Source organism: Saccopteryx leptura, chromosome 10, assembly GCF_036850995.1.
Source record: "Saccopteryx leptura isolate mSacLep1 chromosome 10, mSacLep1_pri_phased_curated, whole genome shotgun sequence".
In the NCBI taxonomy this organism is placed as follows: Eukaryota; Metazoa; Chordata; class Mammalia; order Chiroptera; family Emballonuridae; genus Saccopteryx; species Saccopteryx leptura.
The window spans coordinates 14,340,501-14,449,590 of record NC_089512.1 but is presented as its reverse complement, the minus strand read 5'-3'; the positions used below and the strand labels follow the sequence as shown (position 1 = coordinate 14,449,590).

The 109,090-nt window shown below is 53.3% G+C and overlaps 4 protein-coding genes and 1 non-coding gene across 14 annotated transcripts; 4 read left to right on the top strand and 1 right to left on the bottom strand.

Annotated features, from left to right (window-relative positions):
* The first annotated feature begins 6,008 nt into the window (after nt 1-6,008).
* Nucleotides 6,009-15,641, top strand: SLC22A13 (solute carrier family 22 member 13). Of its 2 annotated transcripts, XM_066350806.1 has the most exons (10): nt 6,009-6,428; nt 11,860-11,963; nt 12,159-12,313; nt 12,530-12,698; nt 12,911-13,031; nt 13,117-13,211; nt 13,457-13,671; nt 13,803-13,911; nt 14,799-15,014; nt 15,270-15,641. In XM_066350806.1, the coding sequence occupies exons 1-10, from the start codon at nt 6,051-6,053 to the stop codon at nt 15,361-15,363; spliced, it is 1,656 nt and encodes a 551-aa protein (XP_066206903.1). In that variant the 5' UTR covers nt 6,009-6,050; the 3' UTR covers nt 15,364-15,641. The 2 variants fall into 2 exon arrangements, with proteins under 2 accessions (XP_066206903.1, XP_066206904.1); XM_066350807.1 differs by lacking the exon at nt 14,799-15,014.
* Nucleotides 15,642-15,905: 264 nt separating this feature from the next.
* On the top strand, nt 15,906-33,326 carry LOC136382321 (solute carrier family 22 member 14-like). Of its 4 annotated transcripts, XM_066351450.1 has the most exons (13): nt 15,906-18,688; nt 19,111-19,311; nt 21,609-21,694; nt 24,086-24,586; nt 24,907-25,010; nt 25,217-25,371; nt 26,118-26,286; nt 27,100-27,220; nt 27,458-27,555; nt 27,834-28,048; nt 29,583-29,691; nt 30,312-30,515; nt 33,035-33,326. In XM_066351450.1, the coding sequence occupies exons 3-13, from the start codon at nt 21,611-21,613 to the stop codon at nt 33,153-33,155; spliced, it is 1,881 nt and encodes a 626-aa protein (XP_066207547.1). In that variant the 5' UTR covers nt 15,906-18,688; nt 19,111-19,311; nt 21,609-21,610; the 3' UTR covers nt 33,156-33,326. The 4 variants fall into 4 exon arrangements, with proteins under 4 accessions (XP_066207547.1, XP_066207550.1, XP_066207549.1 ...); XM_066351453.1 differs by lacking the exon at nt 19,111-19,311 and having other exon boundaries at nt 15,906-17,006; XM_066351452.1 differs by lacking the exon at nt 19,111-19,311 and having other exon boundaries at nt 15,906-17,016.
* A 4,298-nt stretch (nt 33,327-37,624) lies between these two features.
* On the top strand, nt 37,625-103,903 carry XYLB (xylulokinase). Of its 5 annotated transcripts, XM_066351517.1 has the most exons (20): nt 64,192-64,293; nt 65,237-65,321; nt 65,861-65,943; nt 68,541-68,610; nt 70,365-70,445; nt 73,192-73,278; nt 73,945-74,073; nt 74,883-74,948; nt 77,078-77,150; nt 79,400-79,518; nt 80,957-81,038; nt 83,017-83,057; nt 83,580-83,695; nt 84,702-84,817; nt 85,703-85,776; nt 86,683-86,779; nt 92,636-92,694; nt 94,523-94,610; nt 97,464-97,558; nt 103,253-103,901. In XM_066351517.1, exons 4-20 carry the CDS (start codon nt 68,599-68,601, stop codon nt 103,328-103,330), a joined length of 1,413 nt encoding a protein of 470 aa, XP_066207614.1. In that variant the 5' UTR covers nt 64,192-64,293; nt 65,237-65,321; nt 65,861-65,943; nt 68,541-68,598; the 3' UTR covers nt 103,331-103,901. The 5 variants fall into 5 exon arrangements, with proteins under 5 accessions (XP_066207616.1, XP_066207612.1, XP_066207613.1 ...); XM_066351515.1 differs by lacking the exon at nt 65,237-65,321 and having other exon boundaries at nt 64,154-64,293; XM_066351518.1 differs by lacking the exon at nt 68,541-68,610 and having other exon boundaries at nt 64,186-64,293.
* Nucleotides 45,192-59,512, top strand: LOC136382358 (solute carrier family 22 member 14-like). Of its 2 annotated transcripts, XM_066351512.1 has the most exons (13): nt 45,192-45,917; nt 46,341-46,541; nt 49,099-49,184; nt 50,612-51,112; nt 51,433-51,536; nt 51,744-51,898; nt 52,645-52,813; nt 53,627-53,747; nt 53,992-54,089; nt 54,367-54,581; nt 56,115-56,223; nt 56,859-57,062; nt 59,147-59,512. In XM_066351512.1, the coding sequence occupies exons 3-13, from the start codon at nt 49,101-49,103 to the stop codon at nt 59,265-59,267; spliced, it is 1,881 nt and encodes a 626-aa protein (XP_066207609.1). In that variant the 5' UTR covers nt 45,192-45,917; nt 46,341-46,541; nt 49,099-49,100; the 3' UTR covers nt 59,268-59,512. The 2 variants fall into 2 exon arrangements, with proteins under 2 accessions (XP_066207609.1, XP_066207610.1); XM_066351513.1 differs by lacking the exons at nt 45,192-45,917; nt 46,341-46,541 and adding an exon at nt 46,662-46,979.
* TRNAP-GGG (transfer RNA proline (anticodon GGG)) lies at nt 95,152-95,227 on the bottom strand. The gene has a single exon. It is a non-coding gene; the product is annotated as a tRNA-Pro (tRNA).
* Nucleotides 103,904-109,090: the final 5,187 nt, after the last annotated feature.

Genomic DNA, 109,090 nt, shown 5'->3' with positions numbered 1-109,090 from the left:
TTCTGGTAACTGCTGATCTTTTTACTGTCCATACTTGTGCCTTTTCCAGAACGTCATGTAGTTAGAATGATATCATAGACAGTCGTCCCTTGCCATTATCACGGTTCACTTTTCGCAGTCTCACTGTGTCGCAGATTTTTAAATTGTATATATCTAACTTTGTATAGTGGATTTTTCATTATATCGCGGCATTTTACAGAATATAGGTATTTTTATATATTTATTTAATTATTTTTGCAGTAAAATAAGCATTTTCTAGCCTAAAAAATTGAAAATATTTAAAAATATAAAAAATGTTAATTAAAATGTATTAAAAGAATACTACTATATATATTCACTGGTGAGTACCCATGTAGAATTTTATATGCTGTTAAAGTTACATAGGTTTAAGAGCGTAGAAAGTGTTTATAAGAGTGTGGCAAAGGTGAAGAACAGTGTGGGAAAGGTTTATAGGAGTGTGGGAAAGGTTTATAAGAGTGTGGGAGGGTTTATAAAGCCTTAAAATATATATAAATAATGAAATAAATATAAGGTCACTACTTTGCAGATTTTCCCCTATTACGAGGGGCTCTGGAACCAAACCCCCATGACAGATGAGGGACCGCTGTATAGCCCAGGGGGTCCCCAAACTTTTTACACAGTGGGCCAGTTCACTGTCCCTCAGACCGTTGAAGGGCCGGACTATAAAAAAAAACTATGAACAAATCCCTATGCACACTGCACAGATCTTATTTTAAAGTAAAAAAAACAAAACAGAAACAAATACAATATTTAAAATAAAGAACAAATAAATTTAAATCAACAAACTGACCAGTATTTCAATGGGAACTATGGGCCTGCTTTTGGCTAATGAGATGGTCAATGTGCTCCTCTCACTGACCACCAATGAAAGAGGTGCCCCTTCCGGAAGTGCGGTGGAGGCCAGATAAATGGCCCCAGGGGGCCTCATGCGGCCCATGGGCCGTAGTTTGGGGACCCCTGGTATAGCCTTTTCAGAATGGCTTGCTTTTTTTTTTTAAGTGAGAAGAGGGAAGATAGACTCCCACATGTGCCCCAACCAGAATCTACCCGGCAACCCCTGTCTGGAGCCAATGCTCAGATCAGCTGAGCTATCTCAGTACCCGCCGCTGACGCTTGGACCAGTCGAGCCATTGGCTGCCAGAGGGGAAGAGAAAGAGAAGTGTGGGGGGGAGAAGCAGACGATCACTTCTCCTGTATGCCCTGCCTGACCAGGATCAAACCTGGGATGTCCACATGCTGGGCGACATTCAATCCACTAAACCAATCGCCCAGGGCCCAGAATGGCTTTTTTAATTTAGTCATATGCATTGAAGATTTCTCCATGTCTTTTCATGGCTTGACAGCCCATTTCTTTTTAGCGCTGAATAATGTGCCATGTCTCGATGTGGCAGTTTATTAATCTGTTCACCTACTGGTTACTTCTAGGTTTTGGGCAGTTAGGGATAAAACTGCAGTAAACATTCGTTTTGTGTGGATATGAATTTTCAACTCCTGTGGGTAAATACTAAGGGGTCCAATTGTGGACAGTGTGGTGATTGTATGTCTAGCTGTCTTCCCAAGTGGCTGTGCCATTTTGGCTTCTCTCTGGTGAGTGAGAGTTCCCAATTGCTTCACATCCTCGCCAGCATCTGGGATTGTCAGTGTTTTAGATTTTGGCTCTCCCGACAGATATGTAGTGGTATCATGTTTTAATTTGCAATTCCCTTATTCAGGACATGATCTTGAGGGTCTCTTCATATGCTTATTTGCTACCTGAATATATTATTTTGCTGAGGCGTCTGTTAAGGTCCTAATCCCGTTTTTAAGCAGGTTGGGTTGTTGTTTATTGTTCACTTTTAAGAGTTCTTTGTATAGTTTGGATAACAGTTCCGTATCAGATACTTCTTTTGCAAATACATCTTTTTCCAGTCTGTGGCATATCTTCTTCTTCTCCTAACAGTGTTTTGTGTAGAGCTGAAGGGTTTAATTTTAAAGAAGTCCAGCTTATCAATTATTGCTTTCGTGGATCATGCCTTGGATGTTACAGCTAAAGAGGTATTACCAAACCCAGCATTATCTAGATTTTTGCCTATATTATCTTCTACAAGTTGTATAGTTTTGCAGATTTACATTGTGGTTCGTGATCCATTTTGAGCTAATTTTTGTAAGAGTATAAGGGCTGAGTTTAGTTTTTTTTTTTTTTTGTTTTGTTTTTGCCTGTGGATGTCCAGTTGTTTCAATTCCATTTATTGAAAAGACTGGCTTTGCTCCATTTTATTGCCTTTGCTCTTTTATCAAAGATCAGTTGAGGCCCTGGCCAGTTGGCTCAGTGGTGGAGCATCGGCTTGGCGTGCAGGAGTCCCAGGTTCAATTCCCGGCCAGGGCACACAGGAAAAGCACCCATCTGCTTCTCCACCCCTTCCCCTCTCATTCCTCTCTGTCTCTCTCTTCCCCTCCCGCAGCCAAGGCTCCATTGGAGCAAAGTTTGCCCGGGCGCTGAGATGGCTCTGTGGCCTCTGCCTCAGGCACTTAGAATGGCTCTGATTGCAGCAGAGCGACACCCCAAGATGGGCAGAGCATCGCCCCCTGATGGGCATGCTGGGTGGATCCCAGTCGGGCGCATGCGGGAGTCTGTCTGACTGCCTCCCCGTTTCCAACTTCAGAAAAATACAAAAAAAAAAAAAGATCAGTTGAATCTGTGTGTCTTCCTAGACCACTGTGTTCCATTGGTCTATTTGTCTAGTCTTTTGCTAATACCATATTGTATTGTAGCTTTATAGGAAGTGTTTTGAAATATATTTATTTTAGAGAGAGAGAGGATGGAGAGAGAGAGAGACAGAGACATTGTTCTATTCCTGTATGTGCCCTGACCAGGGATTGAACCCACAACCTTTGTGTGTCAGGACAATACTCTTAACACCAACTGAGTTATCTGGCCAGGACTATAGTTAGTCTTGATGTCAAGAATTGTCAGTCTTCTGACTTTATTCTTCTTCAATATTGTGTTAGCTATTCTAGTTCTTTTGCCTCTCTACATAAACTTGAGAATTAGTTTGTCAATATTCCCAAAATAACTTGCTAGGATTTTGATTGGGATTGTGTTTAATTATTAGATCAAGTTGAGAAGAATTGACATCTTGACAATACTGAGTCTTCCTATCCATGAACATAGAATATCTACCTATTTATTTAGTTCTTTGTTGTTTTCCTTCGTCAGAGTTTTGTAGTTTTCCTTATATAGATCTTGTACACAGTTTGTTCGATTTATTCCAATATTTCATTTTGGGGTGCAAATGTAAATGATATTATTTTTAATTTCAAATTCCACTTGTTTATTGTTAGTAAATAAAAAAGTGATAGTTTTTTGTATTTACCTTATATCCTGCAATACTGCTATAATCACTCATGAGTTCCAAGAATATTAATGCTGATTCTTTTGGGTTTTTCATATGGAAAATCATCATCGGCAAATAGACAGTTTTCTTTTTTCCTTCCCAATCTATATACCTTTTATTTCCTTTTCTTATATTATTGACTTATCTAGGATGTCCAGAATGATGTTGAAAAGTATTGGTGAGAGATGTCGCTGCCTTGTTCCTGAAAAGCTTCTAGTTTCTCACCACTAAGTAGGATGTTAGCTATAGGCTTTTGGTAGACATTCCTTATCAAGTTGAGGAGGTTACCTCTAGTCCTGGTTTGCTGAGAGTTTTTATCATGAATGAGTATTGGGTTTTTGTTAATGCTTTTCTACATTATGGATGAGTTCGTGTGATTTTTTCTTCCTTAGACTGTTGATGTGAAAGATGACATTTCATTTTCAAATGTTGAACTAGCTTTGCATACCTGGGATAAATCCCACTTGGTTGTGATATAAAATTATTTTTATGCATTGTTGGATTCAATTTGCTAGTGTTTAGTTGAGGATTTTCAGCACCCTGTTCTTGAGAGATCCTGCCTGGTGGGGAGTTTGGGATGGGCGTAGCGAGGAAAGGGCTCTCCTTATGCAACATCACGTACCCTTTCCTCTGCTTTCCATGGTCTGCCCTGCCTTGACCTGCTCTGCATGCTGACCAATTAATAGACAGCCAGAGGCTGTGCCAGAGAGTCAGCCAGACACAGGCATACTGTCTCCAGAAGTTCCCTTCACAACCCGGCCTCCTTGTATTCCCTCCAGCCACGTTACTCTGCCTCTCTCTTAAAATGCTTCAAAACTAAAAACAGCCCTGGCCAGTTGGCTCAGTGTTGGAGCATCGGCCGGGCATGTGGATGTCCCAGGTTTAATTCCCAGTCAGGGCACACAGTAGAAGTGACCATCTGCTTCTCTATGCCTCCCCTCTCCCCTTCTTTCTTTCTCTCTCTTTTCCCCTCCTGCAGCCATGGCACTATTGGTTCAAGTGCATCAGCCCAGGTATTGAAGATGGCTCCATGGGGCCTCCACCTCAGGTGCTAAAAATAGCTTGATTGCAAGCATAGTCCCAGATGGGCAGAGCATCGGCACCAGACGAGTTGCCGGGTGGATCCTGGTCGGGGCACATGCAGGAGTCTGTCTCCCTATCTCCCTTCCTCTCACTTGGAGAAGAAGAAAAAAAAATTTAGAACATGAAAAGGCTTTCCTATGCATACACAAGCAAGTATGTGAATGTGTGTGTATATACACATGTGTATTTTCTTCCCTAACATTCTCTTTAATTCGTCATTCTCAAGATCCCATGACTGAACTAAATGCCTTCCAAGACCCGAGTCTTCCTCTACCACGGAAGACTTCTCCCAGGGCTAAAAGAGGAGGGTCTTTATCTTTGGGAAATTCATCTTTGAAGTCCTCCCAGTCCTAGGAGAATCCTGACTCCGGCAGAATTAGGAAGGGAGACATTGTCTTGTGTTCATTTGTTTTTGTATTTTTCTGAAGCTGGAAACGGGGAGAGACAGTCAGACAGACTCCCGCATGCGCCCGACCGGGATCCACCCGGCACGCCCACCAGGGGACGACACTCTGCCCACCAGGGGGCGATGCTCTGCCCCTCCGGGGCGTCGCTCTGTTGCGACCAGAGCCACTCTAGCGCCTGGGGCAGAGGCCAAGGAGCCATCCCCAGCGCCTGCCTGGGCTATCTTTGCTCCATGGAGCCTTGGCTGCGGGAGGGGAAGAGAGAGACAGAGAGGAAGGAGAGGGGGAGGGGTGGAGAAGCAGATGGGTGCCTCTCCTGTGTGCCCTGGCTGGGAATCGAACCCGGGACTTCTGCACGCCAGGCCGACGCTCTACCACTGAGCCAACCAGCCAGGGCCTGTTCATTTGTTATCACTAAGGCAGGCATTGTGCTTGTGGATGATTCCTGATCAGAGGAGAGATCAAAATGCAACTCTTGAGTCCACTGTAATGGCTCTGCAGTCTTGAATTGTCCTTGGTGCCAGAAAGGCGAGGCATTTATGCCCTTGGTGTTTCCTGGCCTTCAAGCTACCCTGGGGTTGACTGGTGTTGCGTCCCATCAGTACCAGGACCCGTGGTAGAAAGATGCGCTCATCAGAGTCAAGAGGCTAGGGTGGTCCTTGCGCAGAGTTAATAGTAAGTATACAGGCTGGGTCATTGCAGCTCCCCTGACTTGTGCTCCCTGGCTTAGTATGGGCTGTTGCTAGATGGGACTCCGCTGTCCCTTCGGGTATCGAAACTACTCTCAGAATTCGGGTTATGTTGTGATGATGGGTTTGAACTGGGGACAAATTGTCTAGATAATGTGTCAGGGGGCAGGGGGAGGGGCTGGGGGTGTGCTGTGTCCTTTATAATGTTTGGTAAAGCTCTGTCCTGTGTGCTGGGCCTGAGGTTGTCTTCGTTCTTGTGATGCCAGTGTTGATCACATAGTCAGTTAAACGCCCGCCAATTCTGCAAGACAGAGCGGACTGTTTGATCATGTCTTTCCTCGACAGGGAGCCGAGATGTGAAGGTGGAGCTGGTTTAAACATTAATGTAGCTGTTACCACAGCCAAGGAGAGCAGGTAACACAGGGCCAAGGGTCAGAGCTCTCTGCCGTCCTAGGCTGAGGACGTGGTGACCAGTAGACATGGCTCAGTTTTCCCAGGTCCTGGCTGAAATAGGCGACTTCGGTCGCTTCCAGCTACAGCTGTTGGGGCTGCTGAGTGTCCCCAACTTCCTGAGCGCCTTCTACATGTTTGGCCAGGTCTTCATGGCCCTGGATGAGACCCACTACTGTTCAGTGTCCTGGATCAGGAACCACACCTTGAACCTGAGCGATGCGGAGTGGCTGTCCCTGGCTGTGCCTCTGGATGACGCAGGCAACCCTGTGCCCTGCATCATGTTCCGGCCGCCCCCTGCCGACGCCAGCCCGGAGGACATCCTTGCGCACCGCTTCAATGAGACGCAGCCTTGTGACAGGGGCTGGGACTATCCGGAAGGCAGGCCCCCGTCCCTAGAGAATGAGGTAGGCTGCCTTCTGGGGCTGTCCCCTTGTTCGGGGTCTGTCAGTCCCTCTGCCTTACGCTCCGCTGGCAGTCACTGGGGTCACTGCCTTGGTCTCGCCCCTGTGCGCCTGTGCCCAAATGACTGTGACCACTGCTACACCTGCTTGTCCTCTTGCCAGTCATCCTGCTTCTCCTTGTCCTCCGCCTCTAGGCCTGTCTACCTCTCTATCCGTTTTCTCTCCTGGGCTTTCTGCCTGTCTGTCCATTCATCTTTGCCTGTCCTTTTGTCCGTCCTCCTGCCTGCCTTCCTGTCCCCTCCTGTTTTTCTTTTTTTTTTTTTTTTTTTAATTTTTTTTTTTTTTTAGAGAGGAGAGAGAGAGAGAGAGAGAGAGAGAGAGAGAAGGGGGAGGGAGGAGCAGGAAGCATCAACTCCCATATGTGCCTTGACCAGCCAAGCCCAGGGTTTTGAACCGGCGACCTCAGCGTTCCAGGTCGACGCTTTATCCACTGCGCCACCACAGGCCAGGCCCCCTCCTGTTTTTCTGTCTCGGTGCGTTTCCATGTTGTCGTCTGTCCACTTGCCTCTGTGTTTCGTTCAGGCTGCGCTGCGTGGATGCCTCCTTCCCGACCTCCCTGTGTTCTCCCTCTCCGGTGCTCTTTCCCTGTCCACGCAGCTGCCTTTCTGTTCGCTTGACTTGGCCTGCCCACCTTTTAGCTTCTCTCTCTCCGTCTCCGCCTCTAGCACTGGTCTCTAGGACTGTCCACGACTCTAGGGCTTGTCCTGCTGAACACTGATCATTTGCTCTTGTTCATTCATTCTCTTGGAGGCGCCCAGACAGAGCAGCAGAGAGATTTCCCCCTCCAGCCAGCTCCTATCGATGGAGCAGACCCCTTGGAGATCATCTAGACCCCCGATGGTGGGAGGGGGCTCGCAGTGGGGCCAGGACTTTGCCAGGGTGGGGTCATGGGCTGGCCGTGGAGTGGGGGACTGGTGCGGCTGCTGCTGCCCCGTTCCCTGCAGGAGTGGGACGGTGGGCGTTCTCGAGAGGGGCTATGCAGCGCCCGCCTTGACAGTGACAGGTCCCAAGCCTTGTGGAGAGGCCATCTGGAGTCCAGATATTAAACATTACTTTTTACCCGTGTGAGTAAAGATGTTATTCTTTTCTAGAAGCTCTCAGAGGATAATGGTTTAACAGAGAGCAAACGGTTCACTTTTAATATGTGACAGTGTACCAGTCTCTAGAACCTTGGCCGTCTGAGAATACGTTTCACTGTCTTCGTCCTGTCACCGCGTTCCACCCCACAGGGAGAGAAGGGACCTGTGAGCTCTCCAGCCTCTGGATCTAGGCCAGCCTAGCCCAGTCTGCCACTCCCTGGCCTCTCCGCATCCAGCCTTCACTGGCCTCAGAGCTGGGGGGCGGTGCCTGCCTCTACAATGCTGGTGAGCTCTGCCAGCCTGGCCTAATCCCACCCCCCTTACAGCAGCCCAGGAAAACATCCAGATTGCGGGAAGCCACCTACCCGTCGTTCACAGCCTGGGCAGCACTGCTCATGTGTCCTGTTCAACCAAAGGCCCCCATGTATTAACTGTACAGGGAACAGTCAGAGGCGGGGGCCCCCTGCTCCCTTTCTGAGACTCCCCCCGAGGGGCAGGGAGATCTGGGCTCCTCATACAGGGAGGAGGGGCGGGGTGGATGCTAGGCTGGAAGTTGCTTCCTCCTGAAGAGGAGACGGCAGACACCGCTATGTGAGCTGGGCCCCAGGACCAGAAGAATGAAGACAGAGAGAGAGGGAAGTCCTAGGCCCACAGGACAGCAAAGGAGAGGCGGCAGCAGGAAGCAGGCGACATGCCCGGGAAGCAGCAGGGACGTGGTGTGTCTGGAGTCAGCGAGGGCAGGTGTGTGGGACTCGGCGAGGAAGCCCTGAGGATTTAGGGGCTCTCTGTCTCTCCTCAGTCACCATCCTCCACTGTGCCAGCTGTGGGTCTGGGCCGTGGACTTCTTGACCTTCTCTGACCTACTCCCTCCCACCCCCATCCTGCCAAGGATTGTGAATCCCAGGGGAGGTAACGATTTGGTGCATTGGGCCCTGCACCACGTGAAACCCCTACCTCGGTTCCCGAACAGAGCGACTCTGGGGCGAGATCCCCGCCTCTGTTTCTGTCTGCGAGGAGGGGCTGAGTGGCACTGACAGAGGATCCTCCCTGAGCCGACATCAGGTTTCCTTCTTATAGCCAGCATCTTCGTATTCAAACCGAAATACAGACAATCCTCACTCGAGAAGAAAAGAGCAGGTTTTCCTTGTTGGCTGTGTGTTCTTGAAGGACGGAGTCCATTTCTCCTTCTCATCATACCTGCCCATCCTTGGTAATAGAAATGGTGAAATTCTGAATAGCGACAACAGGGTGCTCTGTTCTGGGACCAGTGATGGGCCGGGCTGGGAGGGAAGGGGAAGCAGACAGAGCAGCCAGCTCTGGGGTCTGGGGGCGTGAACGTGCCTGGCGGGTCTGAGGAGTGCCAACATACAAAAGCGGTTGGGGCCCTGGCCGGTTGGCTCAGCGGTAGAGCGTCGGCCTGGCGTGCGGGGGACCCGGGTTCGATTCCCGGCCAGGGCACATAGGAGAAGCGCCCATTTGCTTCTCCACCCCCCCTTCCTCTCTGTCTCTCTCTTCCCCTCCCGCAGCCAAGGCTCCATTGGAGCAAACATGGCCTGGGCGCTGGGGATGGCTCCTTGACCTCTGCCCCAGGCGCTAGAGTGGCTCTGGTCGTGGCAGAGCGACGCCCCGGAGGGGCAGAGCGTCGCCCCTGGTGGGCGTGCCGGGTGGATCCCGGTCGGGCGCATGCGGGAGTCTGTCTGACTATCTCTCCCCATTTCCAAAAAATTAGGAAGGAAAAAAAAAAAAAAAAGCGGTTGGGACATAGGCAGAGGCCACCTCCTCAGAGGTCTTAGATACAGTGCTGAGGAATTTGGGCTTTCTCCGAGAGACCAAAGGGAGCCACGAAAGGTTTTGGAACAGGGGAGGCAATGTGATGGGGTGAGCTCCAAGAAGCGGGGCAGAATTCTCTGGGTCACCGTGGCAGGTCCCAGACAGAACCATCCCATCCCCCATGGGTGTTGGGGTGGGGGAGGTCGATGACTGAGTCCTAAGTGGGAGCCCGTTTCATCTCAGTGGCATCCGCACTGTGACACGACCACGTGAGTTTAGGTATATACATCTAGGCATGTCTCCAAGCCACGGTCTTTGATCCTGCACAGTGGGAATGATAAGCCTTCATGAGGTTAGAATGATGATTTGATAAGGGGTATATGAACTTCAGGGAGGGCGTGAACGGCGGTCACTGAGCAGGGATGCCAGCACTGGAGTCGTCCAGTGGCTTTGCACCCGTGCCTTCAGATCACTATAGCTCCTGTGTCTGAGAAATCTGTCACCAGCTGTGAGTTCCGTGAGCACAGGGGCAGTGCACCCTCAGCTGAACTAACATGCCCCGAGAGCTTCCTAGGATGCTGCTGTGCAAAGAGTGTTAGGTGATTTAATTCCTTGAATCCCACCAGGCGATACTGTTACCACCATTTTGTACATTGGAAAATAAGACACCAATGAATTAGCTAACAGGCTCGAAGACACACACGTCCCTCAGTTCTGGCTGCAGAGGCGGCGGCAGGCTCTTATTATTTACTCTAAATAGCATCGAGCTACACAGGCGATCTGCGGCTGCTAAACAAACACCACACTGGAAAGAATTGGGTGGGACGTTTTCGACCAGTCCTGCCCTGCTTCGCTCCCGGGGGGCTCTGTAACTGACGGGGATCCACTCGTAGGCTCGCTGTAGGGATTAGTTGATCAGCCAGTCATTCAGTCAGGCAGCAAACATTCTCCTAGCTTTCCCTCAGTCCCATCCTCGTCAGGGGAAGCAGAGATGTCTGAACACCACTGACCTCCTTCTGTGGGATTCAGGATTAGCTGCTTAACTCTCTTTTCTTAGGGGAATAGTAATAAGTCAAGGATTATTGTCAGAATTATATGAGACATTGTATGTAAAGCCCTGGTCATAGGACCCAACACAGATTAAGCACTCAAAAGGCATTCCTTAGTCATTGTTGTGACCTCTGGAGGACCGCTCACATGTCATGGTCCCCACAAACATTTGTGTATGGAGCTGAGCTGCGTGCAGGGTCACAGAACTCCGTGGGGGGCCACAAACCAGTGGGGGTAGGGGTGATCTCATGGACTCACTGTGTGGGCACATGCAGTAGACCTGTGCACAGAGTTCTGTCGACACGAACATTTCTCCCAGGGGTTTCCCAGGCTGTCAGCATTCTCTCTGCACTTCTCCAGGTGCGTTTCCACTCCACCCCCACCAGGTGGCGACCTCACCTCCTCAGTCCTAACCTCCTTAAGGGGTGTGTGAGGTCCCTTGAAAATCTGATCGTCTGAGACTTAACCAGGTGGTGGTGCAGTGGATAGGGCGTTGGACTGGGACACAGAGGAACCAGGATCGAGACCCTGAGGTCTCCAGTTTGAGCGCAGGCTCATCTGGTTTGAGCAAGGCTCACCAGCTTAAACCCAAGGTCCCTGGCTTGAGCAAGGGGGTCACTTGGTCTGCTGTAGCCACCTCTCCGCCCACCCCCCCCACCCCGTCAAGGCACTGAGAAACTAAGGTGCTGCAACAAAGAATTGATGCTTCTCATCTCTCTCCCTTCCAGTCTGCCTGTTCATCTCTCTGTCTCTGTCACAAAAAATAAAATAATAATAATAATCAGATTTCCTGAGAACGATGAGAATTTCAGGGTATTTTGCTTCCAGGTGGGTCCCAGCGGTGTCCAGGCTGTGAGGAAGAGTCAGGGGTCTTTTGTCCAATGTCCCCAAATTCTGCATTCCCAATGCCTCAGAAATTCGCCATGGCATTTCCAGGCCAAAAGAAATACATGACTGTGTTACATATTATGTAATTTTTGACCCTGAAAACAGCATAAATATTTGTATCCTAACAATTTAATACCGTTAAAAGAAACGAAGGTTCTTGAGTATATACGGATGTGAGTCTGTTGGGAACGGCAAATTGTCTCAACCCTTGAACACTGCCGCCCTCATTTTCTCACCCACATTGATTTTCTCACTGCGCTTGCTTTTTTTTTTCACGGCAACGGCCAGAAACACAGCTTCTCGTAGATAAGACATCACAGAAAGGAACACACATGACCTCAGGTTGAAACAACTGTCCTGAGCTGGTAATTCGTGTGCTAGCATGCTGATGTGAATTTAAGTATCGTTGGGCTTTTTCTCCTTCAGTATTTAAATATCATGCCATGCCCCATAAGGCCACTCCGATTCCCTGGGGCACCGCGGCACACAGCATGGGAGCCGAGGGCCTTGCCAAGGAGTCTGTAGCCTAGATGATGAAGGTCTTGCCCAGCTGCCCCTAGACTCACATGTGCCCGTGTCTGCCTCAGTTCAACCTCGTTTGCGATCGGAGGTACCTGAAGGAGACCTCGCAGTCAGTGTACATGGCTGGGCTCCTCGCCGGCGCTGTCATCTTCGGGCCCCTCACTGACAGGTAAGAACCGTGAGCGGTTCATCCCTTCCCCAGCATGCTCTAGGCGTCTGGCACGGGGCCGAAGGCGCCCTCACCTGGGCTCCCAGGGTAGGGCCCTGGGTCCTGCCTCACACAGGGAGCCCGGGGCAGCGCTGGGTGTCCCTTGCGTCCTCCCCACAGAGACCCCTTCCTGGACCTGTCCCCTCTTTGCTTTAGGATTGGTCGCAAAGCCAGCATCCTGCTACAGCTGCTGCTCTTTGCCCTCTTCGGCCTGAGCATGGCCTTTGTGCCCAGCTTTGATCTCTACATGGTCATGCGCTTTGCTGTGGCTATTGCTGTCTCTGGATATGCCATGACCAATGTCACCCTACGTGAGTATCTGGCACTAAGTCTTCAGCCACGAGGGGGGGAGGGGGCCTTGGGCACTGGCCTCATTCCCCAGACTGCCTGAGGGGGCCTGTCAGGTACCCACACCTAACGTGGTCACACCTGTGCTTCCTGGGCTGGCACTGAAGCCCAGCCCTGTCTCTCGGGAGAGGGGGAGTGAGATGGGAGGGTCCTCCCGGTCTCAGCCCCTGTGCTCACAGTTGCAGAGTGGGTGGGGCCCTCGTGGAGGACACAGGCCATGGTCCTGTGTCAGGCCAGCTTCGCTCTCGGGCAGATGGCTCTCGCGGGACTTGCCTATGGCATCCGTAACTGGAGGCTCTTCCAGATCGCTGGTACTGCGCCCGTCTTGCTGCTCTTCTTCTACCTCTGGTGAGGAGCTGCTGCCCACGGCAGCCGCCCTGGGTGAGCTGTGCTCCTGTGGGCTTGGAGTGTGGCACTCCCGTTCCCCTCGTGGGACACTCAGGGCCTCATCGGGGAGAGGGAGCCTGTTAGGGATTCAGTGTGCACTGGGACCGCTCCTGGGGGGCTGAGGAGGCTCCAGGACCCCATGCCTCGCAGTCATAGCCATTCCTGACCTCCAGGGCTCTGCCAGAATCCGCCCGGTGGCTCCTGGCTCGGGGGAGGGTGGAGGAGGCTAAGCGACTGATTCAGAAGGCGGCCTCAGTCAATAGGCGGAAACTCTCTCCAGAGCTCCTGAGCCAGGTACTTACAGCAGGGGGCCCTGCCTGCCCCTGATCTGACCTACACAGACCCTCTGCTGGCCCCTCACTCGGCATCTTCCTCCCAGCTGGTCCCAGAAGAGACAAGCCCCTCAGGGAATGCCCTGGATCTGTTCAGACACCCCCAGCTTCGGAAGGTGACCCTGATTCTCTTCTGCGTCTGGTGAGGGCACTGGAACCCGTGCGCTGCCCTGAGGCCCGAGCCAGGGGCTGCCCCATCCCGGCGTGTGTCGGGGGGAGGAGGGATGGCGGCTCTCTGGCTGGGCTGGACTCCGCAGGAGTAACGGGGTCTCTCCCTGGCTGTGCTGCTGTCCTCCTGTTGTGACGTCTGGCCAAGTCAGACTGTCTCTCCGAGTGTGATGGTGTCTCATCACCCGGAAGTGACAGGGACCTGTGGATACTCTGTAGGTTTGTGGACAGTCTCGGGTACTTTGGCCTGAGCCTCCAGGTGGGGGACTTCGGCGTGGACATCTACCTGACGCAGCTGATCTTTGGAATTGTCGAGGTGCCCGCGCGCTGCTCCAGCACCTTGATGATGCAGTGGTTCGGCCGCCGGTGGAGCCAGCTGGGGACTCTGGTCCTGGGTGGCCTCATGTGTATCACCACCATCTTCGTCCCAGCAGGTAGCAGGACTGGCTGTGCCTGGGGTTCGGGTACTGAAGGGGTGAGGTGTTTTGGTGGACGTGGCCGGGAGCAGTGCCCCGGTGGCGGGGCTGCCTGCGCTCTGTGAGGCTGACGAGCACCCCTTCCCCAGATCTGCCCATAGTGAGCACCGTGCTGGCCGTCATAGGGAAGTTCGCCACAGCCGCTGGCTTTACGATCAGCTATGTCTACTCTGCTGAGCTCTTCCCCACGGTCATCCGGTAAGGGCTGCAGTGCGACCCGGCTCCTCGGCTCCCCCGCCCTCCCCGCCGTTCCACAGAGAGCTACCGGGGCTGGCTCTGCGGTGGGGTCCAGGGCCACCGCGCGCGTCGTCCAGACCCCAAGCTGTGCCCAGGCTGGTGGAAGGACAGACAGAGAAGTGGGATAACGCTAGGAATGAATGGCTCATTAAAGGAGCCATCAGGGGGCTCTGGCCGGTTGGCTCAGCGGTAGAGCGTCGGCCTAGCGTGCGGAGGACCCGGGTTCGATTCCGGCCAGGGCACATAGGAGAAGCGTCCATTTGCTTCTCCACCCCTCCGCCGCGCTTTCCTCCCTGTCTCTCTCTTCCCCTCCCGCAGCCAAGCCTCCATTGGAGCAAAGATGGCCTGGGCGCTGGGGATGGCTCTGTGGCCTCTGCCTCAGGCGCTAGAGTGGCTCTGGTCGCAACATGGCGACACCCAGGATGGGCAGAGCATCGCCCCCTGGTGGGCAGAGCGTTGCCCCTGGTGGGCGTGCCGGGTGGATCCCGGTCGGGCGCATGCGGGAGTCTGACTGTCTCTCCCTGTTTCCAGCTTCAGAAAAATGAAAAAAAAAAAAAAAGGAGCCGTCAGGGGAGGGGAGGGGTATTCAGGAGGCGCAGCCTCTGACCTGAAACTGGAGAGCTGAGCTGATGTGCAGCCGGCTGACCGGGGCCTGGGGGTGGCAGCAGCAGAGCACTGGGTTGGACTCGGGGAGCTCAGTGCACAAGGGGAAGCCCATGAGCCTGGAGGCCCGCAGACCTGTGGGGCCAGCGTGAGGGGTCTGGGCTCCCCCAGGGAAGAGTGCTGAGCAGGTGCCGGGGCTTGGAGCGGAGGCCGACCCGCTCAGGTGGTCCTGGCCTATCCCCCAGGCAGACGGGCATGGGGCTGGTGGCCATCTTCTCGAGGGTGGCTGGCATCCTCACGCCCCTGGTGATGCTGCTGGACTACTACCACGAGGTCATCCCGATGGTCATCTACGGCAGCCTGCCCATCGGGGCGGGCCTGCTCTGTGTGCTGCTGCCTGAGACGCGTGGCCAGCCCATGAAGGACACCGTCGAGGACCTGGAGCAGGGGCCTCACACACGGTGAGCGACCCGCTTTCCCCCCGCCCAAGACCCTAACTCCAGGGCTGCGGCCCCTATCTCAGAAGCCCAAGCCTCTACCTCACCATTGGGCCACTGGCACTTAGAGACCAGTAGGGGGGTTGGGGGGTTTGGAAACCGCAGACATCTGACTGGCATCAGCTTAGAGTCCCCCTACGCGGGGAAGGGGCAGTGAGGGACATTGTCATGTGAGGGACCGGTTTCTGGTCAGTCAGGGTGGCTTTTTGCTTCCCCTAGGCCTGTGAAGTTAGCGTCCTCACAGAAGGAAACGGAGGCCTCAGGAGGAACCCCCGGCCCAGGGGTGGCCTTTGTGAGCAGCACGTACTTCTGATTTCATTCCCTGGGGCCCTGGGACCCGGCCTGGATCCGGCTGGGACTGGGAGCAAGATCGGCTTTGCGGGTGGAGACGACCCAAAGGGGGCATGCCGCCACCACCAGCGCCCACTGCCCCACCTGCTCCCAGCGGCCTCTGGGACGGGCCTCTCTCCTCTCCTTCCCTTCCTTACCCTCTGAGCCACACACCCCTGTCGCAAACCCGCTCGACAAATAATTTTGTAGGTTTCCTGGAACAGGTGGAGGATTAGAAAATAAACACAGAAATAAAAAGGATGGAATTGGGAGGTCTTATGGTGGCCGATGGCCTACCAAAAGCGCCTGCACTCCCAAAAGCTTTCTTTTTATAGTGTAAAGCAGTCATTTGCAAATCAAAGAGAGCTCTGAGACAAAGTCACATTTCCCAGGAAAACCCAAGAATTCTCCCCAGTGCAGAAAACCCCCACCATGCATAACATCTTAACTTCAAGAGAAAACTGCCCCCAGTCTCTCTGGGACATGGGGGATAGGACAACAGGAACAATCCTTCGCTCCTAACATGGGGGTGTGGGGAAGGGCATGTCAATTGCCTGTACCAACTTACACAGTCAGAGGTTGTAGGGAAGAGCTTAGCCTTTTGCAACTTAATCAGGCGGGCGAGATGGGGGATGGGCATCTAGGACCCTGTTAGCTTACTGCCTGTCCCCCATACCTCTTTGTCCCCCACAAATCTAAATTTCAAAGACCCTGTCAGTTTACAGTCTCCAACACCCCACACCCTGTTCTGGGTGAGGGTCTTGGTCTCAACTTGTTCTCTGATAGTCTTGGGGGGTATGACGGCCCTGACCTCCTCAGTCTGGGGCCCTCCTCGCCTCTGAACACAGACCCGGAACAGACACCGCGCTGGGGCCTTTCCAAGTGTGTGCAGTCGGGGTGGAAACAGCGAGGCTGTGTTCTCTCCCCGGGCAGGAGGGTGGAGAGGCCTGGCCAAGGAAAGGTGGTGCTTCTTTCTAGTGGCTGCACCAGGCCCCTGTGGCCAAGGCAGGGGCCCTGTGGGACATTGGATCTGCCGAGAGAAGTCTCCGTCCAGTGGAAATAGGAGCTTCAGTCCTGTTCTCTTCAAAGATCCTCTGTCCCGGGGCTGCACTCAGCTCACACCTAACCTATGTGGCTCAGGGACCAAGGGGCCCTGGGTTCTGTTCCTCTCTGTGCCCCTCCCCTCTTCCCGAGCCTGCTGCTTCTGGGTCCTGAAGGGCCAGGTTGGGCCAGGGGAAGAAACACAGAGAGCTGCGACCTGGCCGCTTGCCAGGGCAGTGCTGACGGGGTCGTGCTAGCTCGTCAGCGGTCAGAGCACTCCTTCAGGCATCTGGAAGTCAGCTCTGTCCAGCGATCTTCTCAGCACCTACTTGCTGTGACCAGTGGACTCACCACTGACCACGGGACGCTCTGCGGCGCCCGTGCCCTGCGCAGCTGCCCGCATCCTCTCTCTCGCTGCTGGCCCGCCTTCCCTTAGGAGCCGGCTCTCTGGGGCGCAGTCCCTCAGGGCAGTCTACCTGGCCCAGCCCTTACCTGGCCCACGGGAATACCATACATCCTTGTGCCACCAGCAGTCGAAGAGGAGCTTGGTTGGCGACTTCCCCTTCCTTTGTCCAGCCTGCAAAGGTGTCCCCAGGTGACCCCCCATCCTGAGACAAAGGTTCCAGCCTCTCCTTGTCACAGGCAGCGCTGTCCCAACTTCCATCCCTCAACTCCCCTTCTCTATGGAGCCTGAGGTGGAGGCAGCTGTTGGCCCAGTTTTCCTCCCTTGTGCGCCCACATGGATGCGTCCAGCAACTCTCCCTGGAACACATGGACGGTTGTTTCTCTCAGTTCTCAGTGGTGAACAAAAGTCCCATTGGGCTTCCCGCTGCGTACTCAATCACAGAGTTCCAAGCTGAAGTCTTCCCTTGGGGACACTGAGAAGTCTTTCTTGGCCCATTGTGGTACCCAGGCTGATATCTCCGTGGTGGGAAATGAAAAACCCGGAGAGGATTGGAGGAATGGCCGTTCCACAGCTGAAGGCCGCGTCCCGCTGGAGGATGTGGACGCTTGCATCCCTCTGGGCACAGTGATCTCTGTTCCTGGAAAGAGACCTACAGGAGCCCTTTATTGACACAAGCATAAATGCAGCTTCACCTACTGCCTCTGGGCCATTCTGCAGAGATTCCCTTTGCTTAGGGATTATGGGCCACTGGGGAGCAAGGTCTTTCCCTGGATAGAGTACAGAGCCCTGTGGCTTCCAGTCTGGGCAGAGGGAGGGGTGCTGCTGAGACCTCAGGGGACAAGTCGGGCAGCGCTGATCGGCTGGACCCAGAGGAGCCGGCCTGAGCTGGGCTGTGACAGTTCTCCCTGGGGTGTGGGTGAGCACAGAGCAACCCCAATTCGGGGACATGCTGGCAGTGGACCCATTACTCATCTTACAGTCTGTTTGGGGGGGCTAGGGGAGGACTCCCATCTGAGGTTTGAGTTCAAGGGCCTTTCTACTCAGGCCCCAGGCTTCCCTTTTTTAAATGGATGATTTTATGGTCTCTTAACACCAGTCCTCAAGGACTCGAATCTTGGCCTGGTGTGAAAGGCAGAGGGGGCTTCAGCAATCTGCCCCCAGGGTCCCAGGAGATAGGAAAGGAGGGTACACTCCATCCCCAGGTCGCTGCCAGCCACGGGGCTGGGCCATGTTCTCGAGCGTGGCCCTGACTGATACACCCCTGGACTTGGCCTCGCTCACTGCCCACACACCCACTCACCTGTCGGGGGAGCCAAGGTGTCCTGCCCGGCCTTTGGAAGCACGCCGAGCCCAGAGGTGGACAATTCTCTGAAGCTATGAAACTGCCCCCAGAACCTCAGAAGGGTGCCATGCGTGAGGAGGATAGAGCCCTGTGGTATTAACAAGGCAGCTGAGCTCGTGTGCACCCCCGAGGTTGGATGTCCGGGGAGAGAACTGCAGGCCAGGTGCAGAGAAGGAAGTTTCTGATGAGGGCTCTCTTCTTGGCTTGCGGTCACCACCTCCTCGCTGTGCCATCACCAGTGTTTCTTCTGCGTGCAGGTGGAGGGAGAAGGAGCTCTCTCTTCTTAGAAAGCCACTGATCTCATCAGGAAGGCCCATGCTCATGGCCTCCTTAACCCAAGTCACCTCCTCAACACCCAGCTCCAAATACCGCTGGGAGCTAAGGCTTCAACATATAAATTTGGGAGGCTGAGGGAGGACACCAGCATTCAGTCCACAACGCCGTCCTTAGCCTCAGTGGGCCCTTGTGGTCTGTTGGCCTTATTACTGCCTCCCCACCTCTGTCCTCAGATTTGAAGAGGTAAGCCAGCACTTTAATTTCTATTGAGAGTTAAGGATCCTTTCTCTCTGTGTCCAAAACCTTGTAATTTATCCCTTTCACCCTCTGGTTGAACGCAAACATCAGCCGAAGAGCCCAAACATTCACATTCATTCTCCCGGCCCCCGGCCTGCTGGGCACTGCTGGAGAGGGTCCCCTGCCTGCAAGGCTGTTCTGTAAATTGACGGTCATCAGGCTCCACGGGGTCTTTCACTGCGCCCAGCATTCCCACCTGATTCCTCTGGTCAGCTGGTCCTCCTGCTCTCACCAGTGCCTTTTCTCACCATGCTCTGCACCCCTCCCTTCTGCCTCCTCTCGGAGAAGGACAAGCCATTCTGTCGCAGCTCCCCGACTTCTCACCACCCAGCCTCCTCCCTCTGCAGCCTCCTCCCGTTCGGTTGCAGGGACAGGACTGTCCTGCGCAGAGTCGCGGTGCCACTGCTGGGTCCTGCCAAAGCCGTGCCTCACCTCCGCCCCCTGGTCTGGGAGCCGCTGAAGGTTCAGCTGGTTCCCCCTCTGACTGTCCCCACCACCCCCACCTGACGCGTGGGGACTGAGGTGGATAAGTTCTGTCTGGACCGATGGGAGAATCTCCCCAAGTGGAGGTGAGACCCTTAACGGGAAGGCAGGGGCTCCAGGTGCCAGGGACAGTCTGCACAAAGGTGTGGAGCAGGCTCACGTGGAGTTTTTCCCATCCTGCCTTGCCCCATTCTGTCCCCGGGTCTGCGGGCAGTTATGCCCCTGGAGTAGAATGCTGCTCCTCATCATTCCTAGCCCACCCAACGGACATCCCTGCCCATGTGACACTACTGGCCACCAACGGAACTCAAAGGTTCTGCTGCCAACGGTCCTACTGGTCCTGGATTGTGTTCCGGTAGGCCCTGGCTTGGCTGGTGATTTTGTCTCCAGGACGGAGGGACGAGGAGGGTGTGGAGGGTGGCTGTTGTGAGGCCCCATGCTCAGCACAGAGTGAACAGGAGCCTGCCAGGACCCGTTAGACTGCGGGGCGTGTGTGGACGGAGCAGGCTGCCCGCACGGACAGTGTGAGTTCTCCAGGGTGGCATCTGGCCATTTCCTGCCCTCGGAGAGAGTTGCCCCGGGCTGTACTTTTCTAGGCCTCAGTTTCCTCTCTTGTACATTGAGAACCAATTGCCTGGGGCCTGTCTACCTGGCAGGGGACCTGTGGGGTCAGTAGAGGGAGCAAGTGTCTCAGGTCCTGGCAGACTGTCACACCCGTGTATTATGGCAGTGGTCCCCAACCCCCGGGCCGCGGACCGATACCAGTCTGTGGGGCATTTGGTACCAGTCCGCAGAGAAAGAATAAATAACTTACATTATTTCCGTTTTATTTATATTTAAGTCTGAATGATGTTTTATTTTTTAAAAATGACCAGATTCCCTCTGTTACATCCATCTAAGACTCACTCTTGACGCTTGTCTCATAAGTTCGACAATTATATTTAAAAATACCACAGTTTTGGCCCTGGCCAGTTGGCTCAGCGATAGAGTGTCGGCCTGGCGTGCAGGGGACCTAGGTTCGATTCCCGGCCAGGGCACATAGGAGAAGCGCCCATTTGCTACTCCACCCCCTCCTTCCTCTCTGTCTCTCTCTTCCCCTCCCGCAGCCAAGGCTCCATTGGAGCAAAGATGGCCCGGGCGCTGGGGATGGCTCCTTGGCCTCTCTGCCCCAGGCGCTAGAGTGGCTCTGGTCGAGGCAGAGCGACCCCCCGGAGGGGCAGAGCTTCGCCCCTGGTGGGCGTGCCGGGTGGATCCCGGTCGGGCGCATGCGGGAGTCTGTCTGACTGTCTCTCCCAGTTTCCAGCTTCAGAAAAATACAAAAAAAAAAAAAAGTAAAAATACCACAGTTTTAACGCCAGTCGCATAATTTTATTTTGTGCATTTATCCGTCCCATCCTAAAGGCTGGTCTGTGAAAATATTTTCTGACATTAAACCGGTCCGTAGCCCAAATAATGTTGGGGACCACTGTATTACGGTATAGTTTGGAAGGTAAGAGTCCCAAATAGGCCTCACTGGGCTAAAGTCACGGTGTCAGCAGGCTGTTCCCTTGCCGGAGGCTCTGGGGGAACCGGTTTCCTTGCCTTGTCCAGCTTCCGGAGGAGGCTGCCCGCATTCCTCTGCTCAGGGTCCCGCTCATCCTCAACCAGCCATAGCCTGTCAAGTCGTAATGGATGTAGCTGAAATGGATTTGTTTTCACTGCTGTGTTATAGTCCACTCTCTAAACATACCTGAGTTTATCTGTTCTTCTGTCAATGGGCATCTGGGCTCCTTTTTCTAATATTCTTAGTGTGTTATTGCCTGACTTGTCTTGGCTCAGTGGATAGAGTGTTGGCCTGGGATGCTGAGGTCCCAGGTTTGAAACCCTGAGGTTGCTGGTTTGAGCATAGGCTTGTACGGCTTGAGTGTGGGATCACTGGCTTGAGTGTGAAATCATCCACATGAGCCCAAGGTCGCTGGCTTGAGCAAGGGGTCACTGGCTCTGCTGGAGCCCCCTGGTCAAGAAACATATGAGAAGCAATCAATGAACATCTAAGGTGCCACAACTACGAGTTGATGCTTCTCATCTCTCTCCCTTCCTGTCTCTGTCTCTCTTTCTCTAAGAATCAATAAACAAAATCTTAAAAAAATTTTTTTAGAATTATCTGAACAAATTTCACAACCAATATCTTTGGGATTTTGACTGGAGTTGTTGTACTGATTGTGCAGATCAATATGGGGAAGAAGAGACAACTTTAATTCATGACCTTGAGACACCTCTCTGTTTTTTTTTCCCCTAACATATTTATTTAAGTTTTATAATTATTTTGCACAAATGGCTTACACATATGTATTTGTATACCATTTTTATTGTGATAAAATATACATAAAATGTTTCTTTTTAGGAATGACTGGCTTGGCAGCAAGTGATCCTTTGAGGAAATCTACACTGACAGGTCCAACGGCAGAGGCAAGCCAGGGAAACCCACAGGTACGGAAGTGCCGATTGAAATTAGCATCCGGGTAACAAGGGATTGCTCAACATGGTGGTGAAGTTTAAGACTGAGTTCCCAAATGAGACACAGGTCTCATTTGATCTTCCAAACATCAGACAACCAAGTTGAACAAAGTAATCCCTTCCCACTCCTAAGTGACTCTAGCTTTTGAACTCTTCCCATTGAGTTTTCCATCATCCCTGAGCTCCAAGATTCCCTCTTTCCCTTGGCAGCCATGATGAATACAGTGTGTGCCCTTCGGGTGGAGAGCCGGCCTGGTGGGCGGCGGCCTGGACAAACAGCCTGTTTTACAAAGGTGTGGACTTTGGGGTCGGGCCTGGCCCTGAATCCTGCCACTAGAGCTGGCGGTTGGACCTGGAGCAAGTCACTGACCCCTCCTATGTTCACTGCCTGTCAAGGCCTAGAGCAGGCCAGGCTTATAGTTCTGTTTTACTTTGCTGTTGTGCTGGTAGTACATAATAAGTTTCCAGATTTCAAAACAAGGTTATATTGTTCACACCCATTTTCTCTTTTCAATCTTCTTAAGGAGACCAACTCTAGCATTTGAATAGGTGTCAGGCCTTTATCCAGCTATAGGCCCTCACTACATTATCCAAAATCTTTCCTAAAGAGCATGGAGGAAAAGATGCCATATATAGAAAATGGTCATTTTTTTTGTTTTGGTTTGTTTTTTTTGCTCTTTTACTGAATTCTTTTATTTTTAAAATTTCTTTTCACATAATTACAAATTTTTATTGAGATAAACATTATATTTTTCCTTTTCTTCTGTTTATGTCTTCAGTTCTTTATTTATATCAGCATGGACTTAGATATATTTGTCTAATGGGTTATCTATTGCAATCATCATTTATTTTGTTGCTCTAACTATCTCAGGTTTGGTCATTGGGGACTCTGTCTGTTTGGCTCCTTTGTCCTTTTGATACACCCTGTCATTTGGGCGACAATTCCTTACCTCTGGCAACATAAGACCTCTGTACTTTCTCTGCTCCAACCCTCAAATCCACCACTCCTCCAAAGAAGCCTGGTTCGTGGCCTTAAAAACCAAGATCTGAGTAGCAGCTGTGACCACCGCTATGAACGTGCTGTGCTCTTAGGCTATCTGAGTGCACAGAGATAGAAAATACATCCACACACGTGTTGTACAGCACTGTAAAATCATGAGTTTAGTCTCACTCTATAGTTTCTTGTTTCTGCTGACTCAGAATGGCTTGCCTTCTCATGTGTTTGATAATCTCTGTTTTGAGCTTTGCTTCATCTTAATCTGTAGGAGCCTTGCGGGCTTTATTTACAGAAACTTTCCTTCAGCACAGGCTTGCTTCAGGGGGCAGCCAAGGGTTGCCCTAATCCAGGACCTCTTCAGCCGTGCTCAGGGTTTTGGCCCCAAGCAGAGATTTAAACTTAGTTCCCCACCTTCCTTATTGCTGTTCCAGGTAGCGTCCTTACAGTCAGTGTTGCCACCTAACGCCTCCCCAGCCCTGCCGCTGGCTAGGTGCTATGCTGCTGTATGCATCCTACTGTCTGGGCGCCTCCCGACACCAGCCCTGGCTCCCCACCTCTGTGGCCATGGCTTCCAGCCACCACCCTGGGCTTTGCTCTGGCCACTCCTGATGCAGATCTGAGGGCAGGGGCAGGGACGAGAGGATTATTGGTTTTTGTTCCCTGGAGAACTCTTCTTTTGCCAGACAGGTAGTACCTTGGTGTGTGTGTAAAAAGTTGAAGTTGTGGCCCTGGCTGTTTGGCTCAGTGGTAGAGCGTCGGCCTGGCGTGTGGAAGTCCCGGGTTCGATTCCTTGCCAGGGCACACAGGAGAAGCGCCCATCTGCTTCTCCACCCCTCCCCTCTCTTTCCTCTCTGTCTCTCTCTTCCCCTCCCGCAGCCAAGGCTCCATGGAGCAAAGATGGCCCCGGCGCTGGGGATGGCTTCATGGCCTCTGCCTCAGGCGCTAGAATGGCTCTGGTCGCAACAGAGCGACGCCCCGAATTGGCAGAGCATCGCCCCCTGGTGGGCGTGCCGTGTGGATCCCGGTCGGGCACATGCGGGAGTCTGTGACTGCTCCCCGTTTCCAGCTTCAGAAAAATACAAAAAAAAAAAAAGTTGAAGTTGTGAGAAAGTTATAGCAGAATTCCTGAAGACTTAGCACAGCATTTCCTAAAGCATTAAAAAATAGAGATGGGTGGGCCAATGGGGGACAAATTATGTTAACTAAGAAACTTCTGAAGCAAAGAAGGGAACTACCGAGCGCAGCTTGTTTGGGATCCAAACTGTTCCAGCAGAGAGGCTAATTTCTAGCCAGGGGCTCCCACACCAGCTCCTGATGTCTAGGAAGTGGTGTCAGTAGAGACTGAACTGTGTCCTTTCTTTGAACAGATGGCAAGCAAGGACAACTTGAGAGTGGAGCTCAAAACCCAGAATGCTCCCAACAACTTCAGTGTGGCTGCAGAGCAATCCCAGTCCGAATCTCTGAGGACGGAGCTGAGGGCCATCAGCACCACGAAGGATGACATCATTGCCCGTGTCCTAGATGCAGTGGGGGGATTTGGCACATTCCAGCGGGGCCTGGTGGCCCTAGGCTTTGTACCCTACTTGCTGTCTTGTTTTTTTATGTTTATTGACATGTTCGTGTTCTCAGCCCAGAAGGCCTATTGCAATACCAGCTGGATTCTGGCCGTGGGCCCGAACCTGTCAGAGGACGAGCAGCTGAATCTGACTCTGCCCCGACATGCCAATGGCAGTTTGGACACCTGCAACATGTATTTGCCTGTGTCCTGGGATCTGGATTCCATCATCCAGTTTGGCCTCAACCAAACGCAGTCGTGCAGCGATGGCTGGGTCTATCCCAAGAGCAAGACACGATCGCTGGTCAATGAGGTGTGCCTTGTCCTGAGATGTCTGTAGGTACCGCACAGACCCAGAGATATGCCCTCACCTTCACCAGTCAGGGGCGGAAACTGAGGATCAGGGAGAGGAAGCAATTGGCTCAAGGTCACCCTGCAGAGGAAGGGCCAGGGCAGAAACGAGGATCCCTGTTCAGAGGTCACAGAGCTGAGGCAGGCTATGCACACAGAACCTGTCTCCGTCCCAGGCCCCTTGTGCTTAAAGGCCCACCCTGGGAGGAGGCTCAGACTCTGGACCCAGAAGGCTGACCCTGGGGTGGAGGCCTGTGGCCAATCCTTACGTATAATTCCCAGTTTGACCTGGTGTGTGCAAAGGAAATTAAAAGAGAAGCTCAGCAGACCGTGTTCATGGCCGGCCTCGTGGTGGGGGCACTCGTCTTCGGGACCCTAAGTGACAGGTGAGTCTCCCAAGTTTCTTCTGGTCCCTGGGATGCCCTTGCCTCCTCCTCATGGGCATTCAGAGTTGAGAAGTCTGGGGCTGAGGAAGGCGAGGGGAGAGGCATTCTGGAGGTCCATGGATGGCTCAGGCCCTGGCCCCAGGGATCCGACTGGGGCCAGACGGGGAGGCCTACGCACTTGGAGCAGCCCCCTCACCTGCCCTCAGGTTTGGCCGCTACCCTACCATCTTGCTGTCAGTCATGGAAATGATGATCTTCGGCTTCGGGTCAGCCTTCGTCAGTACCTTTCAGCAGTATCGGTTCTACCGCTTCATGGTGTCGCAGGCGTTGGTGGGCTACTGCCTCAGCAGCCTATCTTTAGGTGAGTATGAGCTTCGCACGGAAGGGGGCCATGGTCAAACCTGCAGAATGGAGTTGAGACTCAAGCCCGCTGGTGGTAGAGAAAGGAGCCTCCACTCCAGGCTGCCTGGAGGTGCAGAGAATTCGTGCCCAGACGGCCCTTCCACCCTCATTCTCCATTCTGACCACCTCCACCCTACACATTCCCCTTTCACGACTCCTGATACACCACCCACCGCCCCACGCCTTACAGTTATTAATCCCTGAAGAAGGGCCCACACACTCATTCAGCCTTACAGCTGCCATCTCCTGATGTGCTCACGGTTCCCTGGCAGGAGACCCCAAAGCCCGGCCAGAGGGATCGGGTTCCTCCACACAGGCTCGATCGAAGTGGCGAAAGCACAGATGCACTAAGAACAAAGAAAAGGAGAGTGATTTCTTGTCTCTCCATCTGGCAGTCACGAGGCCCAGAAGCAGGCCTTCCAGTGACGCGCATGTGGTCAGGCAAGAGGTGGACAGGGAGCAGCTGGGCTGACAAGGGACCGGAGGCTATAGCTGTGGTTGGGAGGTCAGACAAGGGGCCGGGACTGTGCCTTGGAGGACAGAAAGGCACTCTGCCTCCTGGCTTTGGAAGGCTGTCTCTGGACATAGGGCAGATCGTGAGCAGGCAGAAGAACCTTTGCTCAGCCTGAACTGTCTCAAGCAGGGCTGGGCATCTCAGAAGGACCCTGAGCTGACCGTGATGCTGTCCTCTTGGCCTCTGTACAGTGACTGAGTGGCTAATGGGGGAGCACCGGGCCCACGCCGTCGTCCTGGACCAGTGCTTTTATGCCTTTGGGTTCCTGTACCTGGCTGGGCTTGCCTACACATTTTCCCACTGGCGGGTGCTGTACCTGATCGGGGCGTCACCTATATTCTTTACCATCTCCTATATCTGGTAAGCAAAGGGGCACCGGGCGTGCACAGGGTGGGGCCCGGCAGACTGGAGGTTGAGGGTTGGGAACGGTCCTTGGAGGGCTGAAGGGGGTGGAATGTTCCCCGGAGAAAGTATGAGTGGATGAGATGAGAGAGAGCCAGGGGCAGAGCCTCTGGACCCCAGCTTGCCCCTCCTCCGAGGATAGCCTTCAGGAGATGTCAGAGAACCAGAAGGGATAGTGTCATATGGCAAGATTCAAGGACAGGGAAATGGTCAGGATTGAAGGCAGAGAAAAAGGAAAATTGAGGCTGACAAAGACTCTGTTGTCCTTCCTAACCGCGAAGTGGCCCCTGTGATGTGGCAGGGGGCCGTGGAGTTTTTAGGAGGGCCCAAAAATGGGGCTGTCTAGGAAACGACTCCTTCCCCATGTTGGGCTGAAATCCCACCTCTGAGAATGAGGCTCCAAGCGTGGGTGTGGGCATGGGTGTGCAGGACAGTGCCCTCGGCGTGCCTGGGCCAGTGGGGATGACCCTGAGATAGAAAGCAGAGAGCCTTCAGAGTAGACGGAGGGGAAAGAGACTGCGGGCAGAGGTAATGTGTGGCCAGGGTGGCACCGAGCACCAGCGGGGCCTGTGTGTGGCTTGGGCAAGGGCAGGGCGATGACTACCAAGGAGAGAAGGAGGACACCTCCAGAGTGATGGCCACCTCCAAGGCCTCCGACATCTGAATGAGCTCAGGCTGGAACGGGATGGCCACCATGGAGGCGGGGATGGGGCCCACTTTGGTCTCTGGGGCATCTTGGAGTGATGGATGAGGGAGGGGTTTGCCATGCAGGATCCTCCCAGAGTCCCCTCGGTGGCTGATGGTGAAAGGGAAGATGAAGCAGGCCAAGCACGTGCTGCGCTATGCGGCTGCTGTGAACAACAGGAAGATTCCTCCAAGTCTATTGGACCAGGTAAGAGGCCTCGGACGCAGAGCGAAGCCAGGCAGGGGGCCGGGGAAGGACCTCTTCCCTCCTCATTCTTGTAGGTGAGACCTTGGCCCAGAGGGTGTCCCCAGAAACATGAAATCCTGTCAGGAGAAGGCCAGAGACCAGGCTGCACTGGGCAGGGGGGGGGGAGGCTGGTTTTGTGTGTCCTGGAGCAAGCTGGGGTCTGCACCCTGCCTCTGGCTGATCCTGTTTGTCCTATAGCTAAAGGTACCCAGAGAGCCATTGACTGACGCCTCACTCCTAGACTTCTACAACAATAGGCAGCTGTTGAAGGTGACCTTGGCGATGTCCTGTGTGTGGTGAGTATAGGGCTGGCCGGCTGGGACTGCAAACAGCCCTGCCTGCCTGGAGCTCTGGTGAAGGCAGGGGTGTGGCCAGGCTGCAAGGGAGCAGGCCCCCCCGGGCCCTGGCTTGGCCCGCAGCCCCCAGACGCGTGCATATTTCTCTTCTCCCACCCTGCCCGCTCTCCTCTGCTTCCATCTTTACACTTTGCCCCGTCCGCGTGTCGCGTGCGTGCATCTGCGTCTGTCTCTCTGTCTCCTGTTCTCTCTGAGTGTTTCTCTCCTCTTCATTCCAGCTTTAGTACTGGCTACACCTTTATGATGCTGGACTTGACATTGACCGAGTTTGTCGTGAACCTCTACACCAGCCAGATCGTTCATGGCATCCTGGGTGTGCCCGCCCGGCTGTGCGCCATCTTTCTCCTGGAGCAGATTGGGAGGAAGTGGAGCCTGGCTGTGACTCTTTTCCCAGGCGCCTTCATGACCTTGCTTGCCGTTAGCTTCTTCTCAGGTACAGCCCACCCTTCCCAAAGCACGTCCCCCCATGCCGTCTGTCAAACCCTCCCTCAAGCCTTCTGCACCCAAAGCCCACCTCCCCTGCACAGGCCCTGCAGGCCAACAGCCAGTGCTGACTGCTAGACCATCGCCATCCCTGGGAGGCGGTGGGAGGGTCCAAGTCAGGGCGCTCACAGCTCTCAGAGGCCCAGGAGAGGGCGTGCTGTCCAGAGGACTCGTTCCTGTGCAGGCAGGAGAGTGGGCAACCTTCCGTCGATTCCAACCCACCTCACATCTGGTGGTTCAATGGGGACACATGCGTCAACAATCATTTTACTGTCCCGCCCCCGGGCCTCTCATCTGTAGCCTGTGATTGGGAAATACGAGTTAAGCTGTAACTTCACCAGGAAAGCAGAGCCCACTAAAGCCTGCGTGCGTGAGGTATAGCTCTTAAGTCTCAGAAGTTGCTCTTGCATGGGGGCCTCTCCTTCCATGGGGAGCACGCTGCCCTAGTACCCTGTGGGCTCAGAACTAAAGATGGGAAGTTGGAGGGAGTGTTTCAACATTTCACAGAACCGTAGGGACATTGACTATTCCCAGGTCACATCACAGGGCTACAGAGTGATCGGACAGAGGATGTGGACATTAAGTTGCAGGTGTTCACAGGATCAATCGCTACCCTTAAGAACCCCCTGGGCTGCTGGGGCCTGGGCGAAGGCTGAGCTGGGGCTGCTGTGTCCAGCATCTGCCTCAAGGGGGCTCCCTCTCTTTCTATGGGGCTGGGCTGGAACTGTGAGCTTCTTGACTGAGTGGGACCTTTCTTGTCCGGATTGTTGGCTGTGTGAGCTGGCTAAAACAGAACGGGCAAACCACTTTGTTGTTGAATTTCTTTCGCTTCGTTTTTCTTTTTTTTTTTAAGTGGGTCTATGATAAGTCAAGCACAAATGTTTAAAACTCACGAATGTGTGAGAGAAATTAGGAATAGAATCCCATCTAGATAAAACTAGATCTCTGTGATTACATCCCAGAGCCAAGAAAAGCTGGACCGGAAGTGCGGAGTGGGAGAAGGCTGGGCCGGGTCCAGCAGAGGTAGACAGAGGAGGAGCTGCGAACTCCGGGCCCCAGGGCAGTGAGCAGGGACACAGGTGCCTGAACTATGGCGTTTCCTGGGTCTTTTCTTCCTCCTTGGTGGCCTTGCCTCTGGGTGAGGATGTGGGAGACAGGAGAGAGCCTATTGGCACAGGTGTGGGGGTTGAGTCCAGCATAGTAGACGGTGGCCTGAGAGGCCACATGGGTCCCCACGGGACATCCAGACCCGCTGGCCAACTCTTCCGCTGCAGGTTTCCTAACTCCCAGTCTGACTGGGCCTTGGCAGGCTGACCCTCCACTGACCGAATGTCTGAGTCGGCTGACCAGGTGTGGGTGGGTTGGGGGTGACCGGTTGAGATGCCTTCTGAGAGAGACCCAGGGAGAGCCGACGGGAGGCCTCCCCCACCGGGCCTGATGGCAGGGTGACCCCACACTCAGGCGCTCACGTTGTCTGACCACAGAGTCGAAATCCGCAAAGCTCCTGATGATCCTGCTCGGAGAATTCACCACAGAGTGCTCCATCGCTGTGGAGTTCCTCTACACTGCCGAGCTCCTCCCTACTGTCGTCAGGTACGAGCCTGGGGAGGGGGGGGCAACGGACCGAGGGGGGTGGGAAGGTGGGACAAAAACAAGATGGATTGCAGCAGCTAAGATTGGGCATTCACCCGGTGATGGACAGCGTGCTGAGAAGGTTACTGGATTATCCCAGCTAACCCTCACACAAAAATTCTACCAAACAGCATCGTTAGCCATACTTGAGACAGCGAAATCAAACAGGTAAAGGCACTGGCTCAAGGTCAGACAGAGCAAGAGACAGAAGTAGCATTGGCCCTGGGCAGTCTGACTCCAGCTTGGCATCGACTGGCTGAGATTAGTCTGGGTCGCTGTGAGTCCCAGGCCGTTCACCGCCTGAGACCTCACTGCTGGCGACAGTGCCCTCCCCTGTGCCGTCTCTCTGTACACCCCCTCAGTGTTGGGTCTTATCTCTCCCACTCCTGACCCCATGAAGTAGGCCCAGAAAAATTACTACCCACTTTGAATCAGCGAGAACTACATTCTCCAAGGTCACACTGGCAGTGGGGGCAGGGCAGAGTTTGGAGGGCGTAGAGTGTGGAGGGGCTGCTGCTTCCACTCTACCCAGCCTCTGGGACCGTCAGGTCCCCCGGACAAGCTCTGACCTTTCCTTCCAGGTCGACAGGTCTGGGGCTGGTGACCGTGGCCTGGGCGACTGGAGGCATATTGTTTCTGGCACTCCTCGGCCAGAGAGTCAATTCCCTACCGGGTATTGTCTGCGGCCTCTTAGCCATCAGTGGTTTGTTCCTCTGCGCCATGATTCCGGAAACGCATGGGCAGCCCCTTGTTGATAGCCTGGAGGACTACGTCTTGAAGACAAGGTAGGTGTGTGAGGGCCCTGGGCTCTGGCCAGCACAAAGCCTGGTTCTGTAGCTCTCAGCACTGACAGTGTGTCCTTCTTGCCCCTTTGTCCAAAGGGCCTGGGATACAGGAGCCACTGTGTCCATAGCAGTCTCCCCAGCTCTCCTGGGCGCTGGGTAAAGTTGCCACTCAACTTTATCCAGCCCAGCCTCTGTTCTTCCACCTGGTTCTTCTGACCCAGCAGGGGCGAGGTCCTGTACTTTCTTTGCCTCCTGGCTGCCTGTCTGGACTGGCGGGTTGCCTTACAGATGTCCTGGGCTTCCTGCCCTGCCAGGGCAAAGGACACTGGGTTGGCATCATCTCCCTGAGTACTTCTACTGTTCAGTACTTTCCTATCTGAACCCAGTCTTTTTTATTTTTTTTATTTTTCTGAAGCTTGAAACGAGGAGAGACAGTCAGACAGACTCCCGCATGTGCCCGACCGGGATCCACCTGGCACGCCCACCAGGGAGCGATGCTCTGCCCACCAGGGGGCGATGCTCTGCCCCTCACGGGCGACACTCTGTGCCGACCAGAGCCACTCTAGCGCCTGGGGTAGAGGCCAAGGAGCCATCCCCAGTGCCCGGGCCATCTTTGCTCCAATGGAGCCTCGGCCGTGGGAGGGGAAGAGAGAGACGAGAGGAAGGAGAGGGGGAGGAGTGGAGAATCAAATGGGCGCTTCTCCTGTGTGCCCTGGCCGGGAATCGAACCCGGGACCTCTGCATGCCAGTGAACCCAGTCTTGATTTATGACTTTGGCCTCTCGGCCTCAGCAGCCCAGGAACGCCGTTCAAGAACCTGGCTCTACCCAAACCCCTCCATGGACACTTCTGGCCTCTGGTCTCCTAAGTGCCCCCTGGAGAACACTTGTGTCATGATTGGGAGAACCATCACTTTGGGGATTTGGGCCAACATAGTACATCACTCTCTCCCTGGACCTGAGGGGACCTGGGCAACAGTGAGGGCCAGAGGCTGCCTGATGTCCTCCAGGGCCTCTGCTCGTGCTACAGAGGTCACTGCCTCGGGCCTCCTTCTCCGCACCCTTCTCCTCCCTCCTTCCTCAAGTTCTCACTGGCACTGTCAGGGTCGGACTGTCAGAAGTAAAAAGTCTTTAGTCCTAAGCAAGCTAGTTAATGGGGAAACAAATATACAAACAGTTATCACTGATGGCCTCTGACAGAGGGATTTGGGGGACGTACCGGAGCCCCAGTAGAGAGGAACTTTCATCTGGGGAGTTGGGGCACACTTCACAGAGGAAGTGACATGTGAGTTGGGCTTTGCACTGTAGAGAGAGGAAGTGCAATGCAGCAGAGTAATAGCATGTAGTTAGGAGCACAGGCTAGGATCGCAGGCTCTGAGCCAGATGGCCTGGAGTTCCATCTCTTCTACCGCTTCCTAGATGTGCACAGGGAGGTTACCCAATACCTCTGAGAGTCTTCATTTACCTCTGAGTTTCTTCATTTGCAAAATGCAATGATGGTATAGTATTAACAGTAGCTAGTAGGTATGGAACTTTTATTTTATTTTTATTTTTTTATTCAGTGGGAGGCATGGAGGCAGTGAGACAGACTTTTGCATGTTCTCTGAACCAGGATCTACCTGGAAAGCTGCCTACTGAGCGATGCTCTGCCAATCTTGGGCCGTTGCTCTGTTGCTCGGCAATTGAGCTATTTTCGCATCTGAGGCGAGGCCATGGAGCCATCCTCAGCACCCAGGGCCAACTTGCTCCAACCGTTAGAGCCATGGCTGCGGGAGGCAAAGAGAGAGAAGTAGGGTAAGGGGAGGGGTGGGGAAAAGCAGACGGTCGCTTCTGTGTTTTTGATGGGTTATCAAATCTGGGACATCCACATGCTGGGCCAACGCTCTACCACTGAGCCAACCAGCCTGGGCAGGGTAAAACATTTATTACGTGTCTGATCCTGTTCTATACACATGTTTTCACACTTCATCCTAACCACATGCAAGGTAGGTTCTATCACTATTTCCTACTTTACAGGTGAGGACACTGAGGCACAGACAGTTTAAAAACGTGTAGCCTAGCCTTCCTGTCTCACAGGGTTTGGGGATGATTGAACGTACATAAAATGGTTGGCACTGTGTCTGACATGTGGCAAGTGCTCAGTAAGTACTAGTGATAAAGACAGCAGTCAGAACCTTAAAGATGCAGAAGACAGACTGCAGGGTTAGGAGAAGTAAGTGGCCTGGTCATAGAGGCGAGGGTCCATCACAGGCTCCTAACCTACAGGCATGGGAAACCCCCACCTCTGGGGACCTGCAGGCATGGGAAAGCCCCACCTCTGGGGACCTACAGGCATGGGAAAGCTCCACCTCTGGGGACCTGCAGGCATGGGAAAGCCCCAGCTCTGGGGACCTGCAGGCATGGGAAAGCCCCAGCTCTCAAGAATGCAGAGTCAGTTATGGCCGGAGCTGCCCCAGACTTGAAGCTTTTTTTCAGCTCTGAAATGTACAGATCATGACTTGTTCTCCAATGGTTTGTTTAGGGACATGAACCACGATCGGGTATCTGAGAATAAGTCACGTCATGATGGGACTGAGGCGAGGCGAAGAACACCGTCTCAAAGCCATGATGCTGAGTTTGATGCCAGAGTCTCTCCACACTGAGTCTTTGCAGGCCAAAGAAGAGACCGCAGGCGGACAGGATGACTGAGGGCCAGGCTCTCAGATGATCTCGGGGAGAGTTGAGTGGCTGGGTTTGGGGTCTTAGATTTTAGGCCACAAATGCTGGGTCTAGTCCAGCTTGGGGGCCATAGTCAGTCCTGCTCCAGAGTCAGCCCTCGAGATCCAAAAATGGCTTGTTTGTGGGGAGCCAAGGTGTGATGTATTCTAATAAAGGTACCCTGTTGGAATCGAGACGGCTAGGTCCAAATTGGCTTTGTCTGGAGAATCCAGAGACCCAGGCCCAGAAAACTGTGGGCCGGACAGGCTCATCCAGAGTCCTTAATGTCTTTAGCTAACCCTTGGGGACAGCAAGGAGCTCTCTGGAAGGGGTGTGCGGTAGGCCATGTCTGTGAGGGCCAAGAGTGGGCCGGGGCAGCACACCTAGACACTGCTCACACCCTCCAGCCCCGGCATCCACTGGTCAGGGGTCAGTGAACATTTTGGCTGAGAGAGAGCCATGAACGCCACATATTTTGAAATGTAATTTCGTGAGAGCCATACAAGGACCCGTGTACGTTACACATTATCCAATAAAAATTTGGTGTTGTCCCAGAGGACACCTATGATTGGCTCTAGCCACCCGAAACAATGAACATGAGCGGTAGGAAATGAATGGATTGTAATACATGAGAATGTTTTATATTCTTTCTTTTTAAAGATTTTTATTTATTCGTTTTAGAGAGAGAGAGAGAGAAGAGGGGAGGAGCAGGAAGCATCAACTCCCATATGTGCATTGACCAGGCAAGCCCAGGGTTTTGAACCAGCGACCTCAGCATTCCAGGTCGATGCTTTAGCCACTGCGCCACCACAGATCAGGCTTGTTTTATATTCTTTTTTTTTTTTTTTTCATTTTTCTGAAGCTGGAAACAGGGAGAGACAGTCAGACAGACTCCCGCATGCGCCCGACCGGGATCCACCCGGCACGCCCACCAGGGGCGACGCTCTGCCCACCAGGGGGCGATGCTCTGCCCATCCTGGACGTCGCCATGTTGCGACCAGAGCCACTCTAGCGCCTGAGGCAGAGGCCACAGAGCCATCCCCAGTGCCCGGGCCATCTTTGCTCCAATGGAGCCTTGGCTGCGGGAGGGGAAGAGAGAGACAGAGAGGAAGGCGCGGCGGAGGGGTGGAGAAGCAAATGGGCGCTTCTCCTGTGTGCCCTGGCCGGGAATCGAAAGGCTTGTTTTATATTCTTAACATTATGTTTTTTATTAAAGATTTGTCTGCGAGCCAGATGCAGCCATCAAAAGAGCCACACCTGGCTTGCAAACCTTAGGCTCCCGACCCTGCACTGGGTGTTCTTCCTGCTCCAGTGCAGGCAGAGGACAGATTTCACAGTCCTACTGTGTATACCTTCAAGGCAGGGCTGGAAGGTGAAGGAATCATAAGAACTGCAATTTATATGATTGCACGGGGCTGATAGGTTTTTTTAGTGAAAATGAATCTTGCTGAATAAGATATGTGTCTGCAGATTGACTGAACACATGAGAAAACAAATGGCACGCAGGCAGAAGCCATAAACTGGAGGGTTTACCATCGACTGATGGAGCTCTGTGAGAAGGACTGGACATTTGTTTACAATGTTCAAAGAGGTGATATAACTCCTAAGACACAAATATGGAAAAGGACACTCATAAAGACTAGAAATGAACAATATAGCAGTTGAGTAAAAAAAAAAAAAAAGAGAGAAATGAAATTGGAATTGATCCCACCGAAGAAAGAGTGACTTATTAAATATTCTTTATGGGTTCCTGACTCATAGAATAGAGCCACCCCCATCTGGTAGTGGCCTGCGGTAGACTGCACTGGTGGCCAGAGTTCTTTTTTTTTTTTTTTTGGTATTTTTAAAGTGAGAAGCAGGGAAGCAGAGAGATAGACTCCCACATGATCCCGACTGGAATCAACCCGGGTTGCCCACTAGAGGGGTGATTCTCTGCAAGTGGAGCCATTCTAGTACCTGAGGCAGAGGCCATGGAGCCATCCTCAGCGCCCGGGCCAACTTTGCTCCAATGGAGCCTTGGCTGCAGGAGGGTAAGAGACAGATAGAGAGAAAGAAGAGAGAGAAGGGTGGAGAAGCAGATGGGTACTTCTCCTGTGTGCCCTGGTCGGGAATCAAACCTGGGACTTCCACATGCCGAGCCCAGGCTGTGCCCATAGGTCTTCACCCCTCCTGCATCACACCCCCACCACGGCCTCATCCCTGCCACTTGACTTTGGGCTGGCCACGAGACTTTGGCTGGTGGCAGAGAGGCGGAAATGCAGATGCCATTTCCACGCCTAGAACATCAGAGGCTTCACACCTTTCCCTGGCCCTCTATGCTCTGCTGCTTTATGAGAGGTGCATGCTGGGAGTACTCTGCTGGCCCCAGAAAGAGAAAGATGAGAGACACATGGAGCAGAGCCACTTGAACAGATTCTAGCCTACATCTGCTCACCCACACTGACACGCTGATGTCTGAGGGACAATACAATATTACTGCTTTAGCCACCAAGTTTGGGGGTATTTTGTTATATATCAACAGTTAACTAACCAGATCACCCGAACCAGAAGTCTGGACATTACCTTTACCTCTGCCTCTCTCAGTTCACAAAGTCCCCAGAGCTTCCTAAATATCTCTTGAGTCACCTACTCGTCTCCATCATTAGCACCCCTGCCCCAGGTCAGGCTTCCAGCAACCACATTTGGACCAACTTTTCCTTTCTCCCCTTTGTCCCCATTCTCCACAGAGCAGCTTGAGTGTGCTTCCTAGTATGCAAATCAGATCACGTGACTCCTCTTCTGTGGGTGGGCTTTGCCTATTTATGGCCTGAATAAGGGGAGGAGCCAGCTGGAGACTGGTGACAAAAGGAAGGTCTAAACCAAAGGTTCCACAGAATCCTTCTGCTACTGGGTGCCCCTTTCCAGGACATCAACAAGGAAGACAACATGAGAGGCCCTGACAATTAGAAATTAAGATGGCTGCCTTCATTCCTTGCTAATGGATCAGGTCGTGGACGTGCAGTATCCTTATGTAAGCAGATGGGCTTTCAGACCTCCAGTCTTCTCTGTGACCACAGTGAAAGGCCTGTTTTATCAAGACACTTGACTTGGGTTGGTCAAAACACAATGCAATGTACAGATGATGTATTATAGAATCATACACCTGAAACCTGTATAACTTTTAAATTTTTTTCCATTGATTTGAGAGAGAGAAAGAGAGAGAGAGAAAAGAGGGGAGAGAGGGAGAAGCATCAACAGGTTGTTCCACTTAGTTATTCCATTTAGGTGTGCATTCATTGATAGTTTCTCATATGTGTCCTGACCGGGCCCCCAATCTCGGTGCACCGGGACAACACGCTGTGCACCGAACCACCCAGCCAGGGCTTGGAACCTGTATATTTCAATAACTAATATCACTCTAATAAAACCAATAAAAAATATTTTTTAAAAAGATAAAGGAGGAGTCACCAGAATGGCAGAGGTGCCACAGCCCAAGAGAAAGGTGCTCTGAGCCAGAGAAGGCCTTCCTGTGAGGCAGCTGAGGGAAGAGCCAGCAGCCGTGGCCTTTGTGAGTCAGCTGTATATTGCCACGGGCCTTCTCACAAGGCTGCCCAGCAAATTGTCTTGTTCAGTAGTTAAATGTGGATTCTGGAGTCAAACTTGCTGGCTCTGTGCCCAGTTCTGCTGTTGACCTTGGGACCTTTGACCAAGAGAAAGATCCGGGCTGCGGGCAGTTTTGTAAGAGGGAGACAGGTGATCAGACCATTGGATTGCATCAGGAGCCGTGGTGGGCTGGGAAGCTCCAGGAGATGGGGTGGGGTGCGGTGGGGTGGGGGGTGTTGGAAGAGCTCAGGAAGAAGTCATTCTTCCTCAATGGGATGAAAAGGCCTTCGCCAAGGTGGAATGAGGGAAGGTGTCCTCAGCTCAAAGAAGAGAAGGTTCTAATTCCCCCTTTACCGTGCCTGGCACACATTAGGCCATCAACTTCCGCTGACAGCAGGAACAAATGAGCCCTGTCCAGGCATCGGAAGTTCTGGTTTGAAACACAGAGATAGGTGGGATGTGGCACATGGGGAACCACTCCGATTGTCTGGGTCAGGGTAAGACCTGCTGGAACCCAGTGCTTCCAGCTCCAGGGCATACTTCCCTGTGACCCCTGAGTAACCACTACGGATGGACAGCTGTTCCAGTACCCAAGTCTCCAGGCACAAGGACACCAGAAAGGCAAGGACAAGCTGGCTGAAAGTTGGATGGGGAGAAGGGACGGTGTGTTGATGTGGGAGGGAGCGGGCTGCGCAGAGGTATCAGGTCTCTTGCATAGGTTCAAAGTCCCGGGTCTCAGTCGGACGCGCGTCCACGCCCGCTTCGCCCAGCAGGCGGAGCCAGAGCGCAAGCCGCCGGTGACCCGGGCCCGGGACTGGGCGGGGTGAGGGGCGGGCCCAGCGTCTCCAGCCGTTGGAGCGCGGCGACAGTCACGCCGCGGGAAGGACGGACAAGCGCTCCGCAGGACCCTGTGCTGCCATGGCCGAACCCGCCACTCGCCGCTGCTGCCTGGGCTGGGACTTCAGCACGCAGCAGGTACTGTTGCCCGCCGGGGTTCGGGGCGGGGCCACCTCTTCCGCGTCGCTGGGCTGGCTGGCGGGACCCCGGTGCCGAGTCACCTGGGACGAGCCGCGGGCGCACCTCCCTCTCTGACTTCTCCGAGACTTGCGCCCCTGCCCGACGACGCCTTACCAGTGCTGCCCGCTGGTAAGATGCGACAGCGCTCTGCCCTGTACCCCGGCCCTCCCGGAAACGGCCTCCTCCCCCCACCCCGCAGCGGGTGGATCCTGGGGACGTGTGGGGGGGAAGTGCCCAGAGGCACCTGGGGACCTGGCGGGCTTGCGCGCCGTTCTGGCCACCGAGTGACAGGAGCCCGAAGGGACTCAGCTAATGTAAGATGGGGCAACAGACAAACGGGTAGATGAGTACACAGGCATAATCCGTGACCTGGAACCAGATCACCGCTTGAAACTTTTTTTTAACTGAAATGGGCACAAGGTACAAATGACCTTTGTATCATCCTTTGCACCAGCGTGCCCAGCACTGCTGGCCAGCGGACTGGCTGTGCTCCTTCCTCCAGGACCCCTGCAGACAAGCGAGCAGTCAAATTTGCCTTCCAGCCTCCTGTGGGTGGGTGCCAAGGCGCTCCCCCTTAACTACAATCAGTACAATTGTAGTCAGGCTTCTCTTTGCAGACAGGCCAGGGAGGCAGGCCAGTCCGTGACCATAAAGTCTTGTGGGACGCTAGATGAGTCAGATTGCCTTGCAAAACCTCAGTTTCCTTATCTATCTAGGAAAGTAACTGTACCCCTGGATTTGGAGGTCTGCAGCATTGGGACAGTGTATGTCTCTGGACCATGGACATGGCCTGTCTTGGGAACAGCCTAGGGGTGTTTGCATGGTCTCTCAGATCCCTGCAGACATGGTCCCTAGAGACATCTCCTAATTCAGGGGTCCCCAAACTACGGCCCGTGGGCCACATGCGGCCTCCTGAGGCCATTTATCCGGCCCTCACCGCACTTCTGGAAGGGGCACCTCTTTCATTGGTGGTCAGTGAGAGGAGCATAGTTCCCATTGAAATACTGGTCAGTTGGTTGATTTAAATTTACTTGTTCTTTATTTTAAATATTGTATTTGTTCCCGTTTTGTTTTTTTTTACTTTAAAATAAGATATGTGCAGTGTGCATAGGGATTTGTTCATAGTTTTTTTTATAGTCTGGCCCTCCAACGGTCTGAGGGACAGTGAACTGGCCCCCTGTGTAAAAAGTTTGGGGACCCCTGCCCTAATTGTTCCACTTCTTGGCCTCCAGGGCTTTCTCAGGTTCCTTACGAGGGGCAGGAACCAGCTCATCTGAATATTCATCTCTAAGGGCCTTGGCTTTGGCTGTTTGGTGGGCAGAGTGATTTTTTGAGCTACATAGATGTTTCTGCTCAGTCCCAGCTTCTTCTTCTTTTTTTTTTTTACAGAGACAGAGAGTCAGAGAGAGGGATAGATAGGGACAGATAGGAACGGAGAGAGATGAGAAGCATCAATCATCAGTTTTATGTTGCGACACCTTAGTTGTTCATTGATTGCTTTCTCATATGTGCCCTGACTGTGGGGCTACAGCAGACTGAGTAACCCCTTGCTCAAGCCAGCGATCTTGGGTCCAAGCTGGTGAGCTTTGCCCAAACCAGATGATCCCGCGCTCAAGCTGGTGGCCTCGGGTATTGAACTTGTGTCCTTTGTGTCCCGGTCTGACGTTCCATGCACTGTGCCACCGCCTGGTCAGGCTCAGCTTCTTCACTGTACTTAATCTTTGGGTATGTCCCCACATGGGGCTTTGTTGCCATGGTTATGACGATGCACCCCAGCCTTCCAGGAAGTCGCCAGGTTGGACCAGTGTAGAGTCTGAGGAAACTTCTCTACGCCATGTTTTCAAATGCCTTGCAGGTGAAGGTTGTTGCTGTCGACACAGAGCTGAATGTCTTCTACGAGGACAGTGTACATTTTGACAGAGACCTTCCACAATTTGGGTATGAACCTAGTGTATATGTTTCTGAGCATGTGTAGGGGGGTTGGTTTTTTTGGGGGTCTTCACTCAACCTTTTACATTCATAAACACTCTGTCTGGGCTTCCTGAAACTGCAGGAGTGGTGCTCTTGGTGGAACTCTCAGCAGCTTTTTTTCTGTGCCTGGAATGCGCGCTCCTCAATTCCTCCCCAGTCCCATCCCTTCGTTCATTCATACAGTCCTGCATTCATGCATATATTAGTGGGGACCAGTTGGGACTTTGCATCAGGTACTCTGCTGGGTGCTGAGAGTTTTATATAAAGGGAATCATAATTATATATTCTTTTTCTCTCTGATATTTAAAAATTCATTTAAGTATAATGATTGAACTTCATCCATGTTGTGACAGGTATCAGTAGTTTGCTATTTTTATTGCTCAGTAGTATCCACTGTATGAATATATCACAATTAGTTTATCCATTCTCTTGATGAGAAACATTTGGGTTGTTTCCACTTTTTTATTATTATACGTAAAGAGGCTATGAAATTCACATAGAAGTGTTGGTGTCGACATAGCTTTCATTTCTCTTGGAAATGAAACACTCAGAAATGGCAAAGTCGTATGGTAGGGGTATGTTTAACTTTTTAAGAAATTGGGAGTTGATGTTTCCTGCTCCTCCCCCCCTTTCTTTCTTTCTCTCTCTTCTCTAAAAAATGAATTAAAAAAAATAAAAATAATAAAAAAGAATGTTCACACTTTAAAAAAAAAAGGTTTGTTTTGAATGAATGGATTAGTGAATGAGTGAGTGAATTTTAGGTTATATGAGCATTATATTTAAATAGAATTTACAATGGTGCCAAAATCCAGACCCATCATTCTTCCCTGGAGCCTTCCTACAAGTTGTGAGGTGGACGGGACAGAGTTCCTCCCCATTTTATAGACATGAAAACCAAGTCTCATGAAGAGGATGAGTTCTGTGACTAAGAAGGCAGGGCCGGCCAGGAGCCCAGTTCCCTGGTGTGTGGTCTGGGGTGTTCTTGTGTCTCGGAAAGGCTGTGACACCAACGTGAGGCGTAATGAACATGTACTTGGGCTTCCCCTGAACAGCAACACGGAAGCATATACTGGAAAGCTGGGGCCAGCCAGGTGCTGACAAGCCTGTCACCAGACCTCCCGTTACACGAGCAGCTGCAGGTAACTGGCCAGGATGGGGCAACCAAAGAAACTTCTGCAGAGGGGGAGGAAAGGCCACGAAGCCCGGATCCTTTGTGTATGGTCAGGGTGCAGGAAGGAGGCTTGGGCACTAGTCCTGCGAACGTGGTCTACCCTGCCCCCCTGTGTGGGCATACCTGGGGTCTACCCTGCCCCCCTGTGTGGGCATACCTGGGGTCTACCCTGCCCCCTGTGTGGGCATACCTGGCGCCTGGAGGAAGGGTCAGGTGCGACTAGCCCTCATCACATGGTGCCTTCCTGCCCAGCTTGACTCCGGCTTTGTACCCCCTTGAGAATATCCCCTTGGGGCATGATGCCTGCTGTGGCTGCTAGAAAGCCAGCTCTGACTTGTCCCCTTCTCTCAGGCTCCAAATGACCCCAGCAAAGCCACACTAGCCGTTTCCTGCCATTTCCTGCATCGCCTGCAGCGCTGGAAGTCAGCTCTATCCAGCGATCTTCTCAGCACCTACTTGCTGTGACCAGTGGACACGCCACTCACCATGGGACGCTCTGCGGCTCCTGTGCCCTGCGCAGCTGCCTGCATCCTCTCATTGCTGGCCCGCCTTCCCTTAGGAGCTGGCTCTCTGGGGCACAGTCCCTCAGGGCAGTCTACCTGGCCCAGCCCCTACCTGGCCCACGGGAATACCATACATCCTTGTGCCACCAGCAGTGGAAGAGGAGCTTGGTTGGCGACTTCCCCTTCCTTTGTCCAGCCTGCAAAGGTGTCCCCAGGTGACCCCTCATCCTGAGACAAAGGTTCCAGCCTCTCCTTGTCACAGGCAGCGCTGTCCCAACTTCCGTCCCTCAACTCCCCTTCTCTATGGAGCCTGAGGTGGAGGCAGCTGTTGGCCCAGTTTTCCTCCCTTGTGCGCCCACATGGATGCGTCCAGCAACTCTCCCTGGAACACATGGACGGTTGTTCCTCTCAGTTCTCAGTGGTGAACAAAAGTCCCATTGGGCTTCCCGCTGCGTACTCAGTCACAGAGTTCCAAGCTGAAGTCTTCCCTTGGGGACACTGAGAAGTCTTTCTTGGCCCATGGTGGCACCCAGGCTGATATCTCCGTGGTGGGAAATGAAAAACCCGGAGAGGATTGGAGGAATGGCCGTTCCACAGCTGAAGGCCGCGTCCCGCTGGAGGATGTGGACGCTTGCATCCCTCTGGGCACAGTGATCTCTGTTCCTGGAAAGAGACCTACAGGAGCCCTTTATTGACACAAGCATAAATGCAGCTTCACCTACTGCCTCTGGGCCATTCTGCAGAGATTCCCTTTGCTTAGGGATTATGGGCCACTGGGGAGCAAGGTCTTTCCCTGGATAGAGTACAGAGCCCTGTGGCTTCCAGTCTGGGCAGAGGGAGGGGTGCTGCTGAGACCTCAGGGGACAAGTCGGGCAGCCTGATCTGCTGGACCCAGAGGAGCCGGCCTGAGCTGGGCTGTGACAGTTCTCCCTGGGGTGTGGGTGAGCACAGAGCAACCCCAATTCGGGGACATGCTGGCAGTGGACCCATTACTCATCTTACGTTCTGTTTGGGGGGGTGTTAGGGGAGGACTCCCATCTGAGGTTTGAGTTTAAGGACCTTTCTACTCAGGCCCCAGGCTTCCCTTTTTTTTTTTTTTTTTGTATTTTTCTGAAGCTGGAAATGGGGAGAGACAGTCAGACAGACTCCCGCATGCGCCCGACCAGGATCCACCCGGTACGCCCACCAGGGGCGATGCTCTGCCCACCAGGGGGCATCGCTCTGCTGCGACCAGAGCCACTCTAGTGCCTGGGGCAGAGGCCAAGGAGCCATCCCCAGCACCCGGGCTATCTTTGCTCCAATGGAGCCTTGGCTGCAGGAGGGGAAGAGAGAGACAGAGAGGAAGGGGGGGGGGGGTGGAGAAGCAAATGGGCGCTTCTTCCATGTGCCGTGGCCGGGAATCGAACCCGGGTCCCCCGCACGCCAGGCCGACGCTCTACTGCTGAGCCAACCGGCCAGGGCCATCCCCATTTTTAAATGGATGATTTTATGGTCCCTTAACACCAGTCCTCAAGGACTCGAATCTTGGCCTGGTGTGAAAGGCAGAGGGGGCTTCAGCAATCTGCCCCCAGGGTCCCAGGAGATAGGAAAGGAGGGTACACTCCATCCCCAAGTCGCTTCCAGCCACGGGGCTGGGCCATGTTCTCGAGCGTGGCCCTGACTGATACACCCCTGGACTTGGCCTCGCTCACTGCCCACACACCCACTCACCTGTCGGGGGAGCCAAGGTGTCCTGACCGGCCTTTGGAAGCACGCCGAGCCCAGAGGTGGACAATTCTCTGAAGCTATGACACTGCCCCCAGAACCTCAGAAGGGTGCCATGCGTGAGGAGGATAGAGCCCTGTGGTATTAACAAGGCAGCTGAGCTCGTGTACACCCCCGAGGTTGGATGTCCGGGGAGAGAACTGCAGGCCAGGTGCAGAGAAGGCGGGCAGGGTGCCGACGGGCTTCCTGAGGGAAGACCAGCAGTGGGCAGGGGCTGCAGCGTCCAGGGTTTCTGTGGGTGCAGAGCCTGACCCAGGTGGGCTGGGACGGCCATAGCCTTAGCTTTTGAACGTGTTCTGAGGGCAATAAAAGCCATCGTTTCTCTTGAAGCATGAGAGAGGCTCAGTAAGTTTTGTATTTGAGAAAGTACTCTCGACCTGCAAAATGTGTTAGCAGAAGCCAAAAGTAAGAAGCAGGGGCCCTGGCCGGTTGGCTCAGCGGTAGAGCGTCGGCCTAGCGTGCGGAGGACCCGGGTTCGATTCCCGGCCAGGGCACATAGGAGAAGCGCCCATTTGCTTCTCCACCCCTCCGCCGCGCTTTCCTCTCTGTCTCTCTCTTCCCCTCCCGCAGCCAAGGCTCCATTGGAGCAAAGATGGCCCGGGCGCTGGGCATGGCTCTGTGGCCTCTGCCTCAGGCGCTAGAGTGGCTCTGGTCGCAATATGGCGACGCCCAGGATGGGCAGAGCATCGCCCCCTGGGGGGCAGAGCACCGCCCCTGGTGGGTGTGCCGGGTGGATCCCGGTCGGGCGCATGCGGGAGTCTGTCTGACTGTCTCTCCCTGTTTCCAGCTTCAGAAAAATGAAAAAGAAAAAAAAAAAAAAATAAAAAAAAAAAATAAAAAAAAAATAAAAATAAAGAAGCAGGGAAATCAGGCCGGGCATTAAAACATCAAAATGATTGCCAATTTTTATGACCTCAGTGGATCCTGACAACTTTCCAATGAGGAAATGGGTGACGGCACGGGAACTGAGAGGAAGCTGGATCGCAGGGCCAGTGAGGAGGTGAAGGCCCTTTGTTCTGGGTGGCTGCTCCCCGGGCCTGTGTCCTGGGCACACAGGCTAGCTTCTCAGTTTCCTCTGCCCCTGGGCTCAGTGCCCACCGTCCTCAGAGAAACCCCTGAGATAGACCATTATCCTATTATTATGCCTCTTGTGTTGATTATGACACTGTCAAAAGTCTAAGGCAGCCCCACGCTTCCTCGGCCAACTCCTCTACTTGGACTCCAGTCCACTGACCTGGCCCCAACTACACCCAGTTGTAACCACGGTCTCCTAACTGTCTCTAAAATGGCTGCTTTGAATTTAGCAGAAACCCCTGCGTCCTCAGCCCTTTCAGAAAGGTACCCCGCCTCCCGCCTCTTCCCGTGGTCACACGTCCTTTCCACGCCGGGGACGTGGGGTGGGCGCCTCTGTGCTCCCCGTTGCTGCTGCTCGATCCTGTCAGCCCTTCGCACTTGTACAAACCTCTTGTAGAATCCCGTGTCTTCCTTGCTTCCGCCGACTGCGCTCCGGCTCACACCGCCTCATTCAGCTAACGCCACCTGGTCCGTGCTTGTCCCGTGCGCTCCGGCTCACACAGCCTCATTCAGCTAACGCCACCTGGTCCGTGCTTGTCCCGTGCGCTCCGGCTCACACCGCCTCATTCAGCTAACGCCACCTGGTCCGTGCTTGTCCCGTGCGCTCCGGCTCACACCGCCTCATTCAGCTAACGCCACCTGGTCCGTGCTTGTCCCGTGCGCTCCGGCTCACACAGCCTCATTCAGCTAACGCCACCTGGTCCGTGCTTGTCCCGTGCGCTCCGGCTCACACAGCCTCATTCAGCTAACGCCACCTGGTCCGTGCTTGTCCCGGGCGCTCCGGCTCACACCGCCTCATTCAGCTAACGCCACCTGGTCCGTGCTTGTCCCGGGCGCTCCGGCTCACACCGTCTCATTCAGCTAACGCCACCTGGTCCGTGCTTGTTCCGGGCGCTCCGGCTCACACCGCCTCATTCAGCTAACGCCACCTGGTCCGTGCTTGTCCCGTGCGCTCCGGCTCACACAGCCTCATTCAGCTAACGCCACCTGGTCTGTGCTTGTCCCATGCGCTCCAGCACCCACCATCAGCTTGGGAGAAAGCAGCCTACTGCTAACATCTCAAAAATGTCTGACATATGAGCGAAGGAATATATATTCAGGAGTCCCCTCCCCTGACCACAGCATCCCACCTTCGGAATCCTTGCTCCATCCTTCCCATCTGCCTTCGCCTGCCCGGGCTGCAATAACAAGAGCACCCAAAATTGGTGGCTTTTGAAACAAATTGATTCTTTCACGGTTCTGGAGGCTGGAAGTCCAAGATCAGGGTGCCAGCAGGGTCAGGTTCTGATGGGGGCTCTCTTCTTGGCTTGCGGTCACCACCTCCTCGCTGTGCCCTCACCAGTGTTTCTTCTGCGTGCAGGTGGAGGGAGAAGGAGCTCTCTCTTCTTAGAAAGCTACTACTGATCTCATCAGGAAGGCCCATGCTCATGGCCTCCTTAACCCAAGTCGCCTCCCCAACAGCCAGCTCCAAATACCACTGGGAGCTAAGGCTTCAACATATAAATTTGGGAGGCTGAGGGAGGACACCAGCATTCAGTCCACAACGCCGTCCTTAGCCTCAGTGGGCCCTTGTGGTCTGTTGGCCTTATTACTGCCTCCCCACCTCTGTCCTCAGATTTGAAGAGGTAAGCCAGCACTTTAATTTCTATTGAGAGATAAGGATCCTTTCTCTCTGTGTCCAAAACCTTGTAATTTATCCCTTTCGCCCTGTGGTTGAACGCAAACATCAGCCGAAGAGCCCAAACATTCACATTCATTCTCCCGGCCCCCGGCCTGCTGGGCACTGCTGGAGAGGGTCCCCTGCCTGCAAGGCTGTTCTGTATATTGACGGTCATCAGGCTCCACGGGGTCTTTCACTGCGCCCAGCATTCCCACCTGATTCCTCTGGTCAGCTGGTCCTCCTGCTCTCACCAGTGTCTTTTCTCAGCTCTGCTCTGCACCCCTCCCTTCTGTCTCCTCTTGGAGAAGGACAAGCCATTCTGTCGCAGCTCCCCGACTTCTCACCACCCAACCTCCTCCCTCCGCAGCCTCCTCCCGTTCGGTTGCAGGGACAGGACTGTCCTGCGCAGAGTCGCGGTGCCACTGCTGGGTCCTGCCAAAGCCGTGCCTCACCTCCGCCCCCTGGTCTGGGAGCCGCTGAAGGTTCAGCTGGTTCCCCCTCTGACTGTCCCCACCACCCCCACCTGACGTATGGGGACGAAGATGGATAAGTTCTGTCTGGACCGATGGGAGAATCTCCCCAAGTGGAGGTGAGACCCTTAACGGGAAAGCAGGGGCTCCAGGTGCCAGGGACAGTCTGCACAAAGGTATGGAGCAGGCTCACGTGGAGTTTTTCCCATCCTGCCTTGTCCCATTCTGTCCCCGGGTCTGCGGGCAGTTATGCCCCTGGAGTAGAATGCTGCTCCTCATCATTCCTAGCCCACCCAACGGACATCCCTGCCCATGTGACACTACTGGCCACCAACGGAACTCAAAGGTTCTGCTGCCAACGGTCCTACTGGTCCTGGATTGTGTTCCGGTAGGCCCTGGCTTGGCTGGTGATTTTGTCTCCAGGACGGAGGGACGAGGAGGGTGTGGAGGGTGGCTGTTGTGAGGCCCCATTCTCAGCACAGAGTGAACAGGAGCCTGCCAGGACCCGTTAGACTGCGGGGCGTGTGTGGACGGAGCAGGCTGCCCGCACGGAAAGTGTGAGTTCTCCAGGGTGGCATCTGGCCATTTCCTGCCCTCAGAGAGAGTTGCCCCGGGCTGTACTTTTCTAGGCCTCAGTTTCCTCTCTTGTACATTGAGAACCAATTGCCTGGGGCCTGTCTACCTGGCAGGGGACCTGTGGGGTCAGTAGAGGGAGCAAGTGTCTCAGGTCCTGGCAGACTGTCACACCCGTGTGGGTGTTCAGGGGATGCTGGGGGGGTCCCTGAAGGAGGCCGCAGGGCACAGTGGGTACAGCGGGCTCCAGGACTGAAAGCCAACTCTCTGGGAGGAGAGCAAAGGTTCCCTTCCTCCTCTCCCTCCCCCCGGGAAGTCTCCTCTGCCCACCTCCGCCCGCTCCACCCTCACACACACTCACCCTGCACTGCTATCCTGATGCTGCTGTCGCAGATTACTCCTAATTTAGTAGCTTAAAACAACACCCGTGTATTATGGCAGTGGTTCCCCAACCCCCGGGCCGCGGACCGATACCAGTCTGTGGGCCATTTGGTACCAGTCCACACAGAAAGAATAAATAACTTACATTATTTCCGTTTTATTTATATTTAAGTCTGAATGATGTTTTATTTTTTAAAAATGACCAGATTCCCTCTGTTACATCCATCTAAGACTCACTCTTGACGCTTGTCTCGTAAGTTCGACAATTATATTTAAAAATACCACAGTTTTGGCCCTGGCCGGTTGGCTCAGCAGTAGAGCGTCGGCCTGGCGTGCGGGGGACCCGGGTTCGATTCCCGGCCAGGGCACATAGGAGAAGCGCCCATTTGCTACTCCACCCCCACCCCCTCCTTCCTCTCTGTCTCTCTCTTCCCCTCCCGCAGCCAAGGCTCCATTGGAGCAAAGATGGCCCGGGCGCTGGGGATGGCTCCTTGGCCTCTGCCCCAGGCGCTAGAGTGGCTCTGGTCGCGGCAGAGCGACCCCCCGGAGGGGCAGAGCATCGCCCCCTGGTGGGCAGAGCTTCGCCCCTGGTGGGCGTGCCAGGTGGATCCCGGTCGGGCGCATGCGGGAGTCTGTCTGACTGTCTCTCCCAGTTTCCAGCTTCAGAAAAATATAAAAAAAAAAAAAAAAAAGTAAAAATACCACAGTTTTCACTCCGGTCGCATAATTTTATTTTGTGCATTTATCCGTCCCACCCTAAAGGCCGGTCCGTGAAAACATTTTCTGACAATAAACCGGTCCGTAGCCCAAAAAAGATGGGGACCACTGTATTACGGTCTAGTTCGGAAGGTAAGAGTCCCAAATAGGCCTCACTGGGCTAAAGTCACGGTGTCAGCAGGCTGTTCCCTTGCCGGAGGCTCTGGGGGAACCGGTTTCCTTGCCTTGTCCAGCTTCCGGAGGAGGCTGCCCGCATTCCTCTGCTCAGGGTCCCGCTCATCCTCAACCAGCCATAGCCTGTCAAGTCGTAATGGATGTAGCTGAAATGGATTTGTTTTCACTGCTGTGTTATAGTCCACTCTCTAAACATACCTGAGTTTATCTATTCTTCTGTCAATGGGCATCTGGGCTCCTTTTTCTAATATTCTTAGTGTGTTATTGCCTGATTTGTCTTGGCTCAGTGGATAGAGTGTTGGCCTGGGATGCTGAGGTCCCAGGTTTGAAACCCTGAGGTTGCTGGTTTGAGCGTAGACTTGTACGGCTTGAGTGTGGAATCATCCACATGAGCCCAAGGTCGCTGGCTTGAGCAAGGGGTCACTGGCTCTGCTGGAGCCCCCTGGTCAAGAAACATATGAGAAGCAATCAATGAACATCTAAGGTGCCACAACTACGAGTTGATGCTTCTCATCTCTCTCCCTTCCTGTCTCTGTCTCTCTTTCTCTAAGAATCAATAAACAAAATCTTAAAAAAATTTTTTTAGAATTATCTGAACAAATTTCACAACCAATATCTTTGGGATTTTGACTGGAGTTGTTGTACTGATTGTGCAGATCAATATGGGGAAGAAGAGACAACTTTAATTCATGACCTTGAGACACCTCTCTGGTTTTTTTTCCCTAACATATTTACCTAAGTTTTATAATTATTTTGCACAAATGTCTTACACATATGTATTTGTATACCATTTTCATTGTGATAAAATATACATAAAATGTTTCTTTTCAGGAATGACTGGCTTGGCAACAAGTGATCCTTTGAGGAAATCTACACTGACAGGTCCAACTGCAGAGGCAAGCCAGGGAAACCCACAGGTACGGGTTGCCCTAATCCAGGACCTCTTCAGCCGTGCTCAGGGTTTTGGCTCCAAGCAGAGATTTCAACTTAGTTCCCCACCTTCCTTATTGCTGTTCCAGGTAGCGTCCTTACAGTCAGTGTTGCCACCTAACGCCTCCCCAGCCCTGCCGCTGGCTAGGTGCTATGCTGCTGTATGCATCCTACTGTCTGGGCGCCTCCCGATACTGGCCCTGGCTCCCCACCTCCATGGCCATGGCTTCCAGCCACCACCCTGGGCTTTGCTCTGGCCACTCCTGATGCAGATCTGAGGGCAGGGGCGGGGACGAGAGGATTATTGGTTTTTGTTCCCTGGAGAACTCTTCTTTCGCCAGACAGGTAGTGCCTTGGTGTGTGTGTGAATAGTTGAAGTTGTGGCCCTGGCCATTTGGCTCAGTGGTAGAGCATCGGCCTGGTGTGTGGAAGTCCCGGGTTCGATTCCTGGCCAGGGCACACAGGAGAAGCGCCCATCTGCTTCTCCACTCCTTCCCTCTCCTTCCTCTCTGTCTCTCTCTTCCCCTCCCAAAGCCAAGGCTCCATTGGAGCAAAGATGGCCCGGGCGCTGGGGATGGCTTCATGGCCTCTGCCTCGGCGCTAGAATGGCTCTGGTCTCAACAGAGCGACGCCCCGGATGGGCAGAGCATCGCCCCCTGGTGGGCATATCGGGTGGATACCAGTCGGGCGCATGCGGGCGTCTGTGAATGCTTCCCCGTTTCCAGCTTCAGAAAAATACAAAAAAAAAAAAAGTTGAAGTTGTGGGAAGTTATAGCAGAATTCCTTAGGACTTAGCACAGCATTTCCTAAAGCATTAAAAAATAGAGATGGGCCCTGTCCGGTTGGCTCAGCAGTAGAGCGTCGGCCTGGCGTGCGGGGGACCTGGGTTCGATTTCCAGCCAGGGCACATAGGAGAGGCGCCCATTTGCTTCTCCACCCCCCCTCCTTCCTCTCTGTCTCTCTCTTCCCCTCCCGTAGCCGAGGCTCCATTGGAGCAGAGATGGTCTGGGCACTGGGGATGGCTCCTTGGCCTCTGCCCCAGGCGCTAGAGTAGCTCTGGTAGCGGAAGAGCGACGCCCCAGAGGGGCAGAGTATCGCCCACTGGTGGGCAGAGCGTCACCCCCTGGTGGCGTGCCGGGTGGATCCCTGTCGGACGCATGCGGGAGTCTGTCTGACTGTCTCTCCCCGTTTCCAGCTTCAGAAAAAAAAAATAGAGATAGGTGGGCCAATGGGGGACAAAGTATGTTAACTAAGAAACTTCTGAAGCAAAGAAGGGAACTACAGAGCACAGCTTGTTTGGGATTCAAACTGTTCCAGCAGAGAGGCTAATTTCTAGCCAGTGGCTCCCACAGCAGCCCCTGATGTCTAGGAAGTGGTATCAGTAGAGACCGAACTGTGTCCTTTCTTTGAACAGATGGCAAGCAAGGACAACTTGAGAATGGAGCTCAAAACCCAGAATGCTCCCAGCAACTTCAGTGTGGCCACAAAGCAATCCCAGTCCGAATCTCTGAGGACGGAGCTGAGTGCCATCAGCACCATGAAGGATGACATCATTGCCCGTGTCCTAGATGCAGTGGGGGGATTTGGCACATTCCAGCGGGGCCTGGTGGCCCTAGGCTTTCTGCCCTACTTGCTGTCCTCTTTTTTCATGTTTATTGACATGTTCGTGTTCTCAGCCCAGAAGGCCTATTGCAATACCAGCTGGATTCTGGCAGTGGGCCCGAACCTGTCAGAGGACGAGCAGCTGAATCTGACCCTGCCCCGACATGCCAATGGCAGTTTGGACACCTGCAACATGTTTTTGCCTGTGTCCTGGGATCTGGATTCCATCATCCAGTTTGGCCTCAACCAAACGCAGTCGTGCAGCGATGGCTGGGTCTATCCCAAGAGCAAGACACGATCGCTGGTCAATGAGGTGTGCCTTGTCCTGAGATGTCTGTAGGTACCGCACAGACCCAGAGATATGCCCTCACCTTCACCAGTCAGGGGCGGAAACTGAGGATCAGGGAGAGGAAGCAATTGGCTCAAGGTCACCCTGCAGAGGAAGGGCCAGGGCAGAAACGAGGATCCCTGTTCAGAGGTCACAGAGCTGAGGCAGGCTATGCACACAGAACCTGTCTCCGTCCCAGGCCCCTTGTGCTTGAAGGCCCACCCTGGGAGGAAGCTCAGACTCTGGACCCAGAAGGCTGACCCTGGGGTGGAGGCCTGTGACCAATCCTTACATATAATTCCCAGTTTGACCTGGTGTGTGCAAAGGAAATTAAAATAGAAGCTCAGCAGACCGTGTTCATGGCCGGCCTTGTGATGGGGGCGCTCGTCTTCGGGACCCTAAGTGACAAGTGAGTCTCCCAGAGTTTCTTCCGGTCCTTGGGATGCCCTTGCCTCGTCCTCGTGGGCATTCAGAGTTGAGGAGTCTGGGGCTGAGGAAGGCGAGGGGAGAGGCATTCTGGAGGTCCATGGATGGCTCAGGCCCTGGCCCCAGGGATCCGGCTGGGGCCAGACGGGGAGGCCTACGCACTTGGAGCAGCCCCCTCACCTGCCCTCAGGTTTGGCCGCTACCCTACCATCCTGCTGTCAATCATGGAAATGATGATCTTCGGCTTCGGGTCAGCCTTCGTCAGTACCTTTCAGCAGTATCGGTTCTACCGCTTCATGGTATCCCAGGCGTTGGTGGGCTACAGCCTCAGCAGCATATCTTTAAGTGAGTCTGAGCTTCGCGGGGAAGGGGTCCATGGGCGAACCTGCAGATTGAAATTGAGACTCAAGCCCGCTGGTGGTAGAGAAAGGAGCCTCCACTCCAGGCTGCCTGGAGGTGCAGAGAATCCGTGCCCAGACGGCCCTTCCACCCTCATTCTCCATTCTGACCACCTCCACCCTACACATCCCCCTTTCACGACTCCTGATACACCACCCACCGCCCCACGCCTTACAGTTATTAATCCCTGAAGAAGGGCCCACACACTCATTCAGCCTTACAGCTGCCATCTCCTGATGTGCTCACGGTTCCCTGGCAGGAGACCCCAAAGCCCGGCCAGAGGGATCGGGTTCCTCCACACAGGCTCGACCGAAGTGGCGAAAGCACAGATGCACTAAGAACAAAGAAAAGGAGAGTGATTTCTTGTCTCTCCATCTGGCAGTCACGAGGCCCAGAAGCAGGCCTTCCAGTGACGCGCATGTGGTCAGGCAAGAGGTGGACAGGGAGCAGCTGGGCTGACAAGGGACCGGAGGCTATAGCTGTGGTTGGGAGGTCAGACAAGGGGCCGGGACTGTGCCTTGGAGGACAGAAAGGCACTCTGCCTCCTGGCTTTGGAAGGCTGTCTCTGGACATAGGGCAGATCGTGAGCAGGCAAAAGAACCTTTGCTCAGCCTGAACTGTCTCAAGCAGGGCTGGGCATCTCAGAAGGACCCTGAGCTGACCGTGATGCTGTCCTCTTGGCCTCTGTACAGTGACTGAGTGGCTAACAGGGGAGCACCGGGCCCACGCCATCGTCCTGGACCAGTGCTTTTATGCCTTTGGGTTCCTGTACCTGGCTGGGCTTGCCTACACATTTTCCCACTGGCGGATGCTGTACCTGATCGGGGCGTCACCTATATTCTTTACCATTTCCTATATCTGGTAAGCAAAGGAGCACCGGGCGTGCACAGGGTGGGGCCCGGCAGACTGGAGGTTGAGGGGTGGGAAGGGTCCTTGGAGGGCTGAAGGGGGTGGAATGTTCCCCGGAGAAAGTATGAGTGGATGAGATGAGAGAGAGTCAGGGGCAGAGCCTCTGGACCCCAGCTTGCCCCTCCTCCTAGGATACCCTTCAGGAGATGTCAGAGAACCAGAAGGGATAGTGTCATATGGCAAGATTCAAGGACAGGGAAATGGTCAGGATTGAAGGCAGAGAAAAAGGAAAATTGAGGCTGACAAAGACTCTGTTGTCCTTCCTAACCGCGAAGTGGCCCCTGTGATGTGGCAGGGGGCCGTGGAGTTTTTAGGAGGGCCCAAAAATGGGGCTGTCTAGGAAACGACTCCTTCCCCATGTTGGGCTGAAATCCCACCTCTGAGAATGAGGCTCCAAGCGTGGGTGTGGGCATGGGTGTGCAGGACAGTGCCCTCGGCATGCCTGGGCCAGTGGGGATGACCCTGAGATAGAAAGCAGAGAGCCTTCAGAGTAGACGGAGGGGAAAGAGACTGCGGGCAGAGGCAGTGTGTGGCCAGGGTGGCACCGAGCACCAGTGGGGCCTGTGTGTGGCTTGGGCAAGGGCGGGGCGATGACTACCAAGGAGAGAAGGAGGACACCTCCAGAGTGATGGCCACCTCCAAGGCCTCCGACATCTGAATGAGCTCAGGCTGGAACGGGATGGCCACCATGGAGGCGGGGATGGGGCCCACTTTGGTCTCTGGGGCATCTTGGAGTGATGGATGAGGGAGGGGTTTGCCATGCAGGATCCTCCCAGAGTCCCCTCGGTGGCTGATGGTGAAAGGGAAGATGAAGCAGGCCAAGCACGTGCTGCGCTATGCGGCTGCTGTGAACAACAGGAAGATTCCTCCAAGTCTATTGGACCAGGTAAGAGGCCTCGGACGCAGAGCGAAGCCAGGCAGGGGGCCGGGGAAGGACCTCTTCCCTCCTCATTCTTGTAGGTGAGACCTTGGCCCAGAGGGTGTCCCCAGAAACATGAAATCCTGTCAGGAGAAGGCCAGAGACCAGGCTGGCACTGGGTGGGGGGTTGGGGGGGGGAGGCTGGTTTTGTGTGTCCTGGAGCAAGCTGGGGTCTGCACCCTGCCTCTGGCTGATCCTGTTTGTCCTATAGCTGAAGGTACCCAGAAAGCCATTGACTGACGCCTCACTCCTAGACTTCTACAACAATAGGCAGCTGTTGAAGGTGACCTTGGCGATGTCCTGTGTGGCGTGAGTATAGGGCTGGCCGGCTGGGACTGCAAACAGCCCTGCCTGCCTAAAGCTCTGGTGAAGGCAGGGGTGTGGCCAGGCTGCAAGGGAGCAGGCCCCCCCGGCCCTGGCTTGGCCCGCAGCCCCCAGACGCGTGCATATTTCTCTTCTCCCACCCTGCCCGCTCTCCTCTGCTTCCATCTTTACACTTTGTCCCGTCCGCGTGTCGCGTGTGTGCATCTGCGTCTGTCTCTCTGTCTCCTGTTCTCTCTGAGTGTTTCCCTCCTCTTCATTCCAGCTTTAGTACTGGCTACACCTTTATGATGCTGGACTTGACATTGAACGAGTTTGTCTTGAACGTCTACACCAGCCAGATCATTCCCGGCGTCCTGGGCGTGCCCGCCCGGCTGTTCGCCATCTTTCTCCTGGAGCAGATTGGGAGGAAGTGGAGCCTGGCTGTGACTCTTTTCCAAGGCACCTTCATGACCTTGCTTGTCGTTAACTTCCTCTCAGGTACAGCCCACCCTTCCCAAAGCACGTCCCCCCATGCCGTCTGTCAAACCCTCCCTCAAGCCTTCTGCACCCAAAGCCCACCTCCCCTGCACAAGCCCTGCAGGCCAACAGCCAGTGCTGACTGCTAGACCATCGCCATCCCTGGGAGGTGGTGGGAGGGTCCAAGTCGGGGCGCTCACAGCTCTCAGAGGCCCAGGAGAGGGCGTGCTGTCCAGAGGACTCGTTCCTGTGCAGGCAGGAGAGTGGGCAACCTTCCGTCGATTCCAACCCACCTCACATCTGGTGGTTCAATGGGGACACATGCGTCAACAATCATTTTACTGTCCCGCCCCCGGGCCTCTCATCTGTAGCCTGTGATTGGGAAATACGAGTTAAGCTGTAACTTCACCAGGAAAGCAGAGCCCACTAAAGCCTGAGTGCATGAGGTATAGCTCTTAAGTCTCAGAAGTTGCTCTTGCATGGGGGCCTCTCCTTCCATGGGGAGCACGCTGCCCTAGTACCCTGTGGGCTCAGAACTAAAGATGGGAAGTTGGAGGGAGTGTTTCAACATTTCACAGAACCGTAGGGACATTGACTATTCCCAGGTCACATCACAGGGCTACAGAGTGATCGGACAGAGGATGTGGACATTAAGTTGCAGGTGTTCACAGGATCAATCGCTACCCATAAGAACCCCCTGGGCTGCTGGGGCCTGGGCGAAGGCTGAGCTGGGGCTGCTGTGTACCGCATCTGCCTCAAGGGGGCTCCCTCTCTTTCTCTGGGGCTGGGCTGGAATTGTGAGCTTCTTGACTGAGTGGGACCTTTCTTGTCCGGATTGTTGGCTGTGTGAGCTGGCTAAAACAGAACGGGCAAACCACTTTGTTGTTGAATTTCTTTTGCTTCGTTTTTCTTTTTTTTTTTTAAGTGGGTCTATGATAAGTCAAGCACAAATGTTTAAAACTCACGAATGTGTGAGAGAAACTAGGAATAAAATCCCATCTAGATAAAACTAGATCTCTGTGATTTCATCCCAGAGCCAAGAAAAGCTGGACCGGAAGTGGGGAGTGGGAGAAGGCTGGGCCGGGTCCAGCAGAGGTAGACAGAGGAGGAGCTGCGAACTCCGGACCCAGGGCAGTGAGCAGGGACACAGGTGCCTGAGCTATGGTGTTTCCTGGGTCTTTTCTTCCTCCTTGGTGGCCTTGCCTCTGGGTGAGGATGTGGGAGACAGGAGAGAGCCTATTGGCACAGGTGTGGGGGTTGAGTCCAGCATAGTAGACGGTGGCCTGAGAGGCCACATGGGTCCCCACGGGACATCCAGACCCGCTGGCCAACTCTTCCGCTGCAGGTTTCCTAACTCCCAGTCTGACTGGGCCTTGGCAGGCTGACCCTCCACTGACCGAATGTCTGAGTCGGCTGACCAGGTGTGGGTAGGGTGGGTTTGACCGGTTGAGATGCCTTCTGAGAGAGACCCAGGGAGAGCCGACGGGAGGCCTCCCCCACCGGGCCTGATGGCAGGGTGACCGACACTCAGGCGCTCACGTTGTCTGACCACAGAGTTGAAATCCGCAAAGCTCCTGATGATCCTGCTCGGAGAATTCACCCTACAGTCCTCCATCGTTGTGGTGTTCGTCTACACTGCCGAGCTCCTCCCTACTGTCGTCAGGTACGAGCCTGGGGAGGGGGGGGAACGGACCAAGGGGGGTGGGAAGGTGGGACAAAAACAAGATGGATTGCAGCAGCTAAGATTGGGCATTCACCCGGTGATGGACAGCGTGCTGAGAAGGTTACTGGATTATCCCAGCTAACCCTCACACAAAAATTCTACCAAACAGCATCGTTAGCCAGATTTGAGACAGTGAAATCAAACAGGTAAAGGCACTGGCTCAAGGTCAGACAGAGCAAGAGACAGAAGTAGCATTGGCCCTGGGCAGTCTGACTCCAGCTTGGCATCGACTGGCTGAGATTTGTCTGGGTCGCTGTGAGTCCCAGGCCGTTCACTGCCTGAGACCTCGCTGCTGGCGACAGTGCCCTCCCCTGCGCCGTCTCTCTGTACACCCCCTCAGTGTTGGGTCTTATCTCTCCCACTCCTGACCCCATGAAGTAGGCCCAGAAAAATTACTACCCACTTTGAATCAGCGAGAACTACATTCTCCAAGGTCACACTGGCAGTGGGGGCAGGGCAGAGTCTGGAGGGCGTAGAGTGTGGAGGGCGTAGAGTGTGGAGGGGCTGCTGCTTCCACTCTACCCAGCCTCTGGGACCGTCAGGTCCCCCGGACAAGCTCTGACCTTTCCTTCCAGGTCGACAGGTCTGGGGCTGATGACCGTGGCCTGGTCGACTGGAAGCATATTGTTTCTGGCACTCCTCGGCCAGAGAGTCAATTCCCTACCGGGTATTGTCTGCTGCCTCTTAGCCATCAGTGGTTTGTTCCTCTGCGCCATGATTCCAGAAACGCGTGGGCAGCCCCTTGTTGATAGCCTGGAGGACTACGTCTTGAAGACAAGGTAGGTGTGTGAGGGCCCTGGGCTCTGGCCAGCACAAGGCCTGGTTCTGCAGCTCTCAGCACTGACAGTGTGTCCATCTTGCCCCCTTGTCCAAAGGGCCTGGGACACAAGAGCCACTGTGTCCATAGCAGTCTCCCCAGCTCTCCTGGGCGCTGGGTAAAGTTGCCACCCAACTTTATCCAGCCCAGCCTCTGTTCTTCCACCTGGTTCTTCTGACCCAGCAGGGGCGAGGTCCTCTACTTTCTTTGCCTCCTGGCTGCCTGTCTGGACTGGCGGGGTGCCTTACAGATGTCCTGGGCTTCCTGCCCTGCCAGGGCAAAGGACACTGGGTTGGCATCATCTCCCTGAGTACTTCTCCTTTCCTATCTGAACCCAGTCCTGATTTATGACTTTGGCCTCTCGGCCTCAGCAGCCCAGGAACGCCGTTCAAGAACCTGGCTCTACCCCACCCCCTCCATGGACACTTCTGGCCTCTGGTCTCCTAAGTGCCCCCTGGAGAACACTTGTGTCATGATTGGGAGAACCATCACTTTGGGGATTTGGGCCAACATAGTACATCACTCTCTCCCTGGACCTGAGGGGACCTGGGCAACAGTGAGGGCCAGAGGCTGCCTGATGTCCTCCAGGGCCTCTGCTCGTGCTACAGAGGTCACTGCCTCGGGCCTCCTTCTCCGCACCATTGTCCTCCCTCCTTCCTCAAGTTCTCACTGGCACTGTCAGGGTCGGACTGTCAGAAGTAAAAGGTCTTTGGTCCTAAGCAAGCTAGTTAATGGGGAGACAAATACACAAACAGTTATCACTGATGGCCTCTGACAGAGGGATTTGGGGGACATACCGGAGCCCCAGGAGAGAGGAACTTTCATCTGGGGAGTTGGGGCACACTTCACAGAGGAAGTGACATGTGAGTTGGGCTTTGCACTGTAGAGAGAGGAAGTGCAATGCAGCAGAGTAATAGCATGTAGTTAGGAGCACAGGCTAGGATCGCAGGCTCTGAGCCAGATGGCCTGGAGTTCCATCTCTTCTACCGCTTCCTAGATGTGCACAGGGAGGTTACCCAATACCTCTGAGAGTCTTCACTTACCCCTGAGTTTCTTCATTTGCAAAATGCAATGATGGTATAGTATTAACAATAGCTAGTAGGTATGGAACATTTATTTTTATTTTTTTATTAAGTGAGAGGCATGGAGGCAGTGAGACAGACTTTTGCATGTTCTCTGAAGCAGGATCTACCTGGAAAGCTGCCTACTGAGCGATTCTCTGCCAATCATGGGCTGTTGCTCTGTTGCTCGGCAATTGAGCTATTTTCGCATCTGAGGCGAGGCCTTGGAGCCATCCTCAGCACCCAGGGCCAACTTGCTCCAACCGTTAGAGCCATGGCTGCGGGAGGGAAAGAGAGAGAAATAGGGGAAGGAGAAGGGCGGGGAGAAGGAGAAGCGACCACAGAAGCAGATGGTCGCTTCTGTGTTTTTGACGGGTTATCAAACCTGGGACATCCACATGCTGGGCCAACGCTCTACCACTGAGCCAACCAGCCTGGGCAGGGTAAAACGTTTATTACGTGTCAGATCCTGTTCTATACACATGTTTTCACACTTCATCCTAACCACATGCAAGGTAGGTCCTATCACTATTTCCTACTTTACAGGTGAGGACACTGAGGCACAGACAGTTTAAAAACGTGTAGCCTAGCCTTCCTGTCTCATGGGGGTTTTGGGATGATTGAACGTACATAAAATGGTTGGCACTGTGTCTGACATGTGGCAAGTGCTCAGTAAGTACTAGTGATAAAGACAGCAGTCAGAACCTTAAAGATGCAGAAGACAGACTGCAGGGTCAGGAGAAGAAAGTGACCTGGTCATAGAGGCGAGGGTCCATCACAGGCTCCTAACCTACAGGCATGGGAAACCCCCACCTCTGGGGACCTGCAGGCATGGAAAGCCCCAGTTCTGGGGACCTGCAGGCATGGGAAAGCCCCAGCTCTCAAGAATGCAGAGTCAGTTATGGCCGGAGCTGCCCCAGACTTGAAGCTTTTTTTCAGCTCTGAAATGTACAGATCATGACTTGTTCTCCAATGGTTTGTTTAGGGACATGAACGACGATCGGGTATCTGAGAATAAGTCACGTCATGATGGGACTGAGGCGAGGCGAAGAACACCGTCTCAAAGCCATGATGCTGAGTTTGATGCCAGAGTCTCTCCACACTGAGTCTTTGCAGGCCAAAGAAGAGACCGCAGGCGGACAGGATGACTGAGGGCCAGGCTCTCAGACGATCTCGGGGAGAGTTGAGTGGCTGGGTTTGGGGTCTTAGATTTTAGGCCACAAATGCTGGGTCTAGTCCAGCTTGGGGGCCATAGTCAGTCCTGCTCCAGAGTCAGCCCTCGAGATCCAAAAATGGCTTGTTTGTGGGGAGCCAAGGTGTGATGTATTCTAATAAAGGTACCCTGTTGGAATCGAGACGGCTAGGTCCAAATTGGCTTTGTCTGGAGAATCCAGAGACCCAGGCCCAGAAAACTGTGGGCCGGACAGGCTCATCCAGAGTCCTTAATGTCTTTAGCTAACCCTTGGGGACAGCAAGGAGCTCTCTGGAAGGGGTGTGCGGTAGGCCATGTCTGTGAGGGCCAGGAGTGGGCCGGGGCAGCACACCTTGACACTGCTCACACCCTCCAGCCCCTGCATCCACTGGTCAGGAGTCAGTGAACTTTTTGGCTGAGAGAGCCATGAACGCCACATATTTTGAAATGTAATTTCGTGAGAGCCATACAAGGACCCGTGTACGTTACACATTATCCAATAAAAATTTGGTGTTGTCCCAGAGGACAGCTGTGATTGGCTCCAGCCACCCGCAACAATGAACATGAGCGGTAGGAAATGAATGGATTGTAATACATGAGAATGTTTTATATTCTTTTTTTTTAAAGATTTTTATTTATTCATTTTAGAGAGAGAGAGAGAGAAGAGGGGAGGAGCAGGAAGCATCAACTCCCATATGTGCCTTGACCAGGCAAGCCCAGGGTTTTGAACCAGCGACCTCAGCATTCCAGGTCGATGCTTTAGCCACTGCGCCACCACAGATCAGGCTTGTTTTATATTCTTAACATTATTTTTTTTATTAAAGATTTGTCTGCGAGCCAGATGCAGCCATCAAAAGAGCCACACCTGGCTTGCAAGCCATAGGCTCCCGACCCTGCACTGGGTGTTCTTCCTGCTCCAGTGCAGGCAGAGGACAGATTTCACAGTCCTACTGTGTATACCTTCAAGGCAGGGCTGGAAGGTGAAGGAATCATAAGAACTGCAATTTATATGATTGCACAGGGCTGATAGGTTTTTCTAGTGAAAATGAATCTTGCTGAATAAGATATGTGTCTGCAGAATGACTGAACACATGAGAAGAAAAATGGCACGCAAGCAGAAGCCATAAACTGGAGGGTTTACTATCGACTGATGGAGCTCTGTGAGAAGGACTGGACATTTGTTTACAATGTTCAAAGAGGTGATATAACTCCTAAGACACAAATATGGAAAAGGACACTCATAAAGACTAGAAATGAACAATATAGCAATTGAGTAAAAAAAAAGAGAGAGAGAGAAATGAAATTGGAATTGATCCCACCGAAGAAAGAGTGACTTATTAAATATTCTTTATGGGTTCCTGACTCATAGAATAGAGCCACCCCCATCTGGTAGTGGCCTGCGGTAGACTGCACTGGTGGCCAGAGTTCTTTTTTTTTTTTTTTTTTTTTTTTTGGTATTTTTCCAAAGTGAGAAGCAGGGAAGCAGAGAGATAGACTCCCACATGATCCCAACTGGAATCAACCCGGGTTGCTCACTAGAGGGGTGATTCTCTTCAACCGGAGCCATTCTAGTACCTGAGGCAGAGGCCATGGAGCCATCCTCAGCGCCCGGGCCAACTTTGCTCCAATGGAGCCTTGGCTGCAGGAGGGTAAGAGACAGATAGAGAGAAAGAAGAAGGGGAAGGGTAGAGAAGCAGATGGGTACTTCTCCTGTGTTCCCTGGCCAGGAATCAAACCTGGGACTTCCACATGCCGAGCCCAGGCTGTGCCCATAGGTTTTCACCCCTCCTGCATCACACCCCCACCACGGCCTCATCCCTGCCACTTGCCTTTGGGCTGGCCACGAGACTTTGGCTGGTGGCAGAGAGGCGGAAATGCAGATGCCATTTCCAAGCCTAGAACATCAGAGGCTTCACACCTTTCCCTGGCCCTCTACGCTCTGCTGCTTCATGAGAGGTGCATGCTGGGAGTACTCTGCTGGCCCCAGAAAGAGAAAGATGAGAGACACATGGAGCAGAGCCACTTGAACAGATTCTAGCCTACATCTGCTCACCCACACTGACACGCTGATGTCTGAGGGACAATACAATATTACTGCTTTAGCCACCAAGTTTGGGGGTATTTTGTTATACATCAACAGCTAACTAACCAGATCACCAAAACCAGAAGTCTGGACATTACCTTTACCTCTGCCTCTCTCAGTTCACAAAGTCCCCAGAGCTTCCTAAATATCTCTTGAGTCACCTACTCGTCTCCATCATTAGCACCTCTGCCCCAGGTCAGGCTTCCAGCAACCACATTTGGACCAACTTTTCCTTCCTCCCCTTTGTCCCCATTCTCCACAGAGCAGCTTGAGTGTGCTTCCTAGTATGCAAATCAGATCACGTGACTCCTCTTCTGTGGGTGGGCTTTGCCTATTTATGGCCTGAATAAGGGGAGGAGCCAACTGGAGACTGGTGACAAAAGGAAGGTCTAAACCAAAGGTTCCACAGAATCTTTCTACTACTGGGTGCCCCTTTTCAGGACATCAACAAGGAAGACAACATGAGAAGCCCTGACAATTAGAAATTAAGATGGCTGCCTTCATTCCTTGCTAATGGATCAGGTCGTGGATGTGCAGTATCCTTATGTAAGCAGATGGGCTTTCAGACCTCCAGTCTTCTCTGTGACCGCAGTGAAAGGCCTGTGATATCAAGATACTTGACTTGGGTTGGTCAAAACAGAATGCAGCCCTGGCCTGTTGGCTCAGCGGTAGAGCGTCGGCCTGGCGTGCGGGGGACCCGGGTTCGATTCCCGGCCAGGGCACATGGGAGAAGCGCCCATTTGATTCTCCACCCCCACCCCTTCCTTCCTCTCTGTCTCTCTCTTCCCCTCCCGCAGCCAAGGCTCCATTGGAGCAAAGATGGCCCGGGCCCTGGGGATGGCTCCTTGGGGCAGAGCATCGCCCCCTGGTGGGCAGAGCTTCGCCCCTGGTGAGCGTGCTGGGTGGATCCCGGTCGGGCGCATGCGGTAGTCTGTCTGACTGTCTCTCCCCATTTCCAGCTTCAGAAAAATACAAAAACAAACAAACAAACAAAACACAATGCAATGTACAGATGATGTACTATAGAATCATACACCTGAAACCTGTATAACTTTTAAATTTTTTTCCATTGATTTGAGAGAGAGAAAGAGAGAGAGAGAAAAGAGGGGAGAGAGAGAGAAGCATCAACAGGTTGTTCCACTTAGTTATTCCATTTAGTTGTGCATTCATTGATAGTTTCTCATATGTGTCCTGACCGGACCCCCAATCTCGGTGCACCGGGATGACACTATGCACTGAACCATCCAGCCAGGGCTTGGAACCTGTATATTTCTTTCTTTTTTTTTTTTTTCTCATTTTTTTGAAGCTGGAAACGGGGAGAGGCAGTCAGACAGACTCACGCATGCGCCCGACCAGGATCCACCCGGCACGCCCACCATGGGGTGATGCTCTGCCCACCAGGGGGCGATGCTCTGCCCATCCTGGGCGTCACCATGTTGCGACCAGAGCCACTCTAGCGCCTGAGGCAGAGGCCACAGAGCCATCCCCAGCGCCCGGGCCATCTTTGCGCCAATGGAGCCTTGGCTGCGGGAGGGGAAGAGAGAGACAGAGAGGAAAGCGCGGCAGAGGGGTGGAGAAGCAAATGGGCGCTTCTCCTGTGTGCCCTGGCCGGGAATCAAACCCGGGTCCTCCGCACGCTAGGCCGACGCTCTACCGCTGAGCCAAGGAACCTGTATATTTCAATAACTAATATCACTCTAATAAAACCAATAAAAAATATTTTTAAAAAAGATAAAGGAGGAGTCACCAGAATGGCAGAGGTGCCACAGCCCAAGAGAAAGGTGCCCTGAGCCAGAGAAGGCCTTCCTGTGAGGCAGCTGAGGGAAGAGCCAGCAGCCGTGGCCTTTGTGAGACCGCTCTATATTGCCACAGGCCTTCTCACAAGGCTGCCCAGCAAATTGTCTTGTTCAGTAGTTAAATGTGGATTCTGGAGTCAAACTTACTGGCTCTGTGCCCAGCTCTGCTGTTGACGTTGGGACCTTTGGCCAAGAGAAAGATCCAGGCTGCGGGCAGTTTTGTAAGAGGGAGACAGGTGATCAGACCATTGGATTGCATCAGGAGCCGTGGTGGGCTGGGAAGCTCCAGGAGATGGGGTGGGGTGCGGTGGGGTGGGGGGTGTTGGTAGAGCTCAGGAAGAAGTCATTCTTCCTCAATGGGATGAAAAGGCCTTCGCCAAGGTGGAATGAGGGAAGGTGTCCTCAGCTCAAAGAAGAGAAGGTTCTAATTCCCCCTTTACCGTGCCTGGCACACATTAGGCCATCAACTTCCGCTGACAGCAGGAACAAATGAGCCCTGTCCAGGCATCGGAAGTTCTGGTTTGAAACACAGAGATGGGTGGGATGTAGCACATGGGGAACCACTCAGATTGTCTGGGTCAGGGTAAGACCTGCTGGAACCCAGTGCTTCCAGCTCCAGGGCATACTTCCCTGTGACCCCTGAGTAACCACTACGGATGGACAGCTGTTCCAGTACCCAAGTCTCCAGGCACAAGGACACCAGAAAGGCAAGGACAAGCTGGCTGAAAGTTGGATGGAGAGAAGGGACGGTGTGTTGATGTGGGAGGGAGCGGGCTGCGCAGAGGTATCAGGTCTCTTGCATAGGTTCAAAGTCCCGGGTCTCAGTCGGAGGCGCGTCCACGCCCGCTTCGCCCAGCAGGCGGAGCCAGAGCGCAAGCCGCGGGTGACCCCGGCCCGGGACTGGGCGGGGTGAGGGGCGGGCCCTGCGTCTCTGGGCGTTGGAGCGCGGCGACAGACACGCCGCGGGAAGGACGGACAAGCGCTCCGCAGGACTCTGCGCGGCCATGGCCGAGCCCGCCACTCGCCGCTGCTGCCTGGGCTGGGACTTCAGCACGCAGCAGGTACTGTTGCCCGCCGGGGTTCGGGGCGGGGCCACCTCTTCCGCGTCGCTGGGCTGGCTGGCGGGACCCTGGTGCCGAGTCACCTGGGACGAGCCGCGGGCGCACCTCCCTCTCTGACTTCTCCGAGACTTGCGCCCCTGCCCGACGACGCCTTACCAGTGCTGCCCGCTGGTAAGATGCGACAGCGCTCTGCCCTGTACCCCGGCCCTCCCGGAAACGGCCTCCTCCCCCCACCCCGCAGCGGGTGGATCCTGGGGACATATGGGGGAGAAGTGCCCAGAGGCACCTGGGGACCTGGCGGGCTTGCGCGCCGTTCTGGCCACCGAGTGACAGGAGCCCGAAGGGACTCAGCTAATGTAAGATGGGGAAACAGACAAACGGGTAGATGAGTACACAGGCATAATCCGTGACCTGGAACCAGATCACCACTTGAAACTTTTTTTTAACTGAAATGGGCACAAGGTACAAATGACCTTTGTATCATCCTTTGTTTGCACCAGCGTGCCCAGCACTGCTGGCCAGTGGACTGGCTGTGCTCCTTCCTCCAGGACCCCTGCAGACAAGCGAGCAGTCAAATTTGCCTTCCAGCCTCGTGTGGGTGGGTGCCAAGGCGCTCCCCCTTAAGTACAATCAATACAATTGTAGTCAGGCTTCTCTTTGCAGACAGGCCAGGGAGGCAGGCCAGTCCGTGACCATAAAGTCCTGTGGGACACTGGGTGAGTCAGATTGCCTTGCAAAGCCTCAGTTTCCTCATCTATCTAGGAAAGTAGCTGTACCCCTAGATTTGGAGGTCTGCAGCATTGGGACAGTGTATGTCTCTGGACCGTGGACATGGCCTGTCTTGGGAACAGCCTAGGGGCATTTGCATGGTCTCCCAGAGCCCTGTAGACATGGTCCCCAGAGACATCTCCAAACCCTAATTGTTCCACTTCTTGGCCTCCAGGGCTTTCTCAGGCTTCCTGACGAGGGGCAGGAACCAGCTCATCTGTGAACATTCATCTCTAGAGGGCCTTGGCTTTTGCTGTTTGGTGGGCAGAGTGATATTTTGAGCTACATAGGTGTTTCTGCTCAGTCCCAGCTTCTTCTTCTTCTTTTTTACAGAGACAGAGAGTCAGAGAGAGGGATAGATAGGGACAGACAGGAACGGAGAGAGATGAGAAGCATCAATCATCAGTTTTTTGTTGCAACACCTTAGTTGCTCATTGATTGCTTTCTCATATATGCCCTGACTGTGGGGCTACAGCAGACTGAGTAACCCCTTGCTCAAGCCTGCGATCTTGGGTCCAAGCTGGTGAGTTTTGCCCAAACCAGATGATCCCGCGCTCAAGCTGGTGACCTCGGGTATTGAACTTGTGTCCTCCGTGTCCCTGTCTGATGCTCTATCCACTGTGCCACCACCTGGTCAGGCTCAGCTTCTCCACTGTACTTAATCTTTGGGTATGTTCCCACATGGGGCTTTGTTGCCATGGTTACGACGATGCACCCCAGCCTTCCAGGAAGTCGCCAGGTTGGACCAGTGTAGAATCTGAGGAAACTTCTCTACGCCATGTTTTCAAATGCCTTGCAGGTGAAGGTTGTTGCTGTCGACACAGAGCTGAATGTCTTCTACGAGGACAGTGTACATTTTGACAGAGACCTTCCACAATTTGGGTATGAACCTAGTGTATATGTTTCTGAGCATGTGTAGGGGGGTGGTTTTTTTTGGGGTCTTCACTCAACCTTTTAAATTCAGAAACACACTGTTCTGGGCTTCCTGAAACTGCAGGAGTGGTGCTCTTGGTGGAACTCTCAGCAGCTTTTTTTCTGTGCCTGGAATGCGCGCTCCTCAATTCCTTCCCAGTCCCATCTCTTCGTTCATTCATACAGTCCTGCATTCATGCATATATTAGTGGGGAGCAGTTGGGACTTTGCATCAGGTACTCTGCTGGGTGCTGAGAGTTTTATATAAAGGGAATCATAATTATATATTCTTTTTCTCTCTGATATTTAAAAATTCAGTATAATGATTGAGATTCATCCATGTTGTGACAGGTATCAGTAGTTTGCTATTTTTATTGCTCAGTAGTATCCACTGTATGAATGGATCACAATTAGTTTATCTATTCACTTGATGAGAAACATTTGGGTTGTTTCCACTTTTTTATTATTATACGTAAAGAGGCTATGAAATTCACATAGAAGTGTTGGTGTTGACATAGCTTTCATTTCTCTTGGAAATGAAACACTCAGAAATGGCTCAGTCATATGGTAGGGGTATGTTTAACTTTTTAAGAAATTGCCAATTCTCTTCCAGAGTGGTTATTTTAATCTGGTTCTTGTAAGATTAAATTTCTTTGTATATAAAAATATTTTGAGTTTATTTAGGTACATGGCATTACATTTATATGTATATAAATTTAATTTTTATCAGATGATCCTTTAATTGTTTTAACACAATTTTGTTTAGTAGTTCGTCTTCACTGATGGAAGACAATAGCTTTATCATATGCTAAATTTCTGTGTATGTTTAGGTCTAGTTCTGGTCATTTTCATTTGCTGTATTAGCTTGTGTTCATGAGCGAGTAACACAGCGTTTTCATTATTCCAGCTTTATAATAGAATTTAATATCTGGAATTGTTGGTCCCCTTTGATTGTTCTTTTTTTTTTTCCAGTTTCCATGGGTACTCTACCTTCATCAGTATGTACTTTAGAATTAGCATTTTGATGTTCCAGAAAGCAAACTTGTTAGTATTTTTATTGAGGTCATATTACATATGTAAATTAACTTTACAGGAAATTGACAAGAGAGCAAGTCTTCCTGTCTAAACACATGCTGTGTTTTTTCATTTGTTCAAGTCTTCTTTAGAGCACTTCATGTGTCTTAATATGCTTAACATATGGATTGTGCACACTGTAGTATATTGCAAAAATGACCGTAATTGTCCATGTCTCCCTGTACCCAATCCCTTTTCTTTTCTTTTTTTTTTTTTTTTTTGTATTTTTCCGAAGCCAGAAACGGGGAGGCAGTCAGACAGACTCCCGCATGCACCCGACCGGGATCCACCAGGCACGCACACCAGGGGGCGATGCTCTGCCCATCTTGGGGCTTCGCTCTGCCCCAATCAGCGCCATTCTAGCACCTGAGGCATAGGCCACAGAGCCATCCTCAGCGCCCGGGCAAATGCTGCTCCAGTGGAACCTTGGCTGCGGGAAGGGAAGAGAGACAGAGAGGAAGGAGAGGGGGAGGGGTGGAGAAGCAGATGGGCGCTTCTCCTGTGTGCCCTGGCCGGGAATCGAACCCGGGACTCCCGCACACCAGGTCGACGCTCTACAACTGAGCCAACCGGCCAGGGCCCCAATCCCTTTTCAATGTGACATTGTAGCTCCTTTCATCAAGAGGTAGAATAATTTCCCAACCTGTTGATTTTAATGAGTAGAATGTGGGGGAAGTAACATTGTGCCAATTCTAACCTTAACCCTCAAGAGGCTATGTGTGCTTCTACTCCCATTCTTGGGGTCCTGTGTGGCCACCACATGGACAAGCTCAGGCTAGCCTACTGCAGTATGAAAGACTTTGACCTGGTTAGCCCCTACCCCCAGGGAAGAGAAGCAGAATGCAGCCCCCAGAAGCACAGACCTCTAGCTACAGTTAACTGACCACAGATGCATGAGTGAGTCCAGGGGAGAGCAGAAGAACCATCCAGCTGAGCCCAGCCCAATGACTGACCAACAGAATTGTTAGTTAAGTAGATTTAAGCCACTACGCTTTGTAGTGGTTTGTAATGAGGCAAAATCTACCCAGTGAACATAGTTTAAAAATCTTCTCTTTTATCATTATGTACAAGGGTCTTGTAGGGATGAGGAGGAGAAGGAGAGGTTTCCATGTAACCTTCTATGATTCATAATCCAAGGACTGGGTCTGATAGCCAAGAACTTTTCTTACAGATGCAGCACCTCCTGTAGCCATACGTCCACCTCTCAGAAAGCAATGGATTTGGGAGGGTTTCTCATCCAACACCATGCTCCCCCAGTCCCTTTCTGGCATTGCACCAAGTGACACCATGCCTGCTTTCCAAGGCTTGCTTTTGCCGACGCTTTCTGTGAATTGCCTCCTCTGGGCCGCTCTTTCCATCTCACTCAGCATTCGTGCCTGTTCTATCTCGAATCCCCTCTTGATGTTGGGGACTGGCGCATGTCTCCTTCCACTGGAGGTATCCGGGATCTGCCACCTCTCTCTGTCCCACATTCTCTCTTCTTCTCCTTGTAGGACTCAGGGTGGAGTTCATGTTCACCAAGATGGTCTAACAGTGACTTCTCCTGTCCTGATGTGGGTCCAGGTAAGCACAGGCATTCCTGTCCCTCCCTGTCCCCAGCCTGTCTTACCAGCACACCTAGCAATTTGCTAGGGAGCCCAAAGGTGGCAGCTCATGGGAGCATCATTTGAGACCAAGTCCTCATGGGGAAGTGGAATCCATGTGGTTCCTCAGCTGGTACCAGTACTCCTGAGCTGAGAGGACTCACAAAGGGCTTCTAGGTTCTGGAGACATGGCGGCTGGAATTCCAGCCAGTCTCCATCTTTAAAATCCCACAGAGCAGATCTTTCCCAGACATTCTGTAGTCAGGCCCTGCGGCAACTCTTGTACCCTGAGATCCAAACACAGCCTGGGGTTCTTAGTGCTCACTGCCCAGACCCCTCATTTCCTAGGAGGGGCCCCCAGAATGGTAGTGTGACCTGCCCTGCTGGTCACCATCAGGTTCAGATGATCCCAAGCAGGCCTGCCCACTCAAGACCAATGAGAGACGAAGACAGCTGTTGTCAGATCCAGGTGACCCATGGGGCCCCAGGACCTGGGGTGTGGCCTGCACAGACAGGTATGATAGGACTGGGGGCTGCCTGCTGTTCCCCAGGGGGACCTGAGGTCCTGAAACAGGAGGCCAGCCCAAGCTGGGACCTAATGTGTCTTCCCAAAGCTTTTTCAGTCCTCCAACACGTGTTTATTCAATTTCCTGTACAAAATTCTTTCTGTGAAGATAATTAGTGTGCTTTCTTTTCTATCAGTTTCACCCTGGTTCATACTGGAGGAGTGGAGTAGAGGATAGATTTCCACCAGGGAGGCTGGCCGGAATGTACTTCTGAGGGCTTAGCCAGACTGTGCGGCCGTGGTGGTGGGGACAGGAGTGACAGGCAGGAGTCGAGGTCTAGAGGTCCCAGTGTTGATGTCACGACCTTGACTTGGGGAGGTGAACAGTGAGTGGGTACAGAGCCAGGCTTGGGGACAGGGCCAGGGTGCTTTCTAATTCTGAACAGCCCCCAGGACGGGAGCCATTCTGGTTGTACAGTCCCTGTCCCAGCTATGCGACACTTTCCGCATGAACAGTGGTTTGGCAAGCAGGGTTGGAGTTGACAGGCACAGCCAGGACTATGAAAGAAGTCCTCCCCACGCAGGGTTGCGATGGCAGGGTCAGCCAGAAGTTCAGAGGGTTCTCTGCCCACGAGGACATCCCAGCCTGGGGTGACTCTCTTCACTCCTGCTGTGAAATCTTAGGGGTAGTATCGAGCTCTGCTGGGCGCTGCCTTCCATCCCCGCCACGGGTCTTGCCGAAAGAAGATTCCAGCCGGATGCTGGATGGGGGAGGGGTTGGGACATATGGCTGCCAGGTCTCCCTTCTCTGTCCCCGCCCTGGCACTTCTGAACACGGAAATGGGGCCTGGATCCCCATTCTGTGGGGTGCTCTACTTTTCTCTCCACTTGTCCATTTTATTGAAGTCACGTCACTCATATGGTGGGTGAAAATCGCAAATAAAAGAACCAAAATTGGAGCCACTCTGTTTTCTCTCTTCTGAGGGCTTAGACGTCACCAGTCGAGGAAACAGGATGTAAGGATTAGTGGTTTGTGCTTCCATGTTTGTAAAATATTTTTAGCACCGTTCACCTTTGTGTTTGATTGATACCGGCCTGTTGAGCTAGCGTGTCCGTTCCTCCGCGTCACCTCCGCTGCCCATGGCGGGCCCTCCCACTTCCAGCTTTGAAGCTCATGTCCCTGGATCCATGGTTCAGCTCTGTCCCCGTGAATTCTGTTTTCTTCTCAGGCATTGGATATCATCCTGGAGAAGATGAAGGCTTCGGGCTTTGACTTCTCTGGAGTCCTCGCCTTGTCTGGGGCAGGCCAGGTCAGTCCGCATCAGCCCGCATGGGCCACACGAGGGCGGCTGCCTTGGTCAGCGGGGCGGGTGCCACGGTGCCGGCTCCCTCTGTGCGCATGTGTAAGAACCGCCGCGCGCATTTCATGGTTAGGACAATGCCTATAACTGTTTTGCCTTGGAGGGTGGATGGCTTGGCTCTCGCAGAAGGACCTGAGAGAGTTCTTGTGACTCATCAATGTATGATGAGATAGAACAGTGGTGAGGATAGAGGTTCTCTGACGGGTGGCGGGAGCCATTGGCATGAATTTGTTATGACCGGGGCACTAAAATTGCTCTTCCATTTCCTGGAAGCAAAAGCCAAGTGAGAAATTATGCTGACAATGATAGCAGTTTTAGTAGTAGAGATATTAGCGATAATAATAACAACGCACATTGACTGAGCACCTGGTGTATGCCGGGTGCAGTGCTGAGCCTTTAATGTAAACTATCTGGTCCTCATACTATTTCTACAAGATGGTATCAGGGAGTGGTGACGGCAGTGACCCGGGACACGTCATCCAGCTCTCTGTTGCCTCCGTGCCCTCATCTGTTGTACACTCGTGTGATAAATACATAGAACATTGAAGTTTACATGGGGACTGAGGCACAGACAGGTCCAACGTCACATAGCTGCTAGGAGGGGAAATCAGGACCCAAGTCTAGTTTCGTCCTTGGAATCACTTCGTTCCGTGCTAGATTAGCCCTTGTTAGAGAGTGCTCACTAATTTTTCTGAAGATGCCTCTTCTTCCACCTGACCTAACAGGGGTTTATGGCTCCTGTCCTTGTAAAACTAAACAGAGCCGCTGGGTGATGTTGTCTGCCTCTCACCTGAACCCAGGCCTAGATACCCTCTCCCTGCTAGAGATCCCCCTCACTCCTGTGGCCAGGTGTCTCAAACTTATCCTGTCCCAGACTGAGCACCCATCTACCCCCGGACCTTTTCCTTGGGTTCCCTTTCTCAGGAGTTCTCCCCTCCGCCCAGGGCCACCACCTGTAGTTTCTGTCGTACACCCAGTGTGATAAATACATAGAACAGTTCCTAGTACATAAAATAGTAAGTTTTAGCTGCTGTTTTTATTATCATTCTCATTTACATGGGGGACTGAGGCACAGACAGGTCCAACGTCACATAGCTGCTAGGAGGGAAATCAGGGTCCCTGCTGTAGTTCCTCCAGGACTCTTGAATCTACTGCCTCTTCTCCAGCTCTGCTTCTGTTGCCTAGGCCTGGTGTCATCATAGTTCTGTGGGCCTCTGCCCCAGCCTCCCTGCCTCCAGCCTACCTTCTCCAAGATTCCCACAGGCCTGTTCATAGGTTCAGCCCTGGCCACATGCTGCTAATCCAGAGTTCCCACCACCTCTGTGATTAACCCAACCTTCCAAGCGTGGAAATCAGAGCCCTGGGGTCTGATTCCCCAGCCAAGGTCCCTTCCCCTCCAGCCCCGTCACCTACCTCCTGCCCAGCTTCCTAAGCACGGCGTGGAATGTCACCCTTCTGCCCGGTTCTCTCTCGCCTGTGTTCACACTCTGCTGGAGTGCCCAGACCCTCGGTTCTGGGACCCTTTCCTAATAATCATGTCTGCTTCTACCCAACTGAACCCCCAGCTGGTTAGATGTCCCTCCTCTGTTCCCACAGCCCTGGCCCTGCACCTCCAGTGTTTTGTAATTGTACATTTGTGACTTTTTTCCTCACTCAGCTCCAATATCTTACAGAACTGGGACAATACCATCTTTTTTTTGTTTGTTTGTTTGTTTTTTTTTGTTTGTTTGTATTTTTCTGAAGTGAGAAATGGGGAGGCAGAGAGATAGACTCCCGCATCTGGCAAGCATGCCAGGGGGCAGTGCTCTGCCAATGTGGGCCGTTGCTCCACTGCCACCGAAGGCATTCTAGCACCTGAGGTGGAGGCCATGGAGCTATACTCAGAGCCCGGGCCAACTTTGCTTAAATGGAGCCTTGGCTGCGGGAGAGGAAGAGAGAGACAGAGAGGAAGGAGAGGGGGAGGGGTGGAGACACAGATGAGCGCTTCTGTGTGCCCTGGCTGGGATTGAACCCGGGACTTCCACATGCTGGGCTGATGCTCTACTGCTGAGCCAACCTGCCAGGGCTGGGAAATACTGTCTTATTCATCTGTTCTATGCCTGCCATGATTGAGGTACTCAATAAAGGTTTGTTTTGAACCTGGCCTGTGGTGGCGCAGTGGATCAAGCATTGACCTGGAGTGCTGAGGTTGGCGGTTCAAGACCCTGGGCTTGCCCGGTCAAGGCACATATGGGAGTTGATGCTTCCTGCTCCTCCCCTCTTTCTTTCTTTCTCTCTCTCTTTCTCTCTCTTCTCTAAAAAATGAATTAAAAAAATAAAAATAATAAAAAAGAATGTTCACACTTAAAAAAAAGGTTTGTTTTGAATGAATGAATAGATTAGTGAATGAGTGAGTGAATTTTAGGTTATATGAGCAGTATATTTAAATAGAATTTATAATGGCACCAAAATCCAGACCCATCATTCTTCCCTGGAGCCTTCCTACAAGTTGTGAGGTGGACAGGACAGAGTTCCTCCCCATTTCACAGACATGAAAACCAAGTCTCATGAAGAGGATGAGTTCTGTGACTAAGAAGGCAGGGCCGGCCAGGAGCCCAGTTCCCTGGTGTGTGGTCTGGGGTGTTCTTGTGTCTCGGAAAGGCTGTGACACCAACGTGAGGCGTAATGAACATGTACTTGGGCTTTCCCTGAACAGCAACACGGAAGCATATACTGGAAAGCTGGGGCCAGCCAGGTGCTGACAAACCTGTCACCAGACCTCCCGTTACACGAGCAGCTGCAGGTAACTGGCCAGGGTGGGGCAACCAGAGAAACTTCTGCAGAGGGGGAGGAAAGGCCACGAAGCCCGGATCTTTTGTGTATGGTCAGGGTGCAGGAAGGAGGCTTGGGCACTAGTCCTGTGAACCTGGTCTACCCTGCCCCCCTGTGTGGGCATACCTGGGGTCTACCCTGCCCCCTTGTGTGGGCATACCTGGGGTCTACCCTGCCCCCTGTGTGGGCATACCTGGCGCCTGGAGGAAGGGTCAGGTGCGACTAGCCCTCATCACAGGGGCCCTTCCTGCCCAGCTTGACTCTGGCTTTGTACCCCCTTGAGAATATCCCCTTGGGGCATGATGCCTGCTGTGGCTGCTGGAAGGCCAGCTCTGACTTGTCCCCTTCTCTCAGGCTCCAAATGACCCCGGCAAAGCCGCCCGAGCCCTTTCCTGCCATTTCCTGCATCGCCTGCAGCGCTCAGGCATCCTCACCAGAACCTCCAGCCTTGACCTTTCTGAGAGAGATGCCAGTGGGCCAGGCTGAGGTGTGGGCATGAAGGGCTTGCTTGCGCGTGATTCTTCCAAGGTCACCTCTGGGGAAGCGGCGCCCTCACCTGCTGTGATGGGCAGTGTGAGCGCCAGCCCCAGAACCAGAAGACGGAGCCCAACCCTGAGCCCTTGCCCCTTCCTCCCAGGCCTGTTTCTCCATCAGCGACTGCCCGGTGTGGATGGACTCCAGTACCACAGCCCAGTGCCGCCAGCTGGAGGCCGCCGTGGGCGGGGCCCGGGCGCTCAGCCACCTTACTGGGTCCCGAGCCTATGAGGTGGGTGGGACTCGCCCTGGGCTGGAACTGGGTCTGGTCCCGGGAGGAAGGTCTGCTCATTGGCTCTGGTTCCTTATTTCTGGGTGTCTGAGAGGACACAGCTGGTGGCTGGCCCCTGTGAGGATCACGTGAGGCTGTGCGGGTGTTGTCTCAGAGGAGCCAGGACTGGGCATTCTGGAACCTGGTTCCGATCAAGGTCGTCCTGCCTCTCTCTGCTGCTGCCCATGGAGCAAGGACAGGGCTTCGTGTGCGTGTCCCCAGATTAGAGCTGAGTTGTGAACACGGCTGTGCTCCTCACGTCAAGCCGACATGATGCTGGCATCTCAGTTTCAGCCTCTCTAACCTGGGGGTAAAAGCAGCCCTTATATTTTGGGCAGTTGTGAAGTTAAATGAAACAGTTCCTGTAAGACACTTAGTGAGAGTGAGAATTAAGAAACAGTGGCTCTTTCCTGCTGGCTTCCCCCGTGGCCCCACCCCATGCCACAGGCTGGCTGGGGCCATGCGACCCTACTGGAGTCGAGGTTTTGGGGAGAGGGCCAGCCCTACTTGGGTCACCTGAAGACAGATGTGGGTGGGAAGATACCTGAGTCCCCTGCACAGGTGCCCTTGAGCAGAGCAGCCTCTGTGCTGTGTGTAAGTCCCTGAGCGAGGCTTACTTGCTAAGGGTGGTCAGCAGAGAGCAAGCATTACGAGGCCCTTTGCAAGCCTCACTGCTCTGATATCCAGAGCGTGCTACACTACCCTCACGCTATGGAGTTGACCATTCCGTGTAGGATCTTGGTTTTTAAGAATTTTCCATCTTTTTCCAGCGATTTACAGGAAATCAAATTGCAAAGATTTACCAGCAGAACCCCGAGGCCTACTCACACACGGAGGTTGGTTAAACATTCCTACTTGATTGCAAGCCACAGTTGAAGTTCTTTTATCATACGTACCTTTAACACAAATACGTGCACTGAGAAAAAAACAGATTAGTAGACATATTCAGTTTGCTTTCTCCCCATTTAGAAACAATTGGCTTGTTTCCAGAGAGGAGGGAAAGAATGGAATTGTGGTAAAGAGAAGTGTGGGCTGTGCTGTTCAGGAAAGGTGGAGGTCAGGGTCAGGGTGGGAGCCGCGGGGACTGGTGACCTCCTGGGACATCCTGAGTGAGAGATCTGGGTGCACGTGAGGTCTGTCCACCCAGTTTCCCGAATGGTTAATGTGGTATGGCTACCAGGCTCTTGACTGGTGTGGGGTCAGTGTTTTCTTAGGAGATTTGTAAAGCGGGACTGATGTGTCCCTAGCCGTGGCCTCCAACCTGAACCTGCACCCCAGGGAACCTAGATTTGTTTCTTTTTTTAATTTTTTTTTTTGTATTTTTCTGAAGCTGGAAACGGGGAGGCAGTCAGATAAGACTCCCGCGTGCGCCCGACCAAGATCCACCCGGCACGCCCACCAGGGGGCGATGCTCTGCCCATCCGGGGCGTCGCTCTGTCGTGACCAGAGTCACTCTAGCGCCTGGGGTAGAGGCCAAGGAGCCATCCCCAGCGCCTGAGCCAATCATCTTTTGCTCCATTGGAGCCTCTGCTGCGGGAGGGGAAGAGAGAGACAGAGAGGAAGGAGAGGGGAAGGGGTGGAGAAGCAGATGGGCGCCTCTCCTGTGTGCCCTGGCTGGAATCGAACCCGGGACTTCCGCACGCCAGGCCGACGCTCTACCACTGAGCCAACCGGCCAGGGCCTAGATTTGTTTCTTGATCCCCAGTTGCTGAAAGCCAGCGCTTAATGCCACCTGAGAAGCAGCTTGTTATCCTGGGTCGTGGTGGTTTCCATCTCTGAGTGCTTAGAAAGTGATCGGCTTGTGTGAAAGCAAGGGGCTTTTTATTTATTTTTATATTTATTTATTTATTTATTTATTTTGCATTTTTCTGAAGCTGGAAACAGGGAGAGACAGTCAGACAGACTCCCTCATGCGCCTGACCGGGATCCACCCGGCACGCCCACCATGGGGCGACGCTCTGCCCACCAGGGGGCGATGCTCTGCCCATCCTGGGCGTAGCCATGTTGCGACCAGAGCCACTCTAGCGCCTGAGGCAGAGGCCACAGAACCATCCCCAGCGCCCAGGCCATTTTTGCTTCAATGGAGCCTTGGCTGCGGGAGGGGAAGAGAGAGACAGAGAGGAAGGCGTGGCGGAGGGGTGGAGAAGCAAATGGGCACTTCTCCTGTGTGCCCTGGCCGGGAATCGAACCCGGGTCCTCCGCATGCTAGGCTGACGCTCTACCGCTGAGCCAACTGGCCAGGGCAAAGCAAGGGGCTTTTTAAATCTTGGAACTTAACATCCGAGTTAGTATTTAGTGATTCAAGATTACTCTGCAGTGTTAGCCATGTACGTTTGGGGGTGGAGGTGAGACAGCCTCTCCAAATTCTGTGTGAAACAAAGGACAGAGGTGGCCTGGCGGGGACAGGACGGGTCAGCATTCTCTGCCCTGGTCCAGGCGCCTCTGATTTCCGTGTGGAAGCCCCGACCCTCGGGCTGACATTTGAAACCTGTATCAGTTCTTGTAGCTTATGTCTGGGGTCTGTGGCTCGCAAGGGACCGGCTCTCACTGACACTTGCACTGAACTCCGGAGAGTGTTCTTGTTGGTTCTGGGTCCTGTGGCCACACATCCCACTTCCCTTGTGACTAGATAGAAAGACCACAGAAGTGGAGGAAGGAAATCCGGCGCCACACTCTCCGGATTCCTGGCGGAAAACGCACCTCCCTAACTGTGGCTTTTCATAGGGCCTGTTGCTCTCTGTCTCTGTTAAATTTGACAGTTTTATGACCTGTTAGAAACGGCAGAGTAAGATGCCACTGCCATTGCTGGGGGCATCCTGCTCAGAGTTTCCACGCTCCGCCCAGTTTAAAACTCTTCGTGTGTGTGTGTGTGTGTGTGTGTGTGTGTGTGTGTGTGTGTGTGAAGTGTTCAGCTGCTTAGGGTATAGGGGAATGAATCGTATCTCGCCGTTTCCTTCTCTTACAGAGAATTTCCTTGGTCAGTAGTTTTGCCGCTGCCCTGTTCCTTGGGTCTTACAGCCCTATTGACTACAGTGACGGTAAGCCTTCAGAGTCCTGGGCATGTGCCCGCGCAGTGGGCGTGCGGGCAGGGTGAGTGAGCCTCGTCCACCTGGGCGGGTGCCAGCCTTTCAGCCCTCTTATCTGTTGCCAAGAAGGGAGGGTATCTGTTATCTTTTGTTGTGTGACATATGACCACAGCACTCAGCAGCTGAAGATCAGAGATGTCTCTCATCCCACAGAGTTCCTGCGGGTCAGGAATCTGGGAGCAGCTGAGTTGACTGGTTCTGGCTCAGGACCTCTCCCGAGGGGGCTGTCATGCTGGCGGCCAGGGTTGCAGTCCTGTAGTGGCTTGACTGGGGCGGGAGGGTTCATGTCCAGGGTCACTCACACATGTGGCTGTTGGCCAGAGGCCTCAGTTCCTCACCATGGGAGGCTCCCGGGGGAGGAGGCTGTTAATGACTGCACAGCTGGCTTCTGCAGCACGGGGTGGGGGAAGGGTGGGAGAAGGAGAGCGTGGCCTGGCAGAAGCTGCAGTTTCCCTTCCCAGTCTTGGAAGTGCCCTGGAAGTGCTGTGCCATCACTTTCACTCCAGCCTGCGGGTCCCACAGACCCACCCAGGTGACCGCCCGGGCTCGGGGGCGAGCCTTCTTGGAACGTGGCTCCCACAGAAGTTCTTTACTGAACTTTTCGTTTGCATGTGAGAACTCGTGAGAGCTGTGCACTCCTGGAATCAAAACCTGAACAGAAACCCGTGGAAATGGTCCCAGTGCAGAAGGAAAGCTGGGAGGAGGGAGTGAAGGAGCCCTGGGAGGAGCCGAGACCTGAAGGAGTGACCGGAGGTGCCGAGACCATAGAGCAGGGGACCCCAAACTTTTTACACAGGGGGCCAGTTCACTGTCCCTCAGACCGTTGGAGGGCCAGATTATAAAAAAAACTATGAACAAATCCCTATGCACACTGCACATATCTTATTTTAAAGTAAAAAAACAAAATGGGAACAAATACAATATTTAAAATAAAGAACAAGTAAATTTAAATTAACAAACTGACCAGTATTTCAATGGGAACTATGGGCCTGCTTTTGGCTAATGAGATGGTCAATATCCGGTTCCATATTTGTCACTGCTAGCCGTAACAAGTGATATGACACGCTTCCGGAGCCGTGACGCCTGTGTCCCGCATCTCTGGAAGTAGTACTGTATGTGAGCGATGCTGCGCTTTGCGGTGCCGCCACATACAGTACTCCAGGAGCACAGGATGCAGATGCACTGACCACCAATGAAGGAGGTGCCCCTTCCAGAAGTGCAGCGGGGGCCAGATAAATGGCCTCAGGGGGCCGCATGCAGCCCGCGGGCTGTAGTTTGGGGACCCCTGCCATAGAGCAAGAGCCCAGACCCGTGCAAGGGGCTTCAGAAAAGAGTGGGTGCTCTGAGCCCCCTGGAATTCCCCTGGAGTTTTCCCCAGATACGGTTCTAGGTTTTAGGGAGAGTGGTCCCGAGCTTCACTCTCAGTCTGGAGAAGAAAAGGTCCCCACAGCTCCGCGCACAGAGCTGGGACCAGCAGAACCTTAACCTGGACTAGCCTGTGTGCCTACCTGTGCTCTCCACTCCCACCTGGGGCGGGTCGCTGCCCCTGTGGAAGGTCACACGGCCGCTGCAGTAGGTACGTGGGAGGGTCGCGTTCCTCCCCCTCCACTGGCCCTCCACCCTGCTCACCCGAGGGAACACCTCAAGATATCCCAGCAGTCTAACGTCCTCACCTGGACCTGTGACGCCCTCCCTGTCCGAGCCCCCTCTGCCTCCAGCTGCACTCCAGGTTCCCTTCCCCTCCCCCACGCTGAGGAAAGCCTTGGCAGAATTAGATTGTTTCAGGAAAGACAGTGAACAGGAGGAAGGTTAGAGGAGTCTGAGAGCTCTCCTTGAGTTGGATGGATGTGATTGGGACGTCCCTGAGGGCTGGCTGCCTTGAAGTAGACACCTTGAACCGCAGGGGACAGGAAGAGCTGATCCTGGTCAACCTGTAGTCCCCTCCTGCGCCCGGCCTTAGAGCAGCAGCTTCCCAGGTTCACTGTGGTGTCAGAGCTGGTGCCGAAGTTGTTGGAGGAAGTGGTGGGACCCTGTGTTTGCAAGGGCCCTGCTGGCTTCTGGTTCTCTGCTTCCAGCCTGACCCAGGCTCACGGTATACGTACCATCGGTCCAAGTTTGCTGCAGGGGCAGTATTGGCTCTCTGCCAGATTTTGTACGGTTTTTACGAGATGTTTCTAATTCCTGTTTCCTTCCTCCCTTAGGTTCTGGAATGAATTTGTTGCAGATCCAGGACAAAGTCTGGTCCCAGGCTTGTCTGGGGGCCTGTGCACCTCATTTAGAGGAGAAACTTGGTCCCCCGGTGCCGTCATGCTCAGTTGTGGTAGGTGCTCGTTCCGGTGATGCAGCTGCCGGGAAAGCAATGCAGTACACGCACGCGCACGCACACGTGCACGCGCACGCACACATTCATTTATACTCGGGACTTGCACTCTAGTATAAAGGCTGGTAAAGTAGCATGTCTGCATCAGTGCCTTGCACTTAGTAGGTACTTAGGTGCAGGTGTAGATCACTGCCTTGTGACAGTGGAGGTGGGGGTAGATTTGGAAAGTTCCACTAGAAATGCATTGGAATAGAAAAAAAAAAGACGAAGGCGTACGTTTTGAGTGATTGTACACCTTAGGGAAAAATGCACAGAATGTTGCAGTTCTGGGGCTAGGGACCGTCCCTAGACTGCTTGGGCTGGAATCCTGGCTCTGCCACTGACCAGCCTTGAGGCTTAAATCTGTGCCTCTGTTTCCCCATCATGTCCATTGTTTCCGGAACAATTAGAATAATAGTGCTTTCTATCTCACCTGGGGCTTTTGTGTCAAATAAAGGGGTTGATACTTTTAAAAGTACTTAGGATACTTAGGATGGTGCCTGGTCCTACTGTAATTGTAAACACATTTAAGCATTCAGAATGGACCCTGGCTGTGAATGTTTGGTTGTGCCCCAGGTGGCTGGCTCAGTTCTTGGCTGTTTTGAGGGAAGAATGGAGTCCAGAGAGACCTGGGCCGTGGCCTCAGGGCCCTTTGGCAGGAAGCTCAGGCTACATAGACATTCCAGGTAGGACAGAGAGGAAGGAAGAGGGTCCCCGAGGCCTGGGGAGAGGCAAGGAACTGGGGGGGGGTGTGGACCAGGAGGAGGCTAGGGCTATCAGAAGTGCTCCCCTGGGGGGTCCCAGCCACAGAAGTGCTTGTCTGACATCAGCACTGACAAGCTGGAAACAGCCTTTGTCACTATGAGCAGAACCACCAAACCACACCATCGCCATGGGGGGGCCATGAGGCCAGCACACGGGGCTTGACGAAGGGCAGCCTGCCCTACAGAAGCAGATGGTTCAGGACCCAGGCACGCCTCAGCACGGTAGAAAGGCCGAGGAAGGGTGAACAAGACACAGACCAGCCTTGGGGGGGGGGGGGCATTCCACGCACAGTTGCTCGTTTTCATGTGAGGTGGAGAGCAGTGTCTTGTCCGTGCAGCAAGCGCTGTTTGCTTACGCCAGGAACACTCACCTGGCAAGTACCAGTTGCGGATTGCTTTGCTCTGGCGACCTTGAATCTCAAAATTCCAGGAGGTGGGACGGCTTCCTGTTCGTGGATCCAAACCTGTGCAGGGCTCCGCTGGCTTTTTGTGAACAGAAGGGACATCCCTGGGTTGCCACAGGGAGTGATGCGACTCCGTGGCCGGTGCCGGGACTGTTGCTGTGGCCCGAGGGGGAGGGGCTGTGCTGGGCCCCAGGTTCACCTCAGCAGCGTGGACGGGCCTTCCCTCCACAGGGGGCCGTCTCTTCCTACTACGTCCAGCGCTATGGATTTCCCCCAGGTTGCAAAGTGGTGGCCTTCACTGGAGACAACCCAGGTGAGTACCTCGGGGGCTCTCACTCTCCAGGTAGCCTGACTTGGTCTATGCTGGACAATTGAGAATGCCAGGCCAGCCAGTGGGTGAGGCCCTTCTGTGGTGGGACCCCTCCCTCCCTGACTGTAGGCTCCACCTCTGAAATGACTCCCTGGACCTACCCTACCCTGGCCCTGCCTGCCCTCCGGGGCCACGCACGGCTGCTCCCACCCCAGGAGAAGAAAACTGACCCGTGATTAACAAGTCAGTCGTGCTTACCCCTCCCTGTCCTGCCATTTCTGTTCTAAGCTAAACATCTCAGTTCCTCCAACCCTTCCTCTAGGACAAGGTTTTGAGACCCTACCCTGTCATTTGATCTATAGTGGGATGTATCCATCAGCCACACACCTGGCTGTCTTTCCAAATGACATAACTCCCCTGCGTCTCATTAGGAACATGTATTAGCTCTTGGACCTACTGTAGCAACTAGAAGCATGTCAGGGAGCATAATGGGCCTGCTTTTTAACCCCCAAAGTGTGCGTTTCTGGGCACATTTGAGCTGGAACGACACAGGAGCAGCTTGCTATCCTTTTCCTTGGCCTTTGGTTTCAGGCTATTGGAGCTACCAGGCCGTTAACCCTCAGCCGGTCCCTCCCTGAGTCTGACCTTGAGTTTGCTGTTGCCTTAAATAATACATTATTTGCACCTTCATTAAAACAACAATAATAAGCACATTGATTAACAAAGATTTATGCTTTCTCTTTTTCTTTTTAATTCACAAGGGATTACCCCTCGTTGCAGAAAGAAAGTTTTAAATACTGACAAACCAAAGGAAGGATGTAAAAGTCACGCAGAACCCAGAGATAACCACAGTTAAAACAGTGATGGCTGTCCCTCCAGCCTTCTTTTTTTTTTTTTTTTTTTTTTGTATTTTTCTGAAGCTGGAAACGGGGAGGCAGTCAGACTCCCGCATGCACCCGACCGAGATCCACCCGGCACGCCCACCAGGGGGCGATGCTCTGCCCATCTGGGGCTTCGCTCTGTTGCGACCAGAGCCATTCTAGCGCCTGAGGCAGAGGCCACAGAGCCATCCTCAGCGCCCGGGCAAACTTTGCTCCAATGGAGCCTTGGCTGCGGGAGGGGAAGAGAGAGACAGAGAGGAAGGAGAGGGGGAGGGTGGAGAAGCAGATGGGCGCTTCTCCTGTGAGCCAACCGGTCAGGGCCACCAGCCTTCTTTTTATGTCCAACCGACCTGGGCCATTTTTTTGTCCGACATAATAATGGCTGCCTCGGGTTCAGTTGTCCTAGCATTTGTGTCACCGGTTCCCCTGGGAGGGAGGTTGGCATGGCTTCCAGTGCCAACAATGTGGAGATGCATGTGTTGTGGTGGGTGTGTCTTGTCCCCATTGGATAAGATGTTGGAGGGGGTTCCCCGGTCCACGGCTCTGACACGCTGCTGATTGCAGCTCACCAGCAGTGTTTAAGTGCACCTGTCCCCACCCTTCTCTTTCACATTCATTCATTCTCCCGACGTTTAGTGAGCACCTGCTACATGACAGGCCTCCTTTCACTTCTGAGTGAGCAAGGAGGATCAAGATGGCTGTGTGGGCTGCATCACCTGGGCCCCTTCCCTACCCCTGGGGCAGAGGGCGGCCCCTCACTCCCGCCTCGCCTTTGTCTTTGTCTGGTGTATCCTGGTGTCTTGACCTGGCCCCTCAGTTCTCTCTGCTCCTGATATGCCTGATGGTGGGTGGGGAGTTTGGACTACTTTAGGGAAAGGGTCCCAGCCCGAAGCAAAGGCCCTGCCCATAGGGCCTCCGCCCGAGGACACCTGGGCCCTCCTTTTGGGACCCCCTGAGCACACAGCTCACCCTGTTCTCGCCTCTACCCTGATCATGGGGATTCAGGTGGGAGGGAGGGGTTGCGCTCCCATCGAGGGGGTGACTGTTGTTTGTTCTGTGGCCCCCATGTGGCTAAGCGGAGGCTCTGCTCCCATTCTCAGCATCGCTGGCAGGCATGAGGCTGGAGGAAGGGGACATTGCGGTAAGGTGACTTCTCACACCCACAGGTAGAGCCAGCTCTTTCTGCCCTGGGGGCCACCTTTGCTGCCTATCAGAGGGTCTTCTGGCCCCAAAAGGCAGCTGAGGGAGGGGATAGGGATGCCAGGACCTGCCTGTATTCCCTTTGCCTTGTCCTCGGTGTGCCTCAGTGGTGACCGGTGTTGGTGGGCACAGGGACAGAGGTTCAGACACTGGACCAGAGGGAGGACTGTGAGCTCTTAGATGAATAAGGAAGACATCACCCAGGCCCTCCTAGGTTTAGTGGGAAAGCCACTTGGGGAATCAGTCGTCACCCACAGCACGAGTTAGACGCTGTTGTGGGAAGTTCTAGGAAGTCGGCCTGTAGAATCTGGGGCACCGACCTCGGACTCCTCTGGGTGGAAGGGTCAGAAGAAGTTTTCTCCGAGGCAGTGGCATTTAATCGGCCGCCTGAGGAGTGAAGTGAGGGGGTCCGGGCGGCGGAGCGGGCACAGGCTGAGGCGCCTCCCCCTGCCCGTCTCTCCAGGTCAGCCTGGGCACCAGCGACACCCTCTTCCTCTGGCTCCGCGAGCCCACGCCCGCCCTGGAGGGCCACATCTTCTGCAACCCGGTTGACCCCCAGCACTACATGGCGCTCCTGTGGTAGGTTGGGTGGGGGGGACGGAGGTGCGGACAGGTCTGCTCCCGTCTGGAACACCCCGAGTTGTCCCACTGCGCAGGCTCTGGTGGGTGTCTGAGACCCCCAGCACTACATCGCGCTCCTGTGGTAGGTTGGGTGGGGGGGACGGAGGTGCGGACAGGCCTGCTCCCATCTGGAACACCCCGAGTTGTCCCACTGCGCAGGCTCTGGTGGGCGTCTGAGACCCCCAGCACTACATGGCGCTCCTGTGGTAGGTTGGGTGGGGGGGACGGAGGTGCGGACAGGCCTGCTCCCATCTGGAACACCCCGAGTTGTCCCACTGCGCAGGCTCTGGTGGGCGTCTGAGACCCCGGGACTCATCTGGGCTTGCTGACGGCAGAGCTGGATGGGGAAGAACCGAGGACCTAGAGTCCCCCAAACCCAGGTTCAAATTCCAACCCTACCGCCCACATCCTGCGTGGCCTGGGGCAGACGCCAGAGTGTGTCTGAGCCACCCTTGCTCATAAGATGAGGAGAAGGAGGGCATTTACTTTGTACTGTTATGACGTGTTTGGCACGTGGTAGATCAACAAACGGCAGTAAGGACATGTTGCCTTCTGACAGTCCTTGTAGAAAGGGTGCGCTCTGCACCCTGACCACAGGCCTCGGAGACTTGTGGGAGGTAGTGAGGGCCGGTTCTGAGCCTCTGAGCCCCGGGAACCGCTGGGGACTATGTAGCCAGCCCCTCCCTGTTGTCCAGGTGGTACAGCGTGCAAAAACCCTAGCCGCCTGCCCCTCGCTGGGCTCCTTTGTGGCAACCTCTTCTCTAAACAGCCCAGAACAAGTGCATTCTCCAGTGATTCCTGGGATGTGAGCTGGGCCTGACTCCCGAGGGAGAACCACAAATCCCTGCCACGCCGTGGCTGGGGGCTGTGGTCCAGCCTGACCTGCAGCCCCTCTACCGGGCACCACGTGGGCCCAGTCAGCCAGCACGGGGACCCTCCCTCAGGGCGGTGTGTACTTCTGCAGCTTTAAAAACGGCTCCCTCATGAGAGAGCGGATCCGCGATGAGGCAGCTTCCTGCTCCTGGAGCGAGTTCTCCAAGGCGCTGCAGTCCACGGAGATGGGGAACGGTGGACACTTGGGTAGGCTGTTTGGTGATGCCTAGGCCTGTGGGAGGGGCGGGGCCTGGCGCCCCAGGAGTGCGGGGAGAGGAGGGCTGGGGAGAAGCCGAGGAGAGCCCTGTGTGTCTGCACTCCTGCTCCAGGGGCCTTGCAGCTGGTGTGAGACCCCGTGTTCTGAGTGCGACAAGGCTGTCTCTCCAGGCCCTGAGTGGGAGATGAGACCCTAGCTCCTAGCGAGAGCATCAGAAATGGCGGCCACAGTGCCTGCTCTATCCCGGTGCATCCCTGTACACAGCTTTCTGCTGCAGACACAGGTCCTGTTAGGAAAAGTGCCCAGTGGCTGGAGCGGCCTTTGAGCAGGGAGGGAATGTGCCTCCCTTGGTCAGAGCTGTGCGAGTATTCCAGGGCTCGTGGGGCAGGCACCCCCGGTCTGGCTGCCCGGTGAGCATAGGAGGCGCAAAGAAAAGCTAGCCAAGGCCTGACCTGTGGTGGCGCAGTGGGTAAAGCACCGACTTGGAAGGCTGTGGTCACCGGTTCAAAGCCCCGGGCTTGCCTAGTCAACGCACATACGGGAGTTGATGCTATCTTCTCTTCCCCCCTTCTCTCTGTCTATCTCTGTCTCCTCTCTCTAAAATGAATAAATAATAAAAAAGTCTACTAGATTTGAAACAACAGGGAATTAAAAATAAAGAAAGAAAGAGAAGCTAGCCTAGGCCTTTGCAGTCGCCCGCTGTCCTGCCAGAGAGAAGGGAACAGGGTATTCGCAGATGTCTTCCGGGGCTGCATGGGGCGCAGGGGACAGGGACGTGGGGTCACGGTCACCGCCCCCTGCCCTTTTCTACATCTTGAGAAACCCACGTTTTGTTGTTGTTGACTGACAGCTCCCCTCCTCCTGGTCTGTTTCAGGTTTTTACTTTGACGTAAGGGAGATCACCCCTGAGATGACTGGGCGGCACAGGTTTAGTGCAGAAAACCGTCAGGTATGTGTGTATCTGGTCCCGGGGCTCCAGCGGCTCCGTTTCTGACTATTAAATTTAACAGTCGTCTATCAACGGATGCTCCTTGTAGGGGCTTCATTCATCCACTTGTCCACTGAGAAACAGACATTTCTGATGTGCCAGGGTGCAAGCTTGGTGCTGGGAGCCAGCAGGATCTAAGGCAGACGCCATCCTTTCTCTTGAGAGAAGAGAGAAGAATGCCTGAGGGGTGTCCCCCGAGCGAACAGGCTCACACTGATGATCCCGGAACATGGGAGAGCCCGGTTCCTCGCTGAGCTTTATCCCACACCTACCAAGCACGCACCTGGATGGGGTGACCAGATGTCTGAGGAGGTGGTCTTGAGGCGGGCAGAAGGAGCAGTTTGAGGCACTGAAAGCAGGTGCATCAGGTTGGGGAAGTTGGAGAGAGAGAAGCGGGAAGATCCATCGCTGGTTTCAGGGGCCAGAGAGACAGGCCGGGTTGGAGTGGCACCCATCAGCGTTAGCCTGAGGACACCCCACCGGCGTGAGTTCACAGTGTAAGCTCCTGGCTCTCACTTAGTGTCAGCTACACAGACCAGACTCTGTTGTCCACTTTGATTATTTTAACCCTAAGGCCTTGGCCAGGTAGCTCAGTTGGTTAGAACATCGTGCTGACGACACACCAAGGTTACAGGTTTGATTCCTGGTCAGGGTACATACAAGAGTCAGCTAATGAATGCATAAGTAAGTGGAATAACAAATCATTGTTTTTCTCTCTCCCTCTTTCTAAAAAGTAATAATAATAAACAAAATAATAAACAACAATAATAAACAAAAACATCTTTATAACACAAGTACTAGTGTTATCTCAGTTTTGTTAAGAGCATGTGAGTTTTTCACTCTGTGCTCCCTTTCTCCTGGAGACAGGTCTCAGAGTTCCCCAAGGATGTGGAGATCCGAGCACTGATTGAAGGACAGTTCATGGCCAAGAGGATTCATGCTGAGGGCCTGGGCTACCAAGTCAGTAAGTGAGCTGCCGGCAGGCTGTTTCCTGGGGTGGGGCCCAGGGTCCCCACTCACACTGAGGTGCTTGAGATCCTTTTCAGCCGTCAGACCTGGCCTGGTGGGATACTGTCCGCCTGGCCACTCACATGAGTGTGTTTATCATTTCAAACAATGACTGATTCAGAACACATGACTCGGGCCTCCAGTGGAGCTCGTGCATAGCTGGGATCCCGAACCACTCACTGCCTGTCACACGCAACTCACAGCTCACACACAGGTGCTCACAGCCTCATGTGGGTATCACTTTGGGGAGTTTGTTACCAGGAGCTGCTGTCTGTTAAGGCTCCATTGCAGGGGCCTCATGCAGGAGAGAAATGGAGCCTGGAAGTTGTGGGTAGACATACAGTAGGAGACAAGTTTTTCCTGCTTCTCTGCTCTGCCCTCAGCAGCCAGATCTCCTGGCCAGGAGCTGTAGGACTTGGGAGGTCTTTCTGTTACCCTAAGCTCCAACCTGCAAACTGAATGGCTCCAAGCTCCGGACCCTGAGGACATGGTCAGCGCAGGTGGGAAAGGTCTGGGCTGGAGCCGTGACTGGACCATGACCTCCATCTAGCCTGGCCCGGCCCCATCTGCCTGGAGGGCACAGCGGGAGCATTTCAGTTTGATAGGGGAGAGTGGGCACATAGAGCCGCTGTCCGAACTGAGAGGTCTGGAATGGAGTGGAGTGACAGAACCAGGGCTGGGGGAGACTCCTGGGGAGAAAGGCATTTCTAGGAAGTCGGGCCTCGCAATGGTTAGCTTTGGGAGCTGAGTGAGCTCCCTGCACTGGTGGCATCGGGATGCTCTGGGTGTTCTGCAGGGAAGCCAGGTTTCTGAGAGGTAGTTGTCCCTCTGGGCAGCAGCCGTTACCGCTAGAGAACGCAGAAAACTCCGGAAGCCTCTTTGCTTGATGGCCTCGTGGTACTTTTATGAGTAATCTAAGTTCTATGTAGTATATGTGTTTGTTATGTTTTTGAAACCACCAAGTAAAAGGATATCGTAAAAATAAGCATTAGGGGAACCTTTTGAAAAACCTGTTAATCAGCCCCTACTAAAGCCGCATGCATACCTCTTGGTGCGTGTGAATCAGTAATGTGTACACATGTTCTCTGAGGACGCACAGGAGACCATTCAGCATGGCTCCGTGCTTGATAGGCCCACACGGGAAACAGCCCAGTGCCCACTGGTAACGCAGGAGATAAGTGCAGTGTGGGTGTTCACGCCACGTGATACTACACAGAAGCAAAAACAAACCAGCCTTGACTACACTCAGCAGAATTGATGGATCTCATAAATGGAACTTTGAGCAAAAGAAGCCAAACACAGAGCACATATGGCAGGATTCTGTGTGCATCAAATTCGAAAGCAGACAAAGCTGTTTGCTGTGGTTGGAAGTCAGGATAGTTAGCAGCTACCTTTCAGGAAGAGGAATATGAGAGGGCCTCTGGGGTACTGGTGATGTTCTGCTTCCTGGGATAAATGGGTGTTTCATTATTATTGTTGTTGTTGTTGTTATTTAGAAAGAGAGAGGAAGGGAGAGAGATGAGAAGCATCAACACATAGTTGCATCACTTTAGTTCATTGATTCCTTCTCATCTGTGCCTTGACCAGGGAGCTCCAGCTGAGCCAGTGGCCCCTTATTCCAGCCAGTGACCTTTGGGCTTCAGGCCAGCAAGCAGGGGATCATGTCGATGATCCCACACTCAAGCTGGCAATCCCACGCTCAAGCTAGTGAGCCTGTGCTCAAGTCAGAAGAGCCTAAGCTTAAGCCAGCAACCTTGGGGCCTTGAACCTGGGACCTCAACCTCCCAGGTCGACGGTCTCCCCCACCACAGGTCAGGCTGGGTATTTCATTTGTGAAAATTTGTCTGATTGTCAGCTTATGATGTGTATGTAGGTTTTTCAGGATGTGTGCATGTGCAATAAAAATATTAAAATGGCCTGACAAGTCGGTGGCGCAGTGGATAGAGCATTGGACTGGGATGCGGAAGGACCCAGGTTCGAGACCCTGAGGTCACCAGCTTGAGTGCGGGCTCATCTGGCTTGAGCAATAAAAAGCTCACCAGCTTGGACCCAAGGTCACTGGCTCAAGCAGGGGGTTACTCGGTCTGCTGGAGGCCGCAGTCAAGGCACATGTGAGAAAGCAATCAATGAACAACTAAGGAGTCCCAACGAAAAACTGATGATTGATGCTTCTCATCTGTCTCCATTCCTGTCTGTCTGTCCCTATCTATCCCTCTCTCTGACTCTTATTCTGTCCCTGTAAAAAAAAAAAAAAAAAAGTTAAAGCGCAATCATACGCCACATGGTGTCAGTCTGTGGCAGACCACATACAGGAGAGTGTTCCCATAAGATTAAAACGTAGCTGAAAATTCCTATCACCTAGTGACGTGTAGTCATGATAACGCTGTAGCGCAGCGCATCCCTCGCATATCTGTGCTGCTGCTGGTGTGAACAGACTTACTGCCGGTTCTCTAAAAGTACAGCACCTTTTCTATGTTGAGATTTGTTTAGATACATGCATACTTGCCATGGTGTTACAGTGGCCTACAGTATTCACGAAGTTACACGCCATACAGTAGGTTAATAGCCCAGGAATGGTAGGCTGTACCGTACAGCCTAGGTGTGTAGTAGGCCAGACCATCCAGGTTCGTGCAGGTGCACTCTATGATGTTTGCATAATGAAATCAGGTAACAACGCACTTCTCAGAACGTACCCCCTTGGTAAGCCACGCATGCTTATAAATAAATGAGCATTGTAAACATGGCCGTTCCTTTCCATCCTTGCACTCAAACTCTAAAAGGAAATTCCCCAAATGTCTCCAAGATCCCCTAGTTTCCTGAGACCAGGTGAGCAGGGCAGGGATGGTGCTGAGGTTGGCAACGAGGGTCCGGCATGAAGGGTTCTCTGGCTGTCAGGAGTGGTCAGTTTGCAGGGAGGGGGCTTTCCCAAGCAGCTCAGCATGCAGGGAGAGGCAGGGAGAGGCAGGCAGGGCAGAGCGATCCTCCTGGGCTCAGCAAGGGCAATGTGATCATATCACTCCCAGTCTCTAGAGCATTTCCTGTGCAAAACAGCATCGAGTAGTTTATCCTCTTAGCAAGCTTTCAAGCACAGTCGGTCCTGCCTTGCCGGCTCTGCTGGGTTCCTCTCAAACAAGGTCATGTAAATGAACATGCTTGCAACCACGGAGGGCCGCGCTCCGAAGGGCGTCATTTTCCCAGTTGCTGTGTGGATTGACCCACTTTGGTTTCATTCTTGATCAGCCATAATCTTGTTATAATAGTGTTTAAGGAGAATAAAGAGGCACTTCAAGTAAGACTGATGATTATGACAGTAATAGCTGCTAAAATTTATTAAGCACCCACTGTGTGCCCAGCCTGGTTCTAAGCACTTAATTCTTATTAACAACAGTGCTCTGAGGTAGGTGCTGCTATTACTCCTGCTTCCCAGAGTAGGAGACAGAGGGTTAAGTCATACTTGTTCGAGGCTGGCAGGGCTTCTGAACCGCGCGTCTGGCTCCGGACTCTGGGTTCTGCACGACTGGGCTGCATCTGCTCTGTGGAAGGAGCGATCGCTCTCTGGATGATTCGACACCATCAGATGTGCAACCATCTGCACTGGGCTAAAGCCGTGGTTTCTCATCAGCTTATGTTTCTACATATATAAATATTTTATTTTGTTCAAGTTGATTTGTAAAAGTAATTAAGACCTTATCTTAGCAAGTTTGGAAAATAAAGAAAACTCCTTGGAATCCCATCCCCTCTTCCAACCACTTGTGTACCATCTGGAAGGCATTTGCATTGTTGGTACCTGAGCCTCGAGGCTCTATTTCAGCGGTTCTCAACCTGTGGGTCGCGACCCCGGCGGGGGTCGAACGACCAAAGCACAGGCGTCGCCTAAAGCCATCGGAAAATACATATTTATTATACAATACATTTTAAAATAAAATATGTGTTTCCGATGGCTTTAGGCGACCCCTGTGTTTTGGTCGTTCGACCCCCGCCGGGGTCACGACCCACAGGTTGAGAACCGCTGCTCTATTTCTTTTTCTAGTAATTACCCTTAAAATTTTAACACAGATCCCCAAATGTGTAGGTTTTGATGAACATTTGGAATGTATATTCTATTCCATGATTACATTCCCACTAGAAGAAGACATCATGTTCCCTCTCTCCCTCTTTCTCCGCCTTCCATGTTCTGGGTTTAGAATGTTACTGATTTGTGAGCATTAGACATCAGTAATTACTACACAAGCACACTTGACTCAAAGGAACCACTGAGCTAAAGCCGGCCCCATCAGTGATTAATTACTGTTTTCTTTGATCACTACTCTTTATTATATTACATATCTTTTTTTAATTGATTTTAGAGAAAGAGGGAGAGAGAGAAACATTAACTTGTTGTTCTACTTCTTTATACATTCATTTTAGACAGAGACAGGGAGAGAGAAGCATCCATTTGTTGTTCCACTTAGTTGTGGACTCATTGGTTGCTTCCTGTATGTGCCCTGACTAGGGATCGAACCCACAGCTTTGGTGTATTAGGACAAGCCTCCAACCAACTGAGCTACCTGGCCAGGGCCTTATATCACACATCTTATCATCCAAAAGCAAATTATTTTTTTTTGGTACCATAATAACAGTTACAATTTTGTTTTCATAGAGACCTTTGAATTCTTTGCTAAGGTATTTTTTCGTTCCATTACCTTTGTGGTTGCCATTGTGAATCGTAGTTTATTTTCTATAACATATGCTAGTTGATTACTGCTAGAAATACCATTGATTATTATAAGTTGATTTTGTATCTGGCAACCTTATTAAACTCTAAAAATTATTTATTTACTTATTTATTTTAGGGAGCGAGAGATAGAGAGAGAAACATTGATTTGTTGTTGATTCTCATACGTGCCCTGAGGATCCAACTCAACCTTGGAGGTCTCTATAGACAATGGTCTAACCAACTGAGCTACCAGGCCAGAGCCTTCAACTTTTATGAGTGTGACTATTTTCAATTTTTCTAGATGGCCTATTGAAAAATTATATGTCTGTAGATAATGGTAGTTGTATCCTTCTTTCAATTTTTATATGTTTTATTTGTTTTTCTTATAGCACTGCCTAGAATAGCTTAGTACGTAATAGTGTATTGGATAGTATGAATCTTTATTTTGTTCTTAGTATTGGTTATCTATTGCTGTATAACAAATTATCCTCAGAACGTAGCAGCTTGGGACAACAAAGAACATGTATCGCACAATTTCTGTGGGTCAAGAATTTGGAGTTCACACAGGTTGTTGGTTCTGAGATGTCTCCTGAGGCCGAGCTGAGGATGTCATCTAGGGCTGTAGTCATCTAAAGGCTTGACTGAGGCTGTAGGATCTGTTTCCAAGCTGGCTGTTGGCAGGAGGCCCCTGATCCTCACACCATGTAGACTTCTCTATAGCTTGAATGTTTTCAAGACATGGCAGTTAGCTGCCCTCAAAAAGAGCGATCCAAAAGAGAGTCTGTTTCTGTTAAGAATGATGTGTGTTGTAAACTTCGGATATATAGCCTTCCTTAGTTTAAGTAGGGACCCTTCTATTCCTGTTTTGTTGTGAGATTTTGTTTGTTTTTTACTAATTAGAAATGAAAGTGAAGACAGTGAGAGGTAGGTGGGGCAGCAGCCTCACAAGCAGATTTCACGGGACAAGCCTGCAGGCACAGAACCCCCATCCTGCATGATGAGCAAGAAGCAGTGTGCCCACACCAGCCCCTTGTGGCTGAAGGACACGGGAAAACAGCCTTTCTGCCTGGGGCGTTGTCATAGCCATTACTTTTTTTTTTTTCGCTTTCCTTGCAGTGCCCAAGACGAAAATTTTGGCCACTGGAGGAGCCTCTCACAACAGAGACATATTGCAAGTAAGGACCTCTTCCCTGTCTGTTACTTCTAAGAGCCAGACGCTCAGCAGTAGGACTGTCTCTGTTCTCACTCCTCTCCCAAGGAGCCAGCCTGTCGCCTTACAGCTCATACTGTGAGAAGGTTGTTTTAGACGCAGCTGAGATCTACTGCCCTGTGTAACTCAACTCTGATACCAGCACTGGTAGCCCCACAGAAATTGCCTGTCCCACGTGTCAGACCCGACAACACAAGCCAGTACTCTCGCCTTCCTAAAAGTTTTCCCCTTCCAACTTAAAGATCTCTAACTTCCCCAATCATTCCTCTTATAATACCAGATTTTGTCATTGTCTTTCTGGTCCTCCATTCTGCTAAGAAATATGTGACCAAAATTGGAATCAACCTGCAAACGTTTGACAATCAAGCTATTACATCTTGTAATAGAGGCTGTCATGGTCTTATTGGAACACTGAGTATTTTCACGTGTAGCCTGAGGCTACCTTAGCTGTTTGAAAATGACATCAACTCTTGACTTGTAATATAGCTGTCTTAGGTAAGATCCTCTAGAAGCAGAGTCTGCACTGGGCATTTTTCTGTAAGTGCTGTGTTCTCCAGGGAGAAAGGGAGTGAGAGGTGCAGGCAGGGCAGGGGAAGAAGGGCAAGCAAGGATGTGGTTTGGGCTGGAGTCAGCTTTAGCTCCATCCCGTGGGAGGTCTATAACACGAACTATACCGCAGACTTGTTTCCACCTTGGGGTGAGGGGGCCAACTGGTCACTCTGGGAAGAGGTGAAAGTAGCCTCCCGTGAGAGGAGGCTTCTGGTCAGCCAAGAATAGTCCTTTTAAGGAGAGGCACCTGTGAACCATTAGCAGCCTGGGGAGGGATGTGTACCAGTCCAGCTGTGGGATCCAGATGGGGCATCGGTGGCATCTACTACAGTATTTCTGGTCAACTATGACCCCCCCACCAAGTCTTTTCCATGTGAGCTGCTCTTAGTATATTTCCTCCATTCTAAGTGTATGCAATTTATTTGAGGGGCCTAAATGGAAAACTTGATCTTTATTCCTATAAAACATGCCCCTTGTTAGTTGGTTTTGGGCTTGTTAATGTGACTCTGATACCCAGCTGTCTCCGTTCTGACCATTTGCTAAGCACACATCCTAAATTTTCCTCCTTGTCTTTTTTTTTTTTTTTCTTTTTTTTGTATTTTTCTGAAGCTGGAAACGGGGAGAGACAGTCAGACAGACTCCCGCATGCGCCCGACCGGGATCCACCTGGCTCGCCCACCAGGGGCGACGCTCTGCCCACCAGGGGGCGATGCTCTGCCCCTCCTGGGCGTCGCTCTGCCGCGACCAGAGCCACTCTAGCGCCTGGGGCAGAGGCCAAGGAGCCATCCCCAGCGCCCGGGCCATCTTTGCTCCAATGGAGCCTTGGCTGCGGGAGGGGAAGAGAGAGACAGAGAGGAAGGAGGGGGTGGGGTTGGAGAAGCAAATGGGCGCTTCTCCTATGTGCCCTGGCCGGGAATCGAACCCGGGTCCCCTGCACGCCAGGCCGATGCTCTACCGCTGAGCCAACCGGTCAGGGCCCCTCCTTGTCTTTTGATAAAATGCTTAAGCAGTACAGGGACAACCTGGAGAGCTGTGGCCCCCCACTAGAGACTGCCCGCAGGTCATCCTGAACCTTTTGTCACCAGGGTGCAAGGCCAAGTCTACCCCTTGCAAGGCAGTAGAGGTGGGTGGCACGGAGGCGTCAGAAGACGTGCGAGGAAAGAGAGCCTGGAAAGTGCGTGCCCGCGTGTCCGTGTTCCCTCTGAGCAACGACTCGCCACAGTCAGAACCTCTGTCCTCTCCAGGTGCTTGCTGACGTGTTTGGTGCCCCGGTATATGTCATAGACACTGCCAACTCGGCCTGCGTGGGCTCTGCGTACCGAGCTTTCCACGGTAGGTGGATGGGTGGGGAGAAGATGCCTCCGGAAGAGGCCAGGGCTCTGGCTGGGCCAAGGAAGGTGGGAAGGGGAGAGTGGGGTGTACCCAGTCCTCAGGCACAGTGAAGTCTTGCAGGTTGCGGCTTTATTTTTCTCCCTCCCAGCAGGTGAGAACCAAACCCGATTTTCTTTCTTTTTTTTTTTTTGTATTTTTCTGAAGCTGGAAATGGGGAGAGACAGTCAGACAGACTCCCGCATGCGCCCGACCAGGATCCACCCGGCATGCCCACCAGGGGGCGATGCTCTGCCCACCAGGGGGCGATGCTCTGCCCACCAGGGGCGACGCTCTGCCCACCAGGGGGCGATGCTCTGCCCCTCCGGGGCGTCACTCTGTTGCGACCAGAGCCACTCCAGCGCCTGGGGCAGAGGCCAAGGAGCCATCCCCAGCGCCCGGGCCATCTTTGCTCCAATGGAGCCTCGTCTGCGGGAGGGGAAGAGAGAGACAGAGAGGAAGGAGAGGGGGAGGGGTGGAGAAGCAGATGGGCGCTTCTCCTGTGTGCCCTGGCCGGGAATCGAACCCGGGACTTCTGCACCCCAGGCCGATGCTCTACCACTGAGCCAACCGGCCAGGGCCCAAACCCGATTTTCTACTTCTTTATTTTCTACTTAAAGTGGGGGAAGAGGCAGGGTTGTCACTGGATGAGGCCTGGTCACAGTCAGGCTCGGCACTGGGGCATTGAGAAAGGACACAGGGCATGCTGAGGACACGCGGGCTTGGGCGTGGACAGGTGGTGGGCAGGAGAGGTGGATGAAGTCCAGAGCCATCAGCGAGAGCAGGAAATTGAGACAACTGTGAAGGCTTCAGAGCCAAGCATTTCAGGACCCTGGACAGCACCACAGCCCCCCTGGGCCGGCATGAAAGCCTCACTCGGGCTAATGAAGGAATCTCCCCACCTAGGGAAGTTCTGGCCCGAGCAGCTGGGGCCCACGAGGGTGTTCCTCCTTCCACTTGGTCCATTTGCTCCGCCCTCGGCCTGCTTAGGCTGCGCTCCGGCTGCGCATGCGCTTGAAAGGCTTTGTCTTTTCCTTCTAGAAGTTTCATTCTTCACACATTTACTCTTACCTCTTTAAACGCACCTTTTAAAACTTATTTCTGCCAACACTGAGAATTAATTTGAGACCATGTCCTCCTCTTAATAATTCACCCCTTTCTTGTTCTCCTCCCTCCACACCCTGTCCACCGCGCACCACTTCATAACACGATCACTGGGCACTTTATTTCCAGATTATGTGTTTAGTTAAAATTTACCTAAGACTGGGTTTTATTTGTACTTTCCTGTGAGTTTTTCTTTCTTTTTCTTTTTCTTTTTTTTTCTTAATCACTCTACCATTTCTCCTACGGGCCTATGCTCGTTTTCTTGCCGTACCCAACCTAAATACATCCCCCCCCCCCCCCAGAGGGAATTCAGTAGGTGATAATTTCTACGGCCTCAATGTCCAGCAAGGGCTTTGCTTTGTCCTCCCACGGAATGTGACCTTGGCTGGGCAGAGGACTCTTCAGTTCAAAATCAACTGCTCACAAAAATAAGGGGATATTTTAATCGCTTCATATTCACTTTGAAATATCTCCTCATTTTTGTGCACAGTATACTTGTCTCCAGAACTTTGGAAACACTTGCAAAATCTGCCAGCCTTCAGTGTTGCTCGCAAGAAGCCTGGGGTGTCCTTCTGCCAGAGCAGGGGGAGGACTTGCGGGAGGGACCCTACTGCCAGGCTGCGCTGTGGCTCTCTTTCGTTTTTCCTTTCCTTTCCGCAGCCACTTTATTTAGAGACCTGTTCTCCCCGGCTGGGCTGGGGGATGAGTTCCACACGCAGCCAGTCTGTGAACGAGTGGGAAGGGAACAGATCTTTCCATTCATCTCCCCACTGCCCCCCCCCCCCACACACACACACACTCATTCTCTTTGCTCATCCACACAGCTCCGAGCAGGGATATGCTCGCATTCTAATAGAAAATGAGGCCTCGCCTCTTCCGGGGGCCCTCCTGGTGGCGGTGTCTTTCCCTGTCAATCCAATACCACTCCTCCAGGTGCCTAGAAATGCTTCACTGTTTCTGGCCCTCTGGGGCAGCCTTCCTTCTTTTCCAGCTGTGCCATTGGTTGGCTTGGTGAGTGTTTACTGAGCGCCTCCCGCCTGCTGGTAGTGTGGGAGGTGCCCGAGCTCCCCTGGAGACCGAGTCTCTAACCCCACAGAGCAAGGTAGGGACCGTCAGCAAACCTGTGGCCAGAAGCTGTGGGAAAGGCTCTGAGGGAAGCAGATGGGGCTTAGGCGTGGAGGGTTAAGGAGCTTCCTGAGCCAGTGATGTTCTTGCCTGCACCTTGTTTGCGAAGAGAGTAAGTGGGTAGACAGAGAAGAATATTCCACACAGTGAAAAGGCTCCAAGGCAGGAGGAACTGAAAGCCGTCTAGGCTGCTTGAATGCAGTGAGTGACGGGCAGATGACGGAAGAGACTGGTAATACGAGGGGGGAGAGGCAGGTGGCCCTCCCCTTCGGTTAGATGTCAGGGTGCAGCCGCTGGTTGTGACAGGTGCCATCAGTGAGCGAGACAAACCCGGCGCTGCTGAAGAGGCCTGCGCTTGACATTTCTCTCTCTCTCTCTTTTTAATGGTCTTATTGAGGAATGATTCTATGACAGAGCTCCCCAGTTTTAAGTGTACAATTCAGTGATTTTTAGGAAATCTACCGAGTTGTGCAGCCATCACCGTAGTCCAGTATTAGAACATTTTATCACCCCAGAGATAAAGTGCTATTTCCGGTTAACGTCCTTGTTTGCAACATACGCTGACATGACATGTGCTTTCCCTTCTAGGCCTTGCAGCTGGGACAGATGTGCCTTTTTCGGAGGTTGTGAAGTTGGCCCCAAACCCCAGATTAGCTGCTACCCCACACCCAGGATCTTCTCAGGTGAGAGACACCATCAGAACTGGCTTATAGCCTTTGCACTGTGAAAACCAACGGGGTTGTTTTCCCCCCAAAAGTAAGTTTTTCTTTGTGACCTGCTTTCATGCTGATGTGCTCAATGAGAAGGGAAATCCTCCTTTTGTTTTAATTGTTGAAGTACCAGAGCAGAAGAAGCCAGGTTGTCAACTGAGGTTCACAGAGACTGCTGGGTTTAGAGCCCCAGGGGTCGGATAGATTGCTGGTCACATCTCCGTTGCTGCTTGTGCCTCAGGGCAAGCCCTTCATTTCACCAGTTATGGAAGCCGCTGCAAAGACTGTCACTTCAGCACACGGCATGTTGGGTTTCTGGTACTCAGATCTGAAGTCTGAATCCGAGACAGCTGTGCAGTTGCTCGGGCCAGGAAATCCCCGTGACACAGGTCCCACTGTTACAGGTTAGGCTCCCTGGAAAGCAGACTCTAAAATGTCGATTAAGGCTGCAGATTTCTGAAAGGTACTCTTGGGATCTAGCCTGTGGAAGGGAAAGGCGGAGGAAGACTAGGCAGAGGGAGGAGATTAGCTGCAGTGAGTCTCGTCGGAGCCCTCAGCCGTCCGTACAGGAACTTCTGAAGCTGGGACGACCCATTAGAGTTTTACCTGTTTGGGGTGTGTGGGCCAGGCCTTTATACCCCGTGTCAACCAGTCATTGCGTGCAGGCTGCAGCCCTCCCCCCCAGGATGGGGTAAAGCAGCTCTCTATAGCTGAAGCACTCCCAAAGGGGAGCCGTCAGCCAAGGGCTGGGAGAGGAAGTTCTCCGTTCCTACAGGGCAGTCTGGGTGGTGTGCCACAGCCTCCACCGCACACCGTTGTGTTTGCAGAAGGCCCTGCAGCCCAGGAGCGGAGCAGGGCTGGCACAGACTGAGGGTTTCGTTATTCACAGTGGCCCATCAGGCAGCGTGAGCTTCATGCTTGCCTCAGATTTCTTGGGCCCTGAGGTGCCCTGGGGTGATGCGGAGTGGCCCAGGTGGACACTGTGCATGTACTATGTCACAGCTGAGGGACCCTGAGCTTAGAAACCCCCAACCTTATAAAGGAGTGGCCAGCAAAGCTGCCTAACCTTTGCCCCAATAGGAGACCCTATCTTTATTTTCCCCATCAACTAACTAACTAACTAACTAAATAAATGAATGTTCCCTCTGCCCCCAGAGGGCGACACTATCTCTGTCTTCCGTGGCTGCTATACAAACATCCACTGTCTGCAGACATACAGAACACACCGAGGAGAATCGTTCCCAGCATATCTGGCAAGCAGAAGCACATGCTTCCCAGGTGACAGGGTAACCCACACACATAAGTATACCCAGGATTTTATTATTTACTGTCGTGTATCCTTATGTTTGAGAAACAGCTCGATGCAGGAAAAAGGTCCTCCATTGGGATAAAGGGCTTTTGGGTTCCGGACTTACTCTGCCGCTCCCTTCCCGTCTGATCTTCATGTGACCTTGAGCAGCACTCCTCATCACTGAGCCTCTGTCTCTTCATCTGTGAAGCGAGGAAAACATCTGTCTGGCCTCCTTTTAACCTGCCAGTTGTGAGGCTTAAAGGGAATCCTTGACTATTTTAGCTTTATTGCATAACAGGAGGTCTAAGGGCTGTTTCCAGTGCTGGTTCAGTGGTTCAACAGCGTCAGGACGGTGGGTCATGATCCCTGAAGTTCTCCAGTGAGCACTGGACAGTGGGAACCTCAGGAGAGCCACAGGGGTTCATTTCAAATTTCCTAGCAGTCTCATTAAAAAAAAAATGTAAGAAGAAATAAATGACTACTTTTAATAATATATTTTGTCTAATCCAGTATGTCCAAAATATTGTCATTTCCACATGTAATCATTAAGAAAAAGTGCTAATGTGATATTTTGCTGCCTTTTTCTTTCTTTTTTTTTTTTTGCTTGGAGCTTTTGAAATCTGGTGTGTACTTAGAGCACTAGTTACATTTCAAGTGCTCAAAGGCACATATGGCCAACGACTACTGTATTGGCTCCTGCAGCTTCAGACGTGCTCCAGATGGTCGCAGGGTGTCTGCAGCTGTTCCAAACATCATGTTCCCCCCACAACTGCATTCACTGGGCAGAGGGCCTCTCTCCTCACACATTTCTGAAGACACACTGGTCTGTTCCCCTCAACTCCCCAACAGACTAATTACCACGTGGTCATAGCAGAGGCTGGGCAGGGACTGGCTCTTCCATTCTCTCTGGAAGGAGGCCAGCAAGGAGGAAGGTAGCTGGGAGCAGCCAAGGAAACAAGCCGCTGCACCTGCCTCGTCCCAGGTAGCAGACAGTGTGAGCACCGCCACCCTCCCTGGCTTGCCCATGACCAGTTACTAAGAGCTCGCGACACTCTTTACCATTAAACCCACGTGTAACCTCAGAATCCTTGTCAACTCCAGGTTGCAGGCAGTGACAAATCTATGATTGTTGACATAGGTGACTTGTTTGAGGACTGGGTTGTACGTTCCTTGAGAGCAGGGTGACATCCTGTTTTCTCTCCATGGAGCCTCCAGCCATGCTGTGCTCAGGTGGGAACTCGAAAGAGTGACGGTGTTTTCTCTCTGCGCTCAGCTCGATATTGCAGTTTCTTCCTGGGAGGGGACATGCAGGCCTCCTTGCTTTCTCTGTGTTCACAGACAGCTGCTCTGGCTGCACCAAGAGCAGGTCCTTATTGCATGATCAGTGACTGAAATACTTGTCTTTAAAGTTAACTAAGCCAAATTAAGAAGGAATGGTCCCTGACCTGTGGTGGCGCAGTGGATAAAGCGTCGATCTGGAAATGCTGAGGTCGCCGGTTTGAAACCCTGGGCTTGCCTGGTCAAGGCACATATGGGAGTTGATGCTTCCAGCTCCTCCCCCCCTTCTCTCTCTTTGTCTCTCCTCTCTCTCTCTCTCTGTCTGTCTCTCCCTCTCCCGGTCTCTCCCTCTCCTCTCTAAAATGAATTTAAAAAAAGAGAAGGAATGGGTTTGGCGTGAACTAGTGGTGTTTGTGAGTCCCGAGGAAATCCGGGGCCCACGGTCTCAAGTACCACTTGTCTGTAGGACAGCGTGCACTCACCTGAAGTGCACCCTTTCTCGGGTAAGGCTTAACGAGCCACAGGAGAAAACAGCTTTAAAAAAAATGAATGAAGGGTAAGAATGTGGGGTTGTATTTCTTTGCGATCCTCCCCCCCCCCCCCGGATCCTTTTCCCCTCCTTGGTTTTTTGGTTTGGATTTGTTATGCAGCATGCTGTATATATAACATTGTAGCACTTAATGCTACATCACCACATAAGTATTTACATTCTTAAAAATACGCATACACATTTTTGATGACTGCATAATATTTTCTCTGGCTAATGAACCATAATTCACTTGAGCATTTTCCCTGAGTTAGAGCAGTTGCTCTTTTCTTTTTCTTTAATTTGGTGAGACAGAGAGAGAGAGAGAGAGAGAGAGAGAAGGGAGAGAGATGAGAAGCACCAACTCATAGTTGCGTCACTTTAGTTGTCCATTGATTGCTTCTCCTGTGTGTCTTGATGGGTGGTGCTCAGCCACGGCAGTGTCTCCTTGCTCAAGCCATTGACCTTGGGCTCAAGCCGGCGACCTTGGGGCCATGTTGATGATCCCGCATTCAAGCTAGCGACCTCAGCATCCCAGGCCGACATTCTGTTCACTGCACTGCCACCAGTCAGTCAGGCTCTTCTGATTTTTCAATTATTATAATCAACTCTACGTGGGTAAAGAGTTAACAAACTCTTTTCCTATTCTATTACTTTTCTAGCTCTCTTTCCTTTGAGACTTAATTCAAAGGAAAGTCAGCAGTATTGCTAGGCAACATTGCTTATGTAAAAAGGGCCTTTAAGCCTGACCTGTGGTGGCGCAGTGAGTAAAGCATCGATCTAGAACACTGAGGTCGCCGGTTTGAAACCCTGGGCCTGCCTTGTCAAGGCACATATGGAAGTTGATGCTTCCTGCTCCTCCCCCTTCTCTCTCTCTGCCTCCCCCAACCCTCTGTCCCCTCCCTCTAAGATGAATAAATCTAAAAATAAATAAATAATTAAATTTTTAAAAAGAGGGGCCTTTAATTGGGAAACTGCACCTGGAGTGGGAAAACCATAAATACTTGTTGGGGGCCTGGCCAGGCCGTGGTGCAGTGGATAGAGCATTGGACTGGGATGTGGAGGACCCAGGTTTGAGACCCCAAGGTCGCCAGCTTGAGTGTGAGCTCATCTGGCTTGAGCAAAAAGCTCACCAGCTTAGACCCAAGGTCGCTGGCTCGAGTAAGGGGTTACTCGGTCTGCTGAAGGCCCGCGGTCAAGGCACATATGAGAAAGCAATCAATGAACAACTAAGGTGTCGCAACAAAAAACTGATGATTGATGCTTCTTATCTCTCTCCGTTCCTGTCTGTCCCTAACTATCACTTTCTCTGACTCTCTCTCTGTCCCTGAATAAAATAAGTAAATAAACAAACAAATAAATAAATAAATACTTGTTGGGGGGTCATAGTTAGGGCCTTAGGACCTCCTTGAGTGCAGTGAGTTCTTCTGGGTGTGTCTCTTGCCCAGGGAGTGGTGCCAAGCGATACCCCGGTGGGACATGATATTTCAAAGCCAGGTGGTCTTGCACCCATTCAGTGTGGATGTCATCACCTTGCACCTGAGCTATAACCTGGGGCAAGGAAGGGAGAAGGCAGGGAGGCAAAGGGACCCTCATGTGGACGCCTGTGTGCACTGCTGTGTGGCTCACCCTGTGGTCTCCCTTTGAAGAGGCACACCCGAACCCACTTTGCCAGCAGGTACATTTCTCCAGAGTAGCCTCCTGTGAGCCAAGGTGTGGCCCCTGATAGTTTTATGAGCCTGAATGTTTCTTGGTGTCTAAGAAGACCTTTGGTGGGTCTGGTTTCCTGCATTTAGGATTATTCCTTAGGAGGGCTTCACAGAAGTAGAATCATTGGGTTAAAGGCTATGGGCATTTTCTTAATACCGGTGTAAAGTCAAGTTGATGTCCAAAAGGGCTGCACCAGCCACTTCCACCAGCTGTGCTGTGAGACAGCCATGTCCAGGTCTCTTCACCAGATTTTTTTTTTTTTAATTTTGTAGATTTGATAAAAAAAAAAAAAATTGGCTACCTGTTATAATTTGCTTTTTAAAAGTCTTTAAACTACAGGTTTGGGAATAGTCACATTTCCTTTTTTTTAATGAGTTGATGCTTCCTTTCTTTTGCCCAGCAAACAAACTAAATTGCAAGTAAATAGGATGTACAAATTTTATTTTATTTTATTTTATTTTGTCTTGTTTTATTTTGTTTTAGCGAGAGAGAGGGACAGACAGACAGGAAGGGAGAGAGATGAGAAGCATCAAATTATAGTTGTGGCACTTCACTTGTTCACTAATTGCTTTCCCATGTGTGCCTTGACCGGGGGTAGGGGGGCTCCAGCTGAGCCAGTGACCTCTTGCTCAAGCCAGCAACCTTGGGCTCAAGCCAGCAACCGTGGGGTTATATCTATGATCCCATGCTCAAGCCGGTGACCACAGGGTTTCAAATCAGGGTCCACAGCATCCCAGATGGAAGCTCTATCTACTGCACCACCACCTGGTCAGGCAGATGTACAAATTTTAAATTCCAAGTTGCAAAGAGATGGAAGAGGTACCTCCCCTCCTCATTCTAAACGCTCTCTCTGCCCATCCAGGTCTATGCTGCCCTCCTCCCAAGGTATGCCCAGCTTGAGCAGAGAATCCTGGCCCAGCCCCTGGGCCTTCTGCAGTGAGTCCTGCAGGCCCGGGGGCCCTGGTGATCCTGCCTGCCCAGACTTGCTGATCCCACTTGGAGCCGTGGCCCTGGACAGCGAGGATCCGCTTCCCTGTTCTGCGTGCCTGCCACCTGACTCGTGACGTGCTGCGGCCCCGGCAGGGACCACCTTGAAGCCTTAGCACATCTTGCAGAACATAAACGGGCTGTCTGTGTCCCTGTGTCCCTGCGCTCGGGGCAGGAAAGCAATCTCCTTTCCTGTCTTGATTTCAGGAGGCAGGATAACACTGAGCCTGGAATGTCACCAGTAAAAATTGTGACTGTTTCCTTTTCAAAAGCAGAAGTATAGCTAATCTAGGGACTTCAATCAGCAGAATAGGGAACACAAAGCCATGTCACATACCCTGACCCCAGCCCATCCCCTTCTTCAGTTCTGACTCTCTGGCCACTCCTCTCCTCCAGCCCTAACCCACAGCCACCCAGCCCAGACCCCGACCCCTGTCCGTCCTCTCCCCCAGCCCTGACCCACAGCCACGAGCCCAGACCCCGACCCCTGTCCGTCCTCTCCCCCAGCCCTGACCCACAGCCACGAGCCCAGACCCCGACCCCTGTCCGTCCTCTCCCCCAGCCCTGACCCACAGCCACCCAGCCCAGACCCCGACCCCCTGTCCGTCCTCTCCCCCAGCCCTGACCCACAGCCATGAGCCCAGACCCCGACCCCTGTCCGTCCTCTCCCCCAGCCCTGACCCACAGCCACGAGCCCAGACCCCGACCCCTGTCCGTCCTCTCCCCCAGCCCTGACCCACAGCCACGAGCCCAGACCCCGACCCCTGTCCGTCCTCTCCCCCAGCCCTGACCCACAGCCACGAGCCCAGACCCCGACCCCTGTCCGTCCTCTCCCCCAGCCCTGACCCACAGCCACGAGCCCAGACCCCGACCCCTGTCCGTCCTCTCCCCCAGCCCTGACCCACAGCCACCCAGCCCAGACCCCGACCCCCTGTCCGTCCTCTCCCCCAGCCCTGACCCACAGCCACGAGCCCAGACCCCGACCCCTGTCCGTCCTCTCCCCCAGCCCTGACCCACAGCCACGAGCCCAGACCCCGACCCCTGTCCGTCCTCTCCCCCAGCCCTGACCCACAGCCACGAGCCCAGACCCCGACCCCTGTCCGTCCTCTCCCCCAGCCCTGACCCACAGCCACGAGCCCAGACCCCGACCCCTGTCCGTCCTCTCCCCCAGCCCTGACCCACAGCCACGAGCCCAGACCCCGACCCCTGTCCGCCCTCTCCCCCAGCCCTGACCCACAGCCACGAGCCCAGACCCCGACCCCTGTCCGTCCTCTCCCCCAGCCCTAACCCACAGCCACGAGCCCAGACCCCGACCCCTGTCCACCCTCTCCCCCAGCCCTGACCCACAGCCACGAGCCCAGACCCCGACCCCTGTCCGTCCTCTCCCCCAGCCCTGACCCACAGCCACGAGCCCAGACCCCGACCCCTGTCCGTCCTCTCCCCCAGCCCTGACCCACAGCCACGAGCCCAGACCCCGACCCCTGTCCGTCCTCTCCCCCAGCCCTGACCCACAGCCACGAGCCCAGACCCCGACCCCTGTCCGTCCTCTCCCCCAGCCCTGACCCACAGCCACCCAGCCCAGACCCCGACCCCCTGTCGGTCCTCTCCCCCAGCCCCCAGCCCAGACCCCGACCCCCTGTCCGTCCTCTCCCCCAGCCCTGACCCACAGCCATGAGCCCAGACCCCGACCCCTGTCCGTCCTCTCCCCCAGCCCTGACCCACAGCCATGAGCCCAGACCCCGACCCCTGTCCGTCCTCTCCCCCAGCCCTGACCCACAGCCATGAGCCCAGACCCCGACCCCTGTCCGTCCTCTCCCCCAGCCCTGACCCACAGCCACGAGCCCAGACCCCGACCCCTGTCCGTCCTCTCCCCCAGCCCTGACCCACAGCCATGAGCCCAGACCCCGACCCCTGTCCGTCCTCTCCCCCAGCCCTGACCCACAGCCACCCAGCCCAGACCCCGACCCCTGTCCGTCCTCTCCCCCAGCCCTGACCCACAGCCACCCAGCCCAGACCCCGACCCCTGTCCGTCCTCTCCCCCAGCCCTGACCCACAGCCACGAGCCCAGACCCCGACCCCTGTCCGTCCTCTCCCCCAGCCCTGACCCACAGCCATGAGCCCAGACCCCGACCCCTGTCCGTCCTCTCCCCCAGCCCTGACCCACAGCCACCCAGCCCAGACCCCGACCCCTGTCCGTCCTCTCCCCCAGCCCTGACCCACAGCCACCCAGCCCAGACCCCGACCCCTGTCCGTCCTCTCCCCCAGCCCTGACCCACAGCCACCCAGCCCAGACCCCGACCCCTGTCCGTCCTCTCCCCCAGCCCTGACCCACAGCCACGAGCCCAGACCCCGACCCCTGTCCGTCCTCTCCCCCAGCCCTGACCCACAGCCATGAGCCCAGACCCCGACCCCTGTCCGTCCTCTCCCCCAGCCCTGACCCACAGCCACCCAGCCCAGACCCCGACCCCTGTCCGTCCTCTCCCCCAGCCCTGACCCACAGCCACGAGCCCAGACCCCGACCCCTGTCCGTCCTCTCCCCCAGCCCTAACCCACAGCCACCCAGCCCAGACCCCGACCCCCTGTCGGTCCTCTCCCCCAGCCCTAACCCACAGCCACCCAGCCCAGACCCCGACCCCCTGTCCGTCCTCTCCCCCAGCCCTGACCCACAGCCATGAGCCCAGACCCCGACCCCTGTCCGTCCTCTCCCCCAGCCCTGACCCACAGCCACGAGCCCAGACCCCGACCCCTGTCCGTCCTCTCCCCCAGCCCTGACCCACAGCCACGAGCCCAGACCCCGACCCCTGTCCGTCCTCTCCCCCAGCCCTGACCCACAGCCACCCAGCCCAGACCCCGACCCCTGTCCGTCCTCTCCCCCAGCCCTGACCCACAGCCACGAGCCCAGACCCCGACCCCTGTCCGTCCTCTCCCCCAGCCCTGACCCACAGCCACCCAGCCCAGACCCCGACCCCTGTCCGTCCTCTCCCCCAGCCCTGACCCACAGCCACGAGCCCAGACCCCGACCCCCTGTCGGTCCTCTCCCCCAGCCCTGACCACCCAGCTGGGTCTCCCCCACACCCGGACCCTGCGCTTCCTCCCTCATTTCAGCTGTGCCAAGTGCCTCCCCGCTTCCTGTCTTCCCCAGCCTCACCTCTCCTTCGTGCTCTCACCCTTCTTTCTGTATCTTGTCCCGCTCCATCCTCATCTCTCCTCCCTCCCCTGCCCACCTGGTGTATGTGCTTCAGCTCTAGCCGCAGGCTGCCTGCCCCTCTCGGGCACAGCAGAGCACTGGGAGGCCCAGGGAGGCCAGCTGATCACCTCCCTCTTCCTACCTCTCTCCTTTTACAGTTCTCTTGCTGGGCGGGGGGGGGGGGGGGGGGGGGGGGAGACTGGATCATTGGGAGAATTTCCCACACTCTGGATTTTGTTGATTCTGTCCCTGTGGTGTCATTTAACATGTTCTCTATCTTCTATATTTCCTGTAAATCGGTGGTTGGATCTAATATAGGGTTTCCCAACCTCATCACTATTGATTTCTGGGGTTGGATGATTCTTTGTTTTGGAGGGCTGCCCTGCCCACTGTAGGATGTTAGCAGTGTCACTGGCCTCTACCCACTAGATGCCAGTATTATCCCTCCCCAAGTCATGATAATAAAAAAATGCCTCCGGGTATTGCCAGATATCCCCAGGAGCAAAGTTGCTCATGATTGAGAACCACTGACCTAGAGGCTTGATCAGATGCATATGGTAATATTCATTTTTATGTTAGACAGCTTCAGCAATGATGTTGTATTCTTCCATCAGCAGGCAGATGATGTCTGGCTTTCTGTCTTTTCTGTGATGATCATGCCTAACTTTGTTAGTTTACTGGGGATACAATTTTGTTATCCTTCTTCATTTATTAGCTGGGATTCTCCTCTCTCTCTCTCTCTCTCTCTCTCTCTCTCTCTCTCTCTCTATATATATATATATATATATATATATATATATATATATATATTTGTATTTTTCTGAAGCTGGAAACGGGGAGGCAGTCAGACAGACTCCCACATGCGCCCGACCGGGATCCACCCGGCATGCCCACCAGGGGGCGATGCTCTGCCTATCCGGGGCGTCGCTCTGTCACGACCAGAGCCACTCTAGTGCCTGGGGCAGAGGCCAAGAAGCCATCCCCAGCGCCCGGGCCATCCTTTGCTCCAATGGAGCCTCGCTGCGTGAGGGGAAGAGAGAGACAGAGAGGAAGGAAAGGGGAAGGGGTGGAGAAGCAGATGGGCACCTCTCCTGTGTGCCCTGGCCAGGAATCGAACCCGGGACTTCCGCACGCCAGGCCAACGCTGTACCACTGAGCCAACCGGCCAGGGTGGATTCTCCTCTATATTAAACATCCCCCATGCAGTTATCCAGTGGTATTGTTTACATAGAAAAGGCAGAATAAATTCCTTTGCCAGTTTTCAGAATAATTAGTTGATTCTCAGGCACCCTCTAACAGCAACTAGGTTTTTATTTTTAGTATCAATAATGATACATTTAGCATATTTTTTGTGTGGTTTCATCCACTGCAGTAGTTATCCTTCTCCTTGACTTCTTTCTGATAGCCAACTTTTCTCCTGCTTTCCACACCTCTCACTCATTCTTCGTCACAGAATTCTTGCGGGGCCCCAACTCTCTTCTCGGTCGTCTCTCCCTCTCACTCTGTCCTGTCTTGTTGGATGATTTCATCTGTTCTTGGGCTTCAGTGATGACTTACGTACCCGTAAGGCCAAGACCTGAGTTTGCAGCCAGAACTCGCCCTGGAGCCTCCCAGCATTCCCCTTCGACTCCACTTCTCTTCTCTCACTCTTCCCCGAACCTCCTCCTCCAGCGTCCTCGTTTCGGTGAAACTGCGATGCCATCCATCCATTCCTTCAGGAACTCAAACCTAAAACTCAGATGTCCTTTCTCTTTCCACATCTGGTCACCAGGCGATTTTGGTCATTCCTTTGAGTCTCTCTTTCATAACTCCTAAAGCAGTTTTTGATCTGCCTCCTGTCAACACCTCTAGATTTTCCTTCTGTCAGAGGGCCGACGTTGGCACTTCAGTTAAACCAAACTGTGGTCTCACCCAGAGTGGAACATACTGCCAGTGGGTCTGAGGCCTGGTGGCTCAGAGCAGTGGCTAGTGGGGAGTCAGAAGGAAGGGGTTGAGAAGAAAATGAATGGGACCCCTGGCATCACTTCCGAGAGAGATGAGGTCATCTTCAAAGGGAGCGGAGCCACTGGCCAGCTTGATGAGCGATGGAAAAGGGAAGTGAGGAGCTGGAGCTGGAACTTGATGTTATGGTATTGGACCAAGACATTGAAAAAGCCACTGTTCGTTAGCATTGACCTCTGCTGCGTAGAGTTGCCTTGATCATGTAAGTGTGTAAATCCAAACAGAGAAAGAAACTCGCCATCTATCCAAATATCGGAAGAAAACTGTGAGAATCATAACTTTTTGAGCTGATGAAACAACTCCACAGTAAAAAAGGACCAAAGACAGGAAGTCAACGGAAACAACCCCTGATCATGAATTTTAAAATAACTTTAAAAAACAATTGTGGATAGGAAAGTAGACCACAGATCAGAAACTCAAAACCTCAGAAGAAAAATAAAAAAGCAATGGGCATAGGTGAAAAGGGAACTGACCAAACTTAGGAAAGAATGAACAAAGAGATAAAATCATCAGTTTTGAAGATTG

Bases quoted from the DNA above. Each gene is read 5' to 3' on its own strand.
- SLC22A13 (XM_066350806.1), top strand. From the start codon at position 6,051: ATGGCTCAGTTTTCCCAGGTCCTGGCTGAAATAGGCGACTTCGGTCGC. The intron at 13,212-13,456 runs GTGAGGGCACTG...GATACTCTGTAG, and splicing joins CTGATTCTCTTCTGCGTCTG to GTTTGTGGACAGTCTCGGGT. The intron at 15,015-15,269 runs GTGAGCGACCCG...TGCTTCCCCTAG, and splicing joins GAGCAGGGGCCTCACACACG to GCCTGTGAAGTTAGCGTCCT.
- LOC136382321 (XM_066351453.1), top strand. From the start codon at position 21,611: ATGACTGGCTTGGCAGCAAGTGATCCTTTGAGGAAATCTACACTGACA. The intron at 27,221-27,457 runs GTAAGAGGCCTC...TTTGTCCTATAG, and splicing joins CTCCAAGTCTATTGGACCAG to CTAAAGGTACCCAGAGAGCC. The intron at 29,692-30,311 runs GTACGAGCCTGG...CTTTCCTTCCAG, and splicing joins CTCCTCCCTACTGTCGTCAG to GTCGACAGGTCTGGGGCTGG.
- LOC136382358 (XM_066351512.1), top strand. From the start codon at position 49,101: ATGACTGGCTTGGCAACAAGTGATCCTTTGAGGAAATCTACACTGACA. The intron at 51,899-52,644 runs GTGAGTCTGAGC...GCCTCTGTACAG, and splicing joins CCTCAGCAGCATATCTTTAA to TGACTGAGTGGCTAACAGGG. The intron at 56,224-56,858 runs GTACGAGCCTGG...CTTTCCTTCCAG, and splicing joins CTCCTCCCTACTGTCGTCAG to GTCGACAGGTCTGGGGCTGA.
- XYLB (XM_066351515.1), top strand. From the start codon at position 64,237: ATGGCCGAGCCCGCCACTCGCCGCTGCTGCCTGGGCTGGGACTTCAGC. The intron at 84,818-85,702 runs GTAGGCTGTTTG...GGTCTGTTTCAG, and splicing joins GGGGAACGGTGGACACTTGG to GTTTTTACTTTGACGTAAGG. The intron at 85,777-86,682 runs GTATGTGTGTAT...TCCTGGAGACAG, and splicing joins TTAGTGCAGAAAACCGTCAG to GTCTCAGAGTTCCCCAAGGA.